General features: G+C 41.4%; 1 protein-coding gene across 1 annotated transcript; it reads left to right on the plus strand.

Annotated features, from left to right (window-relative positions):
• The first annotated feature begins 22,103 nt into the window (after window positions 1-22,103).
• On the plus strand, window positions 22,104-92,186 carry LOC133425090 (zinc finger protein GLI2-like). The gene is given in 17 exon segments (XM_061715771.1): window positions 22,104-22,197; window positions 53,066-53,151; window positions 56,190-56,608; window positions 58,480-58,538; window positions 58,736-58,859; window positions 67,332-67,534; window positions 69,525-69,710; window positions 76,099-76,300; window positions 76,506-76,695; window positions 78,188-78,295; window positions 84,367-84,507; window positions 86,740-86,889; window positions 87,143-87,307; window positions 87,520-87,792; window positions 89,189-89,372; window positions 89,375-89,470; window positions 92,134-92,186. Coding segments are annotated over 17 exon segments (2,733 nt in total).
• The last annotated feature ends 50,789 nt before the right edge of the window (window positions 92,187-142,975 follow it).

The following is a 142,975-nucleotide window of genomic DNA, read 5'->3' on the forward strand; positions in this document are numbered from 1 at the left end:
ATTACCCACAATGCAGTGGTGGCCCGAGCCCGGTGCAGTCTTTACATGACCAGTGAGAGACGTTGCAGATGATGCTCCATTAATGCTTATTTGTGGGAATTTTACACATTTTGTCTCCCAAAGAGTCCGATGGTAAAAAAATCTTAAGCTTTCTGTACAAATTATGTCCACCTGAGCTGAGAAAACAAGTCTGAGTGCCTGCCTCGTCAACTTCAAATGTGAAACCTGGAGTAAAAGCATCCGTCCAGTGTGAGAAAATATCTTAAGTCCTTGACAAAATCATCAGGAAAGACCAAGAATATGGAGTAAGAACTTTTATATCACATGAGTCTGATTAAATGATCAGGGTTAGGATTGTTTTTATGAGTGAATCTAAAAGCTGTGAGTGCAACGTCTTGTGAATACAACTCTAATTTATACAACTACGAGTCTTCATTGTGAACACGAATTCAAGTTTATGGGTACGAGTCGAAAAACTGAAATGTCACAGCATAGTCATATACGTAGACGCCCCATCGAGTGCTGAGCCGTACGTCAACGTCTCCGCCATATTGGATGTGGCAAGACTGCTGTAAGTACATGGACTTATTTTCAGAAAGCGCCTTTCTACAAAGAAATTTACGTTTTACGTCTCATTTATTCATTCACACACGCACTAATATACTTGGGAAACAGTTAGGCACCAAATATAATATATTTAATTTTCTCAGATGGCAATAATAAGAACTTTATTGATCCCACATAGGAGTAATTCATGTTATATCAGCTATAGAGAACAAGGTAGTGCCGAAAAACAATATATCCCCCCTAACAAAAATAAGAAAAATAGAGAAACATATTTTTAAATTATCAAGTAACAAAATAAAATTTTAACTATTTTTCTGATTTTTTCAATTATTTCGTTGTCTGAAAGATGGTTCAAATATGTTATTTTGTTATTTGAAAAATTTTAAAATTGTTTTGTTCTATTTTTCTAGATATTTTTAAGGTGAAATAACAGCAAAGCGTATCCGACGACTTCTGAGATCTGCTCGGTTCTTGTTTAACACTGCAGAGGTCAAAGTTCATGAAATGGGGACAGATGTTTGTTCTGTCTCTGACTTGTTGATGGTTGTTTGTTGACGTGTGAGAGAGGCTTTGTACATGACGGCTCTTTATTTGCACCGCAGAGACGAGAAGAAACTCATTTGAACAAAAACGCTGACTAAAGATTAAAGTATTTCTGAGTTTCAGTTTCCAGACACGAGCACAAAGTTCCTGATTTTCAGAAATGTTACTGACCAACAGCAACGCACTCCAGCTTGGGTCCAAACTGATGATAAGGTAATAAACGGAGCAGGGGTTCAAACTACCTCAATGCTCCGTTTACAGAGCAATTAAACACATGATGGTGGTTTCTATGGTTACCAGTCAAAGAATGCCTTGGAACATGCTCTTGAACCAACGATGTTCATTTCTAACATATGAACTAGCTTTTATAGTTGAATTATTTGAATCTGATCACATCAGGAACTATTCAATTAATTCAACTATAACTAAGGTTTAATTAAAGGTAAAAACTTGACTATTCTGCTTTTCTGCTTTGTTTTCTGTACAAACCTTTTCATGAAATAAAGTCTAAAAATTCAAAGTGCCAGTGGACTGGACTGAGTTACTGCTGAGGTACCGACGGATGTTAAACATGGCTTCTGTTAAAAGTCCAATATTGTTATGTTAATGTTTCGCTGTTATAAAGCTGCTGCAGACCAACAACCTCAAAAAGAAGAGCCAGAGGCTTTAAATGTAGATAGAAAACACTGAAAGAAATCCAGAAAACTACTGACAGCGTAGCTCAGGGTGTCAGAGAGCAGGAGCAGAGGGGGTTTTAGTGATCAACATGAGACTACAAGAGGATAGAGTAAATTACTGACAAACAACAAATCTAAGTTACTTACTTAAGTAGAGCGTTACCTTACTAACATACTTAAGTAGACTAATCTTAGTTATTTACAAAAGTAGTAAGAAACTAAGTTATTTATGTTGATAAAGTACTCTCTACTTAAGTATGTAAGTAGAGCGTTACTTTATTAGTACCTTACCAACATAAATAACTTAGTTTCTTACTACTTTTGTAAATTAGTTATGTAAGTAATTTACTCTATCCTCTTCTAGTCCCATGTTGAGCAGTAAAACCCCCTCTGCTCCTGCTTCCTCCTCCATAACCCTCTACCTCTGTGTCCCCGTATTTCGGGGAGGAGACACCCTCACCTCCTCCCCTTCCCCACCACAGTGCCTCCAGTTTTAAGGGCTCCGGGTACCGGCGTCGGGTTTGAACCGGCGTGCACCGACCTCCTGGTGTCTTACAGCCGGGAACTAACCCGCCACGCCACCGATCCCCTTCACACTGAGGACGGTTCTCGTAGCGCATTTAACCTTTGGTTTCAGGCGGTGGACTTAAAAAAACTGAACCATCATAAGTTGTGGCTCCATGACTTTGACCCAGATCCTCCCAGGGATTGAACTTGTATCCTCTGACTCCCCAGGTAGCTCTCTGACACCCTGAGCTACACTGTCAGTAGTTTTCTGGATTTCTTTCAGTCTTTTCTATCTACATTTAGAGTCAAAACCACAAAAGTCTTTCAGCTGTGAGTCTCAAACCCTCAACCTCTGGATTACAGAGCTTCATCTAACCCTCTGAGCTACTTGTCAGACACAATGAAATGCTTTTTTTTTTAAAGCTTTACACTTCATTGTTGGTGGTAGAATTTTGGTCCAAATGCTTTGCTAAAGTAAACTCAGTTTTTACACTTTAAATGAATATTGAAAGGCCTAGTTGAGTTATCTATGTCTTAGTTATTTCACAATAATTTTTGTGATATTATTTCACTAGTTATTTTAAAGTCATATAATTCAGGCAACAGCTCAAAAAACAGTTTTAATAACACAAATCAATATCGAATCGAATCGGATCAAATGGTGATAATTGATTCTCAATCTTAAGAATTGGAATTAAATCGATTCCTGACATTTGATTCGATACCAGCCCTATTAGAATATTAGAATAACACATACAGTTATCTAATACGTTTGTTTTTATCAGGGTTTATAATTCATTATTTTTGCAATCAATGGTTCTAAACCACCTAGAAGGTATTTTTATACTTGATGTTGTGGCAGGATGAGGCTCGAGTCCAGAGGTTGATAAAACAGGACTTTATTCCCAGACAACGGAATCCAACTGACAACAGAACTGACAGTTGACAACTAACAGTAACAAACACGTGTTGCTAAGCAACCAATAAACACTTGTGACCACGCCCCCTTCCCTGCAGTCCTGATGGGTGCGAGGTCCATAATTGTGTCCGCCACAATGTAAACATTATATGTACTTTAGTGAAACGAAGTGTTGTATTTGTAAGACGACGCCAAGTCACATCCGATAGTTAAAGACCTGTTGAGTTTTGGATTAAAAATACGAGGTCAAGTATCTTACATTTTAAGACAGATTTACAAGAAATCTAAAATAATTAACTGTCAAACTTTTATAATCTACAATTATTTGATCTTTATGTACCTTTGTTGACACTGAAATGTTGTGTACTTATGTCATTCCTATAATAGAGCCTCAGTGAAAACACTAGTGAATTAAAGCACATTTATTTATTTTAAATATTTTCAGTTAATATACACATTTATATTTTTATTTATATTTTATCTTAACATTTATATTTTATTTTTATTTGTCATTTTCCCTCATGAGGCTCTCTGTCGCCGCCCTGGTGGCGCTGACGGACATCGTTCTTCCCCCGTTAGAGACTAAAAACGCAGATGAATCTTTCAGAAATCCTAACTGAACATCCTGCTCCTCTTTAGGAAAGTTAATTTAATATCCTATTTTTACAGATATTTACACAAAGTCTTTGCTTTTTTTTGTTTCAGTTTGCTGTTTAAAAATTATTATATTATAAAACGGGAAATTTACGCGAAAGTGGGTGAAATACGGCAGTTTTCCGGCCGAAATGTACGGAAAGGTATGAGTTAAGGTTTAAATTAAAAAGTATTAAAAAGGTAAAGTTCACTTTCATTTTATGGTCATTGAATGGCATATGGAACGACTCTCAAATTAAATAAATAATTAATAAACATTCAACCTTCTACATTTATTTTTCAAAAAATGTTTTGTCTGCATATTAATGGTAAATACCATGTTGGTGCCTTAAGTGCCTATTGAGACTCAGCCTTATTTTATTTCTGTATCTTATTTATTTGTATTGCATTTTTGAATAATGCACCTTGCCTAATTGGTTTGCTGACGTGCTTGAGCTTTTTCTTTTGAATTTAATTTATCAAACACTTCACCAATAAAAATGTGGATTTCAAATCTTCTCTTCTTAGTGATTCAATTGATTAGTCTTGCACTGCAATTTTACAATGTCCTAGAATTCAAACTCTTTATTTGGGGACCTTTAGCAGATATGAGATTAAAATGCGATTAATTAGATAAGGCAAGGTAAGTTTATTTATATGGCACAATTCAACCAAAAGGTCATTCAAAGTGCTTTACATCAACATTAAAAGCAGCAAGACACAATTAAACAGTAAATAACAAATAAAATGAAATAAAATGATAAGAAAAGAGGTGCAAAATTATAGAAAGCAGCAGTTGTTAAAAAGTAAGGGCAGAGGTTTTCCATACTTTTAGTTCCTACTTTGTTCCGCGGTGGTTTTCCATACTTTTAGATTATATTTAGTTCCGCTGTGGTTTCCCGTACTTTTAGATTATATTTTGTTTCACGGTGGTTTTCCATACATTTAGGTCCTATTTTGTTCCGCGGTGGTTTTCCGTACTTTTAGATTATATTTCGTTCCGCGGTGGTTTTCCATACTTTTAGGTCCTATTTCGTTCCACGGTGGTTTTCCTTACTTTTAGATTATATTTTGTTCCGCAGTGGTTTTCCGTACTTTTAGATTATATTTTGTTCTACGGTGGTTTTCCATACTTTTAGATTATATTTTGTTCCGCGGTGGTTTTCCATACTTTTAGATCCTATTTTGTTCTGTGGTGGTTTTCCATACTTTTAGGTCCTTTTTTTTTCGCTGTGGTTTTCCATAACTTTAGGTAATGACACCACCCACGACTTCCTATGTCAAACCATTCAAAAGTTATGGCAGAAAATAGGAACTATGAAATATCGACCAATCAGAAGAAGGGGCGGGGCTAATTTGCACCAATTATGGTCAAGGACTCAAAACAATGTCAGATGACACCACCCACAAGTCTTTATGTCAAACCATTCAAAAGTTATGCCAGAAAATAGGGACTATCAAATATTGACCAATCAGAAGAAGGGGCGGGGCTAATTCAGGCCAATGACGGTCAAGTACTCAATACCGAGTCTGATGACACCACCCACGAGTCTTCATGTCAAACCATTCAAAGTTATGGTAGAGAAAGGTTTTCTAGGGGGCGCTGTTGAGCCATTAGGCCACGCCCATTAATGCAAGCCATGAAATATCAAATTAATTGATTTAACATCCACTCATCTGGTGGCGCTACAACCGATCCTGAATATTCCACCATAGATGTCTTCAGGCTCAGCCTACAATCATGCACATACGTTTTCAACCCCATCAAATCATGTATTGCTGAATTACAGCCAAGTGATGTTTCATGGCGAGCCTTAAACATGACCTCAAACTTCGCCGGATCACTACGGTCAAGCCCTCTGGTAAAACTTAAAAGCTCCGCAATTTAGCGTCAACCATGTGTCGATTGTACAAACCAAGTTGTGAGCCAATCCGATAAAATTTCTAGGAGGAGTTCGTTAAAGTACGAGGCCTGGAAATGACCAGAATTCATAAAAAATGACATTTTCTGTTCAAAATGCTGGACTTCCTGTGTAACTTAGCGCATGGGTCCAAGAGACTTTTTTGTAGGGCTTTGTCTGATACAATAGACACATAAAGGTCATTGCTGCAGGTCAAACCATATTATGGGGCTCGTCAAAAAACATAAAATAGGTGGCGGTATGGAGCCCATTCTTGTTGACCCATGCCTGTCGCCCATAAAATACGTACTTTTTCGCGACTCTGGAAGCGTGTTTTCGAGCATGTTAAAGCGACACTAAGTAACTTTTCACCCTTAATATAATATTTCCAGAGTCATTGTGATGGAACATCAACTTCCAACAGGTTTAATGAACCTCTGTCATGGTCTGAGGGGTCTGTATCACCTTCACTGGCACTATGTAACTTTGACGAGCATGGTAGGAACCCAGCCACACTAAAAAACTACAAATCTTTACGACTTTGACTGCTTTACGGCATACGTCACTTCCCCCTCCTTCCCGATTCGTAGTCGAGACGAAAATGGGCGGGGCTTGGAGCGCAGCTCCGCAGAAGCTGGTAACCCGTTGCTGTTGTGGCTGCAGCAGCTCCACACAACAGACGTGGGGAAAAGATCCTAATGGTTTAACTTTTCACCGCTTTCCTGCTCGGAGGCAGAACCACGCAGGCCGAGTATCTGATATAACAAAGTAAAAGAGTGAAGGTGTCGTCGGCTCGCTTGGATCGCGGCTGTAACGACCAAACACCTTCCACACAGTAAAGCCTGAATTATGGTTCTGCGTTAAATCGACGCAGACCTACGGCGTAGGGTACGTGGCGACGCGCAACGTACGGTGCGTGTCGCCACGTACCCTACGCCGTAGGCTCTGCGTCGATTTAACGCAGAACCATAAATCAGCCTTAAGCCACAAACACTCACACAGACGGGTCGGATCAAAACACGGGTTTTATTCCCCACTTCTCCAGCTAAACGCAGTTGCTGGCCAGCTCTCTGCGGTGCAATTAACCCCAATCTGCAGATAAAACTAGTTTGTTGAGGAAAAAATATTAACTCTTATTTGTAGCTGCAGAGGAAAAAAATTATCTCACGAGGAAAAAAAATATTGCTCACGCCTCGGAGCCTCTTCAGCATAATATAGCAGTCAAAAAAAAAGAAAAGAGAAGTAAGAGGGATACAAAACATGTACTGTATGTTGTACTATTATACAAATTTATTGAAACACATGGCGAGTCAAACATTTACCAAAGCAGCTGCCAAACACTCCTAAACAAGGTAACCGGAGACGGTGGTTCTGCAGAACTGCGGCAGTAAATCCTTATAAAGAGTGGCGCTCCGACGAGGAGCTCCATTCTTTAGTAGTGATTTCATACGGATCCAGACCGTTAATAATCATTATTTTCTCCATATACCGCTCCCTGGCTTCCTTGTTTAAGGTATCCCGGTAAATTCCAGTTCCTTTCCAGCAGTTTAACATCTTTTTTTTGCGTTCCGTCTGTTCACTTGGTGAAACAGAAAAGTAGTTTTGAAAGTCCGTCCCGTCTTCTCTCATCAAAACAAATGCACGCGACGGGACAGGAGTTTTCCGGCAGTACGCGCTGGTGCTCATGGGAAACGTAGTGTTCTTTCTGGTAAAACAATACCGATTTTGTCCAAAGGAGCCGCCAAACTCAGAAAAGCTAATCTAAGTTACGTTGTGCTGCTTTAAGTTTGTGTCTCTTTTTAATGTATTTATGTAGTTCATTGTGTCCATTGTGTCAGTGTGTCGCCCCCTGGTGGTTGGATTGTGCTGTTTTCATTTTGTCTTACAATAAAAAAAAAGCAAAAACAAACAGCCTTTAAACAGACGGTGAGATGAATCACTTGGACCCAAAAAACACAGATCACCAGGGGCCTCATGTACAAAACGTGCGGTGCACAAAAAACGTGCGTACGCAACTTTCTAATCTACGCTCACGGTCGGATGTTCGAAAAGGAATTTGAACGTAGAAAGTTGCGGTTTTTCAAGCACAAATCATGAGGAATCATATGAGGAAAACGTGACGTCAACAATACGTTCACGACACATGAAGGACACGACAGTCCCCAAATCACCAGATAATTACACAAGAGTGGAGCTGCAACAATCTCACAATCAACCACATGATCTGAACAAACAACTAAAGGCAGGAGCTCAACGATGGAACCAGCAAATCCCCATGGCACCCAGACCGGTCTCTCCTCCTGCGGATGCAACACTCCAAGTTACAGCAACCTTTCTCTTTATTTCTCATGTTTGCACCTCGATAATCCCGTTGTCACAAGTCGTCTTTATTTCTGCAGCAGAGGAATCAGATCGTGATGCTAGATGTTTTAAATATAAGTTCATGTTGTTGTATACGTTTTGGTCAAATGTATTAGAAGTTTTTGTTTATTACAGGTAAAAAACAAACTTCTTTGATTCAAACACAGAAATTAAGTTCAGCTGCCTCCTGCTGCAGAAGGTGGATAGGTGGATCTCATGAGGGGAACTTTAGATTCATTTCAGATATTCCAGACATGTTTTTTATTATTTTGTATTTCATTTTAATTTTTGTTACATAAAACATGACATTCATGGTGGAAAAAAGTACAAATACTTATATTTCCACAATGCCCCACAATGCCCAATGTCCCACAACAGCAGATTTAGAAACTTTTAAAGTAGGAAATGTTGTTTTTTACGTTCAAGCACCGAATAGTTCCATCCTAGGTCAAAGTTCTACAACCGAACCTGATGTGAATCATAAATCCAGGCTGGAGTTTGATGCATTTTTACGAGAAGACGTTTTCTTCTTGCTTTTCTGTCCTTTAAACATTTAAACATGTTGAAGTAAATTTGTCCTTCATCTGTTTTCCATGTATACTCCCAACTAAAACAACTCCCAATGATCCAAACCGGGAATAAATATCCCTCTGCTTCACATAAATGTCATTATTGTCTCTTTTCTCCATTAAAAGATGGATAATAACTGAGCCTTTCAGGAAGAACGTCAGTCAATCGTATACTGTAAGCTTATAACATGTCATAAGGGATACATTTGTTTTATGAATGTGAACATACTTTAGGTTTCTGGAAAAAATTTGAAGAATTTTTTGACATACAAATTAATAATGTAATTAAATTAGAAGCTAAAGATATCTTACTATATTACGAAAACCAAAATTACAAAATTCAACAACTGGTCAACTTAATGATTCTTGTTGCTAAGTTTCACATTCATAAGGCAAAATTCTCCAAATCCTGTCCAGCCTTAGCTCCCTTTAAACTTGATTTCAAAATGTAATACAATTGGTTAATAACAAAAAATGTAATACCACTGTCAACCTCATAAAAGAAATGTTTACGGATATCTGAATGTATTGCCTTCCTTTTATTATTGAGTGTAATTGTTAATGTCACGAACTACTTGCACTTTATTGTAGCTTTTTTTGTGAAGAGAACAATTTTATATTTTTTGGACTATAATGATGCCTATGTATGTTTGTTTTTTATATTATTGAATGATGCCTGCCATTTATTTTAATGTTATTGTATTTTCTGGAATTTAAATAAAGTTTCATACAAAAAAAAAAAATAAATAAAAATAACATGTCATAAGGGAACCAAAGTGCTGGACTGGTGAATAAAAACACAACAAAATAATATTAAAGTGAATAAATAAACATGCAAATGAACCAACAATGAGCAGACATGTCACAGAAACCAGCAGCAGATGATAACCTGATAAAGTAGGTGAAACCTTTGTGGTGTGAAGCTGCTGTGAGCTGCTCGGGGTCAGGAGGAGGTGCTGCTGCAGCAGCAGCAGCGCTGCGCCGCTAGGGGGCAGCAAAACACCGGGGACTTTCAGCCTCGGAGAGCCTGACGTCACAGCTCCAGTTGGAATCCCGCATCTCAGTCCTGTACGAGTCTAATTGTAGTCTCGCGGGACTTTGAGAAGACTCATGGAAATGTTGAGGAAGTTTATAAATTAAGTTTCTCCTGAAGCTAAGGATTTCTCAGGATTTTGTTTTCATAAAAATGCAATTTTAAACCACTTTTGTTCTGAAAATGAGCATAATTTAAAATGATTCACTCAGAAATGACAAGAAAAAACACAAATGTTTAAACTACTGACTGGAAATAAACTAAAGAACACAAGAAATGTGAAATGTGTGCAATCATGACTAAAAACAAATAATAATGTTATAATAAAATAACAATTATTAATGATAATAACAACAATAATAACAATAATAATAACAATGATTACAATGGTAATAATAACAATAACAACAATAACAGTAATAATAATAATGATAACAACAGTCTGTTTCAACGACTCGCTCTGTTCCAGATGATCAATGAACTGACTTCAAGAAGAAAACAACATATTTGTAGCACTAGCTAAGGCTAGCTGACTGAAGCTAACTGTACTAGCTAAGGTTAGCTAGCTGAGACTATATGACTGAGGCTAGCTGCCTGAAACAAGCTGAACGAAGGTCAGCTAAGGCTAGCTGACCAAGGATAGCTGAGAAAGCGGACTAAAATTACCTGAGGCTACCTGACCGAAACTAGCTGGTGCTGGCTGAGGCTAGCTGAATGAGGCTACCTGACTATGGCTAGCTGCAGTAGTTGAGACTAGCTGAGGTTAGCTGACTGATGCCGCGTTCCATTTACCTCGGAAATCGGAACTCGGAACTGGGAATGGCGTCCCAGCCAAGTTATCAGCGTTCCAGTTACAAAGTCGGAAAACAAATGGCCACGTCCACGAAAGCTTTTCTAGCTCTTGCCTTGTCCAAATACAAGCAACTTCTGGACAAATATGCGGCCCTACTGCAACTTTCAAACACGGTGGATGAAGAGGAAACAGAAATGAGCACAGCTCTCTTCTACTTACTGTTTACAGCGGGGGCAGCCATGTTGGAATGTTAACTCGGGGGTGGTGAAGATTCTCCGACTTTCCGAGTAGGAAATCCCACTTCGATGGGTGTTCCAGTTGAAAATTCCGACTCGGAACTTGGAAATTCCGACTTCCGAGGACAAATGGAACACATGTACTGAGACCAGCTGAGGTTAGCTGACCGAGGCTAGCTGACTGAAGTTAGCAGAAGCTAGGTGACTAAATTCTGAATTCCGTATCATGCTAGCTTAGCTAAATGGATGTTAGCTTAATTTAGAGATATTTAATCGAATTTAAACTTAAGATCCACAAAAATGTCCTGACAGATTAAAGGCTCCGACCCTCCCCCATCACTGCAGTTTAATGTTTTTATGTACAGTAATCCCTCGCTACAACAAGGTTCACCTTTCACGTCTCGCTGCTTCATGGATTTGCATTGTGTTCTGCATTCTGATTGGCTAAGCAATCTCCCTGCTTCTTCACTTCCTGTGTGTCAATGACGTTAAGGTTTAATATGTACATGTACATGTACATAAAAAAAAAATAGCTTGCCAAATTTAAAATTGCAAATTTTAACAAAACGTTCTGCACCGATTCTCCCGTTCAAATCCAGTTTCTTGGGTCACGGTGGGGCGGTGCTGATGCTCGCGCTGATCTCCGCAATTTGAAACCTTGTATAATAATTGTAATTGTTCACGGATTTCACATATCATGGGTTCTTTTTGGAACATAACCCCTGCCAAAAACGAGGGATTACTGTGTATCTTTTACTTTATTTGATCGATAATGAAAATATTTTATTTCATATTCAGATTCAGATTACTTTTATTTGTTTTTGTGTTAAACACATAGTAATTTGTCACGGTGGTAACAGTGTGCGTTTGTGCCGTTTGTTACAGCCCTGTATCATTTCAGATCCTGCTGAAACGATTAAAGTCGTAGCTCGGTTCTTAGAGTTCCGTAAGTCGACCAAAAATTCTGAAATTCAAGCATTTAGTTGATTATATTACAATACAAACCATGTACAAAGCCAGAAACAAACTTCTACCTCCACATGTCCAGAATCTGTTTAAAATGAGGGACACCAGATACAACATGAGAGGAACTATTATTTGAAAAACCGAAAACCCGAACCAATGTAAAAAAAATCACAGTCAAAGGGGTGAACATCTGGAACAACTGTCCTGTAAATATCAAATCATGTTGTACACTATTCAGCCTTAAAATACTTTTTAATTACATAATTTCTCGTTATGGTATGGAAAATTAAGTTTGCCAACTTCTGTACTGTTATAATTTGGATTTTGAGCAATGCACTACTTTTTTTTTTTTTTTGCTATGATGGGAAACTTAAGTTTATTTTTGGGGTTTTTGAGCTATGCGCTATTTTTTATTTTTTGCTATGATGGGAAATTTAAGTTCATTTGGGTTTTGAGCTCTGTGTCTTTCTTTATTTTGCTATGATAGGATATTTGAGTTTACTGATAAAATAATTTCAAAGTTTTTTGAGCTTTGCTCTTTTGTACAGTATTTGCTGTAACCAATGTAAGGTACCAGTAAAAGGGGTAGGTATATATGTAACATAGTTGAAAAGGTTGTAGTTAAAATCCCGCTAAATGGGGAAACTACGCCACCTGCTGTTCTACATGCCTGCATCAGGCTTCATATTAGCGGGGAATTGTGGGAAATCCTCAGTGTGCTGGAGGATTCCCATGAGACATGTAAAGCCTGGATTATGGTTCTGCCAAACCAATGTAGAGCACACGCCGCTGCCGTGACGTCGTCGTGAACCCTCCGGACTTCTTTTGCGCCGTGGGGTGCTCATTGCGGCGCAACCTGCGGCGCACACTCGGCGTCGATTTACCGCAGAACCATAATCCAGCCTTAATGCGTCTGTATGTCTGTGGACAAAAGTTTACATGCAGTCAAAATTTGGTTTATTGCTAATATTCCGGTTATTGAAACATTCGGAATATTCTGTTTACATGGTAATTAATCATTTAGTATATCTCGGTCAAAACAGCGACGCACGGAGAACATCATGACGCAATTCCCGTCATTTCCGCTTCTTCTTCCTGTATCCAAATTCAAAAAAAATGCTGCTTCGCGCAACTTTTCACTCACCTTCTTTTAAATCTGGCTATACCAGTACTTTCTACCGTCTACAAATGCAGAAATGTTCATATCCTTCATTACATTTATGAAGTGATTAGTCTCCTCCTGGTCTTGGTTTCTCCGTGTTTATAAGAACTTCCTGGACTCAAAAGACCAGGATTCCTTGCGAACAGAGCATGCGCAGAAAACAAATTCATGTTCCGTTTGATGGGGATATTCCGTTAGGCGTTTACATGACCAAATATTCATGTTTTAAAAGCAGTAACCCAGGGGTCATATTCGGGTTTTTAAAAACCCAAATATGAGCAAATTTGGGTTATTCAAAGGGGTTATTGGTGTTTACATGGCCGTGCAAATTCGGGTTATTGCCAATATTCGGGTTTTAAAAGGGTTATTGATGCATGTAAACGCAGTCTATATTAGACCAACTTTGTCACGTTTTTTGTTCAGTCAAACATATATTCTGGGCATGTTTATTACGTAGCTGACAGGTTGTATTGTTGTTTTCCCAGACAGACTGGACTGCTTTGGTCCACACATATGACTTAATGTGCACTTTCTCCTGAACCCCTTTTCTGTTCAATGCTGCAGGTATGTTGAGTGTCACAATTTCATGTTTTGTGCAAATTCATTGTAGTTGACAAGTAAGCTAAAATAAATAATATATAAAAAAGGGTAACAGTTCATGGTAAAAATATACTACATGTATTTTTCTGTATTTCATATATTAGACATTTGATTTATTTCACTTTAATGTAACTGTATCAAATCCACTATACGATCAATATATGTAAAGCAATCAGAACTCTGTATAGTATACTAGTACTAGTACTCAGAGTGTGCTGGAGGATTCCCATGAGGCAGACAGACCATGTGCTTTGGTCCACAAATATCTCAGTAAATGTGCACTGTATATTGTACCCAGTACCCGAGTTGTAAAACAAAATCAGGGGGGATGGTGGATTTTATCATATGGGGACAGATAATTTGTGCTGATTACAAATAATATAATATAAATAATAGCAGTGACCAAAACACCTGCAGAAATACTGCAGGAATGACATAGCAGCAGTTAAATGCAGACTTCTGTAAGCTTTAAATATCCACTGGGCTTACATCAAATACATCAAAACACAACAATAAAAAACACTTTTCTGAACTTATCAATATGACTCTGTCCTTCACAGGATAAGTAAAATGGATCACTGCAAAAACTCAAAATAAGAATATTTGTCCTATTTCTAGTTAAAATGTCTCATTTTAGAAAAAAAAAAATCTCATTACACTTAAAACAAGACTCATCACTGGAAAAAACAACAATTTTCACCTGTTTCAAGTAGATTTTTACTTAAAATAAGTAGAAAAATCTGCCAGTGGAACAAGATTTTTTTACTTGTAATGAGAAGATAAATCTTGTCCCACTGGCAGATTTTCCTACTTATTTCAAGTGAAAATTTACTTGAAACAGGTGAAAATTGTCAAATAAGTTATTTTTCTGGTGTTATTTTTCTGGTGATGACTCTAAATGTTGAAATAGCAGTAAAACCACATTCATTGATGAAATGACATAAGGGATGGAAAGGGGGGATGGCAGTTTTACAGGGGGGATGATTTTGACTGTTTTTATTTCAGGAGGGGATGCCATCCTCCCTCATCCCCCCTCAACTCCACTACTCCCTGGACCCGTTTTCTGTTCAATGCTGGAGAATAAACACCCTTTGAGCTGTTACCACCACGTGAGTTCCAGAGTGTGATTAATGCCGAGAAGACATACATCGGTCACATATATAAGCCTTGCTTCTACCTACAACCTTTCGGTTACAAATGTACCGAAATAAATAAACATTCATTCATTCATTCATTCATTCATTCATTCATTCATTCATTCATTCATTCATTCATTCATTCATTCATTCATTCATTCAGTTACTTACAATTACAGGTCAGGGGGCCCACACACAGTTTAGCCCGGGACCCTCATTCATGTGGCCACGCCCCTGGGCAGGTCCTCTCTGAGATGGAGAGGAGGAGGGAGCGGTGTGGGGGTGCTGGGGGTTCTGGGGGTCCTGGGAGGTTCTGGGGGGTTCTGGGAGGGCTGTGTGGGGTGGGGGGGTTCTTGGATGTCGGGTGGGGGAACCAGGACAGGGGCGCCTCCAAGAAGTTTTCATAGTGGTGGCCAGACTTAAATTTAAATTCATGGAGTGGACACCAAAACTAAAAGACATCATTACAGGACTTTATTATACAGTTTTTTTTTATTTTACTTTCTAACTTGTCTGCATATATATTAATTACGGTGGCCGAGACCCGCCATTGCTGAAAATAAAAGTAACGCTGCAAACAGAAAAAAACGCCGCTGCAAATAAAAGAAACGGTGCAAATAAAATAAAAAAACAACGCAAATAAAAAAGCCACAACGGAAGTGATTTACCGGGGACTATTTTTGCCGATGCACCGGTGTTGCACATGAAAAATTACACGTAGCGACGTTGAACACTAACTTTTTCACTTATTTTCTCGTTCGTTCTTCTTATTCCTCGCTCTTCTTATTTCTTCCTTTTCACTTACGTCCTCTTCGTCTTCTTCTTCTCCTCTCACGTAAAAAACACCGGTGCATCAGCAAAAATAGTCCCCGGTAATTCACTTCTGTTGTGGCTTTTTTATTTCCGTCGTTTTTATTTTTATTTGCAGTGGCGTTTCTTTATATTTGCAGCGTTTATTTTATTTGCAGCAGCGTTTGTTTTTATTTGCAGCGTTTCTTTAATTTTCCGCAATGGCGGGTCTCGGCCACCGCAATTAATAGTTAATACCATGTTGGTAAAAACCTAAGGCATATATATGCATTTTTAACATATAATATACATCATCTATATTTTAATATGTCATATATTTATTTTATATGTATATATGTATGTATGTATATATATATATATATATATATATATATATATATATATATATATGTATATATAATTTTTTTATTATTATTAGGCTCAGAAATACTTAAAGAAACACTTACTGATATGCATTTTGCAGCAAGTGTTTTTTTTTTTTTTTTTTTATTGAGCCAGTGGGATGGCCAGCATATTTGTAGGGGGGGCCGTGGCCACCCCAGGCCACCCCCTGGTGGCGCCACTGTACCAGCGGCAGCGCTGGAGCGTCCGCATCCTCTCTGCGCTCAGACGCACCGGAGGAAAAGTTGCTGTGGAAGTCCCGCCGATGACGCAGCGGAGCCGCGGCGGGGACGGGAGTGCGCTCACACGGAGGAGTTTGTTTCTGACGGAGGAAAAACTTTGATCTGAGAAAGAGGACTGGAGACACGACCAAACCAGGACCTGGACCCAAACCTGGACCCAAACCTGGACCCAACCCGGACCGGGACCAGAGAGGAGCGGAGACGCGCGCCGGAGTCCCCGTGAGTGATTGACAAGCTCCACCACCACTTTGAAATATTCCCTCTGAGGGTTTAATATGAGCTGCTTTATTTTCCTTCTCACCCGGAACATTTTCCTGTTTTTAAATGTAATTTCATCACTTCTGGTGCTGATCATTAACTCCGTTCTGGCAGGTTTCACTTCCATCTCTGATCGATAAATCCACTCTGACTCCGGCATGAACTCACCTGTATGAACTCACCTCATCATTCCTGTCATGTGACCAGTTTCCCTCATCTTTACAACCAGAAATTAAAGCATTTTCTTCCAAAGTGCAGGTTTGGAGGAATCCTGGAATTCCAGGAATCTGCAAGGTGCAGTTTATAAACTCAGATCAATCATTAATCAGCCAATAACGTGATCAATGTTCCAATAACCCGCCAATCCATTCATACAAATAAGGTTTGGAGTTTCACTGGATGATTTCCAGGTTTTCCAGGTTTTCCAGTCCTTCTGGGCTTCTGTCAGCTCGTTTGTGGATCCTAAAAGGAAAAATCTTCATTGAAGCTTTAAAATTTAAATAATTTAAATATTTTAACTGACTGTTTACACAGAAAAAGGAATTAAACTTGGTTCCTTGTTTTAAAAGGGAATCAGCAGGATTTCAAACAGAACCTCACTGAAAATGCTTTTCTTCTTTCTTTATTACATTTCCGCTCTAAAAGGACAAATCATTTAAAACGGCTTTATCTCAGTAAATATAAGTGTCTGGATACATTTGGCATCATAATTATTTCATTAAAATCACGTTACTGGAGCCTCTGGAGGGATTTGCTTCTCCATCTGCAGAGACACCAGAACATTTGTCATCAGCAGAATAAATAACAGTCAAAACGATCAAATTAGGCTTCATTTATGAAATGATCGGTCTGGAAAATAAATCTGAAATAGTTATTTAAAACCTGGAAACAAGCAGGCGTTCACACACGAGCAGCTCTGATCTCCCTGTCATCTAACGCGATTGATCCGGCCTCCAGAAGTGGAAATGATCTCTGTAAAGACTCCTCAGAGCGCAGCGCTTGTCCCAAACATCTGGAATCAACAACCAGAGAACGCTCCGTTCATCTTTTATCGGTTTTTATCAACAGTCACAATTATTCAAAAATGATCAATAATCAGCCAGCAGATAAATCATTTCTCTAATCAATAAACTGATTTTCATCATTGGATAGAGTTGAACAAAGTTTATAAATGTAATAATCCTGAAGTTTTAGATCTGCATTTCGTTTTTCTTATTAAGAATTAGAATTAACCAACCTGTTAAACAGAAAGCTCCAAGTAGTGGGACGATAATTATCCAATAACCAATACATGTCCAATAATCGTTCAATAATTGTCCAATTGTCATCCAATAATCATCCCATAATTGTCCAATTATCATCCAATAACTTTCCAATAATTGTCCAATTATCAATCAATAATCGTCCAATAATCACCCAATAATCGTCCGATTGTCATCCAATAAATGTCCAATTGTCATCCAATAATCACCCAATAATCAATCAATACTCATCTAATAATTGTCCAATTGTCATCCAATGATCTTCCAATAATTGTCCAATAATCAATCAATAATCATCTAATAATCGTCCAATAATCATCCAATAAAGGTCCAATAGTCTTCCAATAATTTTCTAATAATCACCCAATACGTGTCCAATAGGCATCCAACAATCTTACAATAATCAATCAATAATCATCCAATAATTGTCCAATAATCATCCAATAATTGAACAATAATTGAACAATAATTGAACAATAATCATCTAATAATCGTCCAATAATTTTACTGTCATCCAATGATCTTCCAATAATTGTCCAATAAGCAATCAATAATTCCATCCTTCTTTCCTTTCCTTCCTCCTCTCCCCTCTTCCATCCATCCTTCCATCTCCTCATCTCCTCCTCTCCTTTCCTCTCCTCCTTTCATCCATCCCTCCTCCTCTCCTCCTCTCTTCCATTTCCTCCTTTCCTCTTCTCCTCCTTTCCTCTCCTCCTTTCCTCCTCTCCTCTTTTCCTCCTCTCCTCCTTTCCTCCTCTCCTCTTTTCCTCCTCTCCTCCTTTCCTCCTCTCCTCTTTTCCTCCTCTCCTCCATCCCTCCTCTGGTATTCCATCCATCCCTCCTTTCCTCCATCCCTCCTTTCCTCTCCCCATCCCTCCTCCTCTCCTCCTCTCTTCCATCCATCCCTCCTTTCCTCCTCTCCTCCATCCCTCCTTCCCTCCCCCTCTCCTCTCCTCCTCTCCTCCCCTCCCGTCCTCCCCTCTCCTCCTCCTCTCCTCCTCCCTCCCTCCCTAACTGAAGAGTTAGCAGCTGTTGTAAATCCCGGCGTCACGTCTCCGTCTCTGTTCTTCCACGACTGGAACGATAAACAACCTCCTCCTGCAGGATCCGTCTCTCCCCCGGTCTGTTTTACGGGACGGCCGTTACTCAGGCGGGGGACAGGTGCGGGGCCCCCCATAAATTCCTGCAAGTGGCCCTTGAACGGGGACGGGGCCGCGCCGCCGCAGCGCTGGCGGGGGATTGACGGCACGCTGCTGGTTTTACTCTGACCTTTGAGTTCAGGAGACGCGTTTATTTGTTCAACGAGAGACGATACAATAACTCATCTGTCTCCAGTGCTGGTGGGGCCAAGTCCACTATCAGACCTGGTCCAGGTCCAGACCTGAACCTGGTCCAAGTCCAGACCTGAATCTGGTCCAAGTCCATAAAAAAACCTGGTCTTGGAGGGCCACTTTCGTGGGGGTGGGTGCACCTGCCCGCGGCGGCGGCCGGGGCGGCTCTGTCTCTCCGGGCAGGCTGGCCCCCTGCCGGGTGGGGGTCATTGGCCTGGAGGGTGAGGGCCTCCTGGCCACGTGTCCGGCCCGGACCGGGTGGCCGGGGATTGCCTGGGTCGCGGTCCGCCGCCGCGGGATCCCTGGCTGCCTTTTCCCGCGCCGTGGGGGCCCCGCCCCCGGGCCCCCTCGGCCGCCGCCGGGGGGGGGGCTCGCAGGCGGTGGGTTGCCTCCCTCCTGCTTCTCCCCTCTGTGGGGTCGCCGGTGGCCTGGGTTCCGGGCTCTTCCTTGTCGGCGTCTGGTCTCGCGGGTGACAGGGTTGCTCCCCCCCTCCCCCACTATAGATACACTTCAGGTGGAGCTTTGTTTGGTTTATTACACACACACACATACACATACACACACACACACACACACACACACACACACACACACACACACACACACACACACACACACACACACACACACACACACACACACACACATACACACGATCATATACACACACACACACACACACACACACACACACACACACACACACACACACACACACACACACACACACACACACACACACAAACACACAAACACACACACGCATGATCATATACATACACACCCACACACATAGACATACACACTGGCTTGTTCACCTGCATGCTGGCTCTGTAGTTTTTGGGGTTAGGTAGCGGTAGCGGTAGCTTAGCTCAGACTGCGATCAGATCTCAAGATTTGGGTCGATTGCTGTTCATGTTTTGGTTGGCTCCGTGCCGGTTTCGTGTTTTGTTTGTGGTTTTTTGTTGCAGATTTCCAGTGCTTGGCGTGTGTCTCCGTGTGTTCCTGCTTCCTGGATTGGCAGTGGATGTCGTCACCCCCCCCCCCCCCCATATGCATATGTATGCGTATATATATGTATTAAATATAGTAATAATGCACATATATATGCCTTTGGTTTCTACCGTCATGGTATCAATCATTAATATGTCTGTGCAGACAAGGTAAAAGAAAAAAAAAAAAAAAAACCTGGTCCAAGTCCACACCTCATCCCCTGTTTTTACATCATTTCTGTAAAATAATCTCACGGTGAAATAGTTCTGTGTCTGAGGACGTATTCCCTCACCACCACCAGCCGGGTTGTGGGTTTAATAGAGGAGTTATTCACGTGATCACATGACTGTCTCGCTAAGCTTTGGTGGTGGAAAGTGTTTTTTATGACCAAATATCGTAAGCTGGAGTGTATTTTAGAGGTCCAAACCAACTGGAATGTGCAGCCTGATAGATCCTGACAGATCAGACCCCCTCCCACATTAGAGCATCAAACACCACCTGAGCTAAGAAGCTTCCCATGAGGCTTCATTTGTGTGGCATTCACGGCGGTAAACGCAGCAGCTCACCTGTCAGTCAAAGTCCTCGTCTCAGTGACACCAGACTGGGTTTCAGTCGTTAAACTTCATCAACAGGGATGTGAAGCTGCTGGTTGGAGGACCGGTGGTGCTGCTCTCAGGTCTAAATGGATGGATGAAGGTCAGACACACCTGAGGGTGGACAGGTGGGACGTAGGAATGGGTGATATTTTACCGTTCACGATTTACCGTCAAAAAAATTCCTCACGGTAAGAATTTGTATCTCACGGTAAAAACGATAAATTCCCGTTGATGATGTTTTTGTGTAAAACTGATTTATGGTTCTGTGTTAAATCCACGCACAACGTACGTGAAGGAAGGAAGGAAGGAAGGAAGGAAGGAAGGAAGGAAGGAAGGAAGGAAGGAAGGAAGGAAGGAAGGAAGGAAAAGGAAGGAAGGAAGGAAGGAAGGAAGGAAGGAAGGAAGGAAGGAAGGAAGGAAGGAAAAGGAAGGAAAAGGAAGGAAGGAAGGAAGGAAGGAAGGAAAAGGAAGGAAGGAAAGGAAGGAAGGAAGGAAAAGGAAGGAAGGAAGGAAGGAAGGAGGAAAGAAGGAATGAAGGGAAAAAGAAGGAAGGAAGGAAGGAAGGAAGGAAAAGGAAGGAAGGAAGGAAGGAAGGAAGGAAAAGGAAGGAAGGAAGGAAGGAAGGAGGAAAGAAGGAATGAAGGGAAAAAGAAGGAAGGATGGGAGGAATGAAGGAAGGAAGGAAGGAAGGAAGGAAGGAAGGAAGGAAGGAAGGAAGGAAAAGGAAGGAAGGAAGGAAGGAAAAGGAAGGAAGGAAGGAAGGAAGGAAAAGGAAGGAAGGAAGGAAGGAAAAGGAAGGAAGGGAGAAAAGAGGAAGGGAAGAAGGAAGGAGAGAGCAGGAGGAAGGATGGAAGGAAGGAAGGAAAAGGAAGGAAGGAAGGAAGGAAGGAAGGAAGGAAAAGGAAGGAAGGAAGGAAGGAGAGAGCAGGAGGAAAGAAGGAATGAAGGGAAAAAAGAAGGAAGGATGGGAGGAATGAAGGAAGGAAGGGAGGAAGGAAGGAAGGAAGGAAGGAAGGAAGGAAGGAAGGAAGGAAGGAAGGAAGGAAGGAAGGAAAAGTAAGGAAGGAAAAGGGAGGAAAAGGGAGGAAGGAAGAAATGAGCCAGAAAGAAAGAAAGAAAGAAAGAAAGAAAGAAAGAAAGAAAGAAAGAAAGAAAGAAAGAAAGAAAGAAAGAAAGAAAGAAAGAAAGAAAGAACATACATGTCGGAAGGCTGATCTGAGAGCGAGGAGTTTGAATATTTCCAGTTTTGCAGTACAGGTGTAACTCATTTAATTGGTTTTTATGAATTCAATTTAATTGGTGTAGTTTAGTAGTATTCAGTATCTTTTAGAGCAGTGCTTTGGCTCCAAAGACTGAATGTGGTGATAGATTTATAGTTAAAAAGGTCGAGTTGAATTGGTATTTTTTTTATCGTCATTTTTATCATTATCGGGATAAATGCCAGAAATTCTCGTGATACATTTTTTAGTCCATACCGCCCATCCCTAGTGGGACGGACAGGCCGGAGGTTCTGACTCTGGTGATTTGAGGATCCCCTCATGAACCTCCCGGTCCTCAGATGTCTCATCTCGTCCGGCTTTGACGGCTCTTTTCATTTGGTTTTCTCTCTCAGAGATCCGGGGCAGGAATGGAGACCTCGGCGCTGAGGACCGTCGAGAAGGGAGACAAAATGAACCTGTTCATGGACCTTCAGAAGAAACCTCCGTCCTCCGAAATGAGAGGTAACGTCTTATATAAGGGTATAACTTCTTAGTTTTCACATCCTATGGAGCAACATTTAGCGCAAGTTAGTTCCGACATTGAACTTCTGAGAACCGTCATGGTTGGACACCATGTACAGTTGTTTAACTCCGTTCAATTCTTCCAATCAACTTGGTTATTTAACTCCCTTTTTTAACTCCTCTGTTTAACTAACTATCTAAATAACGCTAGCTAGGATAGCCAACTTAGATAAATCAATCCAAGGCTAAAAAGACTTTGCCAGGAACTAGGGCTGGGCGATATGGACCAAAACTCATATCTTGATATTTTCTAGCTGAATGGCGATACTCGATATATATCGATATTTTTTCTGTGACATAATTGGGGTTTCCCCCAAAGCATTATAGCATAGCATCTCTGTTAGCTTCATTTTTTTCTGAGGCAAACCCTTAAAAAAACTGTCATTTTTAATACAAAGCCTCGTGCCAAATGTCACACAGGTTCATTTATTAACAGAGGTCTGCACAATATCAAAATGTATAAAACAAATGAAATAAAAATAAACTGCCTGCATATATAGAATAAAAATGCTTCTTGAATAAAATAAAACAAATATCCCTTTCCTCATAACAATTAAATTAAAATACACTGTGCAATTAATACAATGTAGACTGTAACAGGCAGACTTTTCCACTGAGGTTGACAGTTGTGCAAATAACAAAACATTTATGCAAATCTCAAATAAAACATTCAAGTCAATTTGTCACAAAATAAGCTATATCAAAATCATAAAAAAAAAATATATATATATATTTTTTAAATCGATATTAATTAATATAATGACTTGGATTTATATAGCGCCCTTCTGCCGTTCTAGGCACCCAGAGCGCTTTACAGAAATCATTATTCATCCATACACATTCTCTCCAGTGGTGGTAAGCTACATTGTAGCCACAGCTGCCCTGGGGCAGACTGACAGAAGCGTGGCTGCCATATCGCGCCAAACGGCCCCTCCGACCACCACCAACATTCATACACATTCATACACATTCATACGGGGCAAGGTGGGTAAGGTGTCTTGCCCAAGGACACTACGACAGCAAACTGGGACAGAGCGGGATTCGAACCGCCGACCTTCCGATCATTGGACGACCCGCTCTACCACCTGAGCTACTGCCGCCCCGATATTGTCTCGTACCATATCGCGTTTGAAAATATATCGATATATATTAAAATCTCGATATATCGCCCAGCCCTACCAGGAACAATAATTCATGATTAAGGGGATTGGGGTAGAATTCCATCAAAAGTCAGAAAAGTCACTATTAATTCATACATTTGCAAAGTAAAAGAAGAAAAATATATTACTACAAAAATACTAATTTAAACAAAAAATCTGATTTAAAGATAAAAGCCTCCAGGAAAGAAAAAAAAAATCCAATATTACAAATTTGTTGAAATTTGGTTTAAATTTGAAACCAGCCTCTCTCTGAAACCAGTCCTACCTTTCTGGCAGAACTGAATATGTCTCACTGGGAAGATGCAAGTCCAGACTGCTATCTGTCTCCTGTGGTGTTCCGCAAGGGTCGGTCCTCAGCCCCATCCTCTTCATTATTTACATGCAGAGATAAGATGTCCTTCCACTGTTATGCTGACGACACGCAGCTTTACATAAAAACTGCCCCACGCCCCTCTGCAGCCATTTCTTTTCTCTCCGCCTGTCTTGGGGAGATAAAGACATGGATGAGCAACAACTTTCTCCAGCTAAAGTAGCCAAACCGAAGCCCTCCTGGTTGGTCCACACCAGGTTCAGTCACCCTCCATAACTCGCCTCACCTTCCATGGTCAGGTCACACCCCTCTCCTCCACAGTCACTAATCTGGGAGTTAGGTTTGATCCTCACCTGAGGATGACCATATAATGACCATATAAAACACCTGTGCAAAACCTCCTTTTATCATCTCAAAAACATCTCCAAACTCCGCCCCACTTTAACCCTGTCAGACGCAGAGAAGCTCGTCCACATTGTAGTAGCTAAACCAGGGGGTCGGCAACCCAAAATGTGAAAAGAGCCGTATTGGACCAAAAACACAAGAAACAAATATGTCTGGAGCCGCAAAAAATGAAAAGTCTTGTATCAGCCTTAGAATGAAGGCAAATGGCGAAAGGAGAAATGTTGAGAAAAAAGTCGAAATGTCGAGAAAAAAGTCAAAATTTCAAGAAAAAAGTGAAAAATGTCGAGAAAAAAGTCAAGATTTATAGAAAAACATTCGAAATATCGAGATTAATGTTGAAGTACAATCTCGAGAAAAAAGTCGAAATGTCGAGAAAAAAGTCGAAATCTCGAGAAAAAAGTCGAAATCTCGAGAAAAAAGTTGAAATGTCGAGAAAAAAGTCAAAATTTCAAGAAAAACATTCGAAATGTCGAGATTAATGTTGAAGTACAATCTCGAGAAAAAAGTCGAAATGTCGAGATTAAAAAGGAAAGGAAAAAGGAAGAAAAAAAGAGAAAAAAGGGAAAAAAAGGAAAAAAGAAGAAAAAAGAAAAAAAGGAAAAAAGGGAAAAAAAGGAAAAAAGAAGAAAAAAGAAAAAAAGGAAAAAAGGGAAAAAAAAAGAAAAAAAGGAAAAAAAAGGTCAATCATTTTTGAAAAAGCTCCAGGAGCCACTAGGGCGGCGCTAATGAGCCGCATGCGGCTCAAGAGCCGCGGGTTGCCGACCCCTGAGCTAAGCCAACGCTTTAAGCCACTGAGGTGTATTTCGACGGAAGAACCTTTTTGACGCGCTTACTTTTAATATGCCAGGTGCATGATGAATGAATGTCCACTTAAACTTTCTTTGCGATGCACAATATACATTTATTTTACACTCACATAATCCAGTTTGCCAGTTACAGACATACATCAGCCCGGCACGGCATGACATTCCGTGCGTAGGTGCGTGCGTTCGGTCAAAAACTGTTTCCTCCTACCAGTCGGAAACACACCTGGTGAGCCAACAAAGGTTCACGGACTAAATAGGTTTCTCCGTCACATTGAAGCCAATCAGCACCTTGTAATCTGCTCTTACACACATATTCATCTCCTCTAGACTGGACTACTGCAACTCACTCTTCACTGGCCTAAAAACCTTTTTATTCAGGAAGGTGTTATAAGGTTGAGTTTTACGACATATTATTGCTAGTTTTAAATGTACTGGCACTGTGCCTTACAAATAGGATGCATTATGATGATGATGATGATGATGATAATTATTACATTTCAAAATAAAATAATAAATAATACATTATTAATTAATATAATACGGAGCCCCTAAAGGGACATGGATTTTTAATTTTTTTATATAATGAGTTTTACGTGTGCACGTGAAACATTTAAGTGAGCACGTACATTTTTTTTACGTGAGCACGTAAAACGTTTATGCACTCACTAAAAAGTTTCACGCGCTCTCGCAAAACTTATAAGTGAGCGCCTAAAAGTTGTTTTACGTGAGCGCGTAAAAACAAGTACATTGGGAGTATTGCTGGAACAGGAGACTAATCCAGTTGCGCCCTGCTCTATTTATGAATGGAAATGACATTACAGGATTTAGCTGAGCTATATTTTAACCTGGGACTCCATTATAAGGACTTTACCACTTTGCTTGCAAGTAAACTACTTTACGTGCTCACTTAAAGGTTTTACGTGTAAAGCGCGTAAATTATATAAAAAAAAAAAAATCCTTGTCCCTTTAGGGGCTCCGTAATATAACAATGATATATAAATTAATAATACATTTCAAAATAAAATAATAAAAAAAATTAAATTTACAAATTGACTCATTTACTTTGTAAAATTTGTAAATTTACAATGAATAAATAAATAAATAAAACAACTTAAAAAACAGTTTGGATGAGACAAGACTCTGGATGAGAAGTGATCCCCCAGGAAGAAGAAGAAATATACGCCATGGAAAAATTGACTTTTTGTTTGAGAATTAGAGGAAGGGATTTTGCTCAAAAGTGGCAAAAATGGTCTACATTTAAGGTCAAATCCCAGCCATGCCTTAAAGAAGGGAAAGAAAAGAATGGCAGAATATTACATCTCCCCCAGGAAGTTATGTTATGATTGTTACTATCATTTTTTATTTTTATTATTATTTTTTCTCTTTCCTTTTTGTGTAACTTGAAAAAGACAAAATAAAAAGTATAAAAAAAAACAAAAAAAAAAACAGTCTGGATGTAGAAAGCATGGACCATCATGTTTTAGCTGAGACCGGACCTGAGACTGGACCTGAGACCTGAGTCTCTCCGGTCCGAGCGTGATGGGGGTCAGAATCAGTCCAGGTCTTGCTGAGGCAGAAAGGAAAGGGGGCCAACAGGAACCATGAAATATACATGTGAAAGACGAGGCTCCATCCTGGGAGCTGATGCTGGATCTCCTCAGACCTGCCGCCCCCCACCACCACCGGTCAGAGGTGACTTCCTGTCAGCGTCTGACTGGAATCCCGAGCAGGAGCCGCTCGGTTAATGCAGATCACCCGAGGACCCCGCCTCCTCGTGCAGATGAGCAGCTTGTGCCGCCTCCACACTATGAACAGAAACATGACAGGTGGACTCAGTGGGGGGGGGGTTTGCTGCAGGTGAGAACAAACGTTTGTGTTGTTGAACTAAATGAGGAGCAGCAGCCTTCCTCCAGCAGAGGAGTCATGTTTTAAAGATGTCGGAGGACGAGTGATGAAAGCGCGGCATAACGAGCCTCAAAGAGCTCCGTCTTACCTCCAGAGTATAAAAGCAGGGAGAGAAAGAGCAGCAGTCGGGGGCCGGTGGTGTCGAGGACGGCGCCGAGCTCCAGAGATCCACGAGCTGATGGGCCGGCTTTGAAATGCTAATTAAATGTGTGATTTAGTGACATTTTTACTGATTCATGAAGGCCTTGGTGGCCTGCCACGAGAAAGAAGCTCATTAATGGATAACGAAGAGACAAAGCGGGAAACGGAGGCTCGGCCCAGGATCACAAGGAATTATTAGTTTAGCCCGACTCGGGCCGAGCGGTGCCAGGTTTTATCGGCTCAAACACGTTAGACAAAGTGAGCACGTTCAGACCGGGCCAAGGCCGCTTTCCCTTCACTCTGCAACAATTAACCCGCAACAGTTCCACCGGTTTCTACCCCTGACCTCAGCTGACCCCCTTAAAGACGAACGGAGGAACAGACACTGTGATGTCAGCCATCGATTCTACAGAGTGCTGTTGTTTTTACCATGTAGAAATGAAACCAGGACTAGTTAAACTGAAACCAGGACTAGTTAAACTGAAACCAGGACTAGTAGAACTGAAACCAGAGCCATATTGGACCAAAAACACAAAAAACAAATATGTCTGGAGCCGCAAAAAATGAAAAGTCTCGTATAAGCCTTAGAATGAAGACAACACATGCTGCATGTATCTATATTACCGTAGTTATAACTGGGGAAATGTTTTTATTCATTATGCACTTCGAGAAAAAAGTTGAAATGTCGAGAAAAAATCGAAATGCCAAGAAAAAAGTTCGAAATTTAGATGAAAAAAAGTCGAAATGTCGAGATGAATGTTGAAGTAAAATTTCGAGAAAAAAGTCAAAATGTCGAAAAAAAAGTCAAAATGTCGAGGAAATAGTAGAAATTTCTTGAAAAAAGTCGCAATGTCGAGAAAAAAGTTGAAATGTCGAGATTAAAAAGGAAAGGAAAAGGGAAGAAAAAGAGAAAAAAAAGAAGAAAAAAGAAGAAAAAAAGGAAAAAAAGAGAAAAAAGAAGAAAGAAAGGAAAAAAAAGGTCAAACATTTTTGAAAAAGCTCCAGGAGCCACTAGGGCGGCGCCGACCCTTGGGCTAAACAGTCTCCCCGCTTCTTCACTTCCTGTATCAATAACGTTGGTTGCTTAGCAACAAGCTGAGAACGGCCAATGAGCTTCAGCAGCAGCTCAAGAACGGGACCCTTTGATGAATCGGTCATTACAGTCTCAGATATAACCAATGGTGGCATGTCGGTTTATAAGAATCTTTTTGCTCAGAAGAAAAAAGAGTGACAACAACGACCCATAACTATTTTCTTCTCTCGAAAAAACACACCTGCACCGTGGGCTTTAGGAGAAAAAGACGCTACAGAGTCAGGATGTAGCGTCTCAGAAGAGCAGTGGAATACGTGCTGATCTCCCCAATTTGAAGCCTTCTATAATAATTGTAAAAAGAATTTAACTTACCACGGGTTCTTTTTGTTACGTAACCCCTGCGAAAAACCAGGGATTACTGTAATGACAATATCTCCACGTTGAGAAACTCGCCTTCTCTTGGCTCATGACCGTCATGTTTTTGAATGCACACACACGCCCACTACGTTTCCTCCGGTCTCCGCGTGTGGGGAAAAAAAGCTTCACTGTAGCCAGAAATAATGGAGTAACGCACCGTTTGGTAACGGTAACTGTTACTGAATTTAAAAAGTAATGCGTTAGAGCAAGGGTGTCAAATGTGCGGCCCGCGAGAAGTTTCCAACGCAAAAAACAGAAATGTTGATTAACTAAAAAGGAAGGCATAAATAATTGCCATGAATCGCAGCATATCCGATAATATATTTCTTCTACAAATCCATCTTTATTCCACAAATAGAGCAGTTTTCAACATTTTTTTAGTTTTCTAGAATGCATTTGCCCATTTTATTTCTTTGTAGACGGTCGTTTATTTTTATTAACTGACTAATATTATATATTTTTGCAGGAAAAATATCACTGCTAAAAAAGATGATAGAAGATATTTATTCAGAGAATTTCAGTTTTGAATACGAGGATAGTGACAAAGTAAAACAGTTAAAAGAAAAGTGCTGACTTTTTCGGTACACTGGAGTAAATATCCGCCAATTTTTTAAAATAAATACACTTAATTGTACTGGAAAAATCTCTAAATCACAAAGAAACACTCTCGGATGTAATAAGAAAGATTTTGCTTTTAATTAAATTTCCTATAAAAAAGCTAAATATAAAAAAAACTTGTAAAAAAATACTTGTTTCTGTTTATCTTTGTAAAATGATATTAAAAGTATTTTACATAATTTGAAAAAAAAAGAGAAATTTCAAGAAAAGTTCCTAAAGAAATATATTTTACATAATTAGAGTGTAAACAAAGTGCATATTTCCTTTAAAATTAACTAAACTGATATTGGATTAGATAACAATAGTAAAAAAAAAAGAATTAGAGAAAAAATTTTCCGCACAATTTTTGTTATTTTGAGCGTGCAAGAAGCGTGCAAGAAAAAAATTGGTCAAATCCGGCCCGCCAAGCAAAATTAGTTTGACACCCCTGCGTTAGAGTATTAGTTACCGCAAAACTAACGGCGTTACTGTAACGCGTTACTAAATAACGCGCTAGTCCCAACACTGGTGGTCGGTAGGAGCTTTAGCTCCAGACCCAGACCCTGGTGGTCGGTGGAGGAACTGCAGGTTTCCTCTTCCAGGAACGTGGGTGTAGCGGTGCAGGGCTGATGTTCGGGACCCGGCTCTACTGAATCATTGGAATTCCTCCGTTCCATCCTCACCAACTCCGGGCTGGTGATATCAGCCACCTTCATTTTTATACAAGATTTATTTAAATTTGCCTTGTCGTGTGTGAGATAAACTGATTTTAGATCAGCTATGCCACTTGAGAGCAGGAATCTCAGGAACAGGCCTCATTAGGACACTTGTTCTCCTCTCGGCTGGACTCCAACATCCCAGGAAAACCCATAAATTTGCGACGGTAGCTGCCGAGTCCTCTGCCTGACCCGCCTCGACCCGCTGAGGTGTTTTAATGACGAGCGTCCACAAACGTGGAGGTGAGGACGACACGGAGCCAGAAATGTTTTAAAGATGTCAGCGAGCGGGTGATGAAAGCTGCCTGTAATGAGGTTAAAAGAGCTCGTTCTTACCTCCAGGGAATAAAATCACTGGGAGCTGAACGAGGTGATGGAGCGGCTCCGAGGATGACATGGATGGGGAGTGACGGGCCACTTTTGAAATGTAAATAGAGCTGCCGATGCCACGTTCCTTCTCTTTAATGAAGGACTTGGTGGCCTGCCATGACGGAGAAGTCCAGCATTAATTGTTCATGCAGGAACATCAATGTAGGACGGTTTCACATGTGGAGCTGGCGAGTCTCCATCCGGCTTCAATATTTGAACAAAGCCGCGTTGTCGTGTCTTGTGCCGGATAACAAACGGACGTCTCAGCGGCCTCAGCCAGCTGATCGGGTTCTGCTTTTAAACCCGGTTCTTAGAGCCAGATTTAAAGAACAAATGTTGACACGGTTTAAAGTTTCCAAGCACAAAAGAGGTCAGTTGGAACGACTTTAAGAAAAGATCTTTGGGGGGGGAAACTTTCTGAGAAGAATCTTTCAATTTAACTGACTGATAACCCTTCAACTATTGAACCAGCTGAGAACCCGTTTGTTTTTCCACAGCTCGGGTGCTAAGGGGAGATACGTCATCACGTCACTGCAAATGTTAGTTACGTCGCTGCGTTTGCGCGAAAAGTTGAAGCAGCAACAACGTATTTGCTCCAATATTGTTTTTCTCGCGTATTTGAAAATGTCTTGCCTTGTCTTGTCTTGCTATTGCCGTTGGTCTTAATAACTCCACCCCCTCCGCTTACGTAGCAGTTCTTTCCTCTAGACCAGGGGTCGGCAACCCGCGGCTCTAAAGCTGCATGCGGCCCTAAAGCTGCATGCGGCCCTAAAGCTGCATGCGGCCCTAAAGCTGCATGCGGCCCTTTAGCGCCGCCCTAGTGGCTCCTGGAGCTTTTTCAAAAATGTTCGACCTTTTATTTCCTTTTTTTCTTCTTTTTTTCCTTTTTTCTCCTTTTTTTCTGCCTTTCTTTGCTTTTTTCCTTTTTTTCTTCCTTTTTCCTTTCCTTTTTAATCTCAACATTTCAACTTTTTCTAAAAATGTTGACTTTTTTCTCGACATTTCGACTTTTTTCTATGTACCGTATTTTCCGCACTATTAGGCGCACCTAAAAGCCTTAAATTTTCTCAAAAACTGGCAGTGCGCCTTATAATGCAGTGCGCCTTATATATGATCATTACGGTAATTTCTGTTACTGTAGTCAGGGGGATTGTGGGTAATGTAGTTGGTTTCGCTGAAGTAATGACGCTAAAAACATCAGGAATCGTCACAGACGTTCAAGACAACAGCAGCGACGCTGACTCGCATAATGGCGAATTTGACGAGACGGAGCAAAGCTGGTTTTTATTTTGTTAATAAAGTTTGACATACGGTACTTTTCTTCTTTTTTTTTTGCATTTGCTGTAGGATTTTGTAGCATTTCCTGTAGTGCAGCTCCATCAGGTAGATACGTAACTCAACCCCAGCCACTATAGTCGGTATTTTACCATATATTTAGTGCGCCTTATAATGCGGTGCGCCTTATATATGGAGACAGTTTTACAATACGTCATTCATTGAAGTTGCGCCTTATAGTGCGGAAAATACTTTTTTTATCATAATGAAAAAAAAATAATCTTCCCCCGCTTGTCTTCATTCTAAGGCTTATACAAGACTTTTCATTTTTTGCGTCTCCAGACATATTTGTTTTTTGTGTTTTTGGTCCAATATGGCTCTTTCAACATTTTGGGTTGCCGACTCCTGGTCTAGACTAACAAAGAGTTGGTGCTACCTTGGAACCGGAGCCAGTTCTTTGTCAGTGGAAACAGAAAGCCAGAAGGTTCCAAACTCACCACTGATCCAGAACCAGAACCAGCCCTGGAACCGGTTTGGTGGAAAAGAGGTATGACTGAAACAAACAGCACAGCTGGCCACCAGGTGGCGGTCATGAGCGTATTTTTCTGTTTGCTGCAACATAAAAGGAGAAGGAACACGTAAACAATGGAAGCTACTATGGTTTTGCTTGTTTTTTTAACATCCCCCGCGGTCGTAGCGATTGAAATTAAAAGAAAACCCTGGCCGAACCTCTACGTTGGTGCGGTACGCCAACAAGACCTGAACCAACTCGTCGGTCCAGCTATAGATTTTCTAACTTGGCAGCAAATTGTCTCTGATTCTAATGATTTATTTTCACGTGAGAGATCCTGATCAGCAGAAACCTCCGCCAGGACGTTCCTGTTGGCCGACTTGAGCACCTCTCCTACTAAAGATATGTTTCTCACCCCATCAAGGTTTTTACAGGGCTTCCTGGATATGCCAATCATAGGCATGTATATGGAGATGCCGCATCGAGTGTTCTTTCCCGCTGCTGCGATACGTCAACGTCTCCGCCATATTGGATGTTCAAGACTGCGCTGTAAACTAATACAAGTAAATGGACTTATTTTCATAAAGCGTCTTTCTACAAAGAAATGTACGTTTTACGTCTCATTTATTCATTCACACATGCACTAATATACTTGGGAAACAGTTAGGCACCAAATATAATATATTTAATTTTCTCAGATGGCAAAAATAAGAACTTTATTGATCCCACATAGGAGTAATTCATGTTATATCAGCTATAGAGAACAAGGTAGTGCCGAAAAAATATATATAGTCTATCCCCCCTCACAAAAATTAAGAATAGACAAACATATTTTTCTCATCAACAAAACAAATGAAAACATTTTCAAATAACAAAATAACACATTTGAACCATTTTTCAGATAATGAAATAACTGAAAAAATCTGAAAGATTGTTCAAATGTGTTATTTTGTTACTTGAAAAATTTTAAATATGTTTATGTAAAATATGTTTTGTTGATGAGAAAATAAGTTTTCCAATGTTCTTATTTTTGTGAGGGGGGATATATATATATATGGTTTTTCGGCACTACCTTGTTCTCTATAGCTGATATAACATGAATTACTCCTATGTGGGATCAATAAAGTTCTTATTTTTGCCATCTGAGAAAATTAAATATATATTATATTTGGTGCCTAAATGTTTCCCAAGTATATTAGTGCGTGTGTGAATGAATAAATGAGACGTAAAACGTAAATTTCTTTGTAGAAAGGCGGTTTATGAAAATAAGTCCATTTACTTGTATTAGTTTGCAGAGCAGTCTTGAACATCCAATATGGCGGCGACGTTGACGTACGGCTCAGCGCTCGATGGGGCGTCTACGTATATATGTCTATGATGCCAATGACCCCACCCTGAAAAATCTACCCAGAATTCCTGCTAATAGAAACACACCTGAAGGAAGGTATTCAGAAATGTGAAAGACTGATGTTCCCCTTTAACCGATTCAGGAGGAGAGATGGACCCTTGGTTGAACTTTTGATTTGCTGTGAATTTTGTAAAATCACATTTCTGTTCCCTCTGAGTTTCCTTGAGATGACATTAGACATTCATCATCTCAAGATGAGCAGGTTTCAGTCAAACTGTTTTTGTTTAGCTGTTTAAACTCATGGACCAGTCAAGTTAAGTCCTGCACTGCAAAAACTCAAAATCTTACCAGGAATATTTGTCTTATTTCTAGTTAAAATGTCTCATTTTTAGTCAAAAAATCTCATTACACTTAAAAAAAGAGTCATCCCCAGAAAATTAACTTGTTATTTGACAATTTTCACCTGTTTCAAGTAAATTTTCACTTGAAATAAGTAGGAAAATCTGCCAGTGGGACAAGATTTATCTTCTCATTACAAGCAAAAAAATCTTGTTCCACTGGCAGATTTTTCTACTTATTTCAAGTGAAAATCTACTTGAAACAGGTGAAAATTGTTGTTTTTTCCAGTGATGAGTCTTGTTTTAAGTGTAATGAGATTTTTTTTTACTAAAAATGAAACATTTTAACTAGAAATAAGACAAATATTCTTGAGTTTTTGCAGTGTGGTCCTCATGGTCCTCCATGTCCCGCTCAACCAGACCTCCAACCTCAGGAAAGTTCCCATTCACAGCCGTCTGCCCCGGTGCAGAATGTACCGAGCCAATCACAGCGGGGCAGGGACGGGTTTCATGTGACGTCTCATTCAGGAATGTCCAAGATATCAGCAGAATAACTAACGACAGCTTAGATCAGCGCTGGTGAAGAAACTGGACCGTCCTGTGAAGCTTGGAGGACTGTAGTTGTTCTGAGGTTCGTCGTCGCCTCAACTTCAGTAATGACAGAAGAGAAAATGAGAGCGTGAAAGAAAAAGATAACAACAAACAAAAGTAAATAATTGATGGTGTTGCACAAGTGACTTAATCATCTACACCAGGGGTCGGCAACCCGCGGCTCTAGCTTTTTCAAAAACGTTTGACCTTTTTCCTCCTTTTTTTCTTATTTTTTCCTTTTTTTTTCTTTTTCTACTTTTTTTCTTCCTTTTTCCTTTCCTTTTTAATCTCGACATTTTGATTTTTTTCTCGAAATTTTGACTTTTTTCTCAACATTTCGACTTTTTTCTCGACATTTCGACTTTTTTCTTGAGATTGTACTTCAACATTAATCCCGACATTTCGACTTTTTTCTCGAAATGTTGACTTTTTTCTCGTCATTTTGACTTTTTTCTTGACATTTTGACTTTTTTATCAAGATTTTACTTCAACATTAATCTTGACATTTCGACTTTTTTCTCGACATTTTGACTTTTTTTCAACATTTCGACTTTTTTCTCGAAATTTCGACTTTTTTCTCGACATTTCGACTTTTTAATCAAGATTTTACTTCAACATTAATCTTGACTTTTCGACTTTTTTCTCAACATTTCGACTTTTTTCTCCAAGTGCATAATGAAAAAAAAAATCTCTCCCCAGTTATAACTAATATAGAAACATGCAGCATGTGTTGTCTTCATTCTAAGGCTGATACAAGACTTTTCATTTTTTGTGGCTCCAGACATATTTGTTTTTTGTGTTTTTGGTCCAATATGACTCTTTCAACATTTTGGGTTGCCGACCCCTGATCTACACATATACTAAACATTGTTCCTGTGATGCTTTATCACAAGGAACAACATTCAACAGCTCAAATATAGGAATACTATTAAAACACAACCATATCTCTTTATTTTAAAAGTGCAAATTACGCATCAGGGATTATACCTGTAACTTTTTGAACATAATTTGTCTTCTTGCTAATTTAAGGCACGCAAAAAGTGCAATATAACACAAATAATAGTGCAATAAAAGTGTATAATACCTGCTTTTATTACCATTACTTAATGAAACCTGATGAAACATGTCTTTATGACCATGGCCCCGTCCCAATTCTCCCCCTCGCCCTCGTTTTCTTCACTATCCCTACATTTTGCGCGTTCCCGTGAGGGTAGTGGTGTCCCAATTCCTCTTTTCACCTAGGGGGAGTGGGCATATCGAGGGCTAGGGGCTGAAAATAGCCCCTTCACATCGAGGGATTTCCCATGCTGACTTCGCAAGCGAGGGAGTAAAAATTCCCAGAATGCTTTTCGTTGTCATTTGCGGACTGAATCCAAAAAAAACATGGCGGACATTTTCTTATTTTTTGTGAATAAAATCAATATTTTCAGTTAGTTTCTGCATAAAAATGCATTTTGATTACATTTCTAGCCAGAAATATATATTTTACTTTCATAATATTCACTCAGTGAATGTACATAATCCCTTTTTTGTCCGTTGTTCGCGAAGATCGCGCTGGAATAAAGGCTGTTAGGTTACGGCGTAGGCTACGTAAGCTACGCCGTAGGCTACGTAAGCTACGCCGTAGGCTACTTAAGCTACGCCATAGGCTACTTAAGCTACATTGTAGGCTACGTAACCTACGCCGTAGGCTACGTAAGCTACGCCGTAGGCTACGTAACTTACGCCGTAGGCTACGTAACCTACGCCGTAGGCTCTGTATCGATTTGACTCGCCGACCGAGGGCAAATTTGCAGACTCGTCTCAGATTGTGACCGAGGGAGCAAGCATTTTTTTTGTGGGAAATAGAGAGAAATAATCCTGTGACTCGTCAGATTTGTTTTGGATGTTTCTGATATAATAGTTTTCAGAAACCACAAAGTAATCCAGCTGTTATCTGGGTAATTTACACACTTTCAGATAAAGCTGAAGTGAAGATAGCGGAGCTGATTTATGGGTCCGCGTTAAATCGACGCAGAGCCTACGGCGTAGGTTACGCGGCGACGCGCGCCATACGCCGTACCCTACGCCGTAGGCTCTGCGTCGATTTAACGCGGAACCATAAATCAGTTCCGGAGCCGGCAGGCAGAAATCTCTAAATTTTCGGAGCAAATTTCTTAACAGGCGTAGCTACAACTGTTAGATTTCATCTATTAAACAAACATCTTCCTAAATGATTTATTTCAGCCAGCATAATTCTCAACAGAGCTGCAGGTTTTTCCCCGGGACGACGGCGCTGGGTTGACCCGGCGGACACGTCTGTTCTCGGGCCGTGAGCTGAGGCTGCTCCCCGGGGGCGGCGGCTCTTCTCATCTCCGAAAACGTAGAGTCAAATTTCTTAACGGGCGTTATTTGGATAAACTGAGCCCAGGTTGGGGATCTTAACGGTTACTTTTACGCCTGAAAAAATATTAAAACTTAATAAAGTGCCATATTAACAGCGCTACAGCTGAAATTAAAACAGCTTTTGGTTCTCTGCTTCCTGATCAGGGTAGGGATGAAAACGAGGGGGAGTAGGAGAAATGGGACAGGCACCTGGGCCAAGTGCCCTAAAATATCCCCCTTCTTTTTTAGGGGGTAGAGAAGAAAAGAAGGGCGAGTGAAGAAAAGAAGGGCGAGTAAAGAAAAGTAGGGGGAGAATTGAGATTGGGCCTTTGCGTTTGGACCGTTTTGAGTGGTTTCTGGGTTTTTAACGTCTCCTTCATGTCTCGGTGTCCCGGTCCTTGAACCTGGAGCTGGTTTCCAGGAAACACCTCGGTCCTTGGTGATGAACAGCTGCTGTTACCGTCTCTGAATGGTTTACGGCCCAGAAAAATAACTTATTTGACAATTTTCACCTGTTTCAAGTAAATTTTCACTTGAAATAAGTAGAAAAATCTGCCAGTGGAACAAGATTTATCTTCTCATTACAAGCAAAAAAATCTTGTTCCACTGGCAGATTTTTCTACTTATTTTAAGTGAAAATCTACTTGAAACAGGTGAAAATTGTTGTTTTTTCCAGTGATAAGTCTTGTTTTAAGTGTAATGAGATTTTTTTTTACTAAAAATGAGACATTTTAACTAGAAATAAGACAAATATTCTTGTTAAGATTTTGAGTTTTTGCAGTGTGCAAGTCTTGATCCAGACCCTAGGGGTCGATAGAGGAACTGTAGGTTTTAATACAGATTTTAGCAATCCATAGAGGACCTGCAGGTCTGGATCCAGATCTTAGTGGTCAGTAGAGGACCTGCAGGTCTCTGGTCAACAGCAGATGTTTCTTCATTTCCTGGTTTTCATCAGACCGGCCCGTTGGATGCAGCTTCTCAGAATCCAGCCTGCCACTGGCAGATTTTTCTACTTATTTTAAGTGAAAATCTACTTGAAACAGGTGAAAATTGTTGTTTTTTTCCAGTGATGAGTCTTGTTTTAAGTGTAATGACATTTTTTTGACTAAAAATGAGAAATCTATTTAGAATAAGAAAAAATATTCTTGTTAAGATTTAGATTTTTTGCAGTGTGGTCCTCATGGTCCTCTGCATCCCGCTCAACCAGACCTCCAACCTCAGGAAAGTTCCCATTCAAAGCCATCTGCCCCGGTGCAGAATGCACCGTTTTCAGTGGGTTCTGGGTTTCTAACGTCTCCTTAAGCTTGTCCCGGTGTCCCGGTCCTTGAACCTGGAGCTGGTTTCCAGGAAACACCTCCTCGGTGATGAACAGCTGCTGTTACCGTCTCTGGATGGTTTACGGCCGGCGCTGGGCCTGCTGTCAGCTCGGCCGCGCCCACCTCCGAGCCCCGGCGGCGGCGGGACGGCGGCCCCGCCCTCTTTTATATTCCCATCGTGCGTTATTTATTTACAACAATTTCCTCTCTATGAAAGGACGCGGTTAATGCCCAGTTTTAATACGTTATTTACACATAAAAACAAGCTATTTACAGCGGCGTCGGCGTGCAGGCGGGAGGGGAGTGGACGGCCCCGCCCCCGCGCCGCTGCTCTATCACACTTTAACAATCTGGGCCGCTAATAGAACCATTCATCACGGAGCGCTTTGCTCTGTGGGGGCGGCCCGTCCAGGTCCCCGAGGCCCGGGGAAACGGTAACCGTGGAGACGCCGGACCAGGTGCAGAGCTGGTAGAGGAGCCAGAAACTGTACTCAAGTAAAAGTACTGTTACTTCAGAATAATATGACTCAAGTAGAAGTAAAAAGTAGTCATCCCAATAATTACTTGAGTAAAAGTAAAAAAGTACTTGGTGAAAAAACTACTCAAGTACTGAGTAACTGTTGAGTAACGTCTGATTTATTTTTTTAACACAACCATTCAAACAGACAAAAGTACAAAATAATCATCTTCAGGCAAATTAAATCAATAAAATAATAAAATAAATTAAAATTAATAAAAAATAAAAAATAGCTTAAATTAAAATAATCTTAAAGTAAATTCAAGTACTTTAATACATAATAAAATAAATAAAATAATAACAGAATAAATAAATAAATTAAGCACAAGTAGCACAAAATTTCAAGCCTTTGTACTTTTCTTTTTTAACCAGGCAGAACTAGAACAAACATGAACTCATAGAAACTCTGTGTGTGTTTGAGTCTGTGTAAATGTGACAAAACATGCAAAAACAAACATTTTTCCCAAAGAATCACTCAGTGATGTCATGAGATTGACGCGTACGTGGATAAAAGGGATAAAAGAAAAGTAACAGCTCAACGTAGCCTAATGTAGCGGAGTAAGAGGAACAGTTTCTTCTTCACAAATCTACTCAAGTAAAAGTAAAAAGTATAGTGATTCAAAACTACTCCTAAAAGTACAACATTTCCCAAAACTTACTCAAGTAAATGTAACTCGTTACTAGGAATGGGCGATATTTTACCGTTCACGATAAACCGTCAAGAAAATTCCTCACGGTAAGAATTTGTCATCTCGCGGTAAAAACGATAAATTCCCGTTGATGATGTTTTTGTGTAAAACTGATTTATGGTTCTGTGTTAAATCCACGCACAACGTACGTGAAGGAAGGAAGGAAGGAAGGAAGGAAGGAAGGAAGGAAGGAAGGAAGGAAGGAAGGAAGGAAGATATTAGCAAGAAAAAAAGAAAGAGAAAGAAAGAAAGAAAGAAAGAAAGAAAGAAAGAAATAAATGAGCAAGAAAGAAAGAAAGAAAGAAAGAAAGATGAGCAAGAAAGAAAGAAAGAAAGAAAGAAAGAAAGAAAGAAAGAAAGAAAGAAAGAAATGAGCAAGAAAGAAAGAAAGAAAGAAATGAGCAAGAAAAGAAAGAAAGAAAGAAAGAAAGAAATGAGCAAGAAAGAAAGAAAGAAAGAAAGAAATGAGCAAGAAAGAAAGAAAGAAAGAAAGAAAGATGAGCAAGAAAGAAAGAAAGAAAGAAAGAAAGAAAGAAAGAAAGAAAGAAAGAAATGAGCAAGAAAGAAAGAAAGAAAGAAATGAGCAAGAAAGAAAGAAAGAAAGAAAGAAATGAGCAAGAAAGAAAGAAAGAAAGAAAGAAAGAAAGAAAGAAATGAGCAAGAAAGAAAGAAAGAAAGAAAGAAATGAGCAAGAAAGAAAGAAAGAAAGAAAGAAATGAGCAAGAAAGAAAGAAAGAAAGAAAGAAAGAAATGAGCCAGAAAGAAGGATAGATTCCCGTTAATACGTGTTTGTGTAACAAACATGGCGGATCTGAGTCATTCCAGTTTTGCAGTACAGGTGTAACTCATTTAATTGTTTTTATTAATTCAATTTAATTGGTGTAGTTTAGTAGCATTTAGTATCTTTTAGAGCAGTGATTTGGCTCCAAAGACTGAATGTGGTGATAGATTTTTTTTATCGTCATTTTTATGGTTATCGGGATAAATGCCAGAAATGATCGTGATACATTTTTTAGTCCATACCGCCCATCCCTGCTCGTTACTACCACCTCTGACCAGGTGTTGAGGAACCGGGCCGGTGTGGAGCAGAACTCTGGCACGGTGACTTCTGGAGCGGTTTTAGCCGGACTAAAACCCCCCCCCCCCCCGCCTGGCCCGGCTCTGGCTCGGCTGCCCCGCTAATAGATTCAAACGAGCTCCTGCATTCCCTGTGACAGCTCGCATCTGTCTGCCGGTCCACGCCGGGCCGGGACGTCGCCATCCGAGGCCCGTCGGTAATAACTGAGGCCGTTTAGGGGGAAAATGTGAGTGAGGAAAGCCGGAAAATGACAAAGAATCCTCCCAACCTTATTGATGTGTGTGTCAGGCTCTCCGCGCTGCCCTCGGAGAGCTAAAGTGGACCGCATTAGGGATAAAGATTTCCCTCCGTTCATATACATATGCGTTCAGAGACATTTCAGGAATCAGATTTACTCTGGATTGGTTAAATTTAGAGTTATTGCCTTTGTTCAGGTAGTCCTGGAAACACATCCCAGGTGATGCTTAAAGGCTTCTCTGCTGTCAACCTGGATTTTCTCTGGAATATTTTCTTCCATCGTAACTTTAAGAGGCTTAAAACAATTTCTGCCACGGAAAACAAAGCTGAAAGTTACCGGAGCGCGACCCTGCTCCCGGCGCGCCGGCGACGCCACGTCGGAGTCAAACATGAGCTTTGAAACAGTTCAGGAAGGTCAGATTCAGTTGATGGATCTCAAATTCTTCAAGGTTCCATGAAACATACGTTTAATCTGCACCGAAAAAGAAAGAAAGAAAGAAAAATATGAGCAAGAAAGAAAAATAAAGAAAAAAATAAAGAAATGAGCAAGAAAGAAAGAAAGAAAGAAAGATATAAGAAAGAAAGAAAGAAAGAAAGAAAGAAAGAAAGAAAGAAAGAAATGAGCAAGAAAGAAAGAAAGAAAGAAAAATATGAGCCAGAAAGAAAAATAAAGAAAGAAAGAAAGAAAGAAAGAAAGAAAGAAATGAGCAAGAAAGAAAAATAAAGAAAAAAATAAAGAAATGAGCAAGAAAGAAAGAAAGAAAGAAAGAAAGATATAAGAAAGAAAGAAAGAAAGAAAGAAAGAAAGAAAGAAAGAAATGAGCAAGAAAGAAAGAAAGAAAGAAAGAAAGAAAGAAAAATATGAGCAAGAAAGAAAAATAAAGAAAGAAAGAAAGAAAGAAAGATATAAGAAAGAAAGAAAGAAAGAAAGATATAAGAAAGAAAGAAAGAAAGATATAAGAAAGAAAGAAAGAAAGAAAGAAAGATATAAGAAAAAGAAAGAAAGAAAGAAAGAAAGAAAGAAAGAAAGAAAGAAAGAAAGAAAGAAAGAAATGAGCAAGAAAGAAAGAAAGAAAGAAAAATATGAGCCAGAAAGAAAAATAAAGAAAGAAAGAAAGAAATGAGCAAGAAAGAAAGAAAGAAAGAAAGAAAGAAAAATATGAGCAAGAAAGAAAAATAAAGAAAAAAATAAAGAAATGAGCAAGAAAGAAAGAAAGAAAGAAAGAAAGAAAGAAAGAAAGAAAAATATGAGCAAGAAAGAAAAATAAAGAAAGAAAGAAAGAAAGAAAGAAAGATATAAGAAAGAAAGAAAGAAAGATATAAGAAAGAAAGAAAGAAAGATATAAGAAAGAAAGAAAGAAAGATAGAAAGAAAGAAAGAAAGAAAGAAAGAAAAATAAAGAAAAAGAAAGAAAGAAAGAAAGATAGAAAGAAAGAAAGAAAGAAAGAAAGAAAGAAAGAAAGAAAGAAAGAAAGAAAGAAAGAAAGAAAGAAAGAAAAAGAAAGAAAAAGAAAGAAAGAAAGAAAGAAAGAAAGAAAGAAAGAAAGAAAGAAAGAAAGAAAGAAAGAAAGAAAGAAAGAAAGATATAAGAAAGAAAGAAAGATATAAGAAAGAAAGAAAGATATAAGAAAGAAAGAAAGAAAGAAAGAAAGAAAGAAAGAAAGAAAGAAAGAAAGAAAGAGACTCTGGATTGGTTAAATTTAGAGTTATTGCCTTTGTTCAGGTAGTCCTGGAAACACATCCCAGGTGATGCTTAAAGGCTTCTCTGCTGTCAACCTGGATTTTCTCTGGAATATTTTCTTCCATCGTAACTTTAAGAGGCTTAAAACAATTTCTGCCACGGAAAACAAAGCTGAAAGTTACCGGAGCGCGACCCTGCTCCCGGCGCGGGCGACGCCACGTCGGAGTCAAACATGAGCTTTGAAACAGTTCAGAAAGGTCAGACTCAGTTGATGGATCTCAAATTCTTCAAGGTTCCATGAAACATACGTTTGACCTGCATCGAACCCTGAATGAGAGCAAATCTATCCAAACCAGGGGTCGGCAACCCAAAATGTTTTAGAGCCATATTGGACCAAAAACACAAAACGTATGTCTGGAGCTGCAAAAAATGAAAAGTCTTGTATAAGCCTTAGAATGAAGGCAACACATGCTGCATCTGTCTATATTAGTTATAACTGGGGGAAGATTTTTTTTTTCATTATGCACTTTGAGAAAAAAGTCAAAATGTCAAGATTAATGTTGAAGTACAATCTTGAGAAAAAAGTCGAGAAAAGTCTTGAGAAAAAAATAAAAATTTTGAGAACAAAGACGAAATGTCGGGATTAATAATGAAGTTCAATCACGAGAAAGAATTCAATGTTGAGAAAAAAGTAGAAAAGTTGAGAAAAAAGTAGAAATGTCGAGGAAAAAGTCGAAATGTCGAGATTAAAAAGGAAAGGAATAAGGAAGAAAAAAAAGAAAGAAAGAAAAAAGAAGAAAAAGAAAAAAAAGGAAAAAAAAGAAAAAAAAAAGGTCAAACATTTTTGAAAAAGCTCCAGGAGCCACTAGGGCGGCGCTAAAGAGCCGCGGGTTGCCGACCCCTGGTCCAAACCAAGAGCCAACAGCCCAACTGAACCCTTCCAGGAAATAAGTCATATTATATTTATATCATAGTTACTGTATATTATATTTATGATAGAGCTTACATTTGGTATTAAAGAGATTATTTTTGTAAAAATTATATATATTTATTTATACAAATTAGTGTGTAGTATAAAACGTAAATACTGGCATATAATTCATGTTTAGTTGTGGAAAGGGGGTGGGATTAAATAAGTTTATACTTCCTCCCACTCCTTTTCAAACATGTAACTGAAATATGTTTTTTGATGTTTTTTTTTCTTTATGTGGTGGAATGCCCACCTGTATTTGTTTCTCTTATCTTTTTTTCTTGTTTTTTTTATATATACATGTTCGAAATATATAAAAACGAACGAACGAACGAACGAACGAACGAACGAACGAACGAACGAACGAACGAACGAACGAACGAATGAACGAACGAACGAACGGGTCCAGATCCAGACCTGCAGGTCCTCTACAGACCACTCCAACCCCTCAAAGAGATGTAAGGACCTCCTCCTCCTCCTGACTGCACCTCAGCGAGGTTTTCCGGGTTATTGATCCGCTCTGAGAAGGAAACACTCTGGACCTCAGAGATGATGAAGACCTCCTGATGTTTACTCGTGTCCTGATCTTGTTGAATTTATTTCCAGGAAGCAGTCTTCTCTCCAGCAGCGCGGGTCTCCTCCCTGCTCTCCGTCTGTGTCTGTAAACTAGGCCAGAGGAAGCGACCGGGGGACGTTAGCTTTGATTAACGGGCTCCGCCGTCTCCCAGCATCCATCTTGCTGAGAGTGAGTTTGTCATTGGAGAGGTTGATTGATGCTGCCGCCGCCCTCAGCCCCCCGGCAGCCTCACCGCTCTTTCTGCTGAGGCAAGATGGTCCAGGGGGAGGCCGGTAAGCACTTAAACCCTCCCAGACCCCCCCCTGCCCTCCCCGGGGCACCGTGGGGGGCTGATGGGGCAGGAGGTGGCGGACCGACACAGGATCCTTGTACAAGAACAAATGAACACATTTATCTGAACCAGAGTACAAGCTCGAGGTTTTTAAGGGACTGAATCCGTTTTAGTTCCAGTCATCTGCAAACGTTCGGAGCCTCTAGTTCAGGGGTCGGCAACGCAAAATGTTGAAAGAGCCATATTGGACCAAAAACACAAAAAACAAATATGTCTGGAGCCGCAAAAAATGAAAAGTCTTGTATAAGCCTTAGAATGAAGGCAACACATGCTGCATGTTTCTATATTAGTTATAACTGAGGGAAGATTTTGTTTTTCATTATGCACTTTGTAGAAAAAAGTCGAAATTTCGAGAAAAAAGTCAAAATTTCGAGAAAAAAGTCGAAATGTCAAGATTAATGTTGAAGTACAATCTTGAGAAAGAAGTCGAAATTTTGAGAAAAAAGTCGAAATTTTGAGAAAAAAGTCGAAATTTTGAGAAAAAAGTCAAAATTTCGAGAAAAAAGTCAAAATTTCAAGAAAAAAGTTGAAATGTCGAGATTAAAAAGGAAAGGAAAAAGGAAGAAAAAAAAGAGAAAAAAAGGAAAAAGAGAAGAAAAAAGAAAAAAAGGAAAATAAGAAAAAAAAGAAGAAAAGAAGAAATAAAAAGAGAAAAAAAGAAAAAAAAGGGAAAAAAAGAAGAAAAAAAGAGAAAAAAAGGAAAAAGAGAAGAAAAAAGAAAATAAGGAAAAGAAGAAAAAAATAAAAAGAGAAAAGAAGAAACAAAAGGAAAAAAAAGGAAAAAAAAGAAGAAAAAAGAAGATAAAAAGGTCAAACATTTTTGAAAAAGCTCCAGGAGCCACCAGGGCGGCGTTAAGGAGCCGCATGCGGCTTTAGAGCCGCAGGTTGCCAATCCCTGTTCTAGATTAATCTCTTGATTTTCTTTTTGTGTAAAAACAGAAAGAACATAGCAGGATGTTTATGAGACAAACAACTTCAGATAAACTGCTGACTGAGGTCGTCTTCTAAAGGTCCGACTTCCTCTTCTAAAAAGGATCCACATCCTCTTCTAATGGCGCTTTTATTCTAGTACCTACTCGACTCGCCTTGTCTTCGTTTGTTTTTAGACACCCAGATCAGAAGTAGGAGGTTGGTGAAGCTGCTGTGACGTATTTGATTGTGTATCTAAACAAAGAAGATACCAACACTAAAGATGTAGAACCTGGAGGAGATGATAGATGTGCTGCTGGGTCTGTGACTTGTGTTCCATATCAAGTTAAAAAAAAATGAGATTAAGAGAAGCTTCAAGTGGCGATGCTTTTTTTTTTTTGTTTGTTTGTGTCGGCGCTGCTGAAAAAAGTCAGCTGGAGCCGTGAGCAGCTATGAAGAAACAGAGCTCCTGGTAGATCTGGTCGTTCCTTATCGCCCGTCTAGATCCCTTTTTAATTCTCTCCTCAGCACCAGGTTTATGAACATCTGCACCTCAGAGTTGGATCACCAAACAGACTTTTGCTGCCATTGGAAGCTGTGAGCTGCTCTTGTGCTGACTCCCGCTTCCTGATTCAAACGTCTGACGGCCCTCCGACCGATCGGTGACGTGTAGTGTGATGACGTCAGATCCAGGGTTGACTCAGCCGCTTAGAACCTCGGCAGAATAGATACAGAAAAAGTATCTACTCAGCACGCCTCCACCCGTAGTGGAAAAGCGCAAGATGGGGGCGTGGCGGGTCGGTACTAGTGTAAAAGCGCCATAAAAGGATCAACCTTGTCTTCTAAAGGATTCACATAATCTTCTAAAAGGATCATTTTGCTTGGCGGGCCGGATTTGACAAATTTTTTTCTCGCAGGCAGCACGCTCAAAATAACAAAAACGTTTTTTTTTTTACTATTGTTATCTGTTATCAATAACAGTTTAGTTAATTTTAAAGGAATTATGCTTTGTTTACACTCTAATTATGTAAAATATATTTCTTCAGGATATTTTCTTGAAATTTCTTGTTTCAAATTATGTAAGATACTTTTAATATTTTTTTATATTTCGCTTTTTTATAGGAATTTTAATTAAAAGCTAAATCTTTCTTATTCCATCCGAGAGTGTTTCTTTGTGATTTAGAGATTTTTCCAGTACAATTAAGTGTATTTATTTTTAAAAATTGGCGCGGATATTTATGCCAGTGTGCCGAAAAAGTCAGCACTTCTTTTTTAACTGTTTTACTTTGTCACTATCCTCGTATTCAAAACTGAAATTCTCTGAATAAATATCTTCTATCATCTATTTTAGCAGTCATAGTTTTCCTGCGAAAATATATAATAGTAGTCAGTTAATAAAAATAAACGACCGTCTACAAAGAAATAAAATCGGCAAATGCATTCTAGAAAACTAAAAAAATGTAGAAAAACTGCTCTCTTTGTGGAATAACGATGGATTTGTAGAAGAAATATATTATCGGATAAGCTGCGATTCATGGCAATGATTTATGCCTTCCTTTTTAGTAAATTAACATTTCTGTTTTTTGTGTTGGAAACTTCTCGCGGGCCGCATGAAAATCTCTCTCGGGCCGCACATTTGACACCCATGACATAAAGGATCCACATCCTCTTCTAAAAGGACTCACCCCTTTTCTAATAGGTCCGACCTCACAGAGGTCTTGCGGAGGATCTTCTAGACTTGGACCAACTGGGGACAGAGAGAAACATCCAGCCCTTAATGGAGCGTATGAGCCGACCTCCTTGGCTTGTTTCAGGCTTCACTCGAGAGGGAAGGCCTTAAAACACGCCTTCATATCCGAGACAAAACATCTGTCCTGGACCTCCAGATAGGAGGAGGAAGATTTAGATTTAATATTCTTACTCCACTTGACACTTTATGTAGATCCCTGCTGTCTTCACATGAACCAGTTACTGAGATGAACTGGTTTTAGATCAGACATGTCAGTTTGGAGCAGAACCTGGTTAGAGGGGCTTCAGTGACCCGTTTGGAGGCGTGTCCCGCTGTGAGGGGGGGGTGCTGAGGTTATTCCAGCGGTGACTCCCACTCCAGCCCCCCTGCATCAACAGATATTAGTCTCTGCTCACGTCTGAGGGTGTTAATTGCTCTCCGGAGCCAGAAGTCATTTCCGTAGGTTCCGTTGGGTTCTTTATTGGTGTAGTTGACACCAGCGAGGCAGCGACCGAGCCGAAGCCACAACCTCCACCCTCAGAACCGTCACCCAGCGCCGTCCCAACACAGCGCTGAAATGAGACGAGGCTGTCTAATCACCGTGTAAGTGCTGCAGAAAGCAGCTGGAGTTCAGCAATAACAGCTGATTAACGCCAAGCAGGAGGAGGAATGGCAAACATCCCGACACCGCCAACCAGAGCCGTCTGGGAGACTGTGCGAAATGGCCGGGGGGGGGCCCTCGCGGGCGAAATTTTTGGGTTATTCGGGTCGGATCGGGTGTCTATATGCGCAATTTTAACTCTCCAATTAGCAAAATACTGGATACCTTCCCCTGCCTCATCATCATCTCTTGCCTCGACGCGGGGCCCCACGGCTGCTTGAGACCCGGTCGGATCGGTGATTTTTGTAACAAATTTATCAAACGAGCCTTTCAGAGAGGCATTAAACTCTTCCATTTTCTTTAGTTTTTTTCTTTTTTCATCCCCTGATGGAAATGTCCTGAATCTGTCTCGTTCTCTCCACATTGTGTGACAGTTTGTTCCAACTCCACCCGTCTGGATCAGAGCAGCTTGTGTCTGCGCTTGGTCTGATCAGTTGTATTGAACAACAGACACGCGCATCATTGCACATATATTTATTGATATGCACAGACTAGTACATATTTATGTCTGTAATGGAACGTGACTGTTGATATTTATAAGGGAAAAAAAGAAAAAAAAAAAATTATAATTTTTTTGAAAAAACAAAAAAACGGCCCATAGCGCGAGGCCCCGTGCGGTCGCACGGTTCGCACACCCCTTGCGGCGGCTCTGCCGCCAACCCACCAGAACCCAACGGTGAGCTGCGTTCCAGGAGGAGATGGAGACGCCCTGAAGTCAGTGGTTCCCCATCGCCAACGGGGACCAGAGACCCGTTGGACACAGCAATGAAGGAAGATGTTTGTTTTTGCTGAAACAATAACAACTTCATCTCCCGAGCCTGAAAACCCAAACTGAGACATCGCAGACACGGATCCATAGATTTAAGGAACCGGACCCACCTGCTGGGATGAGCCTGGAGGACGGGAGGAGGAACTGAAGATGCAAATTAGCCTAAGGCTAATGGCTGAGTTATGGTTCTGCGTCAAATCGTAGGGTACGCGTCGACGCAGACCACACGCTGTCACTGATGGCGTCAGTGACGCCGTCACAGACGTGCACCTCCCAAAAATTGTAACTACGAGTCGAGGCGACGCAGACCACACGCAGACGAGAGGGCTGTGATTGGGTCGCTTGGTAGCAACACATTTCCGGGTTCCGGTTTGAAGCAGTCGTGAACTTTCAGCGCTCTTTTCTTCGTGTATGTGTGATTTTTTTTGTTTTGGTTTTTTGCACAATAGTTGTCCTTATCTCTTTGATTCACTGTGACCGGAAAAAATCGGATAAACCATTCAGGAAAAGATCGCGAACTAGGGGTCGCGGGGGTACTACACTGCGGCAAAATGGAGTGACGGAGAAGTCCGAAGGTTCACGACGGCGTCATGGTGACGGCGTGTGCTCTGCGTCGTTTTGACGCAGAACCATAACTCAGCCTTTACTCTGGTGCAATGCATCAAATGTTTACATTTATATTTTTAATTGCACATGGTCCCTCTCAAATTAAATTTAAGAAAGAAAGAAGGAAAAAGGAGAAGGAGGAGATCACCTCAAGTTTCCTCATCAAGGACAGTGGTAGTTTCAGGACGATTAGTCCTCAATCAGATCAATGGAATGATGGGTGGAGCTGATCAGGTGACCAGACTGGCCTCAGCAGCTGGTTCCCATCCTGAACAGCCAAGAACATCTAGGATTTTCTTTCTTTATTATTTATTTATCCTTCTTTATTTAAAGGGAAATCAAAAGCCTGTTAGTCTGACGATGACATCAGAAGATTTAAAAAGATGAATCAAGCTCTGTTATCGATTGGTTGTATTGATCGTTCTGCTGCTTTGTGATGCAGTTGTTAAAAATCAAAGAGAAGACAACGTCCTTTGTGCTCCTCTCAAACTGAGAAGGCTTTTTCGGAGTTCTACGCTCATGATTAAAACTGTTTTTTTGCTTCAAAACACCACCTGATCGATCAATCTGGACCTTACTGAAGTCAGTCTGGAAGGAAAAGAGAGACTTCCAACCTGGAAACCCCCCCAGTTCCCCCTGAAGCACGGTGGGGGGAGCATCATGGACTGTGTTTACATGCATCAATAACCCTTTTAGAACCTGAATATTGGCAATAACCCGGTTTTGCACGGCCATGTAAACACCAAAACCACTTTGAATAACCCGAATTTGCTCATATTCCGGTTTTTAAAAACCCGAATATTACCCCTGGGTTCCTCCTTTTAAAACCCGAATATTGGGTCATGTAAACACCAAACGGAATATCCCCATCAAACGGAACATGAATTTGTTTTCTGCACATGCTCTGTTCACAAGGAATCCTGGTCTTTTGAGTCCAGGAAGTTCTTATAAACACGGAGAAACGCAAGACCAGGAGGAGACTAATCACTTCATAGATGTAATGAAGGATATGAACATTTCTGCATTTGTAGACGGTAGAAAGTACCGGGATAGAAGATTTACAAGAAGGAGAGAGAAAAGTTGCGCAAAGCAGCATTTGTTTTGAATTTGGATACAGGAAGAAGAAGCTGAAATGACGCTAATTGCGTCATCACGTTCTCCGTGCGTCGCTGGTTTGATCCAGATATCCCAAATGATTAATTACCATACAGATACCATATAGAAGCACATATATAGCAACACAATAAGCAAACAAAGAAGAATGCACACATGCATGAGATAAAATGACAACTTAAATTGGTTTTGTCGGTTTCCTTAGCATCGTTTCACTTTCTGTTTTCAGAGCTATCATTATTATTACTATTATTATTATTATTATTATTACTATTATTATTATAATCATCGTCATTATTGTTATTATTATTATTTTGTGTAGACTTATGATACTTCATTTGTTCTTCTATATATATTCTATTCTGTTAAAGGTGGGTAGATAAGCGTTATGCTTCAAGCCCGGACCTTTTCGGTCAAAATAATCACAATGTTGACCAAAGAAAAACCTGTGTTATCTTGTTTGTTGATTTTTATGTTTGTGATTGACGGAAACAAATATGAACTAACTAACTAACTAACTAACTAACTAACTAACTAACTAACTAACTTAAGCCGGGCATACACTGTGCGATTGTCGGCTCGTTTTGAGACGATTTTCCAGTCGTGCGACTTTTTTTTGGATCGGGACGGATTTTGACCCAATCGTTGCTCGTGCCTCGTGCAGTAAACGTGGGGTAACGACGAGAGATTAACAGCTCACGACGAGAGATTAACAGCTCACGACGAGAGATTAACACCTCACGACGAGAGATTAACACCTCACGACGAGAGATTAACACCTCACGACGAGAGAGTAACACCTCACGACGAGAGGTTAACACCTCACGACGAGAGATTAACACCTCACAACGAGAGATTAACACCTCACGACGAGAGAGTAACACCTCACGACGAGAGAGTAACACCTCACGACGAGAGATTAACACCTCACGACGAGAGATTAACACCTCACGACCAGAGATTAACACCTCACGACCAGAGATTAACACCTCACGACGAGAGAGTAACACCTCACGACCAGAGATTAACACCTCACGACCAGAGATTAACACCTCACGACGAGAGAGTAACACCTCACGACCAGAGATTAACACCTCACGACCAGAGATTAACACCTCACGACGAGAGATTAACAGCTCACGACGAGATATTAACAGCTCACGACGAGAGATTAACACCTCACGACGAGAGATTACACCTCACGACGAGAGATTAACACCTCACGACGAGCTCCCGATCACAAATCGTGAGGTCGCAAGAAAATCAAGCGTGTTTGAAATCCTGGTCGCTCCTCGTGAAGGAATCACACAGTTGAAGCAGCTGCGACCAGATTTGCCTCATCCTTTCGCAGAGAGCATGCGCAATCTCTGATGTCACGTCAAAAAACTATTATTTGTAGTTTAAGTTTTGCAAATTCACATTACAAATCATGTTTTAATAGCAAAAAAAAGACAGCATTTCCCACGTACGGTGCAGGTCGCCGCGTACCCTACGCCGTAGGCTCTGCGTTGGTGTAACGCGGAACCATAAATCAGCCTTCAGGGCAAAGCAGTCACAATCTGCCTCTGCAAACACGAGTCCCAGCCCAGGCACAGCCCCCCTGTTAATTATAACGCCTTATAAATGTTGTGCGCTCTGCGCTGTTCTGAACACAAAGAAGTGCTCATTTTGCAGGTCTTCGGGTTCCTCCGCTGAGACACAACTTTTGAAGTATGCATTCATTGTTGTGTCTAAAAATGATGCGCAGTGCCCACCCAATCAGAAACAGTACAGATATTTGGGGATTTTTTTTTATATATATAAAAAAAATGAATTATAAAAAAATAAGGGATCCCCATAACCTTCGATCGGGTGGGCAGGACGCACCCCAGGACGCGCCCCAAAACCAGCCTCGAGTTCCAGTACATAGAAGTCCGACGGGAGGATTATGATCGTATAGTGTGAGCAGACGGAGCATCCGAGCATCGGGTCCTACATAGCGAGACCATAAATCGTGGACTGTGAACTTTTGACCTCAGCGATCTAGTCGTGCAGTTTGAGATGGGGCAGAATCAAACGATTTAAAATATCGCACAGTGTATGCCCAGCTTAACTAACTATGTAAACGGAATATTCCGAATGTTTCAGTAACCGGAATATTAGCAATAACCTGAATTTTGACTGGATGTAAACGTAGTGATGGTGTGGGGGCTGCTTTATAAACCTGGTTCAGGTGTCTGGGATCATGGGGCCGTCCCCCCCATCCATCTCTATGGATCCGGGGGGGGGGGGGGGGGGGGGGTCCTCGTTAGTAGGCCTGTGTTGAAAAAATCGATTTCCCAATTCTAAATCGATTCTCATATTAATTCCTAAAAATCGATTCATATGTCTAAAGATCAATTTTTTATTTTTTTTTGGGGGGGGGGGATTTGTTTTAAATTTTCTTTTATTTATTTATGTATTCATTTTTTTTCCATCATTACATTACAACTTTTGGTTATTTTTTTGTTTATCCCCAAAAAAGGAATGTTTTGTTGGACACAAGAATAACTAGTTTCATGTTTTTGCCTTTAAATATGTTTAAAGGTATGAAAACATTCAAGTGTTAGGTTATAATTGCATAAATTGTGTATATTTCATTACGGTACTTTATATACTGTCTTGGGGTTACATTTGCAAAAAATGCTAAACACCAAATGCTCAAAAACCAAAACCAAAATAGACCGAAAATGGAACAAATAAAAACGGAATGTGGGAAAAAATAAAACCGATTTCATCCGTCTCTGTTTCCTCCCTGGATCTGTTTGGTAATTCTGACCCATGATGTTTCTGAAAGCAGTTCTATCAGCATTCTGGGAGGTGATTGGTCCTTACAGCATCATTAGCTGCCAATACTTGCTGTTTAATCTCAATATAATACTAGTAATCTTAAGAATCGGAATCGAATCGATTCTTGATATTTGAATCGATCCCCAGCCCTACTCGTTAGTACGCCCCTGTAGAGGCGACTCACCTGCAGTCAGGTGCTGTTCCTGGTTCTGCGAGGTTTCATTAATCTACGAGCTGTTAGGGGGGGCAGAGCTGGGGGGGGCACTGACACCCCCCAGCAGGCTGTTTAATCTGATGCATGTTAATTACCGCCCTCATTGAGCGGCTTCACGCCACTCCCGCCGCCGCGCTCGACAACCAGCTTTTATCGCCGGCCGTCCACGAGCAACAATAAACTCCAGGTAATTACTTAATCTGGACAAACCTGGCGGCTAAGCAGAGCTATTAAGGGAGGGGTGATAAATCAGACGAGCGGCGGAGGTGGGTGATTACTCACCGACACAATCGCAGCGCTTCTGCTCCCTTCCAAAGCTCCTAAACTACACAAACAGTTTGCTAACGACACCCTGCCCGCCGGCACCGCCGCGCCGCCTCCACTCACCTGCAGCCAGGTCGTGGTCAGGTGACCCCAGTCCCAACGAACAATCCTGGTGATGTCAAAGACAACAGCTGAAAGTCTCGTTAACAAAAGTTAGATTTGAACCTGCAACCACCTGACGGGGGGCAGATTTCACCTGAAACACCTCAATAGTTCTTCCTTCACTATTTTTCATTTATTTCTGAAGTTTTAACCCTTAAAAATGTAAAAGTTACCTCGTTACTTCCCATCCTTCCTCATTTCCTTCACTTGTTTCCTCCCGACTCCCCTCCCCGGATAATAAACAAGGCAAGTTTATTTGTATAGAAAAATTCAACAAAAGGTCATTCAAAGTGCTTTACATCAACATTAAAAGCAGCAAGACACACACACACACACACACACATAGCCACACAGACATATGCATACAAGCACACACACACATAGATATACACACGCTCTGTAGTTTTTGGGGTTAGCTAGTGGTAGCTTAGCTTAGACTGTGATTGGATCTCGAGATTTGGGTCGATTGCTGCTCGTGTTTTGGTCGGCTCCGTGTCGGTTTTGTGTTTCGTTTGTGGTTTTTGTTGCAGATTTCCAGTTTTCGACGTGTGCCTCCATGTGTTCTTGCTTCCTGGTTTAGCAGCGGATTAGTAACAATCATATATATATGCCTTAGGTTTTTACCAGCATGGTATCAACCATTAATATGTGTGCAGACAAGGTAAAAAAAAAAAAAGAAAGAAAGAAAAAAAAAAAGCGGCAAGACAAAATTAACGAGTAAATAACAAATAAAATGAAATAAAATGATAAGATAAGAGGTAAAATAATAAAAAGCACAAATTGTTAAAAAGTAAGGGCAGTACAGCAGATACATCTCATTCTTAAAATGGCTAGAATTACGTTTCTATTCGGTCAAAACGTACAAAGACCAGGTCAAATACAGTATTACAAAAGTAATCTGTGCCAATTTTTGTGGTGAATCAGAACAATTTGACAATTCTACGTCACAATGCCTGCATTCAGGGCTTATCCATAACTTTGCGTGGTTGTCAAAAATCATTCGTATTTAATTAGAACAATTAAAGCCTGTATGTTAAGTAAATATAATGAAATATGTTAGTTAAGTTTGATTGACATACCCATAGACGGCGGTAATTTTATTTTATTTTATTTTTTTATTTACTTAGTTTATGTTTTTTTTTTATTTGTAATTTATGTCATTTGTGAATTTATTTCTTTGAAAAAGGGGCAGATTAGATACGATTCTTCTTCTTTCTGCTCCCTTTCCATTCACAATTTATGAACATTTATATTGAATTGTTTTTTGTTTTTTTTTGAATGAAATAAAGAAAAAAATTTAAATGAAATTTAAGAGTACACTTAAATAACAAATAAAATGAAATAAAATGATAAGAAAAGAGGTAAAATAATAAAATACCCCTGGGAGGGGGTATTTGTGGTGAATCTGAGTACAGCAGGTACATCTCATTCTTACAATGGCAAGAATTACGTTTCTATATAGTCAAAACGTACAAAGACCGGGTCAAATACAGTATTAAGTAATCTGTGTCGATTTTTGTGGTGAATCAAACCAATTTGACAATTCTATGTCACAATGCCTGCATTCAGGGCTTATCCATAACTGCGCGGTTTTCAAAAATCATAAGTATTTAATTTAAGAGTATGCTTAAATAACAAATAAAATTAAATAAAATGATAAGAAAAGAGGTAAAATAATAAAATACCTGCCCCTGGGACGGGGATGACCTGGTTGTGGTGAATGAATGAATGAATGAATGAATGAATGAATGAATGAATGAATGAATGAATTGTTTTTTATTTATGTGTCATACACCTTTAAGGTGCCCAGCCTATAAGGGCTTACAAGACACAGATACCCTACGCCAGCAAACAAACATCAACTACGTACAAACAAAAACACAAACACAAAATTATAATATCCACTTATACATTACAGATCAGATCTTTTCTGAATTTTCATATAATTTGTCCTTTCTCTGTTTCCAGGCTCTCTTTATAAAAGGTAGCTATAGAGAAACCCTCCTCTTTAAAAAACCATTCCAATTTAACATCATCCTCATTCCAAAACAACTCAGGTTTACGATCTTGCATTCTCTGAAATAAAAACTTCCTGGCTTCATCATACAATGGACAATAAAACAAAAAATGAAGTTCATCCTCAACAACATTCAGGTCACAAACACTACATAATCTTTCCTCTTCAGGAACAGTTATACCTGTTTCTATGGCCAGAGGGAGAATCCCAGTTCGCAACTGAGCACGTAATGATCTTTTTGATCTATCCAGGGGTAAGGTTGCATAAGGTTCAGGACAATAAATATTCTTCGTCAACCGGTAAGTTCTAAGTTTGGGTTTATGCCAGATGTCGTTGGCCCATTTTTCTTTATATTCAGAGAATAACATACGCTTCACAAACTGAACATTACACCGCTGACCATTTATGAAAACATGTTGTAGATCAGTTTCACTAAAGATGGCATTTATTCCCATGAATAAATCTGGGTGAATCTGGGTCACCGAGACTCGTCGGTCCGAGTCATAAATAAAACTACCTGGAGAATAAAAATGGCTGAAAGGAAATGAAGTAGTAACAAAAAAGGAGCATGCTCAGTAAAGAGCGGCAGAAACGGTGGCGGTGGCGGCCGGCTCTCTGGGGGGGGATTCAGCCAGTCATGGGGGCGGAGCCTCCCTGGGCGCGGGTTCTTCCATCACCCAGACAGCTCCATTGTTCTCCCGCCACCCGCAGGACAAAAGGCCGGCGCTCGTGAGAGTTGGGGAGACGCAGATCCCCTACTCGAGACCCCGTCCACTCCCACCGCCGCGCCGGGCTTCTTTTAGCTTCACCTGAAAGTGTTTCGCTCTCAGTTTCTCAACGTCAGCAGCAGAAACGGGCCGGGAAGCTGCGAAAGTCCCCGAGAACTTCCTCGTTTCTGATGGACATTTTTAGAAATAAAAGATGTTGATGCTTCTGAAATCATGTTGAGGTCTTTAAACCCCCTATCACCCGTCAGAGGTCCGGAATCCGAGGTCTAGGTCCGAGGGGCGTCCGGGGACCAGACCGGTCCGTCACGCTGCCGGGGTCCAGAGCAACGACCCGTGAATGCTGACTCTCAGGTCCAGGACCCCGGGGGCTCCAACAGGACCCCCCAGTCCAGCACCGGGCCGGGCGGAGGCCGGGTAATGATCCCTGACCCCCCAGTCCCCACGAGAGCCTCTGTGACGGCGGAGATGCTGAGATCAGCTGGACGAGCCGCACAGGTCGCCGTGGAAACCACAACTGAAGGGAGAGCAAATCAGGGACGACTCGACGGAGACGGAGCCTCTAAAGATGGAAAACCTGATCCATCTGTGATTCTAGTCCCGACGTTCCTGGTAAACTTCCCAGATCTGGGAAGCTCCCTAAGAGGGAAACAGGACCGGGTCTGCCAGGTCAACCAGAGGCCAAGGGGGCGGTATCGAGTCAGACTGAAGATGGGAAAACTAGAGCAGCCTCATCCTCATGATGATGATCAGTTATCAACAGAGGTGTCTTCAGTATTCATATTCATTACTCAGGTAGAAGTATAGATACTAGAGTTTAAAAATACTCCTGTAGAAGTTGAAGTATCAACTCAAGTTTTTTACTCAAGTAAAAGTATAAAAGTACTGGTTTCAAAACTACTTAAAGGTATTGTGACATGAAAAACTAATTTTTCTTGATTTTTTGTGTTTTGTTGGGTGTCTTTACATCAATTACACCCAAAAAACAACGAACTTTTAACATTCAGTGTATTGTGTGCTTTCTGGAATTTTCCGCATAACTGTGCAAAAACGGCTCATCTGGTTTGGTGGCGGGCCGTTACGTAACGGCCCGCTAAATCACCGCCCCCTCCACCCAGCTCCCTGTCTCCGCTCCTCTCCAGCGCACCATAAAGGCTGATTTATGGTTCCGCGTTACACGACGCAGAACCTACGGCGTAGGGTTACGCGGCGACGCGCACCGTACGCTGAACCCTACGGTGTAGGCTCTGCGTCGATTTAACGCGGAACCATAAATCAGGCTTAACACGGAGCAATTTAGAGCCTCTTTTGTTCTCGTCACCGGAGGAAAACTGCTAAGAAGACCCGCGGCCACTGACTGGACTTAAGATAAGGTGACACTGCTGCTTGCATGCCTTTATTTTTATGATTGTTTGCTCTGGTTCGCCGTGCTGCTTTTCCGTGCATGCTTCGCCTGTCGCTCCCGGCTTAACTCTCCGACGCCGCTGTTAGCGTATGGCTGGATGAGGAGGAGGTTTGGAGGAGGAGCGGAGCAATGATTGACAGGAAAGGGGGAAAAGGAAGCATTTTTCACGGCGCAAAAAACACTGTAATAAAAAGCCAGGAATGGAGTACTGGAGTGAAGTTTTTCTTGTTACACTCTTTTAGACACATTTGAGGGATGTTGGCCAAGACTTTTAATAGTGTTAAAAGCATGTTAAAAATGAAGTCACAATACCTTTAAAGTATAAAAGTAAAAGTAATGTTTTATCGATTAATGGGGATCGATTCAAATGTCAAGAATCAATTCGATTCTGATTCTTCATATTCAGAATCGATTATCATGATTCGATTCAATCTGATTCGATATTGATTTGGCTTAGTGTTATTTAAAATGTTTTTTGAGCTGTTGCCTGAATTATATGACTGTAAAATAACTAGTGAAATAATTATTTCACAATAATTATTGTGAAATAACTAAGAAATAAATAACTCAAACAGGCCTTTCAATATCCATTTAAAGTGCAAAAAAGAAAGAAATTGCAACAGTTCATGCAGTAAACAAATCATTTTACCTTATCTAATTTATTCTCTCACCACGCACACATATTGCCATGAAGCACCTGCATTTTTCAGAAGTGTCATGACAAACTGTGTGTCCGATTACTGGGATTAAAGTTCACCTGGCGAAAATGATGGAGGGAAAAAAAAAAAAAAAAGAAATCGATCTTTAGACATAAGAATTGATTTTTAGGAATTAATATGAGAATCTATTTAGAATTGGAAAATCGATTTTTCAACACAGGCCTATTTTAAACCATATTCTAATTTCCCGATCTTCACCTGTATATTCTACATCTGGGCTGATGTGGACATACATAGCATTTCAGTTGCTAGTATGGTTGGCTGTCTGTAAGGCTCATGCAAGTTCAAACTATTAAGGCACTTTAAATCAAAGCATTTTGTTTTTTCATATAAAATAAAAAAAATACATTTCTAAGCAGTTTAGACGTTTTGGGGATGTCCCTTTTTCTGGCGCCTGGGCTGCTGAAATCAGGGCGTCCCTTATTTCTGTTTGTGAAAGGTGGCGACCCTACGGCTGCAGGTCCGGGTCCGAGGCTGCAGATGTTTCATGCTGCAGCCGTCGGACTTCTTAGGAGGACTTTGATTATTTATTGATCCCACTGGTGTGATGGAGCCGAGGTTCTGCACGAGGCCCGTCTGAGGTTCTGCTGCTTTATTGTAGCTTCCTTTGAAACGTCTGGGTTTTGAAGTCTCCCCTTCCTCCCCCTCCTCCCCGTCTCATCCTCTTCTCTTCTTCTCTCCGTCTCTCCGTCCAGCTGCCCCCCCCCACCTCTTCCCCGCCTTCCACGCTCCCATCCCCATCGACGTCCGGCACCACGAGGCCCGGTACCACGAGGCCCGGTACCACTACGAGCCTCACACGCTGCATGCCGTGCACAGGTAAACCCCCCGCTCCGATCCAGGTGGACCAGAACTCTCACAACCAGAACTCTCAGGACTAGGGTCGTCCCGATCAGGATTTTTTTAACTCCCGATCACTTGAGTTTGAGTATCCCGATCCGATCACTTTTTTTGGCTCCCGATACATTTCCGATACTTTTTCCCGATCAGACACATTTTGGCAATGAATTAACATAAAAAAAAAGAAAAAAAAAGAGGACTAAAACTCAAATTATCCCAAGTTTATTTTCTTGTCCATTGGAGAACAACATGGACATTTATTTCAACAAAGCTTATCAGGTCTGGTGCCACAAAATGTAACAAAATGAAATTGTAAACTAAAACAAAAAGTGCAGAATAGTGCAATAACAAAAATGAATTCAAGCTGCAAGCAGCGATGAACGGGTCCTTGCGCTTGCAATTTCCACCAATAAAGGTCAAGGACTCAAATCTAAGTACGATGACACCACCCACAACTCTCTATATAATATATATAATTTGCACCAATTATGTTCAAGGACTAAAAACCGAGTCCGATGACACCACCCACGACTCTTTATGTCAAACCATTCAAAAGTTATTGCAGAAAGTAGGAACTATCAAATTTGGACCAATCAGATGAAGGGGGGGGGCGCGCTTTTTGGCATCTATCGTCGCCACGGTAACGCTTTTGACTGAGAAAAGTAATGCGCGTCGTCGCAGGATGGAGACGCACATTTTGATGTATAACACACCTGGGTGCACGTTACGGTTCGGGCCGTATTAACTGCCGAAGAAATGGCATAAATTGCGCCAAAATTACATGATTAATTCAAAATGGCTGACTTCCTGTTGGGTTTCAGCCATGGCGCCAAGAGACTTTTCTTTAAGTTGCGACATGATACAGGTGTGTATCGATTTTTTTCGTGCATGTACGTCAAACCGTATTGTGGGGCTTGAGGCACAAAGTTTTCTAGGGGGCGCTGTTGAGCCGTTAGGCCACGCCCATTAATGCAAACCATTTAATATCCAATTTTTCGCCAGGCCTGGCTTGCGTGCAAAATTTGTTGACTTTTGGGGCACGTTTAGGGGGAAAAAAGGCACTCATTTCGTTGAAAAAAAAAAAAACGAGAAAAATAAAAATTCCTACAGATACAATAAGGCCTTCGCACTGTAAGTGCTCGGGCCCTAATAAATGTAACTTCAAAAGAGGTGGTTGAATGACATCCAGTCAAACTCACAAACACAAGAAAATTAAAATACTTTTTGGCTTAACCTTAGTGCAACATTCTGAATGAATGAAATGAATAGCAGCAGCTTAATGAACATGAACATAATATTATGTAAACTTTCACAATCCAAACATTAAACCATGTTAGTTTTGCTTACTTCGACGGCCGGAAGTGACGTTAAATGCAACGATATATAAAACAATTTAATATATATTAAAAACATTAATAACTAGGTATGTCCCGAGACTTTTTTGGCCAATACCGATGTTCTGAAAATGCCGTGATCGGGCCCGACCGATCTACTCAGAACCAGAACTCTCAGAACCAGAACTCACAACTGGGCTGATCCAGACTGAACCAGAGCTCAGGTCCACACTAGGGGTGTAACAATATATCGTGCCACGGAATTTCACGATACGTGTCGTGGACGTGACAAAGTGTATCGCGATATTGGGTTATTAATATTAATCTATTGTGTTGACTAGTAACGCGCAGCGTATTGGTGCTGACCGCGCCTCGACCCGCGGACCAAAATCTTCCTCCGCTCAGAGAAACTAGTCCCGTTTTGCGGTCCCGTTTTGAGCCCTGAACTTTTACTTATGTAAGGTTGGTGTAGAGTTAAGCCTTACCTTATTAAATTAAACCTTTTTGGGGTGGTGAGTAGGATAAACACGGGGAAACTTCTGCTGAGTTCCAGTGTACTTTAATGTCCCTCAACAGTGTAGGATTTTAGAACATCAACACAGCACCTAGTGCCGTACTGTGGCGTATCACTCCGCCCAATCTAAAACATACTAATCACTACAGATAAACTGACGAGTGTCATTATAGTCCCTGATTTACAGAATATAAAGAATATATTTATAAAATAATCAACCCTGAATTACCAAAATAAACTTAACAAAAATAAATCCTCTTACACTTATAAGGCGAGCATGAATAAATCTTTTTTATGATGTAAAATTGTATGTATTTATTTACTTTTACTTATTTATTTAATTTTAGTTGTTAAATTTCTGGAAAAGAAAAAAGTCAAGTCATACATGAGAGAAACTATTCAGTTTGTGGCTAAATATTTGTACTTGTATGAAACTGAAGATGCATAATGCAAACCTGACATTTACTTTTAGTTCAGTTTGTGTAAAATGGTTGGCCTGGCTTTCTCTTTAAAACTTAAACAGTTATAAAGCATTACAAACTGTAACAATAGGGCAAACGTACAGTATTGTTTTATATTTTGTGTCTTTCAAATAAAAGACATTTTTTTTCCAGTCATATGTTCCTCATTCAAGGTTGTTAAAAAAATACTGCTATAATATCGTATCGTTATTGTGACCTCAATATCGTGAGATTAGTGTATCGTTACACCCAGTACTCGAGTTGTAAAAAAAAATCAGGGGGGATGGTGGATTTTATCATATGGGGACAGATAATTTGTGCTGATTACAAATAATATAATATATTATTACAAATAATAGCACTGATAGCACATTCCTGCAGAAATACTGCAGGAATGACATAGCAGCAGTTAAATGCAGCCTTCTGTAAGCTTTAAATATCCACTGGGCTTACATCAAATACATCAAAACACAACAATAAAAAACACTTTTCTGAACTTATCAATATGACTCTGTCCTTCACAGGATAAGTAAAATGGATCACTGCAAAAACTCACAATCTTAACAAGAATATTTGTCTTATTTCTAGTTAAAATGTCTCATTTTGGTAAAAAAATCTCATTACACTTAAAACAAGACTCATCACTGGAAAAAACTACAATTTTCACCTGTTTCAAGTAGATTTTCACTTGAAATAAGTAGAAAAATCTGCCAGTGGAACAAGATTTTTTTGCTTGTAATAGAAGATCAATCTTGTCCCACTGGCAGATTTTCCTACTTATTTCAAGTGAAAATTTACTTGAAACAGGTGAAAATTGTCAAATAAGTTATTTTTCTGATGTTATTTTTCTGGTGATGACTCTAAATGTTGAAATAGCAGTAAAACCACATTCATTGATGAAATGACATAAGGGATGGAAAGGTGGGATGGCAGTTTTACAGGGGGGATGATTAGGACCGTTTTTATTTCAGGGGGGATGCCATCTCCCCTCATCCCCCCTCAACTCCAGTACTGGCTATAATATCGTATCGTATCGTCCTCAATATCATGTATCGTACCGTATGGTGAGATTAGTGTATCGTTACACCCCTAGTCCACACACAGAACCAGGCCCGGGTCCTGGTGTTCTCCTCCGGAGCTCCTGCTGCTGACGCTGATGAGAGCTGAGTGTTTTCCAGCTCCGGCATCAAACGCCGACAGCTTCCCGCTGGCGTCCAAAGTGAATACGGAATGCCGGCTGGAAGTCTCTCCTCCGGGTGTCCTCCGGGTTTGATGAAGCGGGCCGGCTTTGCTCTCCGGGCCCCGACCCGCCGGGGGGGAAAGGCTTTGAAGCCCGGCGGAGTGTGAAGATCCGAGCGGGAAGAGTCGGGAAGGAGACGCTGCCGAGGAGCGTTTAGTTCAATAAATGTCGACTTCTCAGGATTCTGCTTTCAAAGTTGGGTCTGTCAGATCTGTTCTGACCCGTGAGAACTTCTCTCACAGAATCTTACAGTCTGACATCTTCTTACTTGATTAGACAGAAACGTGTCTTTACTGACGAGCTCCCAAACAGCAGGCGTGAAACACGTGCAGCTCCGTTTCTCTTAAACCGGAACTGGACCCAGATCCCGCTCCATCATAGATATGGATGGGAATTGATACGATTTTTAGGATTCCAATTCCATTGTCGATTCTGCTTAATGATTCGGTTCTTTATCCATTCCCTTATCGATGTTTCATTTGGGGAAAAAAAAGGACAACAATCAGTGCGTTTACATGGGAAGTTTAATTCCTGTTTAATTCAGAATTAAAATTAAATCTGATTCAAAATGACCATGTAAACACCTAATTCCGAATTAAAATGGCCATTCTGAATTAGACTTAATTCTGAAGTAAGTGGCTGGTTTATTGTGATTTTAAATCCAAGTAGAATAATTCCGCGATCATGTTTACACTCATTCCACTTTAAATTAATTCCGGTCTTTCTTTCTGCTCGTTCCCTCCCCCGTCTGTCTCCATGACGCTTATATTCCACTGGGCTTGTTTTTCCAAACAAAGTTTCAAGATGGCAGCACGCAGTAAACGGTGGTCAAGAGCAGAGACCATTTATTTAATAAATAGCTTGGAGGACCTGGAAATAATTAAAAGAACAGATGGAAACAGGAAACATGAAAATTGTGAGCTTTTCAAAGTTGTAGCGGCTAAGTTAGTTTTCCTTCCGGTAGACATAACTTCCGGTCCCCCCCCCTATCCAATCAGAACCTTCCCAACCCCCAGACCTGTAGAGGAATTGGATAAAGCCGATCAAACGTGTTTTCCATGTAAACCTCAATTCGGAATTACTATTTCCATGTAAACTCCAAGGAAAATAGTTTAATTCAGAATTATTAAAAACATCATGTAACCATGGGCAGTATTCGTTTGTTAACCTGCAGTATTATTAGCCAAGGACATGCTAACGTTGCTGTGGGTTGAGAATCACTGACGTCGGTCCGGAGTGGATTGAAAACGTGACATTTATTGATTATTATTGGTTGCTGTTTGCACAAATGTTTTAGCATGTTGATAGCATGTTTGTTTTCCCTTCGACTATATAACCACTTGGGACGTATTCTTCTTCTTTATTCTTTATTCTTTATTTAATTCATTAAAGTAAAAACAAAACAGTTCAATATAATTAAAACAAATCTCCTTCCTTGAATGAAAGGGAACAGAAAGAAGACTAAGCTTATTTTATCTGTCCCTTTTTCCTGAGAAATCAAATTTGAATTAATGTAATAATTAAAAAAACAAAAACAAATTATGTAATTTAAAAAAAAAAAAAAAAAAACCTACAACAAAATAACACAAAATAGCTGTCGTCAAACACAGATAGTCGTATTCTTTTTTGATTCAAAGAAAAAAAAATATGACAATGATGCTAAAAAAAGGGAGAGAAAAAAGAAATCCACCTAACTTAACAATTATCATGATATTTCTTAATCAAACTGGCTTTTATTATTCTTTTAAGTGTAACTTGGCAGGTATTTCAAGTTTCCCTGTTGTCCTCTTTTTTAACTGAAATGTAACCAGACTTTTGAGCGTTTGTATTGCCTGGACTGGCTGACGCACGTTGCTTAGCAAAGTGTGTGCTGACGTCATTAACGCCCCACTGGAATCGAAGGTAATCGTTTGCAAAATTTTAAACAATTGCGAGGAATTTAAACATTGGAGACCGGTTCTGAACAAGAACCGGTTCTCGATTCCCATCCCTAATCTACGGAAGAGTATTAGGGCCATGCAGGAGAAACAATATTTGAGAGGGGAAGATTTTTTTTTATTGTGCACATCGCGAAAAAGTCGAAATGCGAGAAAAAAGTCGAAATGTCGAGATTAATGTTGAAATACAATTTCAAGAATAAAGTTGAAATTTTGTGAATAAGTCGAAATTTTGTGAATTAAGTCGAAATTTCGCCTTTTTTCTCGAAATTGTATTTCAACATTAATCTCGACATTTTGACTTTTGTCTCAACATTTCGACTTTATTCTCGAAATTGTACTTGAACATTAATCTCAAAATTTCTACTCTTTTCTCAACATTTCAACTTTATTCACGAAATTTTGACTTATTTCTCAACATTTTGACTTTTTTCTCGAAATTTAAACTTTTTTCTCAACATTTCAATTTTATTCACAAAATTTTGACTTTTTTCTCAACATTTCGACTTTATTCTCGAAATTGTACTTCAACATTAATCTCGACATTTCTGCTCTTTTCTCAACATTTCAATTTTATTCACAAAATTTTGACTTTTTTCTCAACATTTCGACTTTATTCTCGAAATTGTACTTGAACATTAATCTCGACATTTCTACTTTATTCACGAAATTTTGACTTTTTTCTCAATATTTCGACTTTATTCTCGAAATTGTACTTCAACATTAATCTCGACATTTCTACTCTTTTCTCAACATTTCAATTTTATTCACAAAATTTTGACTTTTTTCTCAACATTTCGACTTTTTGTGCATAATGAAAAAAAAATCTTCCTCCTCTAAAATATTTTAATTTTTCTCCAGCCTGGCCCTAATACTCTTCCGTACTAATCATAGATACACAACGGCAGTCAAAGTTCTTCTCGGGACGTTCCGTAGTTGGGGATGAACTCCTGGACGCCGACGGCTTCCCGTCTCCAGGAAACCCAGAGCGGCTCTGGGATGGGCGTAGCGGCGAGGAATTTAACTTCCAGTTAAATTCACAGGTCTGATGGTGATGCGGGCGTCGCGCCTGCCGCCAGCAGCGCCATTCATCACGGCGGCGGGGACTCGGGGGGCGGGGGGGGCGTCCACGGACCGGCCCACCTTGATTAATGTGATGTGATCTTGACAGTAGACCCCTAATTCATCAAGACCTTGATCTGGCTGTCGCTCGCCGCCGCCGGCGCCAAATTCACCTAATTACAGGAACATTGCACAGCAAATTAAGCGCGCTGTCGTTTGTCGCCTGCCGCGGTACTTTGTTACACGCTGGCGGCGGCGTGTCAGGGGTCTCGGCTGTGATTGTCTAACATGACACGGCGGCGCCGCCCCCTTCATCACCGCCTGCTTAAACTGTCATGGACGCCGGTTATTTTGTCAGACCTGCCGGAACAAACAGCTGAAGAGAGAAGTATTCTTCTGTGGTTTCTGTCTGAGGAGTTCATCTTCCTCCGTTGTGGCGAGAAAACGACCCAAACTTTAAGGGACTGTACCTCCACTTTTATGGCTCCGGACGGGTTCTCCGTGTCCAGCAGGGATGGGCAGTACGGACTAAAAAATGTATCACAATAATTTCTGGCATTTATCCAGATAACGATAAAAATGACGATAAAAAAAGCAACCAATTCAACCAATTCAACCAATTCATTCATTCATTCTTTCTTTCTTTCTTTCTTTCTTTCTTTCTTTCTTTCTTTCTTTCTTTCTTTCTTTCTTTCTTTCTTTCTTTCTTTCTTTCTTTCTTTCTTTCTTTCTTTCTTTCTTTCTTTCTTTCTTTCTTTCTTTCTTTCTTTCTTTCTTTCTTTCTTTCTTTCTTTCTTTCTTCTTTCTTTCTTTCTTTCTTTCTTTCTTTCTTTCTTCTTCTTTCTTTCTTTCTTTCTTTCTTTCTTTCTTTCTGGCTCATTTCCTTCCTTTCTTCCTTCTTTTTTCCCTTCCTTCCTTCCTTCCTTCCTTTTTCCCTTCCTTCCTTCCTTTTTCCCTTCCTTCCTTCCTTTTTTCCTTCCTTCCTTCCTTCCTTCCTTCCTTCCTTCCTTCCTTCCTTCCTTCCTTCCTTCCTTCCTTCCTTCCTTCCTTCCTTCCTTCCTTCCTTCCTTCCTTCCTTCCTTCCTTCCTTCCTTCCTTCCTTCCTTCCTTCCTTCCTTCCTTCCTTCCTTCCTTCCTTCCTTCCTTCCTTCCTTCCTTCCTTCCTTCCTTCCTTCCTTCCTTCCTTCCTTCCTCAGACTTTCCACAAAAACGTCATCAACGGGAATTTATCGTTTTTAGCGCAAGATGACAAATTCTTACCGTGGGGAATTTTTTTGACGGTATATCGTGAACGGTAAAATATCACCCATTCCTAGTGCCCAGCCAAGAACCAGGACCTGAACAGGTCTGGATGTTTAGATCATAGTCCGTAGACGTCAGATTGAAGCTTTGCAGAGCATTAAAGTCACATAGTGGCTGTATTTGAAATGCGTCCCGTTTGTCTCATCAAGTTTTCCAACCTTGTTGAGAGGTGGCACATTAGAGGAGTACCGGAGTACCGATATGGAAGAGTGGAGATGGAGACGTTTGGTGTTGATGTCCAGAACCAGAACCACCTCAGACCCACTGGGAAGCACGGTGGTGGAGGGATGATGGTCTGGACCTGGACCAGACCTGATGGTTCCTTATGTTCCTAACAGAGTTCTCTGTTCTCAGAGTGCAGGTTTACTCGTAGTTCCTAGAAGAGTAAAGCTTCTAGTTAGTGTTAGTAAACCTCTAGTTAGTGTTAGTAAAGCTCTAGTTAGTGTTAGTAAACCTCTAGTTAGTGTTAGTAAAGCTCTAGTTAGTGTTAGTAAAGCTCTAGTTAGTGTTAGTAAAGCTCTAGTTAGTGTTAGTAAACCTCTAGTTAATGTTAGTAAACCTCACCAGCTCCAGGTCTAACGTGCTGGTTTTTTGTTTTCAGTCCTGCAGGTCTGAGCGGGAGCCCCGTCATCTCCGACATCTCCTTGATCCGCCTTTCGCCCGCTACCATGGCAACCGGCGACGCCCCCTTCAGCCCGCCTCACCCGTACGCCGGCCCCCACGTGGAGCAGTACCTGCGGTCTGTGCACGGCAGCCCCACCCTGTCCATGATCTCCGTGGCGCGGGGGCTGAGCCCAGCGGACCGTAAGTGCAGACCAGTCCACAACAGACCGGTTCTTCTCTGATGAGGATCTGGGGGTCGATCAGTTTCAATACAATACATTGCATTTCATTTCCTTTTGTAGGAAAGAAATAATAAAGAAAAGAAGTAAGGAATAAACCGACCAAAAGGTGTAGGCTGAAGCCTGAGCTTATTGTGCCTACCCTTTATAACTTTGTTAGACAAACGTAAATATGACAGAAAAATCAAGTAAAAAACAAACAGAAGACGGATCTCAGAAAAACAATTAACAGAGAAAGTACATAATCAATGCTTAGAGGAAACAAAAAAAAAACAATCTCTAGAAGAGTGAAAACAGAAGGAAACCAAAGACCAATCAATTCATTTTTTGGTATATAAATATTATTACAACAACAATTATTCTTATTATTGTAATCGTTTCATATAGTATGGAGCATAATATTTATATATATATATATATATATATATATATATATATATATATATATAGATTTGTATCACACTAATGTTCTGTATCTTTCGATTACAGGACTGTCTCAGAAAATTATAATATTGTGATTTTCTGTAATGCAATTACAAAAACAAAAATGTCATACATTCTGGATTCATTACAAATCAACTGAAATATTGCAAGCCTTTTATTATTTTAATATTGCTGATCATGGCTTACAGCTTAAGAAAACTCAAATATCCTATCTCAAAATATTAGAATATTCTGGGAATCTTAATCTTAAACTGTAAACCATAATCAGCAATATTAAAATAATAAAAGGCTTGCAATATTTCAGTTGATTTGTAATGAATCCAGAATGTATGACATTTGTGTTTTTTTAATTGCATTACAGAAAATAAAGAACTTTATCACAATATTCAAATTTTCTGAGACAGTCCTGTATATTGGATTTATACATCGTTTTAAATTTATTTATTGAACTACAGTTTTTTAATTCATTATTTAGGCTGTTCCATATTTTAACTCCTGTAACCGATATTCATCTTTCTTTAGTATTTATCCTAGTTTTTGTTCTATTATATATGGCAGTGTCTCCAGCCTGGAACAGACTCTGGATAAAGGATGGAAGGAGATGGTTATGTGCCTTATACATTAGGAGTGCAGTGTTTAATTCAACTATATCAATTAATTTTAAGGATTTGAGGTCAATAAACAGTGGGTTTGTAGGCGAATAATAATCAGACTTGCTAACAGTTCTAATGTCTATCTTCTGAAGTAAATACATTGGGTTTATTACTGTTTTATAGTTGTTCCCCCAGACTTCAACACAATAGCTAATGTGTGGGAGTACGAGGGAACAGTATAGCACAGGGGTCGTCAACGCAAAATGTTTTAGAGCCACATTGGACCAAAAACACAAAAAATCAAATATGTCTGGAGCCGCAAAAAATGAAAAGTCTTGTATAAGCCTTAGAATGAAGACAACACATGCTGCATGTATCTATATTAGTTATAACTGGGGGAAGATTTTTTTTTTCATTATGCACTTCGAGAAAAAAGTCCAAATGTCGAGAAAAAAAGTCAGAATTTTGAGAAAAAAGTTGAAATGTCGAGATTAAAAAGGAAAGAAAAAAGGAAGAAAAAAAGAGAAAAAAGAGAAAAAAGAGAAAAAAAGAAAAAAAAAAAAAAGAAGAATAAAAGAAAAAAAAAGAAGAAAAAAAGAAAAAAAAGAGAAAAAAAGGAAACAAAAGAAGAAAAAAGGAAAAAAGAGAAAAAAAAAAGAAAAAAAGAGAAAAAAGAAGAAAAAAAGGAAAAAAAGAAGAAAAAAAGAAAAAAAGAGAAAAAGAAGAAAAAAAAGGGAAAAAAAGGTCAAACATTTTTGAAAAAGCTCCAGGAGCCACTAGGGCGGCGCTAAAGAGCCGCATGCCGCTCTAGAGCCGCGGGTTGCCGACCCCTGGTATGGCAGATAGAGTGACTTTGTGTTTAGAACTTTAGAACAGCCCCCCTCAGTCCTAACCCTCCCTCCCCCCCTCCCACAGTGGCTCATGAACATCTGAAGGAGCGGGGGCTGTTTGGACTTCCTCCTCCGGCGCCCCCCGGAGCCGGCCCGGCAGAGTTTTACCACCTGATGGGGGGCCACCGAGGCCCCTACGGCGAGCTCCTGGTGCAGGGCGGCGGGGCCACGGTGGGGCCGCACCTGTCCGAGTGCGTTGCTCCCATCGATGGTGAGTAACCGTGACGACAGGGAGGGTTTGGGTTAAAAGAAGGTTTGATTGGAACGAAACGTTTCTGATCGGTGTCGTTCAATATCAGATCAATGAATTATGTCAAACCAGCCCGGTCTCTAGTAAACACAACTTAGTTCTGGTAAATGTAGGTTAGTCCTAAACTTTGGGAAGTTTGTGACTTCATTGTTGTAAATTTGCAACCGGAATTTGTAGTAAAATGTTTACTTCAGATAATTGGATGACTGGTTGCTGGTCATGAAGGTCCTGGTCATCAGATGGTTGAACGTCCGGTTAAATGATTGGAAGACCAGTTCATGGTCATCACTTTGTTGGACGTCCGGTTCCTGGTCATCAGGTTCCTACTCATCAGATGGTTGGACGACCAGTTAAATGGTTGGAAGACCAGTTCCTGGTCATCACTTTGTTGGATGTCCGGTTCCTGGTCATCACTTTGTTGGATGTCCGGTTCCTGGTCATCACTTTGTTGGACGTCCGGTTCCTGGTCATCACTTTGTTGGACGTCCGGTTCCTGGTCATCACTTTGTTGGATGTCCGGTTCCTGGTCATCACTTTGTTGGATGTCCGGTTCCTGGTCATCACTTTGTTGGACGTCCGGTTCCTGGTCATCAGTTCGTTGGACGTCCGGTTCCTGGTCATCAGATGGTTGGAAGACCCGTTAAATGATTGGAAGACCAGTTCATGGTCATCACTTTGTTGGACGTCCAGTTCCTGGTCGTCAGGTTCCTGCTCATCAGATAGTTGGACGACCAGTTAAATGGTTGGAAGACCAGTTCCTGGTCATCAGCTGGTTGGACGAACGGTTACTGGTCATCAGCTGGTTGTAAAACCAGTTCCTGGTCATCGGATGGTTGGCTGACCAGTTCCTGGTTACCATTTTAAATCATGTTTCTGGTTTTGTTCTAGCAGCTGGTTTCAGGGGGTGGAGTCGGCATCTAAGCCAAACCGCCTGTTTTCCAGGTTCCACCCTGGAGTTGGTCGTACAGTTTTGTGTCAACTTCCTCAGAGATTTGAGCTGGAGTTAGTGATGGAGGCGGGGCAGTTCTGATGGGTCTGTGATGTCACAGACTGCGTTTACATGCAGACAATAACCCTTTTAAAACCCGAATATTGGCAATAACCCGAATTTGCACGGCCATGTAAACACCAATAACCCCTTTGAATAACCTGAATTTGCTCATATTCGGGTTTTAAAAACCTGAATATGACCCCTGGGTTACTCCTTTAACCCAAATGTAAACGCCAAACGGAATATCCCCATCAAACGGAACATGAATTCGTTTTCTGCACATGCTCTGTTCACAAGGAATCCTGGTCTTTTGAGTCCAGGACGTTCTTATAAACACGGAGAAACCAAGACCAGGAGGAGACTAATCACTTCATAAATGTAATGAAGGATATGAACATTTCTGCATTTGTAGACGGTAGAAAGTACCGGGATAGCCAGATTTAAAAGAAGTTGAGCGAAAAGTTGCGCGAAGCAGCATTTGTTTTGAATTTGAATACAGGAAGAAGAAGTGGAAATGACGGGAATTGCGTCATCACGTTCTCCATGCGTCGCTGGTTTGATCCAGATATCCCAAATGATTGATTACCATGTAAACGGAATATTCAGAATGTCTCAGTAACCGGAATATTAGCAATAACCCGAATTTTGACTGCATGTAAACGTAGTCACAGTGTCCTGGAGATCTGAATGAATCACTGAATGAGTGTTTTATTTGGTATTTACTTCACAAATATCTCAAATCAAGTAGAGAAAAAACTATTTTTCTTAGTAGGTCACTTTGAAAGTTTGCTGGCCGTGTTTGGAGCTCTGTAGCTGGATCAGAGATTATTGGAGAGACTTGAGCTTTAAATTGATAATAAGACTTTAGATTGCAACATACTGGATCTTTGTTTTGATTGTTCTTACAGTTTTCAGGAATTCACTGTTTAAGTTGAGTTTTTTTAGGATTTTTCCTTCTCAGTCTCCAGCTGCAGTGTGGTGACCTCACGCCCCCCCCCCCCTCCCCGTCCACCCACACATGTAGTACATGAAAACGCTGCTGTTTTTCTCTTCTTTAACCCAACGTGACTTTCAGGGCGATGGACCTTCCAGTTTTCTGTCAAATCAGCCCGAGGCTCAGAGAGAACTGTTTCAGTCTCTCTGGAAAAGTATGAAATGTGTCGACGCCGTAAAATGAGCCTAAATCCCAAACAGAACGCTTTCCTGTCACAAAAAAGATGTAGTGTGTCCAGGAAGCATGTCTGCTGCTCACGCTTCAACGAAGAGGAGGTTCTGAAGGAAGCGTCTCCTCGGCCAACCAGGAGTTACTGCCTGTATTACTTACCGGGTCGTCCAAAACACTTAAACGAGTTAGAATGAAACACCCTCTAAATCAGTAGTTCTCAAACTGGGGGGCGCGGCGCTACTGCAGGGGGGATGCGACGAGGTTGGAAGGTAGATTAATTTAATTTTTTTTTTGCCTTCAATACATATGTGCAGTGAGAGAGAGACAGGAAATAGGGGGGATCTGTAACATGAACAAGCCCACCCCACTCACTGGAAAGGTGTGGGGATTAAAGCTGACATTTCTGCAGAGCAATTGTTGAATTTTTTTTTTTTTTGTATCTTTTTATTTCACAATAATTTTCACAATTCACATTTTCACATCCACGATTTCTATTCTACCCACATTCCTACCCTTTCCATAATTGCAGTAAAAGTAAAAAGTAAAAAATCATACATTTAGGGAGAACAAAATTAAATAAATATATATAAATAATCCAAACATACATACATATAAGGCACAATTTCGAAAATAGAGATACTCATTGGTCCCCTTTGGAAAAATTCTCCAGTTTTGAAAATAATGGAAACCAAAATTCTTGAAAGATATGACCACGGTTGTATTTTTCCAATGTTCATTTTTCCAATGGTAAAAAAACTGAAATTTGATCAATTTGATGCAAATGTTGAAATTTTGATTATTTGTTTAGCTGTTGATGCTGTTTTTTTTCCCTCATGGAGCTGGTTATTTTTGGAAAAAATATGTTGAAAGTAATGCATACTGTATTGTACAGTAAAAAGGAAAAAAAAAGAAATGTGTTGCACACATGAAGCAAGCCCACTCACATCACTGAAAACATGTGGGGATTAAAGGTGTAATTTTTGTAGAGCAAATGTTCAGATTTTGGCTCCTGTTTATATTGTTGTTGTTTCAATCTCTGTGAGCTGGTCAGGTTGAAAATCTATTTTTACAGAGATGGACAGTTTTTTCGCACATATGTTCAATATATGAAACAAATTGCAGTCGCATTTGAATGCAAAAGATGTGTGTGTCTGTGTTGGGGTCGGGGGGGGGGGGCTCAAAAATTCTGTTTCGTACAAAAGGGGGGCCTGGCAAAAAAAGTTTGAGAACCACTGCTCTAAATAAACCACCATCTGCTGTGAGTACATGAACATACGCAGCATCAACGTACAAAAGAGTAAAGGTTCCTCTGCTTCTGTTTGAGTCCGGGAGACTGAGTAAGTTTAAAAACACCTGAAAGTCACCGGTTTTTGGGTGTTTTACAGATTAACTGATAAAGACTACATCATTCCGTCGGTCTGCTGTGTTTCCACTTCAAGTCCTCGTCTGAATTTACATTCCAGATCGATCCGACTGCTCTGCATACATTTCCCTGCCGCTGAATCAATTCCCAGTAAATTGCCCTCATTTAGCATGATGAAGTCTGATCCGGACTGTGATGTTTATCTGAACTGATTACAGGGAATTATTGTGGGAAGATTGATTAGTAATGTCTGAGTCTTAATGAGGTCGTGGGCAGATGTTGGAGCTGCTAACTCCCAAACCAACAACACTTCTGGACTCTAGTTGGACTCCAGCTGGGAAATCTGACACCAACAGTGTCAGGGTCTAGTTTACCACATTGATGACATTTGGTGGAGTTTTACATCACATATTCTTCTCAGCAGTTTGTGGACCTTTAACTTTGTTTGGTTTAGAAATTTCTGGTAACTGCAGTCGGTGGGTCTGTAGTTTTCGATGCTACGAATCCCTAACGCTGGTAAACGGTCCGGCCCGCTAGTTCACCGCTGTCATCGGTTAAACATCTGGTCACATCATTATTCCAACTTTGTATGGAGCCAAATCAAGGTCAAAAGTTTTGCTAATTTGAAAATAAAATTTGAACCTGAAAATTCAAGTTTTGATCATGAACTTATTTTTTTACAGTTTCAATTTTTTTTTCAGTATCAGATCTTTTTTTCAGTTTCAGATCTTTTTATTTCAGTTTCAGATCTTTTTTTCAGTTTCAGATCTTTTTATTTCAGTTTCAGATCTTTTTTTCAGTTTCAGATCTTTTTTTTCAGTTTCAGATCTTTTTTTTTCCAGTTTCAGATCTTTTTTTTTCCAGTTTCAGATCTTTTTTTTTTCAGTTTCAGACTTTTGGAACCGATCTGGCGTAGGGGGCGTGGCATCAACTGAGAGGGCCAAAAGTCTGAAACTGAAATGAAAAGATCTGATACTGAAAAAAAAATTTAAACTGTAAAAAAATAAGTTCATGATCAAAACTTGAATTTTCAGGTTAAAATTTTATTTTCAAATTAGCAAAATTTTTGGCCTTGATTTGGCTCCATCACTTTGCAGGTTCAAACCGATGAAGTTCAAACTTCCAGAAGATAATAGTTTTCAGGAAAGAGTCAGACTTCAGATGTTTTAGTTTGAATCATGCGATGAATCATGGGATATGAGTTCACCACTAACTTCCATCGTTGTACAAGAAATGCTACCTGGGAAAAAGTCCCCTGCCTTTAACCAGTGACTCACCAGCTAATCAACCAGAGATCATTCAGATATTTTTAAAATATCCACATGCAGCTCTGATGCTCTTAATATAATTTCTGCCGAAACTAAACAGAAACTAATACTAGGGTTGTTTGTACTAATACTTGGGTTGGGCTTCTAGGGTGTTTAGGTTTTCCCTGCATGAATCCAAACAGCTTTAAAAGTGGGAGATTTAATCCAGTTGTTTTGCTGTCTTCCTTCTTCATTTACTCTGCTCTAATAATGTTTATACTTAATTGTACACTTCTACTGGAATATCACATTTACCTGTATTTTAATCCCAGATTTATGCACATACACCTGCTAGTTTACTTAAAATTAACTCATCTTCCATCAGACAATTCGTTATAGAGTAGGAATCTCAGAAACTGACCTTGTTAGGAAGGGTTAAAAATTTGCATCCAACATTTTCTTTTTTGTCCAAAGGTTACACAAACTTGTGAGCTCTAACATTTCAAAACCAATTAAAGCTGCAAGCAGCGGTGAACTGGCCCTTGCACGTGCAATTTTCAGCAATAAAGGTGAAGGACTCAAAAATAAGTCTGATGACACCACCCATGACTCTTTATGTCAAACCATTCAAAAGTTACGGCAGAAAGTAGGAACTATCAAATATCGACCAATCAGAAGAAGGGGCGGGGCTAATTTGCACCAATTATGTTCAAGGACTCAAAACCGAGTCCGATGACACCACCCACGACTCTTTATATCAAACCATTCAAAAGTTATTACAGAAAGTAGGAACTATCAAATATTGACCAATTAGATGAAGGGGGGGCACGCTTTTTGGCATCTATCGTCGCCACGGTAACGAGTAATGCCCATCGTCGCAGGATGGAGACGCACATTTTGATGTATAACACACCTGGGTGCACGTTACGGTTCGGGCCGCATTAACGGAGGAAGAAGTGGCATAAATTGCGGCAAAATTACACGATTAATTCAAAATGGCCGACTTCCTGTTTGGTTTCGGCCATGGCGCCAAGAGACTTTTCTTTAAGTTGCGACATGATACAGGTGTGTACCGATTTTCGTGGATGTACATCAAACCGTATTGTGGGGCTTGAGACACAAAGTTTTCTAGGGGGCGCTGTTGAGCCATTAGGCCACGCCCATTAATGCAAACCATTAAATATCACATTTTTCACCAGGCCTGGCTTGCGTGCAACATTTGGTGACTTTTGGGACACGTTTAGGGGGCAAAAAGGCCCTCATTTCGTCGGAAGAAAAACGAGGAAAACGAGGATAGAAATTCCCACAGATACAATAGGGCCTTCGCACTGTCAGTGCTCGCGCCCTAAAAATGGACCATGTCAGTGGAAACAGTTTTCTATAGTAGTCCTGTCACCATGGTAACACACCTCCAACTAGCAACAGCTGTCAAGAAGCAACAGTAGATCTCCTGTGCTCTATCCCAGGGTTGGGTTTGGGTAGTCGTTGGGATTGTTTGGCGGTTTATTGTGGTCTGTGTTTGGTTTTGAACTCTGTTGGAACCCAAACCCACCCGTCTGGTTGACCCACCTTTCTGTTCACAGCATCACGCTTCTCCAGTCCCAGATTGATGCCCAGACTCGGCAGGAAGCGGGCCGTGTCTTTCTCAGCGCTGTCTGACGCTGGTGTAGACCTCCAAACAATGATTCGCACGTCACCCAGCTCCCTGGTGGCGTACATCAACCATTCCCGCTCCAGCTCAGCCGCCGGCGGCTGCTACGGTCACCTGTCGGTGGGAGGACTCAGGTACGGCGGCTCACCTGGACACATGACTAGAACAAAACAAACATGTCTAAGATTCTAACCCCACAGAATTATTTTCCGTATATATTGTGGAAATCAGGTTTTGAAGCAGATTTTTCCAGAAGGTTCCTTCATGTGTGTCATTGATAACTACAAATCAAAGCATCGTGGTCCTACACATCTGAAATTCCTGTACTCCTTTTTCTAGCCCACCCTTCCCTTTCCCCCACCCCATCAACCCCCTGGCCTACCAGCAGCTCCTCTCCCAGCAGCGGGGGCTCAGTGCCTTTGGCCACACAACGCCCCTCATTCAGGCTCCACCCACCTTCTCCAGCCACCAGACGGGCCTCAGCCTCTCCTCGCTGCCAAGCTCCGCCCACAACAACGACCTGGCAAAGGTAATGGGGCAAAGAAAAATATTTTCATTCAGTACCCCATGATCCATCAGCTGTAGATGTTTCCTTCAGCAGCAGGAACCCTCTGAGGATGTTATTCTGGCTGACTACTTCAGTGTCTCATGGAGGAGTTTTGGTTTATTTTTCTTTCCATCGCTGCTTCAGGTCATTTTTGGGGCATTCACTTCTACAGAGCCCTCTGAAACATCACCACAGCATCTCCAAAATGACTAGGTGTTTTGGGAAAATCTCACTTATGGTTCGAGAGTGGTCGGCTGCGCAAAAATGAATCACACACACACACACACTCGCTTTTGCTATAATGAATACATTTATTAGCAAGCAGTGCACACAAAAAGACTCACACACAATTGCCCTTTCGCTAGGATAACTCTGTGTCAAGTTATCCCCCGCAAATGACAAAGCAACAGACAATTACATAGGGGCTAGGCGATGTACCTCTTACCTTAACACAGAAGGACTGGAGAGCCGGACAGTCCAGGCAGAGTAGCGAAAAACCTGCTGGGCGTCGTGCACTAGACCCGCAGCTGACTCTGACCCGAACTTCCGGCTGACTCCGTCTTTATACGACATCTCGCGGAGGGGGTCGAAAGGGCCCCTTCAACCCCCGCCCGCAAGCTCTCACGCTAAGTCCTGGTTCACATGGGAGCTCTTCCGTGTGAACAAGCGCCATTCTCACAGTAACAATAATACTAAACAGCAGGTGCAGACTGTGTTTTGGGAATTCAGGGCATTTCAGGACATAAAACATATTTTTTCTCCCTCCACTAGGTCATTCCAAAACCCCAATTCTTTCTCAAAGTCTGCAAGATCGCTGGATCTGTGTTATGTTAGAGACAGAGCTGTATTTACTTATGAGGTGGTCTGCAGTTGGATGGATGGATGGACGGACGGACGGACGGACGGACGGACGGGTGGATGGATGGATAAATGGATGATGGGTGGATGATGGATGATGGATGATGGATGGATGATGGATGGATGGATGATGGATGGATGGATGATGGATGATGGATGGATGATGGATGGATGATGGATGGATGGATGATGGATGGATGGATGATGGATGGATGGATGAATGATGGATGGATGGATGGATGATGGATGGATGGATGGATTATGGATGGATGGATGATGGATGGATGGATGATGGATGGATTATGGATGGATGGATGGATGGATGGATGGATGATGAATGGATGATGGATGGATGATGGATGGATTATGGATGGATGGATGATGGATGGATTATGGATGGTCGGTCAGAGGTTCCAGCCAGAATTAAGATTTCATAGGTTATTCAAACCAGAGCTTAAAGATTCTGTTTCTTCTTGGTGGAGTTTTGATAAATCGTATCAGATTCTTTGAGGTTCGGTTTGGTGGTAAAACGGGAGCAACTTGAATCTAACAAAACTATCAAAGGGAACAAGTTCTTTCCACTTTCTCAAGCGATTCTGGTTCCGTTACCTTCCAGAACCACGGAGGCAGCTCAGCCATCAGTGCTGTAGAGCCGATAATCAACAAACGGTCCAAGGTGAAGATGGAAGCAGGGGAAGTGAAGCGATCGTCTCCTGGATCACCGGTAAGATTAAAATCAATCACTTTAGAAGAGCAACGACTTATCTTGTTAGCTCGGTCCACGGAGCTTGTTAAACTTGTAACTAGTTTTAGTTAGCTGGTTCTGAAGAACTTGTGATGTTAAGTTAAAGTTCCAGTTAAAGTGTGTGTAGTTGCTGCTTTCTGCCTGTAGGGGTAGAAGAAGTAGATTCATGATGAATTCATAGCTGATTTAGAAATCTTTAAAACCTTGGCCGGATAAAATTGAAAACACTTTTAGGGCCTGTCCCAATTCTCCCCCTACCCCTCGTTTTCTTCATTACCCCTAAATTTTGCGCGTTCCCGTGAGGGTAGTGGTGTCCCAATTCCTCTTTTCACCTAGGGGGAGTGGGCATATCGAGGGCGAGTGGTTATGAATCTGACCCTTCACAGCGAGGGTTTTCAGATGCACACTAGTTGACCGAGGGCTCGAAAAATTTCCCAGAATGCTTTTCGTTTTTGTGGACTGAATAAAAAAAAAAACATGGCGGACATTTCTTATTTTTTAGTGAATAAAATCAATATTTTGAGTTAGTTTCTGCATAAAAATGTGTTTTGATTACATTTCTAGCGAGAAATATATATTTTACTTTCATAATATTCACTCAATGAATGTACATAATAGGGGTGTAACGATACACTAATCTCACGATACGGTACGATACACGATATTGAGGTCACGATAACGATACGATACGATTATTATAGCAGTATTTAACAACCTTGAATGAGGAACATATGACTGGAAAAAAATTGTCTTTTATTTGAAAGACACAAAATACAAAACAATGCTGTGCGTTTGCCTTATTGTTACAGTTTGTAATGTTTTATAACTTTTTAAGTTTTAAAGAGAAAGCCAGGCCAACCATTTTCCACAAACTGAACTAAAAGTAAATTTCAGGTTTGCATTATGCATCTTCAGTTTCATACAAGTACAAATATTTTGCCACAAACTGAATAGTTTCACTCATGTATGATTTTACTTTTTTCTTTTCCAGAAATGTAACAACTAAAATTAAGTAAATAAATACATTTTTACATCATAAAAAAGATTGATTCATGCTCACCTTATAAGTGTAAAAGGAGATTTATTTTTGTTAAGAAGGTTATTTTGGTAATTCAGAGTTCATTATGTTATAAATATATTCTTTATATTCTGATGTAAATCAGGGACTATAATGACACTAGTCAGTTTATCTGTAGTGATTAGTCTGTTTTAGATTGGGCGGAGTGATACGCCACAGTACGGCACTAGGTGCTGTGTTGATGTTCTAAAATCCTACACTGTTGAGCGGACATTAAAGTACACTCGAACTCTGAAGAAGTTTTCCCCGACCCGAAAACGGTTTAATTTAATAAGGTAAGGCTTAAATCTACACCAGACTTAAAGGTTCAGAGCTTAAAACCCTAAAAGTCCGTGATCGGGACCACAAAACGGAACTAGTTTCTTCTGAGCGTAGGAAGATTTTGGTCCGCGGGTCGAGGTGCGGTCGGCACGCATGCTCGGATGCACGTTTCTAGTCAACACAATAGATTAATATTAATAACCCAATATCGCGATACAGTTTGTCACCTCCACGACACGTATTGTGACGTTTTTGTATCGCGAAATTTCATTGCACGATATATTGTTACACCCCTAGTACATAATCACTTGTTTGCCCGTTGTTGCAACCTCGCTGGAATAAAGGCTGATTTATGGTTCCGTGTTACACCAACGCAGAGCCTACGGCGTACCCTACGCCGTAGGCTCTGCGTTGGTGTAACGTGGAACCATAAATCAGCTCCGGAGCGGGCAGGCAGAAATCCCGAAATTTTCGCAGCAAATTTCTTAACAGGCGTTATTTGGATAAACTGAGCCCAGGTTGGGGATCTTAACGGTTACTTTTACGCCTGAAAAAATATTAAAACTTAATAAAGTGGCATATTAACAGCGCTACAGCTGAAATTAAAACAGCTTTTGGCTCTCAGCTTCCCGATTAGGGGTGGTGCTGAAAGTAGGAGTAGGGGGAGTATTGGGACAGGCCCCTGGGAATATTTCAAGTGCCCTAAAATCTGTCCCTTCTTTTTTAGGGGTAGTGAAGAAAAGAAAGGGGTGTATTGGGATTGGGCCTTAAGTTGATTTAAAAAAAAGATGCAGATGAGTAAATTCAAAAAATAGACTAAAAGTTCCAGTTCCTGGAAAGCCAGACACATTTTTTAACGTCTGCTGAATTTGGAGGGAGCGTTGGGAATTGAAATCATTACAAAGAGAAGCCGGCGTTTAGAAATCTGGGACTTTTCCGGGCGATGAAAGTTGGACATCAAGAGCGTGACTGGTGGATCTGGTGGATCCGGGGTCGGGGCCCCCGGGACCCGCGGCCCCCCGGCTACCAGACGTCCCAGCTAAAGAAAAACTCCAGATGATGATGCTCCCTCGCCGCTCTAAACTGAGACACAACACTTAATTCTCCTGAAGTATCGGCCGTTCTCGGTTTTTTCTTCCTCTGTTGACAAATTCGCGGCTCCTCTCCAAGAGCATCTTTGCTGTGATGCATGAGGACGCCGCTGAGCGCCGTCGTCTGGGGGCCGCGGCCCTGGAGGATGAACACGGTGTGTTTGTGTGTGTGGGGGGGGCGGCAAACATGCTGCAGTCAGCATGTGTGTATCAATGCAAGTGTATGGAGCCGGAGGCGTCATATTTCCATGTCAGTTTTTGTGGAACTTTTGGATTTTAATTCAACATTGTTTTTTGTTGTTGTCTGAATGGTATTAACTGAAACTAAAAACGAATATGACTGTCTGTGTTGGCCATCAGCTATTTTATTAGTGAGACGGCTGCGCCAAGTGGCACTGCTCCTCCATAGCTATGCAATAGCAATGGAGGAGCAGTGCCTCTTGGCGCAGCCAGAGGCACTATTGTTATTGTGTGGATTTATTATTTTTTTGCTTATTCATTTTCCGGACAAACTTCGGCGCGTAACTTGTCCCGCAGCTTTGAGAAAACGCGAAAAGTAAAAACGTAGAAACGTGCGCCTTAAGCGGGAATCGTGTGCTATGACTTTTATTAGCGATTGGTGTGCACGTTTTTGCGCAACGTGCAAAAACGTGCGCTTTTAGCGCCATCCGGAACGCATTGGGGGAACTTTGGGGCCTCACCACTCGCACACCTTTATTCAAAAAATTCTGAACCGATTTAGAAAGTTGTAGGCCCTGAATTTAACTACAGTCCTGTGGATTTTCAGAGCGATGGCAAAAATAGTTTTTGCACGAAGTGCAAAAACATTTCCAAATTTCCAAACTAATGGGGAGATTTTCCAATGTAAGTGAATGGGGCAGAATGTCATACTGTGGGTGGTCACGTATCTTTCTCATACTTGCACGTAGAAATGTCATTCAAACTTGAAAACGGAGGAAAACTTGTATTCTCTCTCAAAACCTGAAACTGTTTTTTCGTAAAATGTACACTTTTCAAGATATGAGCCCTCAAGCAAGGACTGGAAATCACTTTTTTGTCAAATTTAGAGTGGAGCTCTCATTGTTTAGAGTGGGAGGGACAGTAAAAAAATGACCTTAATTTTTATTTGTAGCTCCAGCTCACGGCCGAACCGTGAAAGCTAGAAAGATCATTTTTGGTCAGAATGTAGACATAGATGTTGGGATTCATAAAATGTGATTGACAGGTGGGGTATGCACAAAATTTAAACGGGGGGGGGATAAAGCTGCGCCAATTCCTGCCTTGGTCGCCATTCACTGTAATGTAATCAAAAGTTTTCTTCAAAAAAAATCTCACTTTGTTTTCGAACTGCCGTTACTAACACATTTTAAGGAATATCTGAATGAAATTAAGATTGTCAGAATCTGCCGGGTTTTGTGTCTCTCACGATGTCTTTGTTTTTCTGCTAGGAGCTATGGTTTTCTCACAAATCTGAGTTATTTGAGAACTTGTCACAAGGCAAAATCTGGGGTTTTCTCACAGCCAACCCGGAACCTTCCTCATGTCGAGGTTGTCCCTAGCAACCAGAGCTCAGCTGCTGAGTCATTGCCTGAGCCAGAACTGGTCACATGACTGAGTCAGTACAGACTTCATATACTTTAACCTGGAAAATGGAGAAATCTGACCCCTGACCTTTTGACTTTAGATGATCACCAGTCCTGCTGGGAACAGGTTCATGGGATATATTTATTATTATTATTATTGTTATATATATAAATATATACATTTGTATATTATATATACAAACTAGCCCCGCCCCTTCTTCTGATTGGTTGATATGTTATAGTCCAATACCTTTTGAATGGTTTGACATAGAAGCTGTGTCCCAATTCAGGGGCTGGGTCCTTCGAGGGCTGGATTTAAAGGCCGATTACGTCACAGCGGCGCGCCGAAGGCTGTCCCATTTGGAAGGCTCCTTCAAATGCAGCCCACAAATGCAGCCTTCTTTTCCCGCTGTTTGAAGGATCCATCGGTTGTATCCTCCGCGGCCCACCATATCCCAAGATTCATTGCGCACAGTCAGAAAAATATTTAACAATGGCGGACGGAGAAGCGGGAGAAGCGGAGAAAATTATACTTTTATTTATTATTAGATATGCTAATTACGCGTAACTGTTACCTTGGTTAAAATTGAACACAGCTTTACCTGTCTTTGGTCCTCCCTCAGCTGCACATACAGCACCCGCCGGCGCCGGCAGACACGCCTCTCTTCCTCCTCCAACAAAATGAAAAAAACAAAAACAAAACTTCTCGCTCCATTTCCTTCCTTCCTTCCTTCCTTCCTTCCTTCCTTCCTTCCTTCCTTCCTTCCTTCCTTCCTTCCTTCCTTCCTTCCTTCCTTCCTTCCTTCCTTCCTTCCTTCCTTCCTTCCTTCCTTCCTTCCTTCCTTCCTTCCTTCCTTCCTTCCTTCCTTCCTTCCTTCCTTCCTTCCTTCTTTCTTTCTTTCTTTCTTTCTTTCTTTCTTTCTTTCTTTCTTTCTACTTAGTGACGTAGGACAAGGGCGGGAACAGCTGGTGACGCAACCAGGAAATCCCCCACAGGCTAGACCGTCTCATTTCGGTCTAGCCAGCCTTCGGTATGGCCTTCGCGGTCTTCGAATGCGTGGCCTACGAAGACCGCGTCCTCAGAAGGACGCAGCCACCGGAATTAGGACACACCTAGAGAGTCATGGGTGGAGTCATAGGACTCAGTATTGAGTCCTTTACCTTCATTGGTGAAAATTATCCCCGCCCCTTCTTCTGATTGGTTGCCTCTATTTTCTGCTATAACTTTTGAATGGTTTGACATAGAGAATCCTGTGTGGTGTCATTGGACTTAGTTCTTAGAGTCCTTCACCTTTATTGTTTGCAAAATGCAATAATGTACACAAATGGGCAGCAGCCCATATTTCTGCGAGGAAATTGTCTAGTTTAGTTTTGTTATTGTGTTTTATTGTACGTTCTTTGAAAATTGATTTCTTGGGGTAAAGGGGCAGATTAAATAAGATTATTCTTCTTTCTGCTCCCTTTCATTCAGCACTTAGGAACGTTTGTGTTCATATTAAATTGTTGTTTTATTTAAATCAGTGAATTAAATAAAGAATAAATTAATAAATAAATAATTCTGAAAATGTACAAAAGTGGATAAAAGTTTAAGAAGCAAATATGTCGACTGGAAAAGTTTCTGGAGAAAAATTGGTGCTGAAGGATTTTCTCCAACTTTCTCTGAAAAATGTCAAATCTTTTTGAAGGTTTAGACATTTTTATTAAAACATAATTTTCAAGAACATTAAAAACATAAAAGACTAATAGTTACTATTTTGTAACGTGGACATTAAAAAAAGGGTATTGTTTTTAAATAGCGACCTCCAAGAAGGTTGGGATGTTTAAAGAAATGTTTTTTAATGATTTGAAAATAATTCATATATGTAAAATTCAATTCTTTTTTTAGTTCCGTTTTCGGTTTAACATTCAAACCGACGTTTAAACCAACATCTGGACGTGGTTCCGATCTGCTCCACATGTCAGGCAGGAACACAAACACTTGAAACCGCGAGGCCGGGCCTCACGTCCAGGTTTCCCTGTGATCTGGTTTCTGTGCAGAACCAGCGCAGCAGCTCGCTGGACCTGAAGGACGACCTGGACCGGGACGAGGCCAAGCCGGAGCCCGACGCCGTCTACGAGACCAACTGTCACTGGGAAGGCTGCAGCAAAGAATACGACAGCCAGGAGCAGCTGGTGCACGTAAGCAGAAACACGATCCTCTGCAGTTCCTCGACTGGCCACTAGAGGGCGTCTCTATGAGCGAGTTAACCTCCATCGACCTCCAAAATGTCCAAATTAGAGCAGAAATAAACATATTTACAGTCTCGAACAAAAAAAATTTAAGTCTCAGTCGTTTGATTTCAAGTCCATGAAAACTTCGAGGGGAGTGATTGTAGGGATGTGCGATTAATCGATTTTAAATCTAAATCGGATTTATTAAATCAAGACGATGTTAAAAAAAGGAAAATCGGAAATTCGATTTTCCTTTTTTGCAGCTGGCTGCATTACAGACAGAGCTCGTCTAGTCATCTTTGTTTGGTCAAGAAAATTGTAAATGTCACTTTACTAAACTCAAGGAGGATTTACAGTATCTTTCAATTGCACTTGCTATTTTTCTTTAAAAATAAAGATAAAATATTTGAAACAATTTATTCCATTGTCTTTTGTAGTTTTACCAAAAAAATCTAAATCGAAATTCGGATTTTCAGACAAAAAAAAAATCTGGGTTTTATTTTTGTCCAAAATCGCCCAGCCCTATGTGATTGATATGATTGATTGACAGATGGCTAGCTGTTATCACTTTCTGATCGTTAATCATCATGCTACTGCGCTTGGTGAAGCAACCAGCCGTTTTTACTAACCCAGCAGTGACTAAACGCAACAGCCTTTTTTGGGTCAACATGTTAAACGGTACGTCGCGCTGGAAACATCTGATATGGTTTTGAAAAAGAGGCTTCAGAACCGCTCTTCAGAAACCTCTGGGCTTCTTCTTCATGTCTGGCCGTCCTCTATATCATGTCCTTCCAATGGGGGGCGCAGGCGAGTGCAGCGGCGTTGGGTTCGTCCAGGTCATCTCCAGTACATTGTGGGGCAGATATACATCTCATGATGTGGTCCATTGTTTGTGGTTCCCCACACACGCATGCATCAGAGAATGTTAGTTTCCATTTTTTCATGGATTCCTTGCAGCATCCTTCGCCAACGAACGGTTTAGGGTTTTCCAGATAGCCCATGGTTGGTCATGGCCAGTTGCAAGACATTCATCTGGGATGATGCCTCTCTTTGTCCATTGGGTTGTCTGGCTGCCCAGGCTGTTCCACTGGTTTTGCCACTCCGTGGTCCTGGCGACAGATGGTGTGGTCTTCAGTTCTGGAGTGGTATCCAGGAAGCTACTTCTGGACGTGAGCCGTTTCTGGGGGGCGAGGTGTCCGTGCAGTGAGTGCCGGTTGTTATGGGCCTGCTTGCTGCGCTCTGCTTTGGCAGTGACTGCTCTGCGGATGTCAGGGGGTGCGATGCCTGAGAGGGCGTAGAGGCAGAGGTGTGTGGGGGTTATTTTGATGCATCCAGTCACTATCCTGCAGGTCTCGTTGAGGACAGGGTCCAGTTTGCGTGCATGACTTGATTTATACCATGCTGGGCAGGCGTATTCGGCGGTTGAGAAGCAGAGGGCTAGTGCTGTGGTAGCAGCGTGCTTGGGTGGGCTCCCCACTTTGAGTTGGTGAGTTGGCGCAGGAGGTTGTTCCTGGTGGGCACCTTGGCTCTGTTCTCTTCTGGACGCGCTCTTTGTAGCTGAGGGTACGGTTCAAGGTTACACCCAGGCAGACTGGGTGCTGGTGGTTCTCAAGCCTTATTCCGTCCCAAGTTACGTTGCGCTCCCGTTTGGCCTCCTTGTTTTTGAGGTGGACGCTACAAATTTGGGTCTTCCCAGGGTTTGGACGCAGATGGTTTTCCACATAGTATGTGGACATATCTGTCAGTCCTTGTTCCAGGGTCGACTCCACTTCTGGGCAACATGTTTTAGTCAATGCACGCTACACTAGCCTGTTACCGGCTCAAAGCCAAGACTCCACAGATTGTAAGTGTAAAGATGACCACTCAGACTTATCCAGCAATCCAAGAATTACAAAAAAACTTCAATTTCCAACTTCTGTGTTTCACCATCACAAATCAGACTAGAAACATCTTCTAGATTCATAGAATCACAAGACTGAGACGAGTCTGGATCATTTTATACCTCTTAGATCTGCTCAGAACCTCACACGAGACACGAGGGCCATCTCGCGGAACCAAAAATCTTTTCTTCGTTCTGATTGGTCCAGACTCGCCAGAGGTGTCAATCGTTTACATTGATCAACAGTCAGTTGTTTTTGAGCAGGACGGTCAGCAGGGTTGGTATCCAGAGAACCTTCACGTGTTTTTGTGCGTCCGCAGCACATCAACAACGACCACATCCACGGAGACAAGAAGGAGTTCGTGTGTCGCTGGCAGGACTGTTCCCGGGACCAGAAGCCCTTCAAGGCCCAGTACATGCTGGTGGTCCACATGCGGCGCCACACCGGAGAGAAGCCGCACAAGTGCACGGTGGGTCAAATATGAAACCTGGGAGTGAAATATGAGTTTAATCTGTAATCTGTCTTCACTCCGTCATGAAACTGCAGTGATGTTGTGACAGTCCGTTCAGCTGCAGCGTCCAATCAAAAACATGTACTGAACTCTGAACATACACCCACAAATTTTGTCATTTCAAAACAAAAAACGGATGTTCATGCAGTACACGGACCGTGAACTATTCCAGACGGCAGCAACAGTAACGCGGCTCGTTTCTGTCCTGCAGTTCGAAGGATGTTTCAAGGCGTACTCCCGCCTGGAGAACCTGAAGACACACCTGCGCTCCCACACTGGAGAGAAGCCGTACGTCTGTGAACACGAGGGATGCAACAAAGCCTTCTCCAACGCCTCGGACAGGGCCAAGCACCAGAACCGCACCCACTCCAACGAGGTACCGAAGTCCTCTCCAGCACAAGAAACTCTGTCGGAGGTGGAGTGAGGCTCTGATCAAAGTTCTGATCAGTACCTTTCCAGATCCAGAGATTTCCAAATACTTTTGTTAGAATCAGATACGACAACAGATGTTCTTTGTTCCTTTTAAATGAGAATAAAAACGTTCCAACGTCCAAACATTCACGTGTTTCTACGTCTCCACGTCCACAGAAACCTTACGTGTGCAAGATTCCCGGCTGCACCAAGCGCTACACCGACCCCAGCTCGCTCAGGAAGCACGTGAAGACCGTGCACGGCCCCGAGGCCCACGTCACCAAGAAGCAGCGCGGCGACCCGCCGCCCCGGCCGCCGGCCCCCCCAGAGACCGGGGAGACCAAGACCAGCAGCAGACTCCAGGCCGAGGACCGGATGGCTGAGCACAGCGCCCCCAGAGGCCGGGAGGACTACCGGCATGTCAAAGCCATCAAGACAGAGAACTCCGTGGTGAGAACTTTCTGACCTGAAACGTCTTTTTAAACGAGGTTTTTACCGACAGGGTGACCAGTAACCTGCCCGGTAAGACCAGTTCCAGCATATCTGGACCAGTACGGACAACTTTTCCTTTGCTTGACTCTTCATTTCTCTCTTTTCCAACTTTCCTTCTGGACAGACTTTTCTAAGGTGAGCTCACCTGCAGCTTTTCCTCATCTTTACCCATTTTAGACCTCATTTTGGTGTCTATTATTTACGGAAGAGTATTAGGGCCAGGCAGGAGAAAAATAAAAATAATATTTTAGAGGAGGAAGATTTTTTTTTCATTATGCACTTCGAGAAAAAAGTCGAAATGTCGAGAAAAAAGTCAAAATGTCGAGAAAAGTCAAAATTTTGAGAAAAAAGTCAGAATGTCGAGATTAATGTTGAAGTACAATCCCGAGAAAAAAGTTGAAATGTCGAGAAAAAAGTCAATATTTTGAGAAAAAAAAGTCGAAATGTCGAGATTAAAAAGGAAAGGAAAAAGAAAAAAAGAAAAAAAAACAAGAAAAAAGGAAAAAAGAGGGAAAAAAGGAAAAAAAGAAAAAAAAGAAGAAAGAAAAGAAAAAGGAAAAAAGAGGAAAAAAAAGAAAAAAGAGGAAAAAAGAAAAAAAAGAAGAAAAAAAGGGAGAGGAAGGGAAGAGAAAAAGTTGAAATGTCGAGATTATTGTTGAAGTACAATTTCGAGAAAAAAGTCGAAATGTTGAGAAAAAAGGTGAAATTTCGACTTTTTCTCGAAATTGTATTTCAACATTACTCTCAACATTTCGACCTTTTTCTCGACATTTCGTCTTTTTTCTCGAAGTGCAAAATAAAAAGAATCTTCCCTTCTCAAATATTTTTTCTCCTGCATGGCCCTAATACTCTTCCGTATTTATTCCTTTAAACCATCGTGTGAAGTTATCCTTTGGTCCCAGTGGTCTTATGAGAAGGAAGACCGTCATTCCGTCAGGACTCATTACTATTCATGTCCATTTAACCTTTTAAAGAGTCCAAAAAACTGTTTTATGGCATCAATTATGGCCGCTTTGGTCTACAGTGGAGAGGCGGGACGCAGCCCAGAATGGCTCGACAGTTACGTTATTAATGTCTTTGATGATGTGGGCCTCTCTGACATCAACCTAAAGGTGTCATTCAGTAGCCAATGGGCTACTAGATCTGGGCTATGCCCCGCCTCCTCGCGGTGGAGCGACGCAGTGCTGATTCTCGTCTCAAACGTGGCTCCAAAATGGGTTTTGGTTCTCAGATTTTGAATCACAAAGCATTTCGACTTAAATTAACACCAAAGTTTCCTGTAAATCCATCAGACACCCCCCCAGGGCCTTCTCTCACCTCATGCTCTCATGCCCCCCCCCCCCCCGGCCTACAGATGCATCAGTCCGGCGCTGGCAGTCAGCCGCCACGTAGCAGCGAGCCATCACCACCTGGCCCCGACCATGACGGTGGAGTAGACACGGTGGGGGGCGGCCGGGATGCCCCCCCCAACGACCTGCCGTCTGTGAAGTCTCTGGAGGGCTGCTGTGGGGGGGTGGCGGTTGGTCTGATCCTCAGGGAGCATCCCGAGAGAGGGTTAGGACGGTGCAGGACTGCTGTCGATGGGGGGACCACCCGACACCCCCGGTTCTCACACTACCACCCGTACCCCCCAGCGGTGAGTCGTACATTTGTGGTCATATGTCAGTACTTCCCTCTTTTAACGCTGTTTCTTTGAGTAAAAACATAAATATAAGCAGGGGCGTTTCTTGGGACTGAGAACATTGGGGGCTGAGCCCAGACCCTTATAGGGAAGCCTATGGGATCTACCTGGGGAAAAAAGCTCAATGCTTTCTTGAGCCTTATTGCGTCTTGTCTACAGCCAAACACTGCCAAAATGTACCAGAATGAAACATATTATATTGATAGAAACAGGATGATTCACTTATAGATAACACAGGAATTAAAGCAAAAGAGGTTGCCACCTTTCAGAAATAGAAATAAGGGACGCCCCGATTTCAGCAGTGCAGGAGCCAAAAAAAAGCCCCAAAACTGCATAAAAATGTGTTTATTTTATATGAAAAAACGTGTTCTTTAATAGCATTGAACTTGCATGACTGTATAGACAGCCAACCATATAGCAGCTGAAATAGCCTCCTATGCTATGCATGTCAACATCAGCCAAGGTGTAGAATATTACTACAGGTGAAGAATATGGTGTAAAAGTTAACTTATTTCAATAATTCAACTAGAATATGGTGTAAAAGTTAACGTATTTCAATAATTCAACTAGAATGTGGTGTAAAAGTTAATTTATTTCAATAATTCAACTAGAATATGGTGTAAAAGTTAATTTATTTCAATAATCCAACTAGAATTTGGTGTAAAAGTAAACTTATTTCAATAATTCAACTAGAATATGATGTAAAAGTTAAATTATGTCAATAATCCAACTAGAATTTGGTGTAAAAGTAAACTTATTTCAATAATTCAACTAGAATATGATATAAAAGTTAATTTATTTCAATAATTCAACTAGAATTTGGTGTAAAAGTTAACCTATTTCAATAATTCAACTAGAATATGGTGTAAAAGTTAATTTATTTCCATAATTCAACTAGAATTTGGTGTAAAAGTTAACTTATTTCAATAATTCAACTGCAATATGGTGTAAAAGTTAATTTATTTCAATAATTCAACTTAAAAGGTGAAACTAATATATTACCTAGTCTTATTACATGCAAAGCAAGATATGCTGAACCTTTGTTATAATTGTGATGATGGAATTTTTGAATTATTGATTTCATAAAATTTTCTCTAATATATTTTTTATTTGGGGTTTTCATAAACTGTGAGCCATAATCAGAGAGCAGCGTCGTGCAGCAAACTGCTGGACGCAGATGAGTGACGGACACTGGCTGATTTATGGTTCTGCGTTGCACCAAAGCAGAGCTTACGGCGTATAGTAAGCGGGGACGCGAACGTACGGTGCGCGTCGCCGCGTACCCTACGCCGTCGATTTAACGCGGAACCATAAATCAGGCTTAACGCGGGCGAATCTGTCAGTTTTCTTTTCGTCTTTTCAACTGAGCACGCAAACACACACTGAGGGTGCAATGCTTGCTTATGCACCATCGTAGAACCGGGCCTGGCATAATATATGTCCGTATTGGTTCAATACGGAACTTTTAATTCCCAATTCCAAACCCCTACCTGGAGGTGAAGCCCGAGTCCTCCCCGCTGTCTGGCACACACATAGAAAGATCTGGGCACAGACGCAGCAGGTCCTGTTGTCCCGCCACAAACATTTTGCTGGCCTTAATGTTTCCTGTGGTTTATTTTGTTCATTATTGTTAAATTTAGTGTTGATGTGTGTGTGACAGACGTGTGTATGGGGGGGTTAATGAAAATACGGGACAAATCGCGTCCCGTATTAGTTCAATACGGACGCAATCCATCTCTCTGATTGGTCTTGGTGTCTCGACGTCATCCCCTGTTGCATTCACTGATAATGGAACTTCTTTAGTGACTCGTAATGTACAGTTATGATTTTTTTTCTTCTGAAGTTGAATTATCCGGGGCTAAAGAAAAAACGTCCGGGGCTAAAGCCCCGGATGCCCAGGCCAGGCGACGCCACTGAATATAAGCATCAGGGCTCATCAGGGTTCCATCTATGGAGGAGGAACTGGACACGCCCCCTGTGATGTCATCACGCCCACCTTATGTCAATCACAGTTAGCATTTTTAGGCTGCGTCCCAATACTCCCCCTCGCCCTCGTTTTCTTCACTAACCCTAACTTTTGCACGTTCCCGTGAAGGTAGTGGTGTCCCAATTCCTCTTTTCACCTAGGGGGAGTGGGCATAACGAGGGCTAGGGGCTGAGAATAGCCCCTACGGATCGAGGGATTTCGGATGCTGACTTCGCGAGCGAGGGGGTATGAAAATTTCCCAGAATGCTTTTCGTCGTCAATTGCGGACTGAATCCAAAAAAAAAACATGGCGGACATTTCTTAGTGAATAAATCAATATTTTGAGTTAGTTTCTGCATAAAAATGCGTTTTGATTACATTTCTAGCGACAAATATATATTTTACTTTCATAATATTCACTCAGTGAATGTACATAATCCCTTTTTTGTCCATGTTCGCGAAGAATCGCGCCGGAGTAAAGGCTGTTAGGTTACGCCGTAGGCAACGTAAGCTACGGCGTAGGCTACGTAACCTACCCCGGGGTAGGGAAGAAAAGAAGAGCGAGTGAAGAAAAGAAGGGCGAGTGAAGGAGAATTGGGATTGGGCCTTAGTTCAGGCTGGCTAACCTACGATGCTAATCAATATTACCCAGGATCCCAGAGTGACCACGAGGGTCTGGATCCAGACCTGCAGTTCCTCTACTGAGTGGTACAGGGTTAAGAAAGTCTTATGCATCCATGGTTCACACATCTAAGTGACCGCACGCCAGCACGCAGCTCCTGAAGCTCCGGCCTGCAAACATGCACAAAAGAGAAAAAAGGGGGCCAGCACAAGAAACTACAGGAACAATGGACAAAAATGATGGCTGAGATATTTATAATAAAATGGAAATGGAGAAGAGAGGAAGGGAAGAGGAGAGGAGAAGAAAGGTGATGTTCACCGCCCAGTGGATCATGTCGGTCCCCCCTGCAGCATAAGCCTATAGCAGCATATCTACTGCGAAGCTATATTTGAGACTAACTATTATAGTCTTGTTCTATAGCTGCAACTATGACTCACACTAGACACACTAGAGTTTACACTAACTAGAGATTTACCAACACCAGCTAGAGGTTTACTAAACACTAACTATAGGCTTTACTAAACAGAAAGGTTTTAAGTTTAGTTTTATCACCACCTTTGCTCTTCATCGCGTCTTACCAGTGCACTTTGTGATAATCGATCAAACACATTTAAGAACCCTTTAGATCTGAAAAAAGCCCTTGGACCTACGAGCAGCCTGATTCCTCCCAGAACCCTCTGATTATTCCCATGTTTGTGTATTTGGTGAAAACCTGGACCGGTTCTCAGACTGTACTCAGACAGGTCAGAAACCACTTGTCTAACGTTTCTCTGCATCCATTGGCAGGGTTTCTCCAGGACGGTCCAGATACGGGTGGTGGTCCAGCTCCCTTCCCTGGTTCTGGTCTGGTTCATCTCAGCTCTGCGACCACTACTCTGCTGGGAATCCCTCCAGAGCAACCGGGCCGCACCTGCAGCACCTTGAGCTCCGTCTACCATAGACATTTATACGTAGACGCCGCATCGAGTGCTGAGCCGTACGTCAACGTCGCCGCCATATTGAGACTGCGCTGTAAACTAATACAAGTAAATGGACTTATTTTCATAAAGCGCCTTTCTACAAAGAAATGTACGTTTTACGTCTCATTTATTCATTCACACACGCACTAATATACTTGGGAAACAGTTAGGCACCAAATATAATATATTTAAATTTCTCAGATGGCAAAAATAAGAACTTTATTGATCCCACATAGGAGTAATTCATGTTCTATCAGCTATAGAGAACAAGGTGGTGCCGAAAAACAATATATATCCCCCCTCACAAAAATAGATCAACAAAACAAATTTTAAATTTCTCAAATAACAAAATAACATATTTGAACCATTTTTTCAGACAATAAAATAACATTTGAACCATTTTTTCAGACAATAAAATAACATTTGAACCATTTTTCAGACAATAAAATAATTGAAAAAATCTGAATAGTTAAAATATGTTATTTTGTTACTTGAAAATTTAAAAATATGTTTTGTCGATGAGAAAATACGTTTCTCTATTTTTCTTATTTTTGTGAGGGGGGATATATATTGTTTTTCGGCACTACCTTGTTCTCTATAGCTGATATAACATGAATTACTCCTATGTGGGATCAATAAACTTCTTATTTTTGCCGTCTGAAAAAACTGTTTCCCAAGTATATTACTGCGTGTGTGAATGAATAAATGAGACGTAAAACGTACATTTCTTTGTAGAAAGGCGCTTTATGAAAATAAGTCCATTTACTTGTATTAGTTTACAGTTTACAGCGCAGTCTTGAACATCCAATATGGCGGCGACGTTGACGTACGGCTCAGCGCTCGATGGGGCGTCTACGTATAAATGTCCATGCCGTCTACATCCTCAGCCGCTGCTCCTCGGCCGCCTCCCCCGGTTTCTCCAGTCAACGCTACGGCCACAACTCCCAGTTTGGCATGAACCGCCCTGACGCCATCAGCTCTCCTGACTCCTGTCCGCTTCGGCACCGGTACCACCAGGGGACGACACCTGTGGTAAACCTGCCACCTTCCAGTTCACCTTCTTCACAGGATTCTGCCACCAAGAGCGAGTGGGGTCCAGTTTCTTCAGGACTTGTGGAAGCTGCCCGGCATTACCTCAAACTCCAGGTCCAAAACAACCTGCTTGTGCTTCTGCAGAACCAGAACCTTGAGAGTCTCAGTGACAGTCCGAGCTCTGGCCAGCAGACGGTCCAGAACCCGACCCACACCACACAGAAGAGAACTGAACCAGGAACGGACTGCTTCCGGCAGGTTCCCGGTCTCATCACTTTTATTCCTAGTGGTACCCAGTGTTGGGGTAGTTACTCAAAAAAAGTAATGCATTACATATTACTAGTTACTTTTTAAAAAAGTAATCCCTTACACTACTTAGTTTCTGGAAAGTAACTAGTTACATTAATAGTTACATTACTTTTGGATTACTCCACAATATCACCTGAGCTGCACCATAACTCGATTGCCAATGAATAACATATACAGGACTGTCTCAGAAAATTAGAATATTGTGATTTTCTGTAATGCAATTACAAATTCATTACAAATCAACTGAAATATTGCAAGCCTTTTATTATTTTGATATTGCTGATCATGGTTTACAGCTTAAGAAAACTCAAATATCCTATCTCAAAAAATTGGAATATTCTGGGAATCTTAATCTTAAACTGTAAGCCATAATCAGCAATATTAAAATAATAAAAGGCTTGCAATATTTCAGTTGATTTTTAATGAATCCAGAATGTATGACATTTTTGTTTTTTTAATTTCATTACAGAAAATAAATAACTTTATCACAATATTCTAATTTTCTGAGACAGTCCTGTAGTTGGAACCTTATTACTGCAGTGCCCAGATCAGTCCCGTAAAATCCCGTAAAAATCAGCCTTCAGTCAGACAAGTGTTGCGCAACGCGTGAAGACGCATGAAAGGCAAGTTTGATTTTCTTTTCCGTTCTCCCGTTCTACATGTAGCTGAAAAGCTTAAAGTAACTAAAGTAACGTAATGTTTTTTGTCTTAGAGTAACTATAATGTGATTACCCAAATTACAACTGTAACGCGGTACATTACTGCGTTACTGGCGAATGTAATCTCGTTACAGTAACGCGTTACTTTGTACCGCGTTGCACCCAACACTGGTGGTACCACTGCTGCAGAGATCAGGTCCAACTACAAGCAGGTAAAAACTGAGGACTGTGACGCATCAGTCCTGATCTCAGATCAGAACTATGGTACAGCGTGTAACAATAGCTTCCACAACAGGAACCATCTTCAGCCAAGACCCCCAACAGAATCCACAAACCTTCTCACTCTGATGCAGCACACGGGGGTTTTAGAACTTCGCCCCAGTCCTGAAGACGGTGGACTGGTCTACACCAGCCAGATTCAGGTCTCTGACCCAGCGGTAGGGCTGAACGATTTTTGAAAATAATCTAATTGCGATTCTCATGTATTTTTCAACTACACAAGCAATAAATCAGTTTGTTTTATAATAAAAAATGCCAGATTTATTTAAAGCACAGATTACAACAATAAAGAAACACGTCTACACACGTATGTACACACGAGTGTTATGGATCGTTCTCTCTGAACCCAATCACAAGACACCAAACCGGGTTAAACTTTAGCCAAAACGAGGCGTAGTTTAATAGAAAAACACAGAAAAACTCCCACAGGGAACAAAACAACCTTCCTCACAGGAAACTCAGAACTTCTTCACAAATAACTCAAAAATCACAGAGAGAAAAAACCACCAGCAAACTAACAAACAAACCAACAACGCTCAGAGTTAACAAAACGAACCAGCAATGAACAACTGGCAGCCGCTCTTTAACTTCTCCTCCTGATGAGCTGACGGGCTGCAGGTTCAGGCTTACAGCGACTCAAGGCTGATTTATGGTTCCGCGTTACACCAACGCAGTGTACGCAGTACGTACGGCGGGTCGCCGCGTAACCTACGCCGTAACCTACTTAGGCTCTGCGTCGATTTAACGCGGAACCATAAATCAGCCTTCACAGCGCGACTCCACTGTCCCGCGCGCAGCTCCTCGCCTCGCCGACTCCACACTCATATATTTAATAAATGTATAAAGCCCATACATTTATAAAGCCCCACCTGGCCGAGCCCTAACACTTAGAGCAGGGGTCGGCAACCCAAAATGTTTTAGAGCCATATTGGACCAAAAACACAAAAAACAAATATGTCTGGAGCCGCAAAAAATGAAAAGTCTTGTATAAGCCTTAGAATGAAGGGAACACATGCTGCATGTTTCTATATTAGTTAACTGAGGGAAGTTTTTTTTTTCATTATGCACTTCGAGAAAAAAGTGGAAATGTTGAGAAAAAAGTCAAAATTTCGAGAAGAAAGTCGAAATGTCAAGATTAATGTTGAAGTAAAATCTTGATAAAAAAGTCGAAATGTCGAGAAAAAAGTCAAAATGTTGAGAAAAAACTCAAAATTTCGAGAAAAAAGTTGAAATGTTGAGATTAATGTTGAAGTACAATCTCGAGAAAAAAGTCGAATTGTCGAGAAAAAAGTCGAAATGTTAAGAAAAAAGTAAAAATTTCAAGAAAAAAATCAAAATGTCCAGATTAAAAAGGAATAGAAAAAAGAAGAAAAAAAGGAAAAAAAGGAAAAAAAAGGTCAAACATTTTTGAAAAAGCTCCAGGAGCCACTAGGGCGGCGCTAAAGAGCCGCATGCGGCTCTAGAGCCGCGGGTTGCCGACCCCTGGCTTAGACCAGGGTAGATTTAGGTTACACGCGGACACTGTTGACTTTTTTTCCCTGCCGGCAACGTCACCAGATCACGTGACTGGTCAAATCGCAGCCTTTGCGGTTAGAAAATCTCGTTTTATCACATCGCGATATTATCGCAAATGCAATGAATCGTTCAGCCCTACCCAGCGGGACCCTGGGCAGCCATGTTTCTGGGGAAGGTGGACCTCCGTTTGAAAACAACTACCAGGAGGTGAGGTCTGCAGCCCTGGAGCGTGATGGGAACCACGGTGGTGAGGAATATAACTGTCAAGGACATGAGCTCTGCTGGAGGAGAACCGGGTCCTGAAGCTGAGGTCTGGGCCAAAGAAGGTCCAGAACCTGGAGTGATGGGGACAGAAACCTCTGCAGAACTCCTGTACAGCTGTGATTGCTATTTAAATGATGTTTGTGATGTTTGGGTTGGGCAGGTCTGCTGGTGCACCAGTGATGTGTCAGCCCTAATCATGAGGATGATGCAGAGTAGACCTGGTCCCGGGTCCTCCAGCAGCCACGTTTCCTCCCTGATGTGATGAACTGGGACACGTCACATTTGATCTGTGGCTGATGTGATAATAAATCAGCCTCAGCATCAGAGATAACAGAAGACTTCATTAAGCTGCTCTGGACGTGTGAACGGTGGAGCGTTTCCTCCCGTCATCGCTCAGTCGCTCTGTTCTGCTGCTGGAAATCTCCTTTGTACATTTGTAAGAAATACATTATTGACTGGATTTTGTAAACATGTATGTCTGGATTTTCTGATCAGTGAGATCAGGACAGCAAAGCTGCGATGTCTGAAGGAATGTGTTTCCCGACGTCGCTCCGTTCTTCTGATTCCTTCAGTTACTAGAAGTACACCTCATCCAACCGCAGCAGTTGGACCCACATTTTGTGGGTCATCAGGGGCGTGGTCCTTTGATTGACAGCTGGCTATGGTTGATGGGTAGGTGTCATCACTTCTGCCATTAGAACTGTCTGAGCTGTGAATAAAGACCTAACGGAGCCTTGTTATTCTTATTTCACTGATAGTATGTTTTGGTATAAGTGTACTAAGAGACCAATTAGCAGTCCTGGGGGATGTCAAATGTGCGGCCCGCGGGCCGCATGCGGCCCTAGAGAGATTTTCATGCGGCCCGCGAGAAGTTTCCAACGCAAAAAAACTAAATGTTAATTTACTGAAAAGGAAGGCATAAATAATTGCCATGAATCGCAGCATATCTGATAATATATTTCTTCTACAAATCCATTGTTATTCCACAAATAGAGCAGTTTTCAACATTTTTTTAGTTTTCTAGAATGCATTTGCTGATTTTATTTCTTTGTAGACGGTCGTTTATTTTTATTAACTGACTACTATTATATATTTTCGTAGGAAAAATATCACTGCTAAAAAAGATGATAGAAGATATTTATTCTGATAATTTCAGTTTTGAATACGAGGATAGTGACAAAGTAAAACAGTTAAAAAAGAAGTGCTGACTTTTTCGGCACACTGGCGTAAATATCCGCGCCAATTTTTAGAAATAAATACACTTAATTGTACTGGAAAAATCTCTAAATCACAAAGAAACACTCTCTGATATAATAAGAAAGATTTTGCTTTTAATTAAATTTCCTATAAAAAAGCTTGTTTCTGTTTATCTTTGTAAAATGATATTAAAAGTATCTTACATAATTTGAAAAAAAACGAGAAATTTCAAGAAAAGATCCTGAAGAAATATATTTTACATAATTAGAGTGTAAACAAAGTGCATATTTCCTTTTAAAATTAACTAAACTGATATTGGATTAGATAACAATAGTAAAAAAAAAGAATTAGAAAAAAAAATTTTCGCACCGTTTTTGTTATTTTGAGCGTGCGGCCCGCGAGAAAAAAATTGGTCAAATCCGGCCCGCCAAGCAAAATGAGTTTGACACCCCTGCTCTAGAGTTTGGGACCAGGTTCTGCAAAAGAACGATCTCCCCACTTTTACACCACCATCCATGGACCCTCCAACAAGTGTTAACCTGCTGAACGCAAAGTTCTGCTGGGTTGATGGAAACTTCAGACTCAAAAGAGATGCATCATATTTCTCTGATAGACACTGGGAGTCCATGGGGGATTATAAGGTCCAGTGTGTGGCCATGTTTATGTGTGGGGGGGGCATTAGCTGATGGAGTCACGTCAGATGAGACTTCTGGATTTGACTGGACAGACACCAGACATGAATATTAAAACCTCCACAGATGAGCAAACGGTCATATTTTGGTATCAGATCAGAGTTCTGTGAATTCAGCGGCGCGGCAACGAACCAGTTAATCCATAAATGAGTGGAATAACCTACTCTAACCTTCACAAGTCCACCCTGACAACCGTCATCTCAACCACGTCAACACTAACTTATGTTGTTTGAGCTCAAGCGGTCAACGACCGGGCCACATCAGACCCAAATACAGTGGCGTCAATTCAGTGGAAGCTAAGGTATGGCAAGGTTACGAGTCACAGAACTTAACTAGAGTATCAATCAACACGTCCAGCAAATACTCATCACAGAAGTTTATGTAGCTAATCTGTGTGGTCAAGAAAACTGGAACTTTTTCCAATGCAGTCTCGCTCACTGCAAAAACTCAAAATCTTACCAGGAATATTTGTCTTATTTCTAGTTAAAATGTCTCATTTTTAGTCAAAAAATCTCATTACACTTAAAACAAGAGTCATTACCAGAAAAATAACTTGTTATTTGACAATTTTCACCTGTTTCAAGTACATTTTCACTTGAAATAAGTAGAAAAATCTGCCAGTGGGACAAGATTTATCTTCTCATTACAAATCTTGTTCCACTGGCAGATTTTTCCACTTATTTTAAGTGAAAATCTACTTGAAACAGGTGAAAATGGTTGTTTTTGAGTCTTGTCTTAAATGTAATGAGATTTCTTTTGACTAAAAATTAGACATTTTAACTAGAAATGAAAGATTTTGAGTTTTTGCAGTGTATAATAACTAGTGAAATTGATCATGTTGTTCTGATTTGCATTTGTAGTTATTCTATATGTATTAAGTAATAGAATATTCAATACAAATAGACAGAGTAATTCCATGAATGTATTTAAAAAACAAACATTTACATTTTCCCTTGAAGCCGAGGTGTGGCGGCTGCCGTACCTTCATACCCAATTGACGCCCTTGCCCAAATATGAGCACATATAACTTCTAAATCACATAAACCTGTATTTTATTCAGAGTAAACACAGAAAACAAGATGTTTGCAGGAAATGAGCCAGCATCAGACTCTTGGAGATGATCTGTGGCGACTGGTTGAACCGGATGAATAAAGATGGACTCGGATCTTCACATGTTAAATGTGCTGAGCGAGGTTATTCCTCCTTTGATGGGCCTGACGGCCCCCCGGTGGCTGCAGGAGGAACTACATCTGTATGTGGACACGGTCTCTGAAGTCAGTAAACATCATCCATCAGCGTCTCCCGACGGCTTCCTGCGGAGACCGGAGTGATGATGGCTTCAATAATTCAACAACTGAAGTTTGTCTTTGAAGGCTCGTCTGCCGACGCCGCACTTTCACTCCTTTCTTCTTGAAACAAACCCTCCACCCATGCAGATACGCTCACAACCCCCACTGACCGGGCCTGACATCCTCTGAACTAGGGATGGGCGGTATGGACTAAAAAATGTATCACGATCATTTCTGGCATTTATCCCGATAACGATAAAAATGACGATAAAAAAAATACCAATTCTTTCTTTCTTTCTTTCTTTCTTTCTTTCTTTCTTTCTTTCTTTCTTTCTTTCTTTCTTTCTTTCTTTCTTTCTTTCTTTCTTTCTTTCTTTCTTTCTTTCTTTCTTTCTTTCAGGCTCATTTCCTCCCTCCCTTCCTTCTTTTTTCCCTTCCTTCCTTCCTTCCTTTTTCCCTTCCCTCTTTCCTCCTTCCTTCCTTCCTTCCTTCCTTCCCTCTTTCCTCCTTCCTTCCTTCCTTCCTTCCTTCCTTCCTTCCTTCCTTCCTTCCTTCCCTCCCTCTTTCCTCCTTCCTCCTTCCTTCCTTCCTTCCTTCCGCTCTCTCCTTCCTTCTTTCCTTCCTTCCTTCCTTCCTTCCTTCTTTCCTTCCTTCCTTCCTTCCCTCTTTCCTTCCTTCCTTCCTTCCTTCCTTCCTTCCCTCTTTCCTCCTTCCTTCCTTCCTTCCTTCCTTCCTTCCTTCCCTCTTTCCTCCTTCCTTCCTTCCTTCCTTCCCTCCCTCTTTCCTCCTTCCTTCCTTCCGTCCTTCCTTCCTTCCTTCCTTGTTTCCTCCCTTCCTTCCTTCTCCCCTTTCCTTCCTTCCTTCTTTCCTTCCTTCCTTCCTTCCCTCTTTCCTTCCTTCCCTCCTTCCTTCCCTCCTTCCTTCCCTCTTTCCTTCCTTCCTTCCTTCCTTCCTTCCTTCCCTCTTTCCTTCCTTCCTTCCCTCTTTCCTCCTTCCTTCCTTCCTTCCTTCCTTCCTTCCTTCCTTCCTTCCTTCCTTCCTTCCTTGTTTCCTCCCTTCCTTCCTTCTCCCCTTTCCTTCCTTCCTTCTTTCCTTCCTTCCTTCCTTCCCTCTTTCCTTCCTTCCCTCCTTCCTTCCCTCTTTCCTTCCTTCCTTCCTTCCTTCCTTCCTTCCCTCTTTCCTCCTTCCTTCCCTCTTTCCTCCTTCCTTCCTTCCTTCCTTCCTTCCTTCCTTCCTTCCTTCCTTCCTTCCTTCCTTCCTTCCTTCCTTCCTTCCTTCCTTCCTTCCTTCCTTCCTTCCTTCCTTCCTTCCTTCCTTCCTTCCTTCCTTCCTTCCTTCCTTCCTTCCTTCCTTAAATCATCTTTACACAAAAACATCATCAACGGGAATTTATCATTTTTACCGTGAGATATAAATTCTTACCGTGGGGAATTTTTTTGACGGTTTATGGTGAACGGTAAAATATCACCCATTCCTACTCTGAACCCCCCAACGCTGACCGAGAGCAGCTCTAAAAGCGGGGAAGATGGTGCTGCGGTCGGCCTGCATGCATGTCCGTGACGGCGCCACCCAGAGGACGCCGACGACGGGACGACTCCAACGTCTGGAATACTTAAAACCAGCAAGCTGCTGGGAGGACGAGGATCCGGAGATACAATCTGTCAGCTCATACTTGAGATGGAGGAGAAGACGAGAGAAGAGCCCGGGGGCCTGAAACCTGAGCAACGAGGAGGAGGAGCAGCAGCATCCCCAGATCTGCCCTGTCACAGGACACGTTTGATCTGCTGCTCATTGGTTCTAACACCACTACTCGCTTTCTCTGAGATGAGGACGACGAGAGAAAGGAGCTCCGACACCCCGACACCCAGGCAAACAGAGAAGGAGGTGGAGGTTAGAGGAGTTGGAGGAGGTGGAGGTTAAAAGAGGTGGAGGTTGGAGGAGGTGGAGGTTAGAGGAGGAGGAAGAGGTTATAGTGCAGGTGTCGGCAACCCGCGGCTCTTTAGCGCCGCCCTAGTGGCTCCTGGAGCTTTTTCAAAAATGTTTAACCTTTTTTCCCCTTTTTCTTCTTTTTTCTTCTTTTTTTCTTTTTTTCCTCTTTTTTTCTTCCTTTTTCCTTTTCTTTTTAATCTTGACATTTCGACTTTTTTCTCGAAATTTTGACTTTTTTCTTGAAATTTTGACTTTTTTCTCAACATTTCAACTTTTTTCTCGACATTTCGACTTTTTTCTCATGATTGTACTTCAACATTAATCTCGACATTTCGACTTTTTTCTAAAAATTTTGACTTTTTTTTCAACATTTCGACTTTTTTCTTTACATTTCGACTTTTTTCATAAAATTTTGACTATTTCCTAGACTTTTTTCTCAACATTTCAACTTTTTTCTCGACATTTTGACTTTTTTCTCTACATTTTTCTCGAGATTTTGACTTTTTTGACCTTTGAGGAGGTGGAGGTTAGAGGAGGTGGAGGAGGTTGTTGGAGGAGGATGGGGTGGAGGTTGGAGGAGGTGGAGGTTAGAAGAGATGGAGGAAGTGGTTAGAGGAGGAGGAGGTGTAGGTTATAGCAGTGGTTCCCAACCTTTTCTCCTTGTCCCCCCACTACTTGTGTCTAAGACCAGCCAGGCCCCCCGACCCGTACATACTAGCACCAAAATAGTCTTTAATTGGAAAAATGAACATTAATTATGTTTTGGAGGTTAGAGGAGGAGGAAGAAGTTATAGTACAGGGATCAGCAACCCGCGGCTCTAGAGCCGCATGCAGCTCTTTAGCGCCGCCCTAGTGGCTCCTGGAGCTTTTTCAAAAATGTTTAACCTTTTTTTCCTTTCTTTCTTCTTTTTTCCTTTTTTTCTTTTTTCTTCTTTTTTTCCTTTTTTCCTCTTTTTTTCTTCCTTTTTCCTTTTCTTTTTAATCTTGACATTTCAACTCTTTTCTTGAAATTTTGACTTTTTTCTTGAAATTTTTACTTTTTTTTCAACATTTCGACTTTTTTCATAAAATTTTGACTATTTCCTCGACTTTTTTCTCAACATTTTGACTTTTTTCTCGACATTTCGACTTTTTTTCTCGACATTTCGCCTTTTTTCTTTACATTTCGACTTTTTTCATAAAATTTTGACTATTTCCTCGACTCTTTTTCTCAACATTTCAACTTTTTTCTCGACATTTCGACTTTTTTTCTCGAAATTTTGACTTTTTTCTCTGCATTTCGACTTTTCGACTTTTTTCTCGACATTTCGACTTTTTTTCTCGACATTTCGCCTTTTTTCTTTACATTTCGACTTTTTTCATAAAATTTTGACTATTTCCTCGACTTTTTTTCTCGAAATTTTGACTTTTTTCTTTACATTTCGACTTTTTTCAAGAAATTTTGACTTTTTTCTCGACATTTCAACTTTTTCTCAACATTTTGGCTTTTTTCTCGACATTTCGACTTTTTTCTCATGATTGTACTTTAACATTAATCTTGACATTTCAACTTTTTTCTGGGAATTTTGACTTTTTTCATAAAATTTTGACTATTTCCTCGACTTTTTTCTCAACATTTTGACTTTTTTCTCGACATTTTGACTTTTTTTCTCGAAATTTTGACTTTTTTCTCGACATTTCGACTTTTTTCTCAACATTTAGACTTTTTTCTTTACATTTCGACTTTTTCTCAACATTTCGACTTTTTTTCTCGAAATTTTGACTTTTTTCTCGACATTTAGACTTTTTTTCTCGAAATTTTGACTTTTTTCTCGACATTTAGACTTTTTTTCTCGAAATTTTGACTTTTTTCTCGATATTTCGACTTTTTTCTCGAAATTTTGACTATTTCCTCGACTTTTTTTCTCGAAATTTTTACTTTTTTCTTTACATTTCGACTTTTTTCAAGAAATTTTGACTTTTTTCTCGACATTTCAACTTTTTCTCAACATTTTGGTTATTTCTCGACATTTCGACTTTTTTCTCATGATTGTACTTTAACATTAATCTTGACATTTCAACTTTTTTCTGGGAATTTTGACTTTTTTCTCAACATTTCCACTTTTTTCTCGAAGTGCATAATAAAAAAAAAAAATCTTCCCCCAGTTCTAACTAATATAGAAACATGCAGCATGTGTTGCCTTCATTCTAAGGCTTATACAAGACTTTTTATTTTTTGCGGCTCCAGACATATTTGTTTTTTGTGTTTTTGGTCCAATATGGCTCTTTCGACATTCTGGGTTGCCGACCCCTGTTATAGTAGGTGGAGGTGGAGGTTAGAGGAGGAGGAAGAAGTTATAAAAGGTGGAGGTGCAGCACCTCCAGCCGGACTGCGTCCACCAGCTCTCCAATCATTGGCAGCACTCTGCTCTTTCCTTTTTTCCTTTATCTGTTCAACAACGTCACGGTGAAAGAACGTTGTCGTTGTGAGGTCATATTTGATCGACCCACCACCCCCGGAAAACTTTTATTGTTTTCTGTCGAGGATTCTAACCTTTAAACACGTCCGTACCAGCTCTTGTTCGCTAATAGCACACGTCTTGTGCAGTGTCTGTCGCCGTGACGACCAGGCCTCCTCCACTCCTCTGACCTCCAGGACTCCTCTTCCTCCATCCTCATCTCATCTCTGCATTATCTCCTCATTATGAGAGTTGTGACAGCCTAACAAGGCCGCCACCCCCCGCCCCCCGCTGTCAGAGTCCATGATGGATAACGCTCCGTCTCCGTACGCTTTCATCTCTATTAGAGAGAATGAAATTCCCCGCAGACGTCCTCAGCAGCAGCACTCGCTGATGAGTCCAGTCTTAGACGCTGCAGTCCGAGTCCGTCAGGAGCTGACGGGACCAGAGTCCGTCAGAAGATGGACTCATGGGGTCCAAGTCTGCCGGCCGGTCTGATATCACCCACAACCCTCACCCTTGCAGGTACAGCAGGGAGCTGGCATACTGAGACGAAGACGCCTTGGGTCCACAAGTGTCCAACAGACAAACATCCAGAACATTTAGGCCCTATCCCAATACTCCCCCTACCCCTAGTTTTCATCCCTACTAGTGCTGGGCGGTATGACCAAAGATTTATATCACAGTATTTTTTTTTTCATGCACAACTGGGTGTTTACCACATTTTCTAATGATTTGGAAAGGAATTGCTGCAGTAAATTGGCTTAGAATGGCCTATTTTACTGTCATGAGGAGGATGCATAAATCAAATAAATGTGATTTAGGCATGTTTTTCAAAGAAAAAAATCTTTTACAAAATTACAAGGTAGAAAATATTTATTGAACATAAAAAACTGAACATTTTTTAATTTCCCAGCATTATGTTGTTTTGGTTCCACCTCCTGGTGAATGTTAGGTAAAATTCTTATGTGGTTACTTTTTGGTTGGCCAACGATTTATGTTTGTGGTGTGCAACCGGTACGGAGGCGGGCAGTCTATTTCCTTATATTACAACGCCGTTTAACGCCGTTATTAATTGTTCGTTTTTTTTCCCACTTATTCCACCGAACACCCAAAGTGTTTTTTTGCCATTTTCGGCCAAACAATTTCGGTTACCGAACAATCGGTGCATCACTGCTGCTAAACAGTCCCCTCACAAACAGTGTCCAGCGGCGCGGCGTTCCCAACGTTGTGTACGCTACTGTAAATACTCACCGGTATTACGGTTTATGAAAAATTCATATCATAAGAAAAATAAACACCGGTATTCGGTATGAACCGGTATACCGCCCAGCACTAATCCCTACCCCTAAATTTTGCGCGTTCCCGTGAGGGTAGTGGTGTCCCAATTCCTCTTTTCATCTAGGTGTAGTGAAGAAAACTAGTGTAGTGGCTATGAATCTGTCCCTACGGATCAAGTGTTTTCCGATGCTCACTAGGTGAACTAGGGACAGAAACATTTCCCAGAATGCTTTTCGTCATCATTTGTGGACTGAATCAAAAAAAAAAAAAAACATGGCGGACATTTCTTATTTTTTAGTGAATAAAATCAATATTTTGAGTTAGTTTCTGCATAAAAATGCGTTTTGATTACATTTCTAGCGAGAAATATATATTTTACTTTCATAATATTCACTCAGTGAATGTATATAATCACTCGCTTGCCCGTTTGCCGAAGATCACGCCAGAATAAAGGCGGATTTATGGTTCCGCATTACACCAACGCAGTCGATGTTACACGGCGACGCGCGCCGTACGCCGTATCCTACGGCGTAGGCTCTGCGTCGATTTAACACGGACCCATAAATCAGCGAAAATCCAGAGCCGGCAGGCAGAAATCTCGAAATTTTCTGAGCAAATTTCTTAACAGACGTAGCTACAACTGTTAGATTTCGTCTATTAAACCAACATTTATCTTCCTAAGTGATTTATTTCAGCCAGCGGTAATTCTCCACAGAGCTGCACGGCGCAGGTTGACCTGACGATCAATCCTGTACTTCGGCTGCTGCTGCTGCTCCCCGGTCTCATCATCTCCGAAAACATCAGGTCAAATTTCTTAACAGGCGTTATTTGGATAAACTGAGCCTAGGTTGGGGATCTTAACGGTTACTTTTACGCCTGAAAAAATATTAAAACTTAATAAAGTGGCATATTAACAGCGCTACAGCTGAAATTAAAACAGCTTTTGGTTCTCAGCTTCCTGATTTTAGGGGTAGTGCTGAAAGTAGGAGTAGTGGGAGTATTGGGACAGACCTGGGAAGATTTCAAGTGTCCTAAAATCTGTGGCTTCTTTTTTAGGGGTAGTGGTAGAAAGTAGGGGGTGTATTGGGATTGGGCCTTAGTCACGAGGCTGACTAGGTCAAAGGTCACACATCCTACCAATGAAGTATAACCAGGGTTTGGTTCTAGCTTCTCATTCTCCTTTTCCACCAAACCGGTTCCAGGGCTGGTTCTGGTTCTGGTTCTGGTTCTGGTTCTGGGCCAGCGCTGAGTTTGGAACCGGCTTTCTGTTTCCACTGACAAAGAACTGGCTCCGGGCCAGAAAACTCAGTTCCAAGGTAGCAGCAACTCTTTGCTGGTATAGAGGAAAGAACCGTTTACGTAAGCGGAGTGGGAGGAGTTATTAAGACCAAAGGCAATAGCAAGACTGGGAGACGGAGACATTTTCAAATAAGCGCCGTGCGCTGAAAACCTGTTGATGACAAAGACATTGGATCTTCCGTTTTCTGATCCCAAACAAGCAGCATAAAAAATAGTTGTTGCTGTCTCCAAATGCAACGATGTAACTAATATTTGCGCCCCCTTAGCATCCGAGTTATGGAAAAGCAACCCGGTTGGTCCATAAGTTGAACGAGTTGTGAACCAGCACTAGCACCTGCCCAGAACCAGCCATGGAACCGGTTTGTATAGTTATCGGGATTTGATTTTATTTCTACCTGGAATGGGCACATGTGGGGAAGCAAGACGGTGTATTATTTGAGGTCTAATTGCTGAACTTCTCAATAAAGTTCTTAAATGTCAATTTTTTTTTTTACATTTTTACAACATGAGGTGACTTGTTTTTTTCTGCACTAATTATGGATTTGAAGTGGATCATATGGATAGAAGCCTCCTAGTGGCTGCAGGAGGAACTACACCTGTAGACTTAAGCTTCCTATTTTATTTTTTTTATTATTTAACCTTTATTTAACCAGGAAAAGAAACCCATTGAGACTAAAAATCTCTTTTGCAAGGGTGTCCTGGCCAAGAGGCAGCACAAGATTTCAGATATTAAAATGTACAAAGGTGTGATGTGAAATATTAAAATCAAATAAAATCAAATGAAACAAAAATGGAAATCATTTAAAACAGTTACAAATCAGAGATGCTGTCTCAAGTGCACTCATTCTAGACTTAAAATCACTCAGTGGAATAAGTTCTGTTATTTTTAGATCCTTTTGAAGTTTGTTCCTAGTGGCCGAAGGAGGAACTACACCTGTGTAGACTAAAGCCTGGGATATACTTGCTGTTGGTGCTTGCGTTCGTGTCCGTTCGCGTGCACCACCAACCGCAATGTCGCTCGCGTAGTACGCGAGGAGAGCGCGTGAAATGTGTGAAATGAACGCAGGATACGCGTGGCGGCCATGATGTGTACGCGGTCTGAAGTATATCCCAGGCTTAATGCCTCCTGGTGGCTGCAGGAGGAACTACATCGGTGTAGACTAAAGCCAGAATTATGGTTCCTCGTTAAATCGACGCAGAGCCTACGCCATAGGGTACGCGGCGAAGCGCACCCTACGGCTTAAGACAGAGAGGGCTGTGATTGGTTCACTTGGAAGCGAAGCATTTCCGGTTTATGGTTTGAAGCAGTCGTGAACTTTCAGCGCTCCTTTCTTCGTGTATGTGTGATTTTTTTTGTTTTGTTTTTTTGCACAATAGTTGTCCTTAACTCTTTGATTTACTGTGACCGGAAAAAGTCGGATAAACCATTCAGGAAAAGATCGCTAACTAGCGGTCGCAGGGGGTACTGCACCGCGACGAAATGGAGTGACGGAGAAGTCCGAAGGGTTCACGACGGCGTCACGGCAACGGCGTAGGCTCTGCGTTGGTTTGACGCAGAACCATAATTCAGGCTTTAAGCTTTGGATATACTTGCTGTTGGTGCTTGCGTTCACGTCCGTTCACATCCGTTCGCGTGCACCACCAACCGCAATGTCGCTCGCGTAGTACACGAGGAGAGCGCGTGAAATGCGTGAAATGAACGCAGGATACGCCTGGCGGCCATGGTGCGTACGCGGTCTGAACTGCAAGTATATCCCAGGCTTAAAGCCTCCTGGTGGCTGCAGGAGGAACTACATCTGTGTAGACTAAAGCCAGAATTGTTCCTCGTTATATCGACGCAGAGCCTACGCCATAAGGTACGCGGCGACGCGGACTCTACGGCTTAGCCTATGCCGTAGCCTGACGTGCACCTCCCAAAGATTGCAACTACGCGTTGACGCGGACCCAACGCTGACCGAGAGGGCTGTGAATGGTTTTCTGGTTCCGGTTCGTGAAGCAGTAGTGAACTTTCAGTGCTCTTTTCTTCGTGTGTTTTTTATCACAATAGTTGTCCTTATCTCTTTTATTCACTGTGACCAGAAAAAAAAACCAGAAGCTAAACAAAGTATCAACTAGCGCTCTGGAGGGGTACTGCACCGCGGAGAAATGGAGTGACGGAGAAGTCCGAAGGGTTCACGACGGCGTCACGGCAACGGCGTAGGCTCTGCGTTGGTTTAACGCAGAGCCATAATTCAGCCTTAAAGCCTCCTGGTGGCTGCAGGAGGAACTACATGTGTGTGGAGACGCTGCAGCTCATGTTTTAACCGCTTTTCTTTCTGTCACAGTACAAATAAAGACTTTATACTTTTTATTTGTATTATTTTGCATATCTGCACTTTTTATTTTAATTGTTTTCCCTTGAGCGCAGCAGAAGGTCTACAATTTCATTGTACATTCATGTTTCCACTGCTTCCGCCACCCCAGCCTCCCTGAACGGCCCCAGCAGCGCCCCCTAGGGCCTTGTGTCCCCTACTGCACAAGTCCAACCATAGAGTATAGATACTAGAATTTAAAAATACTCCTGTAGAAGTTGAAGTATCAACTCAAGTTTTTTACTCAAGTAAAAGTATAAAAGTACTGGTTTCAAAACTACTTAAAGTATGAAAGTAAAAGTAATGTAAGGGGGAAAAAAGCCATTAAGGACAAAAGCCATTGAAAATGAATGCATCTTAGTATATTGCAAATATATTAAAGAAGCATATATGTGTACTATTGAGCATTAACATGTGTTTCAGAGAGCAGGAGATATGATGACTAGTTGCCTATAAGTATTGTAATGGTGCAAAAAGTCAAACTTCAGAGGCATGTTATCATTTATCCTAACCTTTATTGGAATGTACATCCAAGTTTAGTTGCAGGAATCTGAGGGAACGGATGTAAGAACAAAACTGGACAAGAACATCTGAAACAACCACAACCAAATTCACTCTATCCGGATGGAGCAATTTAACTGGATAGTTAGTTTTTAAAGGCCGAAATGAAACAGAGTAACAAGGCTGTTTTTAAAATGTAAGGAGTAAAAAGTACAGATAATTGCGTGAAAATGTAAGGAGTAAAAGTAAAAAGACGTCTGAAAAATAATTACTCCAGTGAAGTATAGATAACCAAAATTTCTACTTAAGTAAGGTAACAAAGTATTTGTACTTCGTTACTTGACAACTCTGCTGCTCAGATGCAGATGACTCTTACCTGGGTGGCCCCTGGTGCCCCCATCTATTATTAACGTTGCAGTCCTCATTACAATGAGGCCACCTCCCTGCCCAGAGAGGACCCCACCCCCAGGACATCCCAGGATTAATATTCAGCCACGTCTTCATCACCTCTAGCAGGGTCTGACGAGGACCGTCGTCAGTCTGCGAGGTCCAAGTCCGGGTTCAATCAATCAAATCTGCAGGTTCCTCTGAATATGAACATCACCGCTTCAACTGATCCGGGAATAAAAGTCTGTTTTTCTTTTTGAAAGATTTAATGCTGAGAAGAATATTTTTATAAATGTTTGAAACTAGATGAGTGGTGAAAACGGCGGCGTCTTAGTCGACAGTTCAAGTCCCTGACTGAGCAACAGTTTTCAGGGACTTTTCCACTGGTGTCGGCCTCTCCTGCAGCTCCACAGTTTAATCTGAGCAGCGCAGCGCCGGCCAATCGTCACGGAGGCCTTGGGTGTCGTGAACTGATCCAACATCCATATTCATGCGACGCTGGCGCCGCTAAATAACATCTGTTTTCCAACAACACGCCATCTGTCCGAGGGACGCTGAGATATTAAGTCCTGATCAGGAGGAAAACAACTCTGGAGGGTTCAGGGAGCAGACGAGGTGGTCATTACGAGTCTGAGCGGCCCCCACGGTCATTTACATGAGCACACACACTCACACTCACACACACACACACACACACACTCTCACACACACACACACTCTCACTCTCACACACACACACACACACACTCTCACTCTCACACACACACACACACACACACACACACACACTTACACACACCTCCATCCAGGAATGTTCCTTCAGGTTCTGACAGAGTCTGAACCACCGTTCCGTTCAGAAGCGTCATTGTGGTGAGGTGCTGGTCTGGTTCAGAGTCCGGGGTATCCGGACCGTCGTGGTTCTTGTGTTTGCTCTAAACCAGTATCTCCCAACCTGGGGTCCGGCCCCCCCTGGGGGACGCCTGAGATCTCTGGGGGGGCGAGAAACTTTGTCTGCTTTGAGGATATGCAGTAGGGATGGGCGGTATGGACTAAAAAATGTATCCCGATAATTTCTGGCATTTATCCCGATAACGATAAAAATGACGATAAAATAAATACCAATTCAAATCCATCTTTGTAACTATAAATCTATCTCGCTCTCAGATCCGCCATGTTTGTTTGTTTGTCTTCCTTCCTTCCTTCCTTCCTTCCTTCCTTCCTTCCTTCCTTCCTTCCTTCCTTCCTTCCTTCCTTCCTTCCTTCCTTCCTTCCTTCCTTCCTTCCTTCCTTCCTTCCTTCCTTCCTTCCTTCCTTCCTTCCTTCCTTCCTTCCTTCCTTCCTTCCTTCCTTCCTTCCTTCCTTCCTTCCTTCCTTCCTTCCTTCCTTCCTTCCTTCCTTAAAAACGTCATCAGCAGGAATTTATTGTTTTTACCATGAGATACAAATTCTTATCGTGGGGAATTTTTTTGACGGTTTATCGTGAACGGTAAAATATCACCCATTCCTAATATGCAGTTGTAAAAATTATATTAGCGCATGTTAAATAAATAAAAAATCATAACAACACACCTAATGGAATATTGTAATCCAAGTCTGTATAAACCCACGTAGTATTTTAAAATGACCAAAATATATTTCTAAGTGATTTAGCAGGATAAAAACTTAATAAATTATTATTATATCATTATTCAACATTACTACTACTACTCCTACAGGTTGTTAAAGGAAAAATGTTAAAAATGTTGCTCTCATATTAAAAGAGACATTTTTCAGAAATATTTTATGTCCTTGCAATTATTTTCTGTGCGTATTTTATACATTGGTGACACAAAATGAAGGTGAGAAAGACAAAGTCATATGTATACAGGGTAAAACAAAGAGAAATGTATCACAAAAATCTCCTCTGGGTGTCCAGACCTGCAGTTCTACAGACCACTAGGATCCAGATCCAGATGTATGTATATGTATATATATGTATATATGTATGGATGTATAATTTGGGGGCGTGGTCTCTTGAGTGACATCTGTGTTCCAGAGGTGCCAACATCTGCCTTCGTCACCTCGCTGACATTTCAAACTGGAGATTTTCTGAACGGAAACATGTAAATGCTCCGGCAAACTTTTCCAGCTCTGAAACTCTGCAGCAGTGTGTGTGTGTGTGTGTGTGTGTGTGTGTGTGTGTGTGTGTGTGTGTGTGTGTGTGTGTGTGTGTGTGTGTGTGTTGCAGGGTTACAGGAAGTCACAGATCCCAGCAGCAGCTGAGGGAGGTCAGCGCCGCCACCTCGCCGCTCCCCGGGTCCTCCAGGCTCTGCAGGTCTGGGCCCTCCGGAGGTTTCTGGGATGGAGGTCCTCATTAAACACTCCCATTGCTCTGCCCCCCCCCCCCTCCGCCGAGGAGCGGCTCTGTTAAACGTATGCCGGGTCCGTCCAGGTGTCATGGAGCAGGTGTCGGCCGACGGCTGCAGCATCCTGATTCAAACCCTCGTGTGATGGACTCGTGTTTCAGATGTTTGCTGATGACAAACTCAGAGAAGGGATTTTTCACCTCAGAAACTCAAGAACTCGGGTTTATTTGAAGAAATGTGGTTTCTAAGTGAAAGAAATCTGGTTTCTGGGTGAAAGAAAACTGGTTTCTGGGTGAAAGAAAACTGGTTTCTGGGTGAAAGAAAACTGGTTTCTGGGTGAAGAAAACTGGGAGGAGTGCCACGTGGCGCGGCCGTGGCACTAACTAGAAAATTTCAGGAAATTTTGAAGTGCCACGGGACTACTGCCGGATGATTACGGGGCTAATTTGCACCAATGAAGGTCAAGGACTCAATACAGAGTCCAATGACACCACCCATGACTCTTTATGTCAAACCATTCAAAAGTTATTACAGAAAATAGGTAATAGGCTAACAGAACCACTAACAGAACAGCTAACGGGACCGCTAATAGAACCGCTAACAGAACCGCTAATGGGACCGCTAACAGAACCGCTAACGGGACCGCTAACAGAAACGCTAACGGGACCGCTAACGGGTCCGCTAACGGGTCCGCTAACAGAACCGCTAACGGGACCGCTAATAGAACCGCTAACGGGACCACTAACGGGACCGCTAAACGAACCGCTAACAGGACCGCTAACGGGACCACTAACAGAACCGCTAACGGGACCGCTAACGGGACCGCTAACAGAACCGCTAACAGAACCGCTAACAGGACCGCTAATGGGACCACTAACGGGACCGCTAACAGAACCGCTAATGGGACCCCTGACGGGACCGCTAACGGGACCGCTAACGGGACCGCTAACGGGACCGCTAACAGGACCGCTAACGGGACCGCTAACGGTTGAAAGAAACTGGTTTCTGGTTGAAGAAAACTGGTTTCTGGTTGAAGAAAACTGGTTTCTGGTTGAAGAAAACTGGTTTCTAGGTGAAAGAAATGTGTTTTTTAGGTGAAAGAAAACTGATTTCTGGGTGAAAGAATCTGGTTTCTAGGTCAGGGGACCTGGGGCGGGTCAGAGGTCCAGGGGCCTCGTGTAAAGAGTGCATGGATTTTAAAGTGAATCCGTGCGTGGAATTTTCACGTACGCAAAAAAAAAATCCAGATGTTCAAAACTGCGTACGCCCAAATCCACGCAGGTTCCTTTGAACATCACAATCAGCGTGGATTTGAGCGCACATGCAGGAGCACAACACTCCGCCCTGTCTCCTCCCTCAAGTAGATATGTTTGAATATGATAATTAGGATAATTATCCATTAAAAACCACTCATGTTATCAAGGAACTTGCAAAAACAAGTAAAACAAATTAAAAAAACATCGGCTGTGAGCTGGAAACAATCCTGTCAGAAGGTGAGGCTGGAAAAAATTATTTATTTGGGGGCATTTCTTACGATTTAAGCTGCACTGCATTATGGGTAATGCTGTTCTTTGCTTTGTGTTGCGTTCCGTGAAGAGTTGTGGTTTTATTATGATCGTACGGGTTTGTGAATGTTTATGGGCAGCGTTAGTGCATCATTACACTCTGCTTTTCTTGTTTGTATTTTTTTTAAAAGACACCAGAACTTTAGTTGGTGGATGAAAAACGGCTCCTCGTTCCGCTTTATTGTCACGCGTGTTATGTACCAACGGATTAAGACCAATGTACACGTTTATTGAGTCCTACATGTTGTGGATGTCCACGATCACCTCTACATTGTGAACAACATGAACTTATATTTAAAACATGAAGCATCAGGATCTGATTCCTCTGCTGCAGAAATAAAGACAACTTGTGCCAACGGGATTATCGAGGTGCAAACGTGAGAAATAAAGAACAAAGTTGCTGTAACTCGGAGTGTTGCATCCGCAGGAGGAGAGACCGGTCTGGGTCCCGGTCCATCACCGGAGAAACACTTTCTGGATGCTGCAGCACCTGCAGCCGACTAATACCAGACTCTGTAGTAAAGTAAAGTAGTCTAAACATTCAATAACAACTTCATTCATTCATTGCTGCAAAATGTATTTTAATGTTTTTCTGTCCAGACACAGTTATGGGATGTTTTAGGATCTGGCTTTAATCTCCAGTACTCGTCCCATACGGTCGTCATGGTGACAGAGACGACGGACCTGTAGCAGCTCCAGCTGATGGTTCAGTCTTAGTCCTGGACCAGCAGGTCCAGACTACTTTCTACGTTCAAAACACTTCAACATCGGACCGTGAGCGTAGAAAGTTGCGTACGCACGTTTTTTGTGCACCGCATGTTTCGTACATGAGGCCCCTGGGGCGGGTCAGAAATCTGGTTTCTAGGTGAAAGAAAACTGGTTTCTAGGGGAAGAAAACTGGTTTCCTGGTGAAAGAAATGTGGTCTCTATAGAAATGTGGTTTCTAGGTGAAGAAAACTGGTTTCTAAGTGAAGACAACTGGTTTCGAGGTGAAGAAAACTGGTTTCTAGGTGAAGAAAACAGTTTTAGGTGAAAGAAAACAGTTTTCTGGAACCTGGTTTCTGGAGGTTTCCCATCATGGTGTCACCGAGGGAACGGGTTCATCCTGGGGGTCGAGGGTCACAGTGGAACAGCCCCTCCCCCTCCTCCTGTGACTCCGCCCCCGACCTTTGACCCCACGGTTGATGGAGATGGCTGCTCTGAGATGAATGTTCTCAGGTAATCAGAGTTAAAAGATAAGATCCACCTTTAGGGGTCTCAGTGCTGGGGGGGGTCGGCAGCGTGAGGCATCAATCATTCAGCAGCCGAGGAAATGTTTCAGTTTGTTCACATTTCCCACTAAAACTTTGGTGAATGTGCAGAGTGACCCGTGTCTCTTCGGGGTGGTGTGGGGGGGCTGCCGGCCCCGGTACCCCCTCCCTGACGGGGCCCTGCTGCGCTCCGTCATGGCCTCCAGACCTGGACGGCGCCCCGTCCTCGTCTCCAGCTCCACATTATTCAGAGTGGCGCCCGGCTGTCAGCAGCTAATCACGGCGAGGATGATGGATGGTGTTTATCCTCCGCCATGCCCCCTCCGCCCCCCCCACCATAATTGTAATAAAAAGGACACATCACGCCCGCCACGTTATTAAATTATCGGGGTATAATCTGCATTAATGCGGCTGCAGGGACGCCGGGGGGGGGGGTGACAGAGGCCTGCCTTGTTAGCGCGTCCACCTTGAAAAGCCCCCCCCGCCCTTGGCCCCCCGATGTTCCTCAACACATGACCACTCAGATCTGGTGAAGACACTTCCATCTGCTGCATCCATCACTCCACCTGTGACAGGTGCCCCCCCGCAGCTTCCTCCAGGTGACAGGAAACCACACGGCTGCCAGAAGACGAGAATAAATCAGTAGCTTCAGCCTCCGGTGGAGAGACGTTGGTGGGCTTCCTGCACGGAACGACCCGGAGAAGAGGTTGGAACACGCCCACCTAGTTACTGAAAGTTTGACGATTTAGCTCAGCCAAGTACCAACCATCCAACCTGCAGGTCCTCTACAGACCACCAGGGTCGGAATCCAACCTACAGTTCTTCTACCGACCACCAGGGTCAGTGTTGGGTGTAACGCGGTACAAAGTAACGCGTTACTGTAACCAGATTACATTCGTCAGTAACGCAGTAATGTACCGCGTTGCAGTTGTAATTTGGGTAATCCCGTTATAGTAAGTCTAAGACAAAAAACATTACGTAACTTTAGTTACTTTAAGCTTTTCAGCTACATATAGAACGGGAGAACAGAAAAGAAAATCAAACTTGCCTTTCATGCGTCTTCACGCGTTGCGCAACACTTGTCTGACTTAACGGGATTTTATGTGATTTTACGAGACTTTACGAATACACATTTGCTGATGTGGGCACTGCAGTAATAAGGTTCCAACTACAGGACTGTCTCAGAAAATTAGAATATTGTGATAAAGTTCTTTATTTTCTGTAATGCAATTAAAAAAACAAAAATGTCATACATTCTAGATTCATTACAAATCAACTGAAATATTGCAAGCCTTTTATTATTTTAATATTGCTGATTATGGTTTATAGTTTAAGATTAAGATTCCCAGAATATTCTAATTTTTTGAGATAGGATATTTGAGTTTTCTTAAGCTGTAAGCCATGATCAGCAATATTAAAATAATAAAAGGCTTGCAATATTTCAGTTGATTTGTAATGAATCCAGAATGTATGACATTTTTTTTTTTTTTTTTTTTTTAAATTGCATTACAAAAAATAAAGAACTTTATCACAATATTCTAATTTTCTGAGACAGTCCTGTATATGTTGTTCATTGGCAAACAAGTTATGGTGCAACTCAGGTGATAATGTGGAGTAATTCAAAAGTAATGTAACTAGTAATGTAACTAGTTACTTTCAGCAACCAGTAACTAAGTAGTGTAAGGGATTACTTAAAAAGTAACTAGTAATATGTAATGGATTACTTTTTATGAGTAACTACCCCAACACTGACCAGGGTCCAGATCAAACCTACAGTCCCTGAGGTTCCTCTACCGACCACCAGGGTAATTGGGGGCGTGGTCTCTTGACTGGCAGCAGGCACAGCCAATGGCTAGCTGTCATCACTTCGGCTCCTGAGCATTGTGTTGCCTCCAGAGCGGTAAATAAAAGAGACGGTGATCGTGCTCCAGACGGTTTCTAAGACCTGCTCTCCACCCCGGAGGTCAGTAGACTGAGTCCTGGCCCCGTCACATCAGTAACTACCGATGGCAGGACCCTGGACTCCACACTGTCCCCGTGACCCCTACCCATCACCTGGAAAGGTCATGGGTAGGGGTCACAGGGTGAAGGGAGAAAAAATAAATTTTGTGTCCTGAAAATGCCCTAGATTCCCAAAACACAGCTTTAGTTTTTAGTCAGCCACGCACCTGCTGTTTATCATAGCAAATGCCTGTTTTTCTGTGAGAAAGAGCCTGGTTCGCATGGGATTTCGGTCCCTGTGAGCCGAAACTTATTTTGAGAGTTTGCGGAGGGGGGGGGGGGGGGCGAATAGCCCCCCCCCCCTCCGCAAGGTGTTGAGGGAGAGGTATAAAGACGCGGTAGCCGGAAGTTCGGATTCAGAGTCTGCCGTGGGTCAGTGCAGGACGCCCGGCGCTGTTTGTTTTCCTTGGCTTACTCTATCCGGACTGTCCCCGGCTCTCCAGTCCTGTGTCGAGGTAAGATAGGCCTCAAAAAACCTTTGTAGTTGTGTGTGAGGAATATTGCTCAGCCATTTGCAGGGGGTAACTTGACACTTATCCTAGCAAACGAGTAATTTTGTGGGCTCTGCCATTTGCGGGGGATAACTCGACAAATTATCCTAGCAAACTGGTGGTTTTGTGTGTACTGCTATTAGTGGGGGATAACTTGGCAAATTATCTTAGCAAACTGGTAGTTTTGTGGATGTCTTCTATGTAAATGCTTGCTTTTTGCTAATAAATGTATTCACATCTAATAGCAGAGGCGAGGTGTGTGTGTGTGATTCATTTTGGTACAGCCGACCACTCCTAGAAACTAATTGAGATTTCTCCCAAAACACAGGGACAAATATCTTCACATCTACTTAATTAAAAAAAAACAAATATCACCAAATACTGAGATTGTCACCCAGGACAGAATATTCCTGCGGCTTGGACGAACGGATGGATGGATGGGTGGAAGGACGGACATAAGGAAGGTTGGACGGAGAGATAGCTGGTTGGACGGACGGATGGGTGGACAGTCAGGTCATCTCCAACTGAGAAAACTCGTATACGTTTAACGGAGCTGATCTCAACGCCCATCTCCATAAACTGGAAGTGACCCCCCCTTCACACACACTCACACACACACACACTCACAAACACACACCCACACACCCACACACACACACACACACTCACACACTCACACACTCACACTCCAGCCAGTCGCTGCCCGGCCTCACCCCACCCTTCCCATCATGCACAGGGGCTGCCGAGCTCCCAGGAGCCCCGGCGCGCTTTCCGCCATCTGCTGTGATTTATAGAAAGTGTGATGATTTATGGGCCAGTCAGCTCACAATGAAGCCGTCCTCGTTCATCTGGACGACCCCCCCGACCCCCGGCACGCGTCGCCACGGCGAGGAAACCTGCACTAATCAGCCACCGCCAGGGCTTTTAAACATGGGGGGGGCTAATGAAACAGATCCTCAGCTGCACAGCATACTGATGTCAGCGGCCAGGGGGGGCCGCCATACCTGCCCCGGCCCGGGAGGAGTCCCCGACCCCCCAGGTCAGCTGACTGGACCAACACCCCCCCACCTGTACTGAAGCTGCAGCAGACACACCTGCTGAGCCATCACACTCAGGAAAACCCCTGTTTCCTGGTAGTCAGCAACAAACTACCATGAGGGCGTGTCCGCTGGACTCTGGCGTGAACACGCCCCATTATGGCGGTCAGGATTAAACTTAGCCACGCCCACAAACTCTGTCATCCAATCAACACCAGAGAAGCTGCTGATCAAAGTTACAGTCGATTACACCGTTAACTGGTCTCTGGGTTACTGCAAACTACCACAGGGTTACAAACTACCACAGGGTTACTGCAAACTACCACAGGGTTACAAACTACCACAGGGTTACTACAAACTACCACTGGGTTACTGCAAACTACCACAGGGTTACAAACTACCACAGGGTTACTGCAAACTACCACAGGGTTACAAACTACCACAGGGTTACTACAAACTACCTCTGGGTTACTGCAAACTACCACAGGGTTACTACAAACTACCACAGGGTTACTACAAACTACCACAGGGTTACTGCAAACTACCACAGGGTTACTGCAAACTACCACAGGGTTACTGCAAACTACCACAGGGTTACTGCAAACTACCACAGGGTTACTACAAACTACCACAGGGTTACTGCAAACTACCACAGGGTTACTGCAAACTACCACAGGGTTACTGCAAACTACCACAGGGTTACTGCAAACTACCACAGGGTTACTGCAAACTACCACAGGGTTACTGCAAACTACCACAGGGTTACTGCAAACTACCACAGGGTTACTGCAAACTACCACAGGGTTACTACAAACTACCACAGGGTTACTACAAACTACCACAGGGTTACTGCAAACTACTAACATGTTACTACAAACTACCACAGGGTTACTACAAACTACCACAGGGTTACTACAAACTACCACAGGGTTACTACAAACTACCACAGGGTTACTGCAAACTACCACAGGGTTACTACAAACTACTAACATGTTACTACAAACTACCACAGGGTTACTACAAACTACCACAGGGTTACTACAAACTACCACAGGGTTACTACAAACTACCACAGGGTTACTGCAAACTACCACAGGGTTACTGCAAACTACCACAGGGTTACTACAAACTACCACAGGGTTACTGCAAACTACCACAGGGTTACTACAAACTACTAACATGTTACTACAAACTACCACAGGGTTACTACAAACTACCACAGGGTTACTACAAACTACCACAGGGTTACTGCAAACTACCACAGGGTTACTGCAAACTACCACAGAGTTACTGCAAACTACCACAGAGTTACTGCAAACTACCACAGGGTTACTACAAACTACTGACAGGTTACTGCAAACTACCACAGGGTTACTGCAAACTACCACAGGGTTACTACAAACTACCACAGGATTACTACAAACTACCACAGGATTACTACAAACTACCACAGGGTTACTACAAACTACCACAGGGTTACTGCAAACTACCACAGGGTTACTACAAACTACCACAGGGTTACTGCAAACTACCACAGGGTTACTACAAACTACCACAGGGTTACTACAAACTACCACAGGGTTACTATAAACTACCACAGGGTTACTACAAACTACCACAGGGTTACTACAAACTACCACAGGGTTACTACAAACTACCACAGGGTTACTACAAACTACCACAGGGTTACTACAAACTACCACAGGGTTACTGCAAACTACCACAGGGTTACTGCAAACTACCACAGGGTTACAAACTACCACAGGGTTACTACAAACTACCACAGGGTTACTACAAACTACCACAGGGTTACTACAAACTACCACAGGGTTACTATAAACTACCACAGGGTTACTACAAACTACCACAGGGTTACTACAAACTACCACAGGGTTACTACAAACTACCACAGGGTTACTGCAAACTACCACAGGGTTACAAACTACCACAGGGTTACTACAAACTACCACAGGGTTACTACAAACTACCACAGGGTTACTATAAACTACCACAGGGTTACTATAAACTACCACAGGGTTACTGCAAACTACCACAGGGTTACTACAAACTACCACAGGGTTACTGCAAACTACCACAGGGTTACTACAAACTACCACAGGGTTACTGCAAACTACCACAGGGTTACTACAAACTACCACAGGGTTACTACAAACTACCACAGGGTTACTGCAAACTACCACAGGGTTACAAACTACCACAGGGTTACTACAAACTACCACAGGGTTACTACAAACTACCACAGGGTTACTACAAACTACCACAGGGTTACTATAAACTACCACAGGGTTACTATAAACTACCACAGGGTTACTGCAAACTACCACAGGGTTACAAACTACCACAGGGTTACTACAAACTACCACAGGGTTACTACAAACTACCACAGGGTTACTACAAACTACCACAGGGTTACTATAAACTACCACAGGGTTACTACAAACTACCACAGGGTTACTGCAAACTACCACAGGGTTACAAACTACCACAGGGTTACTACAAACTACCACAGGGTTACTACAAACTACCACAGGGTTACTACAAACTACCACAGGGTTACTATAAACTACCACAGGGTTACTATAAACTACCACAGGGTTACTGCAAACTACCACAGGGTTACTGCAAACTACCACAGGGTTACTGCAAACTACCACAGGGTTACTACAAACTACCACAGGGTTACTACAAACTACCACAGGGTTACTGCAAACTACCACAGGGTTACTACAAACTACCACAGGGTTACTACAAACTACCACAGGGTTACTACAAACTACCACAGGGTTACTGCAAACTACCACAGGGTTACTGCAAACTACCACAGGGTTACAAACTACCACAGGGTTACTACAAACTACCACAGGGTTACTACAAACTACCACAGGGTTACTACAAACTACCACAGGGTTACTATAAACTACCACAGGGTTACTACAAACTACCACAGGGTTACTACAAACTACCACAGGGTTACTGCAAACTACCACAGGGTTACAAACTACCACAGGGTTACTACAAACTACCACAGGGTTACTACAAACTACCACAGGGTTACTACAAACTACCACAGGGTTACTATAAACTACCACAGGGTTACTATAAACTACCACAGGGTTACTGCAAACTACCACAGGGTTACTACAAACTACCACAGGGTTACTGCAAACTACCACAGGGTTACTACAAACTACCACAGGGTTACTGCAAACTACCACAGGGTTACTACAAACTACCACAGGGTTACTACAAACTACCACAGGGTTACTGCAAACTACCACAGGGTTACAAACTACCACAGGGTTACTACAAACTACCACAGGGTTACTACAAACTACCACAGGGTTACTACAAACTACCACAGGGTTACTATAAACTACCACAGGGTTACTACAAACTACCACAGGGTTACTGCAAACTACCACAGGGTTACAAACTACCACAGGGTTACTACAAACTACCACAGGGTTACTACAAACTACCACAGGGTTACTACAAACTACCACAGGGTTACTATAAACTACCACAGGGTTACTACAAACTACCACAGGGTTACTGCAAACTACCACAGGGTTACAAACTACCACAGGGTTACTACAAACTACCACAGGGTTACTACAAACTACCACAGGGTTACTACAAACTACCACAGGGTTACTATAAACTACCACAGGGTTACTATAAACTACCACAGGGTTACTGCAAACTACCACAGGGTTACTGCAAACTACCACAGGGTTACTGCAAACTACCACAGGGTTACAAACTACCACAGGGTTACTACAAACTACCACAGGGTTACTACAAACTACCACAGGGTTACTGCAAACTACCACAGGGTTACTGCAAACTACAACAGGGTTACTACAAACTACCACAGGGTTACTACAAACTACCACAGGGTTACTACAAACTACCACAGGGTTACTACAAACTACCACAGGGTTACAAACTACCACAGGGTTACTGCAAACTACCACAGGGTTACTACAAACTACCACAGGGTTACTGCAAACTACCACAGGGTTACTACAAACTACCACAGGGTTACTGCAAACTACCACAGGGTTACTACAAACTACCACAGGGTTACAAACTACCACAGGGTTACTGCAAACTACCACAGGGTTACTACAAACTACCACAGGGTTACTACAAACTACCACAGGGTTACAAACTACCACAGGGTTACTGCAAACTACCACAGGGTTACAAACTACCACAGGGTTACTGCAAACTACCACAGGGTTACTACAAACTACCACAGGGTTACTACAAACTACCACAGGGTTACTGCAAACTACCACAGGGTTATATAAAAACTACCACAGGGTTACTGCAAACTACCACCAGGTTACTACAAACTACTAACATGTTACTACAAACTACTGCCAGGTTGTACAAACTATTTAAAAACTACAGAAGGGGTTACTACAAACTACCAACATGTTATTACAAACTACCACCAGGTTACTACAAACTACTAACATGTTACTACAAACTACTGCCAGGTTGTACAAACTATTTAAAAACTACAGAAGGGGTTACTACAAACTACCAACATGTTATTACAAACTACCACCAGGTTACTACAAGCTACTGCCAGGTTACTACAAACTATCTAAAAACTACCAACATGTTACTACAAACTACCACCAGGTTGATACAAACTACTGCCAGGTTTTTACAAACTACCGCCAGGTTACTACAAACTATCTCAAAACTACAGCAGGGCTACTGCAAACTAACTACAAACTACTGCCAGGTTACTACAAACTACCAACATGTTGCTACAAACCACGCCCACAACTAACTCCGCCGGCCGGAGCTTCCACCATTTTTCCGTAGCGGTGTATTGCGTCATTCAGGCAGCCAATCAGCACAGAGCCTCATTATCATAGCCCCGCCCACTCAGAATCCTGCATAGATAATGAGGTTAGAGAATGGGAAGATAAAGACATGGATCAGAGGCTGAATTTCTAATTTATTTAGCAAAAACAATCAAAAGCTTGTTTTTGACATTCAAGGCCTGTTTAAAAAAGGTCTTAGATGCCATAATAGGTCCCCTTTAAGCACCTGAAAAAAGTCTCCGCCCCTAATTCTACCTGCATTTTCTGCTTTATATAAATCAGACCTGTTCAGGTACTTGATGAAGATGAAGAACCTCACTAAATGTTTATTTCTGCTGTAACTTTGGACACTTTAACATGCAGGTCTGGATCTGGACCCTAGTGGTCTGTAGAGGACCTGCAGGTCTGGATCTGGACCCTAGTGGTCTGTAGAGGACCTGCAGGTCTGGATCTGGACCCTAGTGGTCTGTAGAGGACCTGCAGGTCTGGATCTGGACCCTAGTGGTCTGTAGAGGACCTGCAGGTCTGGATCTGGACCCTAGTGGTCTGTAGAGGACCTGCAGGTCTGGATTCTGAGGCTGAGCTTGTAGCGTGATGCCCCCTGGTGGCTGCAGGAGGATCTACACATCAGGACGTAGACAGAAACATCTGTTCAGTTCCTTCCCCAAAACCGGTTTCAGAAAGAGAGGTAACTCATACTGTCTGACACGCACGCACGCACGCACGCACGCACGCACGCACGCACGCACGCACGCACGCACGCCTAAATGTTTCTACAGTGAATAAAAGCTCTGTCTGAAATGTGTTTATTTCGTCTTCGACTGCTGCAGCGTTTTATTTCATCCACCAGGATTGAACCAACGTGACGATATTGAGATCAATACTTCCACATCCATGATTTTCTTAGTTTTGATGTCTCGTGATCATCTTTTTAGTCAACGTTTTCATTTGATTTTAATTTTGAAGCCGTTAAAATCATTATACTGATTACATGACTGCACTAATATGTTCAGTTCTAGGAACTAAAACAGGAAGAGCCAACACTCAAACGTGGGCGTGTCTGGGCGTTTACCTGCGTACAGGTGTTTAGTCGAGCAGTTTCACCTGCATGATCCAAACAGAAGGAAAAGAAATTAGTACCTGATGTCTGGACCAGAGGTGGACAATCCTGGTCCTCCAGGGCCGGTGTCCTGCATGTTTTACACGGAAATAATATATCTAAGTGCATGTAAATATAACATATTTAAATCTGTGATATTTTACATGAATACATCTAGTTTTGAACTTAATCTGCATTTGTTCAAAAAACAAGACGTTGTGCATTTTTTCCTTAACCAGCAGTATTTATGTAATCCCATCTTTTCATTTACACACAAACAACAAGCAACGATCTTGTTGTATTTACTTTTCCTGTAACAGTTTTAATCTATTGGGCAGATTGACCAACATTTAGATTAAACATGCTTTATTTGTTTAAGTAGAACACCACAGTAAAAAATATCTTGCTTGATCTACTTTAAAAAATTAAGGCAACTTTTTCGCATGAGATTTTTATGTAGATCAAGAAAGACTAGTCTTTGTATAAACTACTTAAGTTTATTATTATATTAAGTTATGAAATCTCATGGGATGTTAAACTATAGTATTGTTATATATAATAGTATGGTGATATAATTTGGTTATATGTTATAATATTTTATAAAAATTATGTTATATTAGGATATGACTATATTATTATTCTATATTATATCATGCTACACCACTCTATATGATAATTATTTATTTGTTTAACTTATTTACTCTCGAATTAATATTGTCAATTTATGTATCTACTTTCATCACCTTATTCACACACACACACACACACACACACACACACACACACACACACACACACACACACACACACACACACACACACACACACACACACACACGTCGTCTTTTGTCGTTGTTTACACTGTATATTAATAAATAAATAAATGTATACTTAACTTTTAGTATGTACAAAATTCATTTGCAAATAAAATCAACTTAATTTTGATAAATAAAGTAAACTTAACACAATTACGTTGACTGCACTTGCAAAATGTATTATTTACATACAAAAAATTAAGTAGTTCATACAAAGACTAGTCTTTCTTGATCTACATAATAATCTCATGCAAAAAGTTGACTTATTTTTTTTTAAGTAGATCAAGCACAATATTTGTATCAGTGTAGATGTTTCCCTGCTTTAACACACCTGATTCTAATTAATCATTGTCATCAGCCTCCCGGCGGTCTGAAGGCCGACAGCTCCACCTGCTGGTGGAAACTAAACCTCGAAACTTCCTCAGGAATCACATTTCGTTGATGCTTCTGAGAGAAAACCCGCTTAAAACCCAACAAACACGGAAGAGACTGGAGTTTACCTCCAGACCAGCAGATGTGAACTCCTCAGGGACTGTAGAACTTTACAGTGAAGTTATTGTTTTATATAAGTGAGAGATGGGACGATTGTTCTCTTGTTTATTGTGATCATCTTTGAGCGTCTGTATGTGGCGCATGCGCAGTCCGCCAGAGCGCAGAGGCTTTAGGGGTTTAAAAACCTTTAAAATCGTTTCATTTGACCTAATTGTAATGTAAACTAGCGTCGCTAGTGTTTTGGGTCAGGAAAATGTCACATGAAGAATTGTATAATTTTGGTGGTTAATTCTGAGTTGTTTTGTGTTTGTTTTGCAGGTTTACAACCTAACTACTGTAATAACGGTAGCGTGTGAATGTTATTGCGTGTGTGGCGATAAAGATAAGAAACCGGAGTTGTATCCGCCTTACCTGTCCCAGATTAAGTTTATTAAACTATGGTAGTAGTTTGGTAAAGTCTTCACAGGGACCCCATCCGAGCCGAAATTAAGCTGAGAAACACACCTGTGTATCTGCCCGCAGGGGATCATGGGAAATAGGGTCTCCACCTTTCAGAAATAGAAATAAGGGACGCCCTGATTTCAGTAGCGCAGGAGCAAAAAAAAAAGCCCCAAAACGTCTAAATTGCATAGAAATGGGTTTATTTTATATGAAAAAACGAAATGCTTTGATTAAAGTGGTTTAATAGCATTGAACTTGCAGGATTGTACAGACAGACAACCATATAGCAACTGAAATATCCTCCTATGTTATGTATGTCCACATAAGCCAAGATGTAGAATATAACCTACAGGTGAAGGATATTTTATTTCAATAATTCAACTACAATATGCTGTAAAATCTAATTTATTTCAATAATTCAACTAGAATATGGTGTAAAAGTTAATTTATTTCAATAATTCAACTAGAATATGGTGTAAAAGTTAATTTATTCAATAATTCAACTACAATATGCTGTAAAAGTTAATTTATTTCAATAATTCAACTAGAATATGCTGTAAAAGTTAATTTATTTCAATAATTCAACTAGAATATGGTGTAAAAGTTAATTTATTTCAATAATTCAACTAGAATATGGTGTAAAAGTTAATTTATTTCAATAATTCAACTAGAATATGGTGTAAAAGTTAGTTTATTTCAATAATTCAGATTAAAATGTGAAATTAATATATTACCTAGTCTTATTACAAGCAAAGCAAGATATGTTAAACCTTTATTTGTTATAATTTTGATGATGGAATTGTTTATTGATTTCATAAAATATTCTCTAATTTATTTTTTGTTTTCATAAACTGAGCCATAATCATTAAAATTATAACAAATAAAGGCTTGAAATATCTCACTTTGAATGTAGTGGGAAATAATATATTTGTTTCACCTTTAGTTGAATTTACTACCAATGAAGTTTTGCAATATATCTAAATTTTCCGACCTTCAAATTTTGCTGGCCTTAATGTTTCCTGTGTTTTATTTTGTTCATTATTGTTAAATTTAGTGTTGATGTGTGTGTGACAGACGTGTGTATATAAAGGCTTAATGAAAATACGGGACAAATTGCGTCCCGTATTAGTTCAATACGGGACGCAACATTTTTTTCTCAAATAAAGGACAATTCCGTATTTTACGGGACGGGTGGCAACCCTAATGGGAAATGAAGTCCAAACTTCAGATTCAGCATAAAACATCAGAATCAACGTGGAATTGAGCGTATATGCAGGAGCACAACACTCCGCCCTGTCTCCTCCCAGTAGATATATTTGAATATGATAATGAGGCATTCATTCCTTACTGAATCAGATCAGTTCGTACCAACCAACCTTTCCGTGACATCTTAGTTTTATTTTAAAAGACAACTTTGACGTCACGTCTCCTCATATTCTGCACTTCACTGCATCACCAGTGAGTGTCTCCAACGGACAAAACCTCAGAAAAGTGCGTACGCCAGACATGATTTGTGCGTGGAGGACCTCAACTTTCTACGTTCAAATCACTTTTCGAACATCCGACCGTGAGCGTAGAAAGTTGCATACGCACGTTTTTTGTGCACCGCACGTTTCGTCCATGAGGCCCCTGCTGTTCTCACATGTGAAGAGGTTCTGCTTGGTTTTCTGCTGCAGTCTGGTTCAGGCGGTGATCCACTCACAGCTGGGTTCCCCGTCACCACCGTCTCTGGTTTCAGGCCGATCTTCGGGGAGAAGTAGAGCGAGAAAAAAGAAAGCTGTTTCATTTAGAAAACCGAAGATGTGCATTTTTATTAGGAGTCAGTTTTTGTGCAGAAACTGATGCGGAACGCAGGCGAACCAGTAACGACCATCGAGAATCTGTTTCTGGTCTGGACGTCCGTCCGCGGCGCCTCGTAAACCACGACGACTTGAATCCGCGGCGACGAGGAGTCAAACCAAATGAAAATAAAACACGTCGCTGACATCGGAGCTGAGGAAGCTGGAGGTCTCAGACCTGCACGTCATCTTCTCCAGGAACCGGTATTAGCTCCGTCTGACTGCGTGAGGAGCCTCTCCTCGTCTGGCCACCTGATCCTGATGACTTCCACAGTTTCAGGAACAGAGACGAGGACTGAACCGTGTCCACGGCCTCATGCAGGATCTCAGACCTGCAGGTTTCTATCTCCACCTGCCGGGAAAACCACGGTCACTTCCTGTTTTTGGATGAATTTGATAAGATTAAAGTAATGTTCTGTAAGGAAGGACGCTGCAGCATCAAACAAACCTCTTCTGACAGAAATGCAACTTTTGCCACATTTGTGATCTTTGTTTCTGAGGCTAAACTACCAGCCTGTATGGAAAGCCACTGATGTCAAAAATGATTACTCTTATTACGATTTGTTTATTCATTTTTTAACCTGTTAGACATTTGAACCAGTTGGTGTTTGGAAATCTAGTTTCACATTTCAGTCTACACTTCTCCGTAGTTTATGTTGTTTGGATAAAATAATGTCAGAGTTGTATAAAGATGGTGAAAACACAGCAAACACCTTGCGAGAGAATTAAATTCATAAAGTGAGCACCGTTTGTCTCGTAAAATCTTATGTTGACCAGAAAACTCAAAAGTAAACGTCTCTCTGCTGTTGCTGGAGCCCAAGTTAAATCTCTGATAAGCTATTAATAAAGGTTATTATTATTATTATTATTATTATTATTATTATTATTATTATTATTATTATTATTATTATTATTATCATTGTTATTATTATCATCATCTTTGTTATAATTATCATCGTTATTATTATTTTTATTATTATTATTATTATCATTGTTATAATAATAATAATTATTATTATTGTAGTTATTACCATTATTTTATTATTATCATTATTATTATTATTATTATTATTATTATCGTTATCATTATTATTGTCGTTACTATTATTATTATTATCATCGTTATTATTATCGTATTATCATTATTGTTACTATTATTATCGTTATAATAATAGTAATTATTATTATTGTAGTTATTACCATTATTTTATTATAATAATAATAATAATAATAATAATAGTAATAATAATAATAGTAACAATGATTGTTGTTATTATTATTGTTATCATTATTATTGTCGTTACTATTATTATTATTGTTATTACTATTATCGTTATTATTTCTTATTATTGTTATTATTATATTTTGACCCTTTGCCAAGATAACTAAATTGACTGAAGTCTAGCCATTTTTTGAGTCTTTATTATTTCATATCATTCCTTTAATTTCTAGTCACCTGTTGGTTAAGATATATATACAGAGGTATTTAACATACTTTGTTGGTTACTTGTTCTACTTTTAACAAAAGTTTTGCATTTTAACTTCAGTAAATCATGGTAGAAAAACTTTTTTTAAAGCAGAGATTAACTAATTAAATGATTAAATAATATTTAATAATGCCCTGTGATGGACTGGTGACCTGTCCAGGGTGTAACTCCTGCCTCTCACCTAAAATGAGCTGGGATAGGCTCCAGCAGACCCCCGTGACCCCGCAAGGGATAAAGCGGGTAAGATAATGAATGAATGAATGAATATTTAAGAATTAAATACTGTTAAATGCCTCCTGTTGATGATTAGTAATCTCACTAAAATGTTTTCAACCTTTGTGCTGCTGCATGGACGTTGTTCAAATATACAGATTTTGTTTCCAATATTCTGACCTGAAGGGTTTTCCATACTCCAGCCCACATCGTCACCAGAAAAGATCAGCAGCAAAAGATCTGGATTTTTATTCTGTCTGAAGAACTGATGTAAAATTCAAACAATTATAGTGAAATAAAATAAAAGTTCCACGGTTTATTATAAAAGACCCCCCCCCCCCCCACACACACACACACACGCTTCAACCCCCCCACTGCAGCTGTGACACATGTGGGACGACCTTTGACCTTTAATATCCGCTGAGTTTATTTGCTGTGCCCCCTCCTCCCCCCCATGCGTATTAAATCAGATATCCTGAATACCCCAAATCCCCCCTCCTCTCCACCTCGTACTTGACCCCGCGTGACCTCAGCGTCTCAGTAAATCGATTAACGGAAGGGGGGGGGGGGTCCGTGTGTGTGTGTGTGTGTGTGTGTGTGTGTGTGTGTGTGTGTGTGTGTGTGTGTGTGTGTGTGTGTGTGTCCAGGTGTGGGAGAGGCTGACCAGCGACGAGGTCCCGCTGGTCCTGCTGGATTCCAAGACCAAACTTTCAGGGTAGAATATAGATCAATGAAATCATGGAATTCTTTACCACTGCCTACTGTATGAGTGAGTTAACACAGAAATCAATATTCAACAAGCAAAATATTAAGAAACACCTTGGAATATCATATGTAGGTAAGGTGTATTTTTCTTTTTGTATAGATATCTTTATTGAGGGCAATAAAAAAAAAAATTACAATAATAATATAATTATCAATATTTCCCCCCCCCCTTTTTTTACTTTTCATAACAATAATTACACAAAAATAAATAAAAAATAATAATAAGAGAGAAAAATGAATAAAAATAAAATAAAATAAGAAAAAAAAAAAATAAATAAAAAATAAGTAGATATAAATAAATACAACAACACACCCCTCTCCCCTTCCCTCCCTCATATGGTCAATGGATTACATCATTCAAAATCATTTAACTTCTTTTCATATATGCCTATCAATACTGGATAATAATAATAATAATAATAATAATAATAATAATAATAATAATAATAATAATAATAATAATAATAATAATAATAATAATAATAATAATAATAATAATAATAACAATAATAATAATAATAATAATAAAGTAAATAATCAAGTCCTGCGAAAACACATTCATTAATATAGTAGATGATTCAGATCATTAGTCCAATAAAGGCAAAAAATCCAAAAAGGGCCCCCAAATAAGGTAAAAGTAAGGTGTATTTTTTATCAGGTTTTCATGGCCTAAACTATGTTTTACTGTATATTAGAATGTTTCATGTAGGCCTGTGTTGAAAAAATCGATTTTCCGATTCTAAATCAATTTTCATATTAATTCCTAAAAATCGATTTGTATGTCTAAAGATCGATTTTTTTCATCGTTACAACTTTTGGTATTTTTTTTGTTTATGCCCAAAAAAGGAATGTTTTGTTGGACACGAGAATAACTGGTGCCATGTTTTTGCCTTTAAATATGTTTAAAGGTATGAGAACATTAAAGTGTTCAGTTATAATTGCATACATTGTCTATATTTCATTACTTTATATACTGTCTTGGGGTTACATTTGCATAAAATGCTAAAAATCAAATTCTCAAAAATTAAAAACCGAAATAGACCAAAAATGGAAAAAATTTAAATGGAATCTCGGAAAAAAATAAAACCGATTTCATTCTGATTGCTGTCCTGGATCTGTCTGGTAATTCTGACCCACATGATGTTTCTGTTTCAGTTCTATCAGCATTCTGGGAGCTGATTGGTCCTTACAGCATCATTAGCTGCAATACTTGCTGTTTAATCTCAATATAATACTAGTAGTAATATGTTGCATAACTACAGTCATATAATTCATGCAACAGCTCAAAAAACAGTTTTAATAACACTAACCCAAATCAATATCGGAATTGAATCGAATCGAATCAAATCTTAATAATCGATTGCGAATCTTAAGAATCGGAATTTAATCCAATCTTAACATTTGAATCGATCCCCAGCCCTGGTTTCATGTATGTTTTTTTGCTTTAAGATAATGATTTACATGTACGGTAAAGTTTAATGTAGGTTTGTCATGTTATTTCTTTTCCTTTCTTTAAGTCTTGTTTTTAACTGACAAATGTATTGTTTTATTATGTGGACCCCAGTAAGACTAGCTGTGTTTAAGGGCATAGCTAATGGGGATCCTTACAAACACACAAATTCAGGGGAAACTTTAACAAAGTGAAATAAAACCTTCAACTAAACTTTACGACCTTGAAACGGAACTTCTGGACCCATGAAGACACCGGATATTGATCCTGAATCAGCTTTGATTTGGTAGATCTGGGATCAATGAGCCTGGAGTCAGATTCGGTGCTGGTTTGACCTCCTCTCTCAGCTCCAGCCCCCCACATGTCCTCCTCCATCCCGGGGGGGTTCTGGGCTCCGTAACCGGGCCGGTTCGGGCCTGGGGGGGGCAGCTGAACCATTCATGGAAACCAGCGGCCCCGAACGTTCCCAGGCCCAGGCGCTTGCACGGAAACGCCGCCGGCCGCGCCGGCTTTGGGTCGTCGCCTGGCTGAGGGCCAGCGAAGATCTGTCCGTCCGTCAGCTTCTGTCCTCCGGGGACAAAGCCGCCTCCGCTGGTCTCCCTGGTCTCGCTCGTCCAGCAAGCCCAGGATGACCAGTCGTTCCCACCCAGCAGCAAGATGGGTTTATGTTTTAGTGCTGGCAGCTTCTGGGACCTCAATGCAAAGCATCATGGGAAAATTAAAAGAAATCAACCAAGACATCAGTAGAAGAGTGGCGCACCGGTCCCATACCTCCCCGTTCCTTATTGCCTTTGGAGGGTCTGATGAGCCTCAGAACTCCCCAGAAAGCTCAAGCATGGCGGTGGAGCCATCATGATGAGGGCTTTAAAGCCTAAACCCATCCAACAGATCTTTACTTAAATAAGTCTTTCATGCCTAAACCTGGTGCCATATAAAACCGTGGAAGTTTCAGCTCCCACAGGTCTGGACTTTGCTGACGTGTTTTTTTCCGTCCTTATTCAGAGTTTCAAGACGAGTGACAGTAATCTTCACAGTCAAGGACCCACCGAGCCTCTGAGTTTGTCCTTTTCTTGTAGTTTCTTTAGGTTTGGGGTAGGGATGCGATACTGGTAGGGATGACTGCTGTCATACACTCGTACTCATACTCGCAAAAATTCTCTGATACCACACACCGATACTTCATTGTTGTTGCAGTTACTGATTAGTGACTCTAGGGGGAGATGTTGAGCCGCCCCGCTCAGCCAGCTGTTCCGGTTAGCCGCTAGTCCTTGTCAAATGTATTTAATAAGTGTTGAATGTGCAGTGTCTATAGTGCTGTTAAAACCGTGAGGCGGGGAGTGCCGGGCCACACGGGACAATACCCCCCAGGACCCGGACCCCCCGCCCTTTGCCTATGTGCGTATGCATTGTGTAAGGGGGGGGAAGGAGGGGGAGCAGAGGCCGAAGCCAGGGGGCAGGTACAGCAGAGGGCCCTGGAAGGACGCCCACGCTCCCCCACCGGCCATCCAGTTGACAGGGGCCGGCCCTCCGAGCCGGGCCAGGGCCCCACCGTACCTCCACGGGCACCGCCGGAGCCCCCAGACGGAGGGGGAAACGGTCCAACATCCCCCCATTCATACTGACAACATAAGACATAGGGAATGGTGCCACCCCGCCGCCGCGCCTGCCCGTGCACCCCCCGGCCAGGGGAGCTCGATCCCCGGACCCGGCCCCACCCCCCACCCCGGCGGACAACCCAAAGGTCACGGAGTCCCCACAAACGCAGGGGCACACGGCCCCCACCCAGCGACAGAGCACCAAGGCAGCAATGCCCCCCCACCCAGACAGGGCCGGGCCCTCCGAGCGGGACCCCCACGCCCACGGCCCAGCCCCCCCCAGGACATTGCATTTTTAGCCTAGCTAAGTGGATGATGATGTTGAACTCACTATAAATGTTTCCATCCATCAGCTGAGATCAGATCTGTGTGGCGACTGCACTACCGCTATTTCTACACTATTGGAGGATTGACTCCAGAGCTTTTAAGGATTGACACGACTACTAACTAGTCCCAAAGTCCTCTAGCAGAATAACCAGCTCCAACACCCCCCTCCACCTCAGAAGTCATTAATAGTAAATGTTACTTAAATTGGACTGAATTTGGAGATGAAACCTGAATAAATATTAAAGATTGAAATTAGATTATTTACCATTAAAGTAATCAGATTACACCGTATATCAGCATCACGGAAATCGACCTGATGCTTAATCAATCACAACGATATGCAAATATTGTTCATATATTTATTCAAACAAGGCCGTTATAAACACAAAACTGTAATTAAATACAGACACATGCAGATCGACCAAAACATTAAATCAGATGCAAAATACAAATAGTTTACAAAACTGTACATTAACAAGAGGAAGAACTGCTGATCACCAGATTCTGTCATCTTGGTCTCAATCTCAATTACCAGAGAACGAGACAAGACCAAGACCACAACATTGACTTTATTTCCATGCATCAATAACCCTTTTAAAACCCGAATATTAGCAATAACCCGAATTTGCATGGCCATGTAAACACCAATAACCCCTTTGAATAACCCGAATTTGCTCATATTCCAGTTTTTAAAAACCTGAATATGACCCCTGGGTTAGTCCTTTTAAAACCTGAATATTGGGTCATGTAAACGCCAAACGGAATATCCCCATCAAACGGAACAGGAATTTGTTTTCTGCACATGCTCTGTTCACAAGGAATCCTGGTCTTTTGAGTCCAGGAAGTTCTTATAAACACGGAGAAACCAAGACCAGGAGGAAACTAATCACTTCATAAATGTAATGAAGGATATGAACATTTCTGCATTTGTAGACGCTAGAAAGTACCGGGATAGCGAGATTTACAAGAAGGTGAGCGAAAAGTTGCGTGAAGCAGCATTTGTTTTGAATTTGGATACAGGAAGAAGAAGCGGAAATGACGGGAATTGCATCATCACGTTCTCTGCGCGTCGCTGGTTTGATGCAGATATCCTGAATGATTAATTACCATGTAAACTGAATATTCCGAATGTTTCAGTAACCGGAATAATAGCAATAACCCGAATTTTGACTGCATGTAAACGTAGTCAAAGTGGTCTTGAGACCCAGACCGGTCTCCAGAACTCCAAGTCTAGTGGGAGATCAGCTCATGTTCACCAGGAGGTGTGCTGTTGTTGGAGCGTCGACTCCCTGGCGGTTCCATCCAGACTTCCTCTCGCTCAAGTGTCCCTGAGAAACCACCCTCGACACGGACAATGTGCGGCGCAGGAGCTCATCCGAGCAGTGAAAGGCGGCATCCGCCAGACGGGTCGCTGCAGACGTTCTCATGGCGTCTGCGGCGCTCGTCTCGGGCGGCCGGGCGCACGTGGCCCTCTCCACAACCCCGGTGACGGGCCAACAATGGCTGTCAGCGCGGCCGGCGAGGCCGGCGAGAACCCCCGCCGGGCCCAGGCGAGGGAACGTCACGCTCAACTGGTCCGGGAGGAGATGGATGTCAGAGCGGAGGAGCGGGACGCTGGTGGAAGTCCCTCACATGGGAGCAGCACCGGGTCGCTCACAGCGCCCCCTGCTGGAGAGAAGACACCTCGCTGTGCCGGGTCGTCTCTCCCACCGGCACCGTTGTAGCTGCTGCTCTGGTTTCAGAGGCCGAAGGAGGTACCAAAGTAACATCAGTAGGTCCAGAGGTGGGTAGTAACAAGTTACATTTACTTGAGTATGTTTTGGGAAATGTTGTACTTTTTGAATCACTATACTTTTTACTTTTACTTGAGTAGATTTGTGAAGAAGAAACTGTTCCTCTTACTCCGCTACATTAGGCTACGTTGAGCTGTTACTTTTCTTTTATCCCTTTTATCCACGTACGCGTCAATCTCATGACATCACTGAGTGATTCTTTGGGAAAAATGTTTGTTTTTGCATGTTTTGTCACATTTACACAGACTCAAACACACACAGAGTTTCTATGAGTTCATGGTTGTTCTAGTTCTGCCTGGTTAAAAAAGAAAAGTACAAAGGCTTGAAATTTTGTGCTACTTGTGCTTAATTTTTTAAGTTATTATTTTATTTATTTTATTATTTATTAAAGTACTTGAGTTTACTTTAAGATTATTTTAATTTAAGCTATTTTTTATTAATTTCATTTTTTTTTTATTATTTTATTGATTTAATTTGCCTGAAGATGATTATTTTGTACTTTTGTCTGTTTGAATGGTTGTGTTAAAAAATAAATCAGACGTTACTCAACAGTTACTCAGTACTTGAGTAGTTTTTTCACCAAGTACTTTTTTACTTTTACTCAAGTAATTATTTGGATGACTACTTTTTACTTCTACTTGAGTCATATTATTCTGAAGTAACAGTACTTTTACTTGAGTACAATCTTTGGCTCCTCTACCAGCTCTGAGTCCATCCAGTCGTGCAGAACAAAGAAACCTTCACAAGGACTCAAACTCCCAGCAGGCTTTGCAGTTTCACAGCTTGAACTCAGTGTGAACTCAGAACTTCTGGTTCTATAGGGACTACCACCGGGCTCAGACCGGCGGGTCCAGCCAGCAGCAGAGGACGGGTCAACGCTGCTCTCTTCACCTCCCAGAGACAGAGAGGACAAGGGAGCCGCCTGCTAGCAGCTGGACCCATGGTGGAGCGTAAAGACCAACGAGCTGTAAGACTGGCCCACAGTCTCCGAAATGGACCGGCAGGTGCCTGCAGGTCCTTCCAGGTCTTTCCAGGTCCTAACTTGGTTATGCTCAGTACTCGAGTTGTAAAACAAAATCAGGGGGGATGGTGGATTTTATCATATGGGGACAGATAATTTGTGCTGATTACAAATAATATAATATATTACAAATAATAGCAGTGACCAAAACACCTGCAGAAATACTGCAGGAATGACATAGCAGCAGTTAAATGCAGCCTTCTGTAAGCTTTAAATATCCACTGGGCTTACATCAAATACATCAAAACACAACAATACAAAAACACTTTTCTGAACTTATCAATATGACTCTGTCCTTCACAGGATAAGTAACATGGATCACTGCAAAAACTCAAAGTCTTAACAAGAATATTTGTCTTATTTCTAGTTAAAATGTCTCATTTTAGTAAAAAAAAATCTTATTACACTTAAAACAAGACTCATCACTGGAAAAAACCACAATTTTCACCTGTTTCAAGTAGATTTTCACTTAAAATAAGAAGAAAAATCTGCCAGTGGAAAAATACTTTTTTGCTTGTAATAAGAAGATAAATCTTGTGCCACTGGAAGATTTTTCTACTTATTTCAAGTGAAAATTTAACTGAAACAGGTGAAAATTGTCACATTTTTCTGGTGTTATTTTTCAGGTGATGACTCTAAATATTGAAATAGCAGTAAAACCACATTTATTGATGAAATGAAATAATGGATGGAAAGGAGGGATGGCAGTTTTACAGGGGGATGATTTGGACCGTTTTTATTTCAGGGGGGGATGCCATCCAACCTCATCCCCCCTCATCCCCCCTCAACTCCAGTACTGGTTATGCTGGTCCCTGTAGGTCTTCCCAGGTCCTTCCAGGTCCTAACTCGTTCCTGCAGGTTGTTTTCTCTGTTTCTGCTCATAACTTTGGAAGCTAGAAGATGAGAACTTTGCAGAATTGTCTCAGGAACTTAAAGTAAAAGTAGTTAAATGTCTCAGATAAGTTTATTCAACCTGAATCTTCACTGCAGGTTCTCAGATTTGTGTGGTTTACCTCTGAGAGGGGAAGGAGGATGGTTAGGAGCAGGGCGACGGTTTACCGAGCACGTTCCAGACCTCCGGACATTCATTACTCATCCTTCTCTCTTCTTCCTTCTCCTTTCTTGTTGTTCCTGTTCTTCTCTGGGCTTGTGTTTGTATAAAAGAGCAGCGCCCGTCCCCGCGGCGTGGACGTCTCTGTGTACATGAATACATATCTGAGGAGGCTGAAGGTCTGGCAGGAATGTGAGGACCAGAGAGGCTGAAGTGTCTCGGAGCTTTAAAGCAAACAGAGCTGATGGAGCAGAGCCTTTTACAGCTAAATACGAGCGCAGGAATGTACTAAAGTTAGACCCACCAATAGCTGCCACTTCTGAGGCTTTCACTCAAGAATGTCTGCAGCATCGGAGATGTTTCTGTAAGCAAGCTCTCAGAGTCTGGAGTCTGCTGGGCAGATTCTGCAGAAACAAACAAGCAAACCTCAACAACTTTTCCATTTTAACTTCTCTTCTTCAGATTCTTGGCCTCTACTCAGATGTTCCTCTGACTCCAGAGGTCATCTGTTCTGTGTGCACCATCCTCCGGACCAGTTATCTCCAGTTTTAATGTTCCACATCACTTCTGTGCTCATTGCATCTAATTATAATCTCATTTACATCCAATGACGTCATAAGTTAATGAGCATCCATGATTGTCAAGACCAGGGGTCGGCAACCCAAAATGTTGAAAGAGCCGTATTGGACCAAAAACACAAAAAACAAATATGTCTGGAGCCACAAAAAATGAAAAGTCTTGTATCAGCCTTAGAATGAATGCAACACATGCTGCATATATCTATATTAGTTAGAACTGGGGGGGAAATGTCGAGAAAAAAGTCAAAATGTCAAGAAAAAAGTCGAAATTTCGAGAAAAAAGTCGAAATGTCGAGAAAAAAAGTCAGAATTTCGAGAAAAAAGTCGAAATGTCGAGAAAAAAGTTGAAATGTCGAGGAAAAAAGTCAAAATGTCGAGCAAAAAGTCTGAATTTTCGAGAAAAAAGTCGAAATGTCGAGAAAATTTTAAGACAGGTCAAGGTTGTCTTAAAGTTAAGAAAAAAGTCAAGAACAAATTTGAGAACTTTTATTTCAAGAATACCATTTATTATTAAGTTTTTTCTTAAGAAGAAACTTAAGAAAAAGTTGAGAAAATACTTTAGAACTTTTTTGGAGAATATGAATTCTTCTCTTTTTTCTTCTTAAGACTGAACTTAAGAAAAAAATGACACTTAAGAAGATTTTTTTTCTTAAGAATGTTTTGTGAATCCGGCCCCAGGTTACTAACAACCGACCGTCTATCTGCAGAAGAGCTGGTTTAGTGTTTGGAACAACTGCTGGACAGGATTTTTACTTCATGGCACCTGGATTGGGAACATAAGTGACGAGTGTCATCTGCATATAAACTGACATTTGTATTAATTAACACCAGATGGTGCTGAGTGTATATAATATAATTAAGGTATCGGGGGTCCTGTACAGAGCCTTGTGGTACTCCTCGGTGAGTAAAATAGTTGGGCATGTTGTCAAGAGCTTGTTGTTGTTGTATGTGTGAATGTGTGTGTGTGTGTGTGTGTGTGTGTGTGTGTGTGTGTGTGTGTGTGTGTGTGTGTGTGTGTGTGTGTGTGTGTGTGTGTGTGTGTGTGTGTGTGTGTGTGTGTGTGTGTGTGTGTGTGTGTGTGAATGTGTGTATATGTGTGTATGGGGGTGAGTTCTGAATGAAGGTGTGGGTTTGAGCATGTGCAGAGTTAAAGGTCAGTAATGTGATTTCTCACATCCTCCTCCTCCCACACTGATTGAGATGAATCACAATCAGCGGAAGAGAGTGGGGGGTCGTCTCTTTGAAGTCCAGTGCCCGGAGGTCAGCGATGGAGTGAAGCCCACAGAGGATATTGAAAGTATCAGGATGAGAGAGAGCCGTAAAGTCACATTTTGAGGAGGAACTTTCTCTTTTAATCCATCCATAGGAAATCAATTAAACTCGTCTGAGTCACTTAAACTTGGTACTTATACACCGTCTATGTTTTGTTAGATTCCTCGAGTGGAAAATGATTAAGAAGGTTGTTACATGGATTAAGTGATTTACCACAACATAGGAAACGCAGGAGCTCCAGCTGAGAGCCTGCAGGCCTTAATGTGAGATGTTGAGATGTTCGGAGAAAACTAAATGCAGTATTTCAGCAGAAACGCATCGTACTGCCACGCAGCAAACACCCTGCAGGAAGCAACCCTGCACAACTTTTTCAACTTGAAATTGCGTTTCAGATTCCTTCTGACCTTATGTTGACATTTCATGAGGTATAGAACCCCCACCGTGACCCCCAGGCCATGTGACCTCATGATCCGGCCCAGTTCACTCTGGCAGGAACAGTGAAACTGCAACAAGTCAAACAGCAGCTAGCTCGTTCTGTTAGCCTGAAGCCAGCTACCTCTGGTGGTGGGTTGCCTCCCGCCCTCTTCTCCCCTCTGTGGGGTTGCTGGTGGCCTGGGTTACGGGTTCTTCCTTGTCGGCCTCTGGTCTCGCGGGTGGCGGGGTTGCCTCCCCCCTCTCCCCAACTATAGATACACTTCACACACACACACACACACACACACACACACACACACACACACACACACACACACAGCTACCCACCTTTCTTTGCCTGGACTTAGCCACCTTTGTTAGCCTGAGACTAGTCTGCTGTGTTATCCTGGATCTAGCCACCTCTGTTAAGCTAAAGCCAATCACCTCTCTTATGCTGAGTCTTGCCTCTACCATTAGCCTGAAATGAGCCTTTTCTGTTAGCCTGGGATAACCCAGCTCTGTTAGGCTAAAACTAATCACATTTGTTATGCTAGGGCTAGTCTGTTCTTTTAGCCTGGAGATACCCAGTTCTGCTAGCCCGGAGCGAGCCTGCTATCTTAGGTCCCGTTTACACATAGCCGGGTATTTACAAAAACGGATATTTCCCCCTCTACGTTTTGAAAAATTCCATCGTTTACACGAGATCGTTTTGAAAATCTCTTCGTTTACACAAATCCGCATGAATACGCTGTTAACGTCATGCCAGCCAATCAGAATCCTGAAAAAAAACATCAACAAATGACACGTTTAACTTCCAGTTAAGGCTGATTTATGGTTCCGCGTTACACCAATGCAGAGTTACGGCGTAGGCTACGCGGCGACGCACACCGTATGGCGCGCATCGCCGCGTACCCTACGCCGTAGCCTCTGCGTCGATTTAACGCGGGACCATAATTCAGGCTTTACTTCCAAGATGGAACGAGAGTCTTTGGTTTGGAGTGACAGAAAAGTGGAGTTACTTTTAAGTGTGACTTTAGAATATAAAACAGGTAAAATACAAGAAAATATTGACGGTGGCCAAACTAATTGTAAACACAGGTCGCACACATGATGCTGGTGACGTTTCTGTTGCATAATGTGACGTTCTGAAGCCTAAATCTCCGTTTTCCTCTGTTTAGACGCAAACGTGAAAACTGAGTTTTTGAAAATCTCCACTTTGGCCGGAGTTTTCAGAAATGATCGTTTTTGGGGGCTTTGAGCTGCGTTTTCGTGTAAACGAACGGCCAAAACGCATGAAAACGCCTCCGTTTTTGCTCCGTGTAAACAGGGCCTTAGCCTTGAGCTAGCCACCTCTCCCATCGTGGCAGATGATTGGGACGGAGCAAGATGGAGAAAGAGACGGTACTCATTGGCGATAGCTACCAGAAGACACAGGATGCAAGACCAATACTGAACTCTTAATTTTGTGGTGAACCTGTCAGTAATGTCTTAAAATCAATACCTGACTGGTTGTGGTTTCTACTTTTCGCTGTGTAGACTACAGCATGTCTTGTTTGTCCTGGTCAGTTGTTGAAGGATGAGTTAGTGAGTTGTGTGCAGTGTTTTTAGTTGCTGTGACTATGACATCGTCTGTTACGTCTGGCGTCTCTGTTGGCGCAATAGGCTTCATTTAGGATCTTTAACTCAAATCCTTGTGTACGGCTGCAGGGCCACGTCTGAACTCAGACTGATACAGTAACTAGTCTTGTTTCTGTCAGCCTGTTTCAATTTTAGTTTTAGTCTAGTCTTTGGGTCAAGCTATCATTTTAGTTAGTCAGAATTGTCCAGGACCATTTTAGTCTAGTTTTACTCAAAGTAAAATTTAGCCAAATGCTTTTCCAACATGTAACTGGAAATATGTGTTTTGATGTTGTTTTTTTTTCTTTATGTGGTGGAATGCCCACCTGTATTTGTTTTCTTGTCTTTATTCTTGTTTTTTTACATGTTCGAAATAAACTAAATCAACTAAAAACTAAACTAAACGAACATGTCAACTCAGTTTTTATCAAATGTGGAAATATTACAGCTTTTATTGTATTTTGGACGGACTTAGAGGGTAGAGGGTGAGACGTCGGTTACATGCAACATTCTAAACGTGTTATTTAGATTTATCGTGTAAAAGTCACGGCCGATGTTTCTCTGAGACCAAACAGGAGCTTCTGCTTTGTCTTCTGCGTCCGTGTTCTTGTGCGAATCATCACTTTAACAATAATGCTCATTAAAAACAAAAGCTCCAATCTCCTG

The sequence above is a fragment of the Cololabis saira genome, chromosome 24 (genome assembly GCF_033807715.1).
Source record: "Cololabis saira isolate AMF1-May2022 chromosome 24, fColSai1.1, whole genome shotgun sequence".
Taxonomy (NCBI): domain Eukaryota; kingdom Metazoa; phylum Chordata; class Actinopteri; order Beloniformes; family Belonidae; genus Cololabis; species Cololabis saira.